The sequence below is a fragment of the Podarcis raffonei genome, chromosome 9, assembly GCF_027172205.1.
Source record: "Podarcis raffonei isolate rPodRaf1 chromosome 9, rPodRaf1.pri, whole genome shotgun sequence".
In the NCBI taxonomy this organism is placed as follows: domain Eukaryota; kingdom Metazoa; phylum Chordata; class Lepidosauria; order Squamata; family Lacertidae; genus Podarcis; species Podarcis raffonei.
This window is the reverse complement of record NC_070610.1, coordinates 57,246,259-57,390,437: the sequence shown is the minus strand read 5'-3', so window position 1 is coordinate 57,390,437 and position 144,179 is coordinate 57,246,259. Positions and strand designations below refer to the sequence as shown.

The 144,179-nt window shown below is 43.0% G+C and overlaps 1 protein-coding gene across 3 annotated transcripts; it reads right to left on the bottom strand.

The window, feature by feature from the left end:
• Positions 1-87,204: 87,204 nt before the first annotated feature.
• On the bottom strand, positions 87,205-139,254 carry PAPSS1 (3'-phosphoadenosine 5'-phosphosulfate synthase 1). Of its 3 annotated transcripts, XM_053403868.1 has the most exons (14): positions 138,802-139,254; positions 130,348-130,638; positions 129,805-129,919; positions 125,584-125,819; positions 122,694-122,832; positions 121,439-121,557; positions 109,622-109,735; positions 108,631-108,742; positions 105,464-105,669; positions 103,493-103,628; positions 100,615-100,883; positions 95,475-95,704; positions 94,860-94,909; positions 87,875-87,925 (listed from the first exon to the last, which is right to left on the bottom strand). In XM_053403868.1, exons 1-13 carry the CDS (start codon positions 138,859-138,861, stop codon positions 94,879-94,881), a joined length of 2,058 nt encoding a protein of 685 aa, XP_053259843.1. In that variant the 5' UTR covers positions 138,862-139,254; the 3' UTR covers positions 87,875-87,925; positions 94,860-94,878. The 3 variants fall into 3 exon arrangements, with proteins under 3 accessions (XP_053259842.1, XP_053259844.1, XP_053259843.1); XM_053403867.1 differs by lacking the exon at positions 94,860-94,909 and having other exon boundaries at positions 87,205-87,925; positions 138,802-139,253; XM_053403869.1 differs by lacking the exons at positions 94,860-94,909; positions 130,348-130,638 and having other exon boundaries at positions 87,205-87,925; positions 138,802-139,249.
• Positions 139,255-144,179: the final 4,925 nt, after the last annotated feature.

Here is a 144,179-nt window from a genome sequence, read left to right as displayed (position 1 = left end):
CTGAAGTGTATGTAACCTGAAGTGTATGTAACCTGAGGTACCACTGTAAGGGATCAGCAGCCTCAAAAATAAGGGATCAGCAGCATAGCTGTCAACTTTTGGATTTGAAAATAAGGAATCAGCAGCCTCACCTGTCCCGGAGACAGTCTACGGGATATCTAACAATCTGGGATAGCAGCGGTAAGCAGCGGGAAACGGCGCTGAAATAAGGGAATTTCCTGCAAAAAAAGGGACAGCTATGTAAGGTGCTACCAGACATTCTTCCTTGTTTGGAAAAAACAAAACAAAAAGAACCCATTTAAGTGTTCATAGGAATACATAACACTAACATCAACATACAAGATCACCTGTGCAGGTTTGCCTGCCTCGTGCAGAAAGCAATCTGGCAGGAGCAGGGAGCAATCTCGCGCAATGTTCCTCTTCTAACACCAAGAATAGACCTTTCCAAACTTCTGCATTGCACACAGACACACTTGCACTCCTTGAGGTCTGTGTTTAAGACACTGAGAGGGTGGGAACCAAAAACACCACAGAGCTAGCAGATATAACTCTGTCTTCAATCCAGATTTTAGTATTTTGTGTGTGTGTTTTTTTAAAAAAACTCCCTCCATTGCTCCATTCTTTTCCTTATCAAAACTGATTTCCCATGCCCATTCCCAAGGTTCCCAACTGGAATATTTCGGGAGGGGAGGAGACGTGGAGGCAGTGGGGGAGCTTCATGCTCCAGCACTGGGGGGCAGAGAGCAGGCGGGGGCGAGGCTGGTGTGTATCCCAGGGATGTGGCGTGCTGCCCACAGGGCCGTGACCAGCCCCGCCCCGCCTGCTCTCCGCCCCACCGGGATCGGTGCTCTCCCCCCGCACCCTCTTCCTCCGCCAGGAGGGGGAGGCTGCCCAATGCAACATTTTATTTTCTTCTGTCTCCAAGGCATCTCCCACTTGCCCTATGATTTCAAGCTTCCCCTGCCAATGTACATCTGCAGAGATATGTTGGGTGCATTCTAAGTTGCATTTATTTGCAATATGCTGGTGCTCCAAATTTGGAGGAGTACCCTCTGCATGGAGAGATACGACTCATGCCAACGTTATAATCTTTTCAGCCCCAGGTTAAACCCTTCCCCCTGAACCAGGCAGCTTAAACCAGGGGTAGGCAACCTAAAGCCCAGGGGCCAGATCCGGCCCAATTGCCTTCTAAATCTGGCCCATGGATGGGCGTGTTTTTACATGAGTAGAATGTGTGCTTTTATTTAAAATGCATCTCTGGGTTATTTGTGGGGCATAGGAATTCGTTCATTTCCCCCCCCCCAAAAAAAAAAATATATAGTCCGGCCCCCCACAAGGTCTGAGGGACAGTGGACTGGCCCCCTGCTGAAAAAGTTTGCTGACCCCGGCTTAAACATTCTAACTGTTGCTCTGTTAGCTGCTGTCTGAAATACATTTTCTTTGTTTCTCTTGGTTATTATTTATCTCTTTATTGATGGGACTATTGCATTTTAGTTCGGTGTGATGATTTTGTCATGTTCGTTGTATACTGCCCTAGGATTTGTAACTGTGAAATATATATATATATATATATAGTAGGATATTGGGCTGCAAGCAATACATTAAGCCTGAAAAACACCCTGCATGAACTGAGCATGTGCCCCGGTTCAGCCTTTGCGAACCTGGTACCCTGCAGATGTGATGGGTACATCTGGAGCTGGTGGGAGCTGTAGTCTAAAATGTGATTTATATACTGCCCTGGCTAATAGATTTCCCAGAATCCCCTGCAGAACACATGGATTCAGGACCAGTCTTCCAGGCCTTCAATGAGGAAAGGGTTCCTTGAAGTGAGAAAGCTTGAAAACCATTGACAATAACAAAATCCCATTACTTCATTGCAGTTTGATCTGGTTTCAATACTATTGGGGTGGGAGGGAGATGACAGCGAAGCCTGAGTAATATTTTACACATGTATCAAGTATTAGCTGTGCAATTAACAAATCCATGGGAGAAAACATACACAGCATAGTTTCAATAATACCTTCCAAGCTGTCTGATATGACACAAAGGTGTTTTATAATGGTGATGTGAAATATATTGCAAATGCAGAAACAATAATTTCCATCTGTATGTATAGAAAACATTTGGGTTTCCCCCTGATCCCCAGAGGTTAGATACACATATTGTTCTGGAAACCAGGGGATAGTAACTTGAAGCAAAAGAGGCCACTTGCAAGCATTCTGTATGGTGAAGAAGTGTGAGACAGATGAGATACTTTATAGGCGACACAGGACCAGGAGAAAAATAAATGTTCAAAAATATACATTTACAGGCAAAACATTACATCCAAGGAGGTAAAAATGCAGCACCTGGAAATTAAATGCATCCACGGCATGTATTCCCCCAAAGGTGAAAAAGCAAAGTGGGGCTGTGGACTTCTTATCTGCAAGATATGAGCAAAAAGCAAAAACAACAATTCACAAAAAACACCTAGAGATGCTATGTGTTAATTAAATGCATATGTCAATATGTTGCTCCATCAACATAGTTTCTTAGATATGCCAAGGTACTACAGCATAGGGACACGGGTGGCGCTGTGGGTTAAACCACAGAGCCTAGGGCTTGCCGATCAGAAGGTCGGCGGTTCGAATCCCCGCGATGGGGTGAGCTCCCGTTCCTCGGTCCCTGCTCCTGCCAACCTAGCAGTTTGAAAGCACGAAGTGAAAGCAGATTAACAGGTACCTCTCCGGTGGGAAGGTAAACAGCATTTCCATGCACAGCTCTGGTTCACCAGATGTGGCTTAGTCATGCTGGCCACATGACCCAGAAGCTGTACGCCGGCTCCCTTGTTCAGTAAAGTGAGATGAGCACTGCAACCCCAGAGTTGTCCACAACTTGACCTAATGGTCAGGGGTCCCTTTACCTTTACCTTTACTACAGCATAGGCTGATGGTTCTAAAGTAGACTCATTCTGATACCCAGGCAATACTGAGACTCCTTCAGGTCTTATATCAAGAGGGTGGCCACTTACACATTGCCAGAAAGACACAATTCATCGTCAAAAGTGGGACAAAAGAAGGCACTCGTTTGCATAATATTTGCATGTTACTTAACATGCATGTGCCAGCATCACATGCATCAGAGGAACCATCATTACTGACCATTGTAAAAGCCATGATGTTCCACACTTCATGCACATCTCTGGGGGAGCAGGAAGCATTAGAGAATGTACTCTGTGTGTGATCCAGAAGACCGAACGTGATGCTAATAAATAAATAAATAAATAAATTTTTGCAAATGCACAGTTTATTAAATTTGGAGCACATAATTAAAGCAGTTATCATTGTATCCTAACTATAAAAATGTTAACTCACCACCACCAATACCAATCACTCAAGCCTCTCCAGGTGTTTTCTCCTTTTCTACCGAGACACAAAAATGTCACAGAGTGTCAGACACCTGACTTAACTCTGCTGTGCTCCTATGAGTTCTCCATGGCTAAACATGCATCGCTGCCCATCTGTTTCCAATTTATAGAGCTAGTTCTCTCAGGATACCTTTCAAATAGCGAAAGAAATGTATCGCTGTCTGTGACCCAGCTCCAATGCACTTTGCTTCCCCCCGCCCCCAAATGATTGTCGGGACAAAACAATAGTTCCAGTGACTATTCTTGAATCATCCAGATTTCCCAAAGACCTCAAGCACCTCTAATAACAGAATGCTGGCACTCTGTTAAAATAGCACCTGTGAAGGTATTTGATGTCATTAATATATTAACCACGGCAGAATCCTGTTGACACGTAGCACTAAGTTTGAACTTGAGGTAAAAGGCTATTGTGTCCGTATCTGGATGCTGCTAAAAGGTCAGAACTGGATCCAACTATAGTTGCTGCTGAAGAAAACAACCTTTCTATGGCTTCAAATATAACTATCCTAAGCATTGATAGTTTTCTTCAGAATTCTACTTGGTAACAGCTATAATCATTTCTTATGTGTACCATTTGTTTTATTTAGGACCCTAGCCCTTGATCTCTTGACCTAAGTCTTTTGCTTTAATTTGTGTGTTGTTTTAATGGGGTAGCTTTATTGGACTTTAAAAAAAAATATGGATCTTTATATCTCAATGTTTGTGCCAATGGTTGTTGTGCTTGCAAACTGCTTAAAAGCCTATTTTAACATTAAACTCTGTATACATTAAGTAGCAGAAACACCATTTGTCTGTTGTAATGAAGACCACAAAGATCCCTGCAGCATCTTCAAAACTATCCAATAATTTATTTATTTTTTGCTTGTAGCCATAGACCCTTGCAACCTTGAAGACTTCTATAGATATAGCGGGATACATTTAATAGTCCACAGCTCATTTCATCATATCAGACTTTTAGAAGACACCTGAAGGCAGTCCTGTTTAGGGAAGCTTTTAATATTTGATTAATTATTGCATTTTAATATTTTGTTGGAAGCCGCCCAGGGTGGCTGGGAAAAGATGGGTGGGGTATAAATAAATCATCATCATCATTATCATCCTAAAGTGTGTCTTTTTTTTATTTAGCATATATATGCAGGGGCGTTCCGAGGCAGGGGCGGGGGGCAGTCCGTCCCGGGTACCATTCCAAAGTGGGAGTGACAAAATGCCGATCCCCGATCGGTGGCACCTCCCAGGGTGTGCACCACTTGCTGCGCACCCCCCGAGACACTCGCCACGCCCCCTAGGATGCGTGCCACGCTCCCTGGGACAAGCACCCTGGGACAAGCATCGCTCCAGGTTGCTCCTCCTCCTCTCTCTCTCTCTCTCTCTCTCTATATATATATATATATGGGTATGAACAGAATAAGGGAGCTTTAAGATGACCTGTTTATTTAGGAATCATGTGATTTGTTTTCACGGAGATTAGGAATAATAGGCTATTTAGTGAGCATTCATCTTATTCTGTTTGTGGCAAAGTTAGATGCATCAAGCATTATCCCACTATTCCCATGGCATTTCCCCATCATTTTCTTTTGTCTGATCTTCTGAGGAAGTGAGATTGTGGTGCAAGTCTCCCATATAATTGCGCAACCAAGATTTGTTGGTAAGTGATTGAATCCCACCTGGAAAGAGCAACAGTCTATAAGCTCCCTAAGAGAACATCTCTGTGCAGAATGTTCACACAAATTGAAAGCCTGATGGCCAAGCCATGCAAAAGGAAGATATGCCTGTTATTTTGCAAACTAGGCATGGGCACAAACAATATGTAGTTATAAAAGGGGGGGACTTATTAGAGTGGGTGTGATCCTCTCCCAAATAATCATGAATGAGGAAAGCAAGATGAAGACATGTATATTATCACCTGCAGAAGGAGAATTCCCTTGTCAACAGGGAGCTCACCGACCCCAAATTCTATTCAGTTCACATCTGATAATATAAAATCTGTAAATGAATTCCAAATCAGCAGCATCATACTGGAATCTCCCTTTGGGAGGAAAAAATTGCTAAAGTTTGGCAGCATTCACATCCAGGAATTTCACATCCAGGAATAGCACCACTAAATTGCTCTAGTGGAAGGAAGCTTTCTAAGTGTCTCCCATCTGCTCAGGTTTCCACCTCAAAGTGTGTGGGGTTTAATGTTGATGAGAGTACTCTTTAATCCTTTACTTGGGAAGACTTTATTTTATAACACCATGTAGTGCTAAGTTTTAAACACTATATGCAGCCCCAAATTTGTCACGTGAAATTACAGTGCAAAACTCCTAGGCTTGTTTTCTGAGTGAATGGGGTTGCAAATTGATTATTTTCTAGAAATAATTAACATGGAAATTATTACTAAACTTCTGCTAGAGTCCACTAGATTTCCAGAAGCTGTGTGAAATATCATAAAATGTGGAAACTGTCAGTTAGGGAAACATTCGGAAAATGGAATAAAGTGCTGTCTGAATGCAGCCTTAGTCTTCGTACCTGCTCTTTGAAATGTGCTCCCAATGAACAGAAGTATTTCCAGATCTTACTCCGAATGTAGCTGGGCAACACAGCCAGTGGAAGTTGGAGGTAAGCATGGAGGGTTTCATTAGAGGGTTTCATTGGACCTGCTCTTTCTCACTTTAAGTCAGGGATGGCAAATGTAGTACCCAGTGAGCCTTCACTGGATTACAGTACCCATTATCCCTGACCTAGCTGGCTGTGGCTGATGGGAACTGGAGCCCAGCAAAATAGGAAAGGCACCACGTTGGCTACCGCTAATTTAAGATGTAGTTACATCCTGGATCTGAAATTTAAAAATTACATAAAACGAACAACTATCAAAATACATCTTAAAGGTAACAATGGCATGGCATAAGATTATTACAGTAGATCTTAATTCCAGTCTATGCTATACGTTGCAGTATAGTGGCAGAAGGCAGTATTTGAATATAAGAGAAAGTCCAAGATCACCTTATCTATTTGCAAAAAAAAACAACCACCTCTTCCTTCAACATTAAAAATAAGCTAGCAAACATCATAAAATCAAAAACAAAATTAAACACATTAATCAAACACAGAATCAATAGATTAGATTAGTACAGCAATTTAACAGGATCAATCCATGGGGAAAGCCTGAGTAAACAGGTAAATTTTAAGCAGGCATCAAAAAGAATAGAAAAAAGTTGCCTGCCTATTTTCTTACAAGTGCAAAACAAGTACGCTGTGGTACCTGTAACATCCATACCTGAACTATTGTGGTCAAGCTCTCCCAGTCCAGGAACAGTCATATGTGTCATACTAATTATGGCTGGTCAGAGGACGAGATGGTTGGACAGTGTTCTCGAAGCTACCAGCATGAGTTTGACCAAACTGTGGGAAGCAGTGGAAGACAGGAGTGCCTGGCGTGCTCTGGTCCATGGGTCCATTCTTCTAATCCCTGGGGCTATCTGGGCCTCCATTGATAAAGCTAGATCCAGAAGCATCTGCAAACCACATACCTGCTCCTTTAGTGTGAGCGCAATCCCATCCACAGCAGACAATTGACCAGTTTATTGAACATGGGTCCCACTCATCCACAGTGCCTCCATCTTGACAGGGTTAAAGCTCAGCTTATTTATGCTCATCCATCCCACCACTGCATCAAAGCACCAGTCCATGGCTCACATGCCATCTCATGAGTCAAATATTGTGGAAATACAGAGCTGAGTGTCATCAGCATTCATAATAATAAGCGACTTCCCAATACATGTTTTCATAAACTTTTAGTTATTTGAGTGGAATTCAATTCATGTGTCTATGACTGGGAGAGAGAAAGAGTGTTGTTTTTTTAACATTTGGTTACATGACTTCAGCTTTAGCCAAAGGTTGGTTTTGAGACTCACATATTGAAATCACTCTTCATCAGATCTAAAATGGGTCTACCAATGAAAATGGCATTTTAAATGTGGAAATTTCGGTGATGGCACATTGCAACAAGCAATTTCTAAGAATTGGTTATTTGTTGGATTATTTTATTTATTGAATTTATACTCTGACCTTCCTCCCCAAGCAGCCCAGGGTGGCAGAAGATCGCTTCGTGTAATCAAGAAATATAGGTGAAATACCTATATTGAGACAGGTGGTGGAGATTCGTTGCCACAGGTGGGGGTCAGGAAGAGTGGAGATAAGATTTTCCCCATCCTCCCAGCCTGGTGCAAAGAGATTATTTCACCTTGGAGAAAGAGAGCTAACATGGGGTGGGGGGAATGGGCATCTGGAGCCCATTTGCAGGAGTATTCCCAGAACCATGACGCCACTAAGAAACCCACCATGCTTTCAACACTCTCCCTGGAGGAATGACAAACAGCCCCAGCCATTTATGAGATAAACAAGACATGGTTTATTATACACTGATGAGCAATTACTATTGCAATAACCAACTGAAACAAAAGAGAATTGTGAGCAATAACGCAGCGGTCCCCTGAGCGAAGGGAAAGATCAGACAAGTGTGTCGAGCTGTTTCTTGACTCCATAATCCATCCACATTTGGTTTGTTTCTTCCTTCATCTCTGCACTATAATTGTCTCCTTGCTCAGGATATAGGACTTACTGGGCAGGTTTCGGCTCTGCATATCTAAAAATTATGTAGCATTCAAAATGGACTGGGAACAAGGCAGGGGGGCATGCTTAATAAATAAGGAACCATTCCTTGCTGAGTTCAATTGTTATTTCCCATATGAAAGAGAGGTCTTGCTGGAGGCAGTGCATGGTGGTGGACAAACAGCTTGCATATCCCATGATAACACCTCAAAGCTGGTCCATTGCTTTCTGCCTTTATTTCACCAAACATCCTTTTGAGGAGTTGAAGCTAACGGCTGAAGTGCTTTAGCCCTTTGAATATAACGATGCTGGCTCATGCTGAGTCACCAAAGACTTACCAAGGTAAGGCTCAGCTTACTTTGCATGCCACCTGCTTGTTCCTTGTGCATGAAGCTAGTGACAAAGTAAGAATGTACACCAACTGAACTGCTGTGGTGCTAAGAAAATACTTGGTCTTCCCCTTTAAGTAAACAGCTCAGTGGCATTTTCTCATTTTCTCACATTAACCTGGCCAAGGAATTAAGATGCGGAAGCACATGGCTGGCCTTTGTTTACACTGCAACGGTCAAGATCTATGAGACTGACAAGCACAGAAGATAGGACCTTTTCCAGGAGGGGCTCAATGCTTGTGAAGCACCATTCACATCTGGAAAACTTTTTATTTTTAGAGATGGAGAAAACAGTCAATTTCTGGTCCTCACTGCTTTCTCATGGGTCCATTCTTGAGTCCATACTGACTTTTTTCTTTTGTAATAATCTGTTTTGTTTTGTTTAAAAAACCCATTCATATGAAAATCCATATTTAAATATATATTTTGTTCACAAGATACGCATTTAAATACATATTTTAGCTCAAAGTACAGATCCCTAAGTGTATTTAATGATGTAAGTTGTTGTAACCCACCCTGGGACCTTAGATTGAAGTGTAGGTAATAAATTAAAATAATTATAATATATTTTACCCTAAAATACATTTCATGCACGTCTATGCATTTGTTGTTCTTGTTTTTAGCTCAGAACTGTATCACAACATTTGGAGAAGGGTGAAATCTGGAGGTCAATTACTTTCAATTCAAAGTTTTAGTCCAAGAGGTGTGAGTTATTTACTTAAAAATACAAAGCAAATTTAAATTTGTCCATTCCTATTTCAAACAGCTTTTCAAAATGTGGTGTTCCATATGGTTTAAACTGCTGCTGTTTTTATGTTGTAGCTTGTTAATATTTTAGTTTTAGATTGTGTGGTTTTATTGGTATCTGATTTATTACAGACACCAGCTCTTTATATAAGCCTCCATGGAAAAGATTTGCCACGTTGTTTGAAAGTTTTGTTTTGTTTCAACAGGAAAACCCTCTGCTATAATATCCTAAAGATGACAAGACACTCGTAGCTTTTGGCTGGGAAATCCATGCTGCACTGCTGACCACGGTTGTGTTCCTTTAACGACATCCTTTATGACACGTGGGGTCCAATGTTTTGAATCAGTTAAACTATGTCAGTGGGGGAGGATGACAATTTGCTCCTTCCACCCAATTTAAAATGCTATCCCTATCCTATAGCGTTTGGTCATGCCTGAACTGGCATCTTATCATTGGGTTCAAAAGCCAGAACTAAAAAATACCACATAGGTTGAATTCCGGATATCAGATCAAAGTCTCCTGAACATACATGTGTTTGTTCTGTTGGACCTTCTGTTGGAGCAGCAATCAATGAACCCAATCCTATGTGCTGATCAGCTAACATAGCAAGCATTAGGATAATTCCATTCCAATGACGAAACACAATAGCTGCTTTGAGGATCATCCAGTCAAGAGGTGGGCTATAACTAAATCTTCAACTTCGTACATACCTGCATATGTGCATGCAGGCTACAATCTTAAGAGCTGTTGCACCGGTTTAAGTGCCATGGGTTGCAGCCTTTGTTAGGTCGATTCTACCTATTAAGATACAATCTTGGGTCAGCGGAAACCCTGGGTCATTCCGACCGTAAATGAATAGTGTGCCTGGCTCCTATCCCTGCTGCAGAAGCTATATGACAGAATTGGACTAATAAAAGCACATATGGATTCTCAGAATCCCAGGGGGTGATGTAATCTTATTAGAATTCAAACTTCTTTAAAAGTATATAAGAATAAGTTCATAAATCAACCTCTAAAACAAAGGAGTTTTGTATCACTTATGCACGTTACGAAAGGAGGCTGTTGTTCCTGTTTGTGCTGCTGGGATTTCTCCTTATAACGCATGGCTGCCATTTCAGACTGTAAAGCTAAACACACACAAAAACAGACACTGTGTTTTATGAATTGTCACTGCACTTTGCTCATGAAAACTGGGCAATGGTAAAAGCACACAGCTAGTAAGGCCCATGTATGCCCACTAACTGTAAGCATACCCTCAAACATTTCTCCGATGAATATAGGGACGTCCCATTCCATAATGTTAATTTTACTATTTATAACTTATTGGGTTCCCCCAGCACTCTGGGCAGCATCCAACATATATAAAAACATAATAAAACATTAAACATTTTAAAAAACCTTTCCTGTACAGGATTGCCTTCAGATGGCTCAGGGGTTGGATAACTCCACACCCTCCAACATTTCTCCAGTGTAAACAGGGACATCCTAAGGAAAAGCGGGACATTCTGGGATCAAATCAGAAACTGGGATGGCTTCTCTAAATCAGGGACATCCCTGGAAAATAGGGACACTTGGAGGGTCTGTATAAGCAGTGCAATTCGTGCAGCACCACTGAAATGAAATGGATTCCCCTGACAAAGTTCACAGTTTGTATAGAAATTCTCATGGATGAGCCCCACTAAAATGATGGAAGTTGTGGAAAAAACTTTACCACAACCCAATACCACCTGCAGAATTTCATCCATTTCATAGGCTTCCGAGTCAACTCGGCCCTAATTTCTTTGATCATAGTGGCCTCAAGAATCTAAGTCTAAAATGTATGCCCATAGGTTACTGCATAACACTGTCCAGACTAAGTATTTTTATGATGTTTAATGGACGTGTTAGGTTCGTCACCTTAATACTTTGTTTACAGTGAGGTATATAAGACTTAGGGACGCGGGTGGCGCTGTGGGTTAAACCACAGAGCCTAGGACTTGCTGATCGAAAGGTCGCGGTTCGAATCCCCGCGGCGGGGTGAGCTCCTGTCGTTCAGTCCCAGCTCCTGCCCACCTAGCAGTTCGAAAGCACCCCTAAGTGCAAGTAGATAAATAGGGATCGCTTTCTAGCGGGAAGGTAAACGGTGTTTCCATGTGCGGTGCTGGCTCACCAGATGCAGCTTCGTCACGCTGGCCACGTGACCCGGAAGTGTCTTCGGACAGCACCGGCTCCCGGCCTCTTGAGCGAGATGAGCGCGCAACCCTAGAGTCGGTCACGACTGGCCCTGACGGGCAGGGGTACCTTTATATAAGACTTCACATGTAAATAAATAAAAGTCATGTGCGTTCTAATTCCAAACTCCTGCACATGGCAAGATTTTGCCAAGAGACGAGCCAAACACCCCATTAGCAAATGTGGGAACACTTGCAAGACACACCTTCAAGGAAATTAACTTTGGAACAATAAGTGGGAGAGAACAGCCTTAGTCAGCTGTTAATCAAGATGCCTCCAATGAAGTCGTAAGAACCTCTATTCTGATACAGCTTCAATTTCTGCAGAGAAAAATAAAAGGAATCAACCATATGTTTCCTAAAACACCATCCTCAGTGCTGGAACTGGAAGGAATACAACTGAACTCCATTCAAGGCAGTAGCTCCTAGCTCAGCTCATGCAGAATCACAAGACTTGCAGTCCCTTCCTTCACTTGGGGTCTACTAACCGCTGAAACAAGGGCCAGATCTGCTCCCCCAAGGACATTCCCAAGACACCTCTAATTTCAGAAGTGAAGTAGACAAAAGGGGGGGAGGAGAATCAAGAAGACATAGTGTGTCAGCATCGCCCTTGAGCCAGTGCCACCAACTGGACTCATCCACTTCAGCCCCGACTGGGCTAGGCGAGCTGGGTAGCACTTCCAGAGACCACCTTCTACACAGGAACAGGTCAAAGTGCTGTGGACTCACAGCTTAGAGTTGTGAGCACCGGATTCACTTCCACAAGAAGACAGTCATCGCACAGCAGAGTATAGCAGAGTACAGCAGAGCATAAATGACTCGGAGAGCAGCTCTGTAGAATATCTTCTTTATTCTATCTACAACTATAATACACAACTATATACAGAGCTAAATGAGGTCTAAATGAAAATGCTGAACTGCACTGAGTGTCTGCAGCTGCTCTTAGCAGCAACCTTATCTATACACACGATCTCTCTCTAACACTCAGTCTCTCTCTCTCCCCCCGACACTTTGATGTGAGGCTGGAGCAGAATAAGTAGAGAGCAGAAACCGCCCCTCCTCTCTGGAGAATCAGCAGAGAACATCAGCAGATTCTTGGATATGGGAGGGGTGAAATCTCCTCATAATGCTGGGGTGGAGAGAGGGGTATGCATCTCTCTCTAACGCAGCTCCCTGACAGGGATGCAATGACCAGCTCCCCAGTCATCAGATCAATCATTTGATGAACTGTATATGTGTATGTGCACACACTGTGTAAGTCTTTGTGTGTGCAAGGATGAGTGTGAATGCGTGAGTGCGGGGTGGACACATCCAGCGGTGGCTGCTGCACATTGGGACTAATAGGGCAGAAAGCAGGGAGGCAAATGACAAGTGGAACCAAAGCCAATGGCAGATAAGGCCAACTTATTCTAGTTTTCTCCCCCTCCTTTTCCCAGGTGGGTTCTGCAAAGGCAAAATAGGGACTAAGGAAGAGAAAGCCTATGCAACCCCCTGGGCTGGGTGTAAGAAAGCAGACAGGGTGGGATACGGTTGAGGATAGAATGAGGTTAGTAGGACGATGCCCCTTTTGCACTGGGGACACCCACTGTTGGCACGTGACCACCCTGGAGAATTGACCAAGGGCCAAAAATGGTGAGCCATCCCAGCTCCATCCCTTTACATTTGGGCCCATCTTCAAAAAGCACCTTATTACAGTGGTACCTCGGGTTACATACGCTTCAGGTTACAGACATTTCAGGTTACAGACTCCACTAACCCAGAAATAGTACCTTGGGTTAAAAACTTTGCTTCAGGATGAGAACAGAAATAATGCTCTGGCAGCGGGAGGCCCCATTAGCTAAAGTGGTGCTTCAGGTTAAGAACAGTTTCAGGTTAAGAACGGACCTCCGGAACGAATTAAGTACTTAACCCAAGGTACCACTGTACTGTGAAGTTCTTTTCTTCTGGTTCAAGATTTTCTATTTCTAAATTATATCTAGATAATAACATTTTAATGGCGCTTTGGCAAAAACAAATCTAACAACTGCACCAAATATCCTCTGGTATTTTCAGTGCACATTTGTCCCACATCAACCTTGTCCCCCCCCCCCCCCCAGCAAGACCTGGAAGAGATCATGGTAAGATCTGGCAGAGATCCTGGTGACAAGAAGATTTGCCACCCTACCAATAACTACCGGTATTTTCTCACTATAGACGTAAAGGATATTTTTTCCACTTCCCCCTCCCCACAGTCCTGCACCAATTTTTTATTCATTCAGACCTCATAAGCACAAAGCTTCTAAACCAAAAATGAGAATCAGCTTTTCCATTTAGATATCACAATTAGCATACTCACATAAACTGCATTTATTTAGCGTTTGGAAAGTGTTAGCTGTTGCCAAGATAGTGGGATGCTCATATATTTTATATCCACTGGGAAAGTGAAAGGAGAAAGTGAAAACAGGAGGCCAGGTTTCTTCCCATGGTGAACTAGGGAGGAACTTGTACAACACCACATTTTTCAAACCATTTAACCCCTGGACAAAGGCGGAAGATTGATGGCAGTTTAACAGGTCAGGGAAGTTAACTCCTCCTGCTTGTTCTGGAAGTGGTCCCATTTGAGGCCTTCTGCGAACAAAGGGCAAAAGGCTGACGATAATAATTGCAAAGCACTAAACACTCTGAAAAGAGCTAAACAGGAGTTCAGAAATGGACTCAAAAGGAAATTCCATCACACCACTGTAAAAAGATGCTTAATATTGGCTTAAGCTGAGGCCCATCTGAACTATGCAGTTAAAGCAGAATCATACCTCTTTAAACAGTCATGGCTTCCCCCAAAGAATCTTGGGAACTGTAGCTTGTTATGAGTTCTGAAAGTTATTAGGAGACCCCCTATTTCCCTCACAGTGCTACAAGATCCAGAATTCCCTGGGAAGAGGGATTGACTATAGCTCTGTGAGTGGAATAACTCTCAGCACTATTAACAAACTAGAGTTCCTAGAATTCTTTGGGGGGGTTCCATGACTGTTCAAAATGGTGTGATGTTGCATTAAACGTATAGTGCACCTATTAGGCTATTCACAGACCTCTCCAATCTATCCTGTGGCCCTAATTCATGACCCCCAAATCACAGTGAATCTCCCTGGGCCTCCTGGTGACCACCCAGCCTACTCCAGACCACTTAGGCAGATGCCCCACTTTCCCTAATAGCAGAGGTGGCTCTCTAAACCTCCTGTGTGCTGCAGAGAATTCTGGAGAGCATTGCAGGATGCGCGCTCAAAACACTGGCTGGGCCTATCATTCCACACGAATTAGAATGCACCCTAAATACATCCAATATCCCCCATGCACCAGAATAACACAAAAGAAAAGAGGAACATAAGCTAAACTACCCCTTCATGGATCTCTGCCTTGTCATGGTGAAGGGGCTTGAATAACTCCAGGAAGCTCTGAGCTATGCCATGCAGGACCACCCAAGATGGACAGGTCATAGCTGAGAGTTTAGACTAAATGTGATCCACCTGGAGAAGGAACTGGCAATCCACTCCAGTATTTTGTCGAGAAAACTCCATGGACATAAAAAAAAGGAGAAGCTTTGAGAGTTTCCAAGGCATGCTCTGGTTCATGGGGTTGCGGAGAGTTGAACACGACTAAACAACAAACAACAAAGGTAACCTAAACAGAGCCTGCTGGATCAGGCCAATGGCCCATGTAGTCCAGTATCCTGTTGCTAGAGCAGCCAAACATATATGTCTGTGGGAAACCCAAAAGCAGGACCTTAGCATAAGAGCACTCTCAGCTCCTGTGGTTTTCTAGCCCTTCCTCACATACCATCATGGAATGCACATTCCACCAGTGTCTGGTGGTTGGCTATCTCTTAGCATGACCCCTTTCATTCTGGAGATGTGGCAGAATCACATCGCCAAATGGAGGACAAAAGAAGACACATATTTCCATAACTTTTACGTATCCTCCTGTGTCTAGATGCAAATTTGGAAATAATTGCTATGGGTGGTATTGAACAATGTTTTCGTCAGCGTAGATCTATAGAAATTAGTTGACCTCACTTAGGCTCATTCATTTCAAGAAGTCTATTCTAAGTAAAACTGTGTTGAATACCACCCTATGATTTAAACAGAAATAGATTGAATCTTACCATAGTGCTTTGGCTGTTTGCCTGCTGAGTCCAGGTGCTAACTGCTGATAGGCAAACACAAAACCCTGCCTGCTCTCCTTTGTTATGATATTTTATATTTAAACCAAACCTGGATCAGGTACTCCTTCAGAGAGAAGATGCTGTCAAATAGCTGTCCTCTATAAAGTAGTTCACAGGGCCACCCTCTTTGCATAGAGAAGATCCTCTCCATTCCATTGTTTTAAGCCTCTTAAATGACTCTCATCTTCTACTGATGATTATACCCTTGAAATATGAGGTTCTTGCACTCCCCATACTGCACCACCATCCCCAGTAGGGATTGTTTGGCCAAATCATATCTGCTTTGAGCTCCTTTTATGTTTCTTCCTCAATCTGTTTCCCTAACTCCTCCAAGCACACTTAATTCCTGATGGGCTCCATTTGAAAGTAGCTGATTTATAAAGTGCTACAAAGGAGAGATTATTCATTAAAAAAATACGTCAGATTTGTTCCATTTAACATTATTTACAAGAAGTTACTGAGAAACTGCATGTGAGGAGGGGAATAGGTCCAAAGATGGACGTGGGAAGTTTGCTCACAAGGGAAGAAAATGGAGGTGTTTTTAAGAGGGAGGGCGGCATCCAAGACCGGGTGAACATAAGGACAGTAGCTAGCTCAGGGTGAATTTTCTACTTGATGGGTAAGGAGTCTTTTTCAGTCCAAGGGCCACATTCCCCTCTGGACGGCCTTCTGAGGGCCACACCAACATTTTCACCAAGATTCAGCATAATGATAAAAAAAAATCACATTGAGGCACAGCATTTGACTATTGTATAGTCCAGTTCTCAAAACTGTTAGCCCTTCAGAATCATTGTATGAAACTTGGCCTACAGATGCCTTGAAATAAATGATGGGCAGCTCCATAGAACACACAGGCTTTGGACCGAACACTTTTGTAGCAACAAATGACACCACTCTCTGTTTGGTTATCTGTCTCTATCTCCCATCAACAGATTACACCAATTTTGAAGTCGTATTTTAGAGTTTAGGAACTTAGTTGTATCTGGGTGGTCTCAGGAGTCTTCTTTTGCTGTTTTGTTTTTGCTTAAGAGAGACAGTAAAGTTATTGTTTAGCTTCCTGGCTACCATGCCCTCTATCACACCATCTCTAGCCTCCTTATAGTCATTCTTGGAGCTGTTCCCTTCATCTCACCTCCCTTCACAGAGTGCAACATGCCATTGCAAATAACATGTGTTCTTCCAACACTTTCCCTATATGTTTCATCTGGTGGTCCACTCCCTTCCATTTTCTCAGTGCACAATATGCTTCTGGTGGCTTTTGTGAGCAGGGGTTTATCACAAAGCAAATCACATTGCTACACAGGTTGCCAATATACTACTGGGCCAACTTATTGGTCTTATTAATCTGCAAAGCCACAATCAACTAGGTTATCTGAGGGAACACATACCCTCCAACATTTCCGCAATGAAAATAGGAACATTTGAACACCTTCAATATACACCTGCCTAGTCACTAAGAGAGGCCATTTTGGTTGGGCTACATCCTACAGATGTCTCTTGCACTACAGCAAGGAAGAAGGCCTTTTGTGGTGGCACCTGCTCTCTGGAAAAGTGTTCTGGAATTAATGTAATTTCAGCACATGCTGTAAATGTGTAATAATAATAATAATAATAATAATAATAATAATATATTTATACCCCGTCCACTCTGGGCAGCTCCCAACAGACTATTAAAACATGATAAAACATCAAACATTGATATCTTCCCAAAACAGGAATGTCTTCAGATGTCTGCTAAAACTCAGATAGTTGTTTATTCCCTTGACATCTGATGGGAGGGCATTCCACAGGACGGGTGCCACTACCGAGGAGGCCCTCTGCCTGGTTCCCTGTAACCTCACAGTGAGGGAACCTCCAGAATGTCCTCGGACCTGGACCTCAGTATCCGGGCTGAATGATGGGGGTGGAGACGCTCCTTCAGGTATACTGGGCCAAGGCCGTTTATGGCTTTAAAGGTCAGCAGCAACACTTTGAATTGTGCTCGGAAACATACTGGGAGCCAATGTAGGTCTTTCAGGACCGGTGTTATATGGTCTTGGCAGCCACCCCCAGTCTATTGATGTTTGTAGAATGGGGAAGGGGTTGGTTGGTTGGTTGGTTGTTATTTCTTGTGTTTGATTACTTGAATAATTTTTCACTTTTTGTATTGCATTGTATGATCTGCTGACCACTGCCCCGAGATGCTTGGTATAGCAGGTGGGATATAAATATTTTAAGAAATAAAATAAATAAATATCCCACCAGATAGATGTACATGAGACTCAGCAGTGTCCAAACACACAATGCGGCACACAGTAAAAACAGCTGCACACCTGGCTAAGAGCCAGTGGGGGAGGAGGGAGCTCTTACTAGAACTAGCCTATGGGGATCCCATCCATGCATTCAGAGCCAAGCTCCAGGAAGCTCATATCTCTCCGCCCCCCACCCTTCAATCCAGTTTGTTAAGCAGGGCATGACTAAGGTCACATCATAGCTAAATGTTAAAGGCTCCTTAATATCATCATTTCTATATTAATGAGATGCAGCTCTATATCAGTTAAAAGAGACTTTTAATGAGGCTTTGGATCAAAGCCACAAGGACAAATGCTCTGGTTTCTGAAGCTTACTTGATTTAAAACAAATGCAGATTGTCCCTTGCTGATCAAGCAATTAGTTTGCTGAAATACATTGCTATGATCAATGTAAAATATCATTTGTCTGACCAATTAAAACAAAAGCAGACTTTTTAATATAGGGATGCTCTGCTACAAAGCAGATCAATACCATGAAGTTATTGCTATTCCCCCATCAATCAGTTAAGAGCAAATTGAATTTATAAAAGAGGGGGAGACTGCACAGTCTGGGTTATTCCAGGCTTATTTTTTGCTCCCAGTTGTGAATAAAGGCACATGCAGGAAATCAGATATTCAAGTGGGTAGTCTGTGGATGGTACGGCATTCATTTTGCTTGTGCATAAACTATAGAGACAGCAGAACATCAAATACTTGTGCAGGCAATCATTCTTATTTGTATAAAGGTGGTAAAGAGAGCATCCAGTCATATATTTCTATTTCTCCCTGGTGCATCCCTCAAAAGTCATATGAAAAGTACTTGCCTTTTTAATGACGACCCAACTTTTGAAAATGCATATCTTTTTTTACCACAGGCCTTATATATCTCCTTCCAATAAACAGCTCAGCAATTGACACTGGCACACTATAAAAACAGCAACACCTCATAAACATTACAGATGCATTTTAGAAAACGTTTCAGAGAGTTCAGCAACAGAACTAGGGTTGATCAGCATTGAGTCTTACCCCAAGTAAGGGCACGTGAAAGGGATTGCGGTAACTGGTGCACCGTCTGCCACCCTACAAAAGCAATCCCATTAAAAATGGGGAGTTTTTACTATGCAAAAATCAAAACCTGTCCTTACCATACATGGAGTCTGAAGAACAGTTCTGAGATGGGGTCACATTGTTATTAGAATATTGTTCTAGTTTAGTCGTGTCCGACTCTTCATGACCCCATGGACCAGAGCACTCCAGGCACTCCTGTCTTCCACTGCCTCCCACAGTTTGGTCAAACTCATGTTAGCAGCTTCGAAAACACTGTCCAACCATCTCGTCCTCTGTCGTCCCCTTCTCCTTGTGCCCTCCATCTTTCCCAACATCAGGGTCTTTTCCAGGGAGTCTTCTCTTCTCATCAGGTGGCCAAAGTATTGGAGCCTCAGCTTCACGATCTGTCCTTCCAGTGAGCACTCAGGGCTGATTTCCTTCAGAATGGCTAGGTTTGATCTTCTTGCAGTCTATGGGACTCTCAAGAGTCTCCTCCAGCACCATAAAGCATCCATTCTTCGGCGATCGACCTTTTTTATGGTAAAGCTCTCACTTCCATACTATATGGGCCTTTGTCGGCAAGGTGATGTCTCTGCTTTTTAAGATGCTGTCTAGGTTTGTCATTGCAGTGACCCATGAAGGAGATTAGAATATTATTATTATTATTATTTAAACGGGGGAAGACATTAAAATGATGAAAAAATATAAATGGGAATGGGAAAGATGATAAAGACCTTTTAAAATTAAACAAAAATAACAAAACATGTGTGTTCTGTCTTGAGGGTCTTTGCTTTTTGCTAGAAAGCAGGGGATAAATTCACACTGAAACCAATGTAGGATCCATAGTATAACACAATATAACTTACTGAGCAATCCAAACCCCCTTTGTGTGAGATTTGAAGGCCGTTTGGTGTCCCTCTCTGCTAGCCTTATCAGCCTCCCATACAGCTCCTCCTTCTGTCTACTAAATGAGTAGGTAGAAGTGGGGGTTGGAGAGATCCCCACCAGCAGCAGCCAGTGATAAGACCCCCAATGGGCCCAATCCAGTCCTGATCACTGCACCACCTCAAGACTGATGCAGCAATTGTCTGCATCCCACATCTTCCACCTGGTTGCCATGCACGATGGGATTATGGACACTCTGGTGGTCTTGCTTTTCCCTAAACCCCCACCAGACTAGCAGGGGAGTCTGGGTTGTTCCACAAGACCCTAATCCCTGTCAGAAATGTGCAGCCTTTGGATCAAGTCCACTGTGCTGGGAGGATATCCCATTTTAACCAGGTGTCTCAATTCTCTTCTACAATATGCTAGATAGAGCTATTTCAATGTTGTATAGCAGTGGCTACAGAAACAGTATGCCTCACAGCTATGGGGACTTGGCACAACGCAGCATCTGTCTGCCACTCTGAAACCCTTTCCCATGTTCATAAAACACCCAGCAATGACAATCCCCTCTATTTTTCTCAGGCAGTGATTGCCACGAACAAGGATGGCTTTAAAACAGAATTAGAAAACTTAGGGCTACCAATGGCTTTTAACCGTGAAGGCTGTGGTCTGCCCCCATGGTCAAAAGCAGTCATGCTTCTGAATGCCAGTTGCTGGAAACCGCAGGAGTGGAGAGGGCTCTTGTGCTTAGGTCACACCATGGCCACTGTGAGAACAGGATGCTGGACTAGATCCAGCAGACATGCCTTATTTTTGCCTACTTGCCTCATATAGAATGCTGCTAGATCAATGCACCCTAATCTTTGCACCAGCACATTGATACACATCTGTGGAGCAAAAGCAACTGTGAACATGGTTTAAATGCCTTTCACTGAAAGTAAAGCTCTAGTTTACTCAGCACATTTCCCTTTGCACCAAAGCATCATTTAAAGGCATTTAAATAGGGCCCTGGTGAAAGTAATTAGATGAGATTTCATTTTGCATAGGAAAGAAATATTGTCCAGTGGGGGTTTTCTGTTGTGAATCATTTCAGGTTTCTTGGCAAATTCTTATTCTGATATTTTCAGCCTTACACAACAGATTATTAAATTACTTTTTCGAGGGGTGGGGGAGTCTTACGGCTTGCACAATCTTTGCATGATGATCCAAAACTGAATAAAGGAACAAGACATGAGCTATTCTTTTATACTACAAATGTGGATAGGAAGACATTCATTTGTATGAGGCATACAACAGAAATGCAGCTTTTTTTTTTTGTCATTCCAACTGTGGCCAATAGTTTGCTTTTGTTTTGTGCATCATATGCTGTTGCATTTCAATGAGATTAAGCATTCTAAAACCATGAAATCAATGAGGCATCAATAGGTGATGTCCAATTAATTTCAATGGAGATTTAAGCATCCTTGACACTTATGGATTGTGCCCAACATGTGCTTGCAATCTGCATTTGTGAAAAATATTATTGACTTGGTCCCAAAACTCACCAGTTCCCAGGATCAATCACTGAAATTGGCCTTAAAAGGGGAGGGGGGAGTAGTACCATTTAGTAGCATCCAACCAAGTTAGAGAAGACTCATTAAAATTATTGAACCTGTTAGTCATGGTCCTTAATTTCAAAGGGTGTCTACTCTGAGTAGGACTAACATTGGCTACAACTGTTGTGTTTCATTTCCCCCAAATTGAACAAGAAGTGCTCTGCTCCAGAAAGTGATGGCAAACTCAGCTGTTCTGTTTGCACAGAATACAATGGATGCTGATGTACTCAGGTAAAAAAACAAGTGCCCATTCAAAGATCAGTGCTCTGCATGCAGAAATATGGTCAAAGTCATTGCAGACCAGAAAATGTAAAGCGAAAACTTGGATCGCTCTTCTATCAGTTGCGAATGAGTATCTGCATCGAATTGCCACTTGATCTCTGGACTTAGTCCAGGTTTTTCTGCCATCAACTATAAGGGAATAAACAACATACTTCGAACACCACTATATGAGTAACAGATTTTTTAATCATGCACTTTCAGGATATTTAACTTTTACATAACTCAGTAACCTCAACATTTACAATTCCTTTTCCTGTTTTGGATATTTTTATTATTACAGTTAGCAACCATTTCCTATTCTGGATTTTCCATGTTTGATGTTTTCACTTTGGATCATTTAGAACATTAGTTTCCCTCTGTGTCCGTATGCAATGTCAAATTTTAGATGATCTCACTCACTTCTTTCCTAACCGCCACAGTCTGTTTGTGGACTCTGTGTATGGTATGCCACATGTATTAGATACACAATAAAACATAACCATGCTTGAGCAGTTCTGAAGGGTGTTTGGAAATTTCACAGACTGTATAGCTTTATGGTCAATTGTCTTTGTAATTGTGCAGACATGGGCCCATTAGTTTACCTGCAGTTCAGCTGTTATCTAAACTGAGGCTTTCTGGGGTTGGTGGAAGTTATCATCTGAAACAGCTGGAGGGCACCAGATTGGCCAAGGCTTATAAACAGTTAATGGCAGGCTTAAAAAGCAAGAAGAAGAGAGGTCATTAAACTGACCTTGGTTCTTTGCATTACATATCTAACTGAACAGTGTTAACCATGTATGCATAGAAATCTCCTATAGATTTCAGTGCAACTTAGTAGGGGTGGAGGAGAAATTCAATTCATTTAAAGGCGATTCTGGCTAATTAACACATTCCAAAACAACATGCGAACCAAAATACAACCATCCTTCAAAATTCACATTTTTGTGAATTTTGCAATGCAATGCAATTCTACAGCTAAGTACTGTGTTCAAAAATACATATATAGTCATACCTTGGTTTTCAAACAGCTTGGCTCTAAAACGTTTTGGCTCCTGATAGCCGCAAACCTGGAAATGACTGTTCTGATTTGCAAACTATTTTTGGAAGCCAAACATCCGATGGGGCTTCCACAGCTTCCGATTGGCTGCAGGAGCTTCCTGCAGCCAATCAGAAGTTGTGCTTTGGTTTCTGAATGCTTTGGAAGTTGAATAGACTTCTGGAACTTCCAAGGTACAACTGTACTGGGGTAAGGTGTGCAAAAGAATGCATAGGTTAGTGAAGATAACATACAAAAATCCATTATATTAGGGGGGATTCTTTTGCCAAAAAATAAAAAATGTAAATTGAAATAAATTTGCACACTGATGTGGAAATGTGAAGATATGAATTTAAGACCAGGAAAATGAGGAACTGAGAAACTAAAACTGTCAGATTTACCCATCCCTACATTTAAATAAGCATACTTAGGATTGTGGCCAATGACTGACTGCAAAGGAACGATGCTCCATTGCAACCCTGCTCCTTCCATGAATACTTGTTGCATGTTGGTCATCTGGCAATTCTTGCACTAATGGAGTGACTGCCCATTGTACCAATTTCTTACCCACAAACTTTTTGGGATACATTTGCATAGATGATAGAGAGAATTTATGCATTTCATTATGGTTAACAGTTGTCTTACCGAGTGGCTGGGACTTAAGCTCTTCTTTGCTGAGTATAAAACAAAGCAAGATTCCAAGAAATTTGCAACATCTTAGAGTAAACCGGCTTTTCGAGGATTAACTTCATATGAATCAAGCCATCTAATTCATCCCGCATTAGTATTACCAATGAGTGGTCTTTTGAAATAAGTAGAACATCTGGACAAAGCCACAGTCTTCAGCTGCTAAGTGGAATTATTTTTTAAAAAGTAATAAACTTGGAACACGTAAGATTGACTTTTTGTAATCTGGTTTAGTTCCACATTTAAATCCCCTTACTCAATACATCACAAGAGAATTGACTTTTCTAGACCTTAGAAACAGAAAGCCAGCTTTCATGTTTGCAAGACTTTACCCAAGGTTATAACAGAGAGGTGGGTTCTGTCTGGTTTTTATTATGGAACAACTATTATAGCTTGACAAACACAACTTTATAGTCTGACAAAAGGAAAGAATCTCTTCCAACAGGCACTCCATCAAACATAGGGAATCAATTGTCTGTTGTTTCATTCTATAGCTACTGTACAGCCGCCAGTCATCCTCAGCTATAAAGCTATAGGGTCAGTAAGATTACACAGGGGCCACTGAAGAGAAAATTAACTATCCCCAGTGATAATAAACAACTCATTTTATTCCTTCAACTTCCTTAAGAAACAATTCTAACCCATCATATAATCAAATATTTTGGGCTGTATTCAATTGACTTTTACTCAGAGTAAATTCGGTGAAATTACTGGGGTGACATTGGTCTCGTCCATTGATTTCAATAGGTCTACTCTGAGTGAAAGTTAATTGACTACAACTTGTTGTGCCTCCTTAACTCCTTAACTCCCAGTTTACATTGTTGAAATTCCTATGAGTTGTAAGCAACACTCCCAGCTTGTGTAGCAGGACTTCAATTTCCTCTCTTCACAGTGTGCATCCCCAAAATCCCCAGTCCTCTTGAGCTGGTTTTAAGGGTACATGGGGAGCTGGAGAGGAAGTTTGATCACACACAGAGAAGTCTGTTGCATAAGCAGAGCTATAGTGCTGGATACAGTCCTATGAGGAGAGGTTCTTCTATTGGAGATATATAAAGTGGGTACATAGACTCAAGCTATAGACTAAATCGTCCCCAACTTCATGTCACAGAGTTGTTAAACAAATTCTTTGTGTCTATCACCACTATGGAAGATTTTGGACAGATACTGTAACATAGCTTAACATACTTGTAAAGAAGCATCTAATGTTTACCATCTGAAGAACTAAGGCTGTGATCCCATGAATGCTTACCTGGGAAGTAAGCTCTACTGAACACAGAGAGAATCACTTCTAAATGTGCATGCATTTGAAAATCAAATGGAGATGACAAAATTTGAACTCCCAGGCCTGACAAATTGCATAAAAATTAAAAATAAAAATCACAGAGTAAATCATCAGACTAAAATTTTGCCTCTCTAAAAGACAACTGGGACATAGCCAATGGAACATCACCTTTAAAAAAGGAAGTCTAGAGGGGAAGCAAGCAACAAGCAATAAAAACATACTGAAAACAATTTCATGGCAGGTACAGATTGGGAAAGATCTCTACTGAGAGGCTTGTTGAAAGAGGAGGGTCTTCAGAGGGTGCTGAAAATACAACAGAGACAGCGCCTCTCTAATCTTTAACAGGATGGCATTCCAAAGCGTAGCTGCCAGTGTAGCTCTACATTGTGCAGGATGGACCTCCTGATAGCGTGGTGTCCAGGCAGGGCCGGATTTAGGTTTGATGAGGCCCTAAACTACTGAAGGTAATGGGGCCCTTTATATGTCCAGTTGTACTTTGTCAACAACAAATTGCCACTGTTTTTTGTGTTGAATATATGCTATATGGTAATCTATGGACCTAATAAGTATCTAAATAAGCCATTTGCACATAACAAAATATGTATTTTATCAAAGTAATTATTGAAATGAAATACAATTAAGAAGAAGTATATTAATATAGCAGTTCGAAAGCACATCAAAGTGCAAGTAGATAGCACTTCCCGGCGGGAAGGTAAATGGTGTTTCCGTGAGCTGCTCTGGTTCGCCAGAAGCGGCTTAGTCATGCTGGCCACATGACCTGGAAGCTGTACGTCAGCCCCCTCGGCCGGTAAAGCAAGATGAGCTCCGCAACCCCAGAGTTGTCCATGACTGGACCTAACGGTCAGGGGTCCCTTTACCTTTATACTGGGGGGGGGGTCAAGAGAGTGAGGCCCTAAGCTATAGCTTGTTTAGCTTATACGTAAATCCGGCACTGTGTCCGGGTTTCCTTATCCCAAGCTGCATAAGGATTTATATACCAAAACCAACACCTTGAACTTTGCCCTGTAGCTAATTGGCGGCCAGTGCAATTCCTTCAGCAGAAGGTATCAAATGATTAAGGGGTTAAAGCACCTTTCCTACAAGGAAAAGCAAAAGCGTCGTTGGGAGGGATGTATGATTCCCAGTCCAAATCTATACAAGCTAATCAGGATTTGGTCCCACTGAATTCAAATGGCTTATATGTCATGCATTTTTGTGGAGGAAGTGAACTTTTTCTCAACCCTCCCTGCTGACACTTGAATTCTGAGTCATTCAATGGTATCGACTGGCAGTAGATCCAGGGAATTCTTTTTCACATAGTTTGTTTGTAGAATTCCTGTTGTCACATGGGATGGTTACTGCCTTTGATGGTTTTAAAGAGGGATTAGACAAATTAATCAAGTATAGCTGCATGTGCAGAGGTGTTATACCAGGAAACCAAACTCTTTGATCTGCAGACTTAAACTGCCTGCAGTTTAGTTGCTGTTTTATATATGGTTCATTGTTTCACACATGAGTAGGATGGGACAATCCATAGATTTCAGTCTCTCCCTGTTTCTCATTTTTACACTTTTAAATTCTGCTCTCCACATTTCCACCTTAGTTAGTGATTTTATTTTTATTTTTTAGTTGTTAAAAAAGCCCTCGTAAAATTCATCAGCATTTTAGTGCATATTTATACTAATATACATTTTTATGAAATTTTACCTAATGTACCTTTTTGCAAAGCATTCCTTCACTAATATTATGCATTTTTGTATGTTATTTTCACCCATTTGTGTATTTTCATGCACACTTGACTTCAGTATATGCATTTATGTAACCCATTACTTGGCTGAATAACTACATTGCAAAATTCAGTGCAAAATTCAAATTATGGCTGTGTTTTTGTTTATGTATTGTTTCAGAAATTGCACATTTAGTAGTTTTGCCTTTAAAAGCAAGCTGAATCAGCCGTCTCCCCCAACCCTACTTGTGTGACTTGTTAATTGGAAGATAATGGTCACTACCAGAATCCCTGACTACATCCTGAGTAGTTTGCAGGGCGGTTCAATAGTGGCTACTGTTTGGTAAGCATTCATTTTTGTTTTTGTTTTTTACATTTTCCTGTCACTTTCCAGATCACAAAAAGTCCAGTCTTTTGGGAAGATGCTTTTTTTGGGGGGAGGGGGTTGCATGAGAGTTCCCAATCAACTATGGCTGTGAAACCTGGATTTGCTGGTATTTGATTAAATCCCACCCAAAAATAATGACAGTCTGGAAGGGCCCATTTACTGAGAAGCAGAGAGGGTGATTCATGTCAAGTCCGTCAACCTAAAGTACTTCTCTCTTCAGATTTATAGTCACTGAAAACAGAGAGTAAGTTTGATCAAAAGAATCAGCAGCTGCTGCAAGAGAGAGAAAGAGTTGCTCACATTTGATTGCCTCATCTGGCCTCGAAAAAGGGCAGGCTGGGGGGGGGGGGCTGAGCATAACTTTAAACCTCCAGATGCACTGGAGGATTTGATTTCATTTAATCTGGAGAGGCGAAGAATTTGTCACTGAAGGAAGATGAAAATTCTCTTTAGCTTTCGTGCTGTCATCCGTACATGATGGCTGTTGTCTGTGTCCATAGAAGCTGACATCATGATGAACTGCTTAGTGACTTTCTCCAGCTTGATTTTCCTCAGAGAGTTGGGTATTTTGATGGACCCAAGTGACTACTTCCGCTGAAAAGCTATTTTTGTTTTGGTATTCGCTGGAACGCCTGTTGTGCGTGGTGGTGGGAGGGGGAAATGTGTGTTTGGGGGACTTGACATTGCAGTTGTGTATCATGCTATTTCCCTCTCCTCTAAGCATGAACTAAAATGGTTCTTTAGCTGTGGAAGTTTGGATAAACATATGCAAGAGAAAAAAGATATGGTGCAACATTATATATATTATAATAAGTTTGTATAGTGATTCTAGAATGCTAAATTCTCTCTCTCTCTCTCTATATATATATATATACTGTTTTTTAATTATTTTAATGGTACAGAAGATAAATTTTGAGAAAACAATTGTTACAACAGCAAACAACAGATAACTTGATAAAATTACAGATTTTTATCATGCCATGTGTTAAAGTTTCATTTGATTACTCTTAAGAGATCACGCTACATTAATTGATAACAATACCAACAGTTTATGATTATAAATAGAACCAATCCCCTTTGGCTATCTAGTCAATTTTGACTTAGTTATTAATTTCAATGTATTATTTATCAGTGCTTTTTTCTTTAAAAAATGTTTAGGGGTACTCTCATTTTGACTCAAAAAAAATCACAATTTTATAGTTCAAAAATAAATACAGTAAATGGACAAAAGTACAAAGATTCACAAAATATTTAGGGGTATGCGTACCCCCAGAAAAAGCACTGATTATTAATAGTAGTGGTAGTAATAGTACACCATCCTATACTCACAGATTCTCAGGGTGGTTCACAACATAAAACAGCTATTTGGTTGTCATATATAATAACTTAATGTGAATTCATTAAGATATTTTTACACCTTAGCTTCGGAGTACGTTGTGTTGTTTGTCCATGGCACATATAGGGAACCTATGCCTTTCTAAATGCCATCTTTGGCCACTGACCATACTAGCTTGGGCTGCTGAGAGTCAGAGTTGAACAGCATCTGTAGGGCCACTAACCATCCCGGACTGTCATTGTCTTACAGCAGGCATGTACAACTCCTGAGGGACTGCAATCTACTCCCAGTATAAGAAAACTTATGGGTGATCTACCCATTGTCATTGGATGGAAGAGGAACATGCATGGGACAGTTGCTGACCCTTCTTTTGGGAAGGGTTGCCCTGAGTTCTTGAGCTGTTTGGGAAGACCCCTTTTTTTGACCAGGGTTGCTGGGCTTTTGGGGGGGAGGTTTGCACAGAGTTGTTTAGCCTTTTGGGGGAACTGTGCCCACAGTTGTTGAGCTTTTGGGGGGCAAGTTCTTCAGCTTTTTTTAGGGGGAAATGCCGAGAATCAATAAAAAAGCCTTACCTACTCTGCCACTTGTACGAGTCACGCTTACTTCCACTTACTGACTGATGCTGCTGCAGCAGAGGAGGGACCTAGCGCAGGGGGTGGGGGCCGTCTGCATTCCTTGCCCAATTTATTTAATCCAGTGATCGACAAGGATCACCCATGATTGACCAGGATCACCCCTGTCTACCTGTCGATTGTGGTCAACTGGTTGAGCATGTCTGTCTTGCAAGAGTTGTAAGCATGTAACCACAGTAAAGAGCGATTTGTTAGGAGCTGGAGGTCCAGTGGCTATGAGTGACTCTTATCTGTGGTGCCTTTTCCTTTTACAACCAGTAAACCAGCTACGGTAATTTTTGGATTAGGCCTTCGGCTTCTGTGGGAAGAAGGGAGGGATACAAATTTAATAAATAATTGCAACTAAACTCAGCTCTCCCAGATCCCTTCTACATCACAGTTCTTATTTACCTACTTAAAACCATAGAATTGTAGGGCTAGAAGGGACTTCCTTCTGCAATGCAGGAAGCGCATGAGAAGCGCATTTCCTGGCAATGCTGGTGCAATTGCGCCGACATGGTTGTAGGAGTACAAATGCAACAGCTGAGATGTCACAAAATAGGGGCATAAGAATCCATTTTCAGACTGTTGTCCATATAGCTTAGCATTGTCTATTCTGACCGGCAGTGACTCCCCAGAATCTCAAGCAGATGGTGTGCCACATAAGCTGTTCTCTGACCCTTTTAACTGAAGTTGTTGTGGATTGAACCTCAGGGCTTTCTGTGCGCACGCGTTCTCTACCACTGAGCTAGGCTACCTCTGAATTTGCAACTAATGGCAATGTGCAAAGGGAGACAGGGTTGCGGTCTGATCGTTCTCCGTCAATCCTTGACAAATGATAGGGCTGGGCAGTCAGTCTGCTGCTTCCCAGTACATTTGGGAGATCACATGCCTTATGACCTGCCTAATGGACTGCATCCACAAACCTTTCCCTTGAGTCCTAAGAGCTTATCCCTGCACACAAAACACCCATGAGCCAGGCAGATGCAGATGACAGCTCTGAAATATAGAGTCTTACACACACAAAAGGAAGAAGAAAATGATAAATCCAGCAAAACAAAGAAGCCCTAATGCACTTGTCCTGCTTCAGCTGCAATATAATAATACCTAAGCTGATCTTTCCGATTCAAAGTCAGAACCTTAGCCTCACTCCTATCTTCTCCTATCACTGTATATGATTTAAAATGCATTACCGCAGACCTCCAGAGGTAATTTCACTTTAGGAAGCAATGGGGAGTAAGATAATCCATGAAGGTGAAAGGGGCAAAATCCACTGATGGGGAGGGGGCATCTAACCTTGACTCCTTTCTGGAAGAAGCTATCCCTAGGGATTCAAGCATCTGGTCAGATAAGTATCTACTTCCTTTCAAGTCATTACTGTGTCAGCATTTTCAGAGATTTATTCTGTCAAATGGTTACGAATATTAGTTTAGGTGCTGTGTTTAGAAGAGCTGTTAATTTCTGAGGGTTTGTTTTTTTAAGTGCTGTAAGGAGACCTTGTTTTTTGTCCTTTTAGCTGTGAAAATACTATTGACAGGTACATCTCTTATAACAGTGGAGACACTGGTACGAACAAATGTATATTGCTAAATGATAGCGGTATAGTCTGCCATTTGCCTTCAGTGAAAAAAAGTGTTGGGATGCAAGCGTGAATCTGGTTCATCTGACCTCATTAATCCATCTATTATAACCTCACAAAGTTTGCAGTTTTTATATGTTTTCATTTCTGCTATAAATGATTGTGTGATTGACAGATATTTCGAGGTTTTATGCATCACTCTGGGCAATTGGAGGAAGGGTGGTGTATAAGCATAAATGTATAAATGTGTTTTGGACATGCTCCTACCCCACATATGCTGAGCATAAATTTTTGACTTGAGATCTAGGTTCAAATATTCAAAACTTGGATGAAAAACAGAGTGCACAGATTCAAAGGCTTTATTCATTGTTAACAGTTTATAAGTAGAGATTTGCAAAATGGAGCACCTAAGCATTAAAATGAAGCAGTAATCGCTCCTAAAATCACCACATGACTGACTGCAGATAAGTTAGAATTTTGTTGAACCTTGTCATTCAAAATCTAGAGATGTGCCATTCAATTCTATGCATGTTTGCCGTGTTCCAGGCACCTCTGAGCACAGAGCAACTTTGCCCGGGTATGCAGGGCCCTAACAGTGGTGGGGGAGGTGTTTGTGTCTTCCTGATTTCACATGGGATCTCACAGGGTAGTGATAAACCGTGATATAGCATTGGGGGGTGAGGTGATAAAAAGCCTTGCTCATGTGTCCTCAGGGCCATTTTGACCCTTGTGAGTTTCCCATCTACCCTCCATGTTAACACCTCACTGAGCTATCTAGCTTGCTATTTAGCTTTTTTTCTCCCAGCCTTAAGTGGCCTCTTTGTGTGTGTGGGGGGGTGCATTTCCCTCAGTGACATTAGGCTTACTCATGTTAGGTGCTTCATTCCCACCAACATTTCTCCGATGAAAATAGGATGCCCTGTTTCATTACAGTAGCACCTTGGCTTACATTGCCCTCAGGTTGCAAAAGTGGCAAACCCGGAAGTGTTTCTCCCCACGCACATGCTCAGAAGCCGTCCCTGCAGTTGTGGAAACCTTGGGATCCAACAGGAGATCTGGAATGGATCCCATCTGCAACCGGAGGTACCACTGTATTATTATTATATTATTATTATACCCCACCCATCTGACTCGGTTGTCCCAGCCACTCTGGGCAGCTTCCAACATATATAAAACATAGTAAGACATTAATTTTTTTAAATAAAAAAGACAACTTCCCTATACAGGGCTGTCTTCAAGTGTCTTCTAAAGATTGCATGGTTACTTATCTCCCTGGCTTGGGGGTTCCATAACTCCATACCTTCCAATATTTCTTCAGTGAATTTAGGGACATCCTAAGGAAAAGCGGGACATTCCACGATCAGATCAGAAACTGGGATGGCTTTGGTAAATCTGGGGCTGTCCTTGGAAAATAGGGACACTTGGAGGGTCTGGAACTTATGTTTACTGGTGGAAATGACATTGGGCCAGCTCAACATAGCACAACAGGAGTCCACAAGGGTTCTTAGAGAAAGATTGGCCATAGTATGCCCTGAGCACAGGTTACGGCCTGGCTAGAATCTCTCACCCTGATCACCCAGAGAAACCTGGGAGGCCTGGTTTGCACCATACCAGGCCCCAATGCTGGATGATTCCCACTGAGGGCAGAGGACCATTCCATCAGCAAAGACTGCTGCACTTTGTAACAGGATCTTGCTCTGCTGCCATGTGAACAACGCTTTCTGCTGCTCTTGGATTTGGGCTGATTTTTTCCAACTTTGTGTCCTGTCTTGTTATTCCACCACTGTAACAGGGCCCCAAATCACACCTGTCAGGGCAAACTCATAAGTAAATCCTACTGTGCTCACTGTGACTTACTGCCAGAAAAACATGCATAGGATTACAACCTTAATACTTAAATAGCTTTTAGCTATGAATGACAAGGTAACCAAAATAATCAGGTGGCCTTGAAGACAGATTTGGGGAAAAGCATTTCAGCAACAATATGGAGACGTCTTTGGAAGCAGTCAGCATCTGTTTCCACTGTGAATGCTGTAATAAGAGGCTGTTTTCCAAATTATTAGCATAAGAGGCATAATATGTCTTTCATGTATGAATAATTAACTGGCCAGTAATTTTCACCCCTTTTAATAACAGAATTTGATATTGAAATAAAGTTAGCAATATAAGATTGGATCCAGGCTTCAGCTCAGTTCACATTTATAGGTGAACTTACCTAATTCTCACTTTTCAAAACAAAATGTGAATCAAAACACAGCCCTCCTTTGAAATTTGCAGTTCTCTGAATTTTGTGATACAGTTCTCTGGTCAAGTAATAGACATGTTCTAGGTAAAGGGCATAAAAATACATTTATTAGTGAAAATAACATGCATTAAAATAGGCAAAACTGCATTAAAACTGTGCTCCCCCAGGACTCAGTGACGGCCAACAATGTGGATGTCTTTAAAAGAGGATTAGACAAATTCATGGCATGGAGAAAAGGGCTATTGATGGCTACTAGGCATGATGACTAAGCTCTTGCTGGAACCCTCAGGAGGGGAGAGTGCCCTTGTGCTCTCTGATTTCCCACAGTGATCTGATTGGTCACTGGGCAAACAGGATGCTGAACTAGTTGGGCCATTGGCCTAATCCCTCAGGCTCTTCTTATGTTCCTATTGAGAGATATTCACATTAAATTACTGATGAATTTTCATGAAAACTTCTGTTTTATTTTTTAAAAAATCTTGGACTGACGTGGAAATATGGGGTACGAAACTGAAGACTGGAAAAATGAGAAGCTGAGAGAAACTGAAATGGACTCATTCGCTCATCACTACCATGATGTATGCTTTCTACACACAAATCAGGATGAACGCTGAATGAACTGGTAACCTAAACAAGGGGTAGAACTGACAAAGAAGCTTACCATTGAAAGAGTTGGGGTGTGCCAGTTTTTCCCCTACTTTCCCAGCATTGCCGGTCTGACTTTGGAGCTTTCTGGGTTAGATCTGTGATGCAATAATCCTGGACAGCCATCTCATGGATAAAGCAAGACAGTTTTCTGAACAATTAGCATCCAGTGACCAGAAGCTTGCATTTTAGGTTCTCAGGCACCACCTGCTGGAAGGAAGAGAAGAACCACTTACCAAAAAAAAAAAAACCCCCAAGCCCTTGTCATGTACTTGAACAGTGGAACAATTTCTGCTTTGCATAATTACCAGAGAACATAAAAGTAGGTCCCTACAAATATATTTTGGCTAATTGTAGTAATGCATCAGTTTTAAACGTGTGTATTCAGATGTACATCCCATTGATTTCAGTGAGGCTTACTTGCACAGCTGAGCTCTGGATACATGCTTCTAAATAGTATACATGTAAATAATAATATGTTATCTCACCTTTCCTCCAATAACCTCAGAGAGGTGAACAAGGTTTTCCCCTTCTTGTGTATTCCCCCTCCCAGGCCCCCTGTGGGGTGGGTGGCAGGCCCAAGGGCACCCAATGAGTTTTCCAGCTCACCCTAGTTAGGAACAAAGGAAGCAGCCTTATACTATCAAAGTCTTTCTACAGATATCTATTTGTGGTCCTAAAAGAAGCAACTACTGTATTGTCTTAATTAATTGACATTTAGTCAAATCCGCATCATATCGTCAAAACAAAACAAAAGTTATGAGTGAAAAACATTGCCAAGATACTTCTATGGTTTTGTTCTCACAGCAGAATCGGTCGGGAAGATTTGTTGCAGACAATGGCTATCTGTGACTGAATAATCAACAGAACAAAGATGACACAGTGTAAATTATTCCATATGGTACTAAACAAAGTCTTCTCTGTAGGTACTTTGAGGCTGAGTTTCGAGTGGTGCTGATTTATTTAGTTCATAAATGTTCCCTCATATAGTAAACAACCAGTGGAGGGAAATGGGGAAGATCAAACAGCCTATCTAATACAGTGTGTTTCTTCATGGGTCATTAAAGCATACTGAGTAGTGCCACAACAGTTTGAGTGTTGCTGTTACCATAAGAGGAATAGTTTCATCTTCAAATTATTCCATTTAAGTAATGTAAGATAGATATGAGGCCACATCTGTACTACACACTTAAAGCACTTTTGTACCACTTTAAAGAGTCCTGGCTTCATCCAAAGAATTCTGGGAACTGTAGATTGATAAGGATCCTGAAGGTGGCTAGGAAACCATTTCCCTCACTGACCTACAATTCCCAGAGCGGCACAATAATTGGCCCTTCCAAGGGGAGCTCTATGAGGGGAATAGGAAGTCTCCTAACAACTCCCAGTACCCTACAGCTCACAGGATTCTTTGGGGGAAGCCGTGACTTGTTAAAATGGCATGATGGTGCTTTTAATGTATGGTGCTTATGTGGCCATAATACACAACAGCTGGGAGAAAGGAAAGGAAAAGAACAAGGCATGCATTTCCCCCTGATTGGAAGAGGTGAGCGCCTTGAGGGCTTTTTGTTGTGATACAGAATATGCTATGTGTAAGGCAAGTTAAGCGTGATACAGAAGTTAAGCCATAAATCCGAAGCAATGGGACGCTTTAGCATCTTAAGAACACCTTGCTTGCTTTCCGACAGCCGCCAAAGCAAAACACACTATTGTCTTCTAGAAACTCTCTTTCATGTTCCAAGTGCCCCCTTTTAAAAAAATTAGGCTGGACACAATAGATCAGATAAACAAAGACACTGTCATTCTTAAATCAAAACATATCCAAGGGGGAGAAAGAATTAAAGAGTCCCTAATTTGCTACATATGTTTTTTGCATACTGTACGTTAAGGGGGTTTCTACAGGAACATATGGAAAGTATCTGAACTAGCAAGACAATGACAATCATAAATCACTCTCGGCTCCAGCTTCAAATTATGTCTTGTTCCCTCCACTCTTGGGATATTCACTAGATCGCATACAAACTCATTGTTTTGTGGGCTTGATAATCCATTTCTACCTTTATGAGGAATGATGTCATAACAACACACAGAGGGTAAGTAAAAGCAAAAAAATAAACTAGATTTTACATAATTCTTCAGCAGATGAATCCAACGACTTGACTCTTGATCAGATAACCTTCAAGTCACCATTGGGATTATTTCCTTTTTATGTATAAGAAAATCTTCTACACAATAAACCCAGTTCTTCCTTTTTAAAAAAGTAGATGGCTTAATAAGTTGTAGATAGCAGCTGACAAGTACTATGTGGTCAACACCAATAGAAATGTAACATGTGTGCCTGTTCCTATTGGCCCAACTGCAAGCACACATACACACACAGAGAGACAGAGACTACCTATATATACTTTATATATGCAGACAATACCTTAGAATCAAGTCCCTTTTTCCTTTATAACTCTATACTGAATTCTTCCTCTATGCATATAGGAGTCAGTGATTTTATGCTCCAAATTTGTAATCCTACCTTCAAAAAAGGTCCCAGGGTGATGATAAATGACAAAATAATTGCAGACTAAAACCCAACGTTGCAAATATAATACCAAAAAAATGCACAACAACAGCAGCTTCTAATAAACAAGCAAAAATCAGCATATCTAATAGACCAACAGTATCATTCAACCTTGAAGGCTAAAAGTATTATGTCTTGAGCTGCCACTGAAAGGAAAATAAGGTCAGTATTAGAAACACCTGAAAGGTGAGATAATAATAATTTATAATAATAATTTATTATTTATACCCCGCCCATCTGGCTGGGTTTCCCCAGGCACTTTGGGCGGCTTCCAACCAAATATAAAAAACAATACAGCATCAGACATTAAAAGCTTCCCTAAGCAGGGCCGCCTTCAGTTGTCAATAATAATTTATTATTTACTTCAGATAGAACATTTGTCCCCAACATATATATGTGAAGGTATTGGGAGCTGTCATTAGGAGATCTGGAGCAAGATGGCATCAGTATGCTGCTGATGATATGCTCTGTTTTTCCATTACCTCTGAGTCAGGAGTGGTCATGGGCTCAGTGGTTGGCTGCATGTGGGCCAATAATCTAAAACTAAATCCCACTAAGATGGAGGCCCTGGGCTGAGTGAATCTGGGGATCAAGAATTAGGCAGAGGGCGTTTCCTGTGTCTGAAGTAACAGGTATGTAGTCTGGGAATGCTTTTGGATCCATCATTGTTACTGGAAGATCAAACAGGTCCACCAACTATAGTGGGCGGCTGGTCTTCAGCCTCCTCAATATTTCTAGGCAGGGGGCAAGCCCTACCACCCCAAGGTGACCACTGGCATAGCAGGTGGGGACAGGACGCACAGAGGGTCGTTTTCACCCTCCATGCCCCCCACCGCTGATGGGCAAGTGTGACCCATTGGGCGGGGACAGAACATGACACCAGGGGGCCCAATGTGGTGGGGAAGTCAGCGCCCCAGACTCAAATGACCTCTGGAGCACCTGTTACCAGCTTTAGTGTGTGTGCCAGCTATGCCTGTTCCTGAATAGGGATAGCTTAGTAACTGTCACCAGCTGTGTGGGAATCCCTTGCAGACGACCACAGTGCCTGGAAAAAATCCATCAGCATGACCAGAAGAGAAATGGGAGCAGTGCACAACGAAGAAATGTCACAATACACCTGCGTCAGCACAACCAGATGCCTTCATCTGCCCCAGCTGCAACAAAACATGTCCAAAAGTGTGATTGGGCTGACGCTCCAGATTATACAAAAAATACGATGGAGCAAGCAAGATGTACAACACACACATGGAACAATCAACACAATTAAAGGAAATTGCCTTGTTTTTGCTTGAACTGAGACTCTGTGTGCTTATCGGAGCCCTTTGGAGTTTTGGATCACAGCCATGGATTTTCATTCAGGCAAAAAGAATGTTTGTTAAGAGTGACAGTGGCAGGAGAGGGGGGGGGAGATGGATGTGGATAACATTACATCAGAATCAGCACTTTGAAAGCCCCTTGTGATACTTCTGAGTAATTCCAACGGGAAAATCCTACATATAGATCTACTCCATTTAATGAAATACCACTAACATCACCTTGAATCAGAGAAGGAATTTTTATCAGCACCTAATAAAACACAAGCAATAGAACCTTTGTTTTATTAGTTGTCTAGGTTCACTCACAGGAAATGCCTATGGAATATAATAGAAGTGGATTATTTTCTAAGGCTTCTCAAGACAATCTTATCTGTGTTGATCAGCTGTAGCATGGCTGTTTAGCTTGGTTTGGAGCATAAGAACTAAGGGTTATCATCCTGAGGTTTGGGAATAATTTCAGCAATGTTTTCATAGAAGACTCTGGAGTCATCCTAGTTCAATCACTGTTAGGAATTTCTATAAGATATTATTGATTGCCCTGTTTAATAACTTATGCTGCCTGTAAAAGATGGAGAAGCCATGCAGAATTGGGTCATCCTTGGAATCATATTTTGTGGGGCTGCCAATGAGAAAAGGCATTATTTTGCTTGTAAACCTGGCCTAGACATTCAGTGAGATAAGGTACCGGTAATTACGGAATCCAGCAACACCATTCTTGCACTCAGCTGGCAAAAGAATCAGAGCTAGCCTTAGCCAAGCAAGATTCCCAAGCTGAAGAAGCTCAGAGATTTCTTAATATGTGTGTGTGTGTGTGTGTGTGTGTGTTTTCCTCTGAATGTGTAATTTAACAAGTTGTTGCTGTTGTTGTTTGGCATTTGCACTTATATTCCACTTTTATCTCCAAAAGCTCAAGGTGGCAAATATAGTTCTTCCCCTCTTCATTTAATCCCCATAACAACCTGTTAGGTTGAGAGACAGTGGCTGGTCTTAGATCACGCAGTGAGCTTCATGGCCAAGTGGGGATTTGAACCCAGGTATCCCAGGGACACGGGTGGCACTGTGGGTTAAACCACAGAGCCTAGGACTTGCTGATCAGAAGGTTGGCGGTTCGAATCCCCACAATGGGGTGAGCTCCCATTGCTCGGTCCCTGCTCCTGCCAACCTAGCAGTTCGAAAGCACGTCAAAGTGCAAGTAGATAAATAGGTACCGTTCCGGCGGGAAGGTAAACAGTGTTTCCATGCGCCGCTTTAGTTCACCAGAAGCGGCTTAGTCATGCTAGCCACATGACCGGGAAGCTGAACACCGGCTCCCTCGGCCAATAAAGCGAGATTAGCGCCGCAACCCCAGAGTCGGCCATGACTGGACCTAATGGTCAGGGGTCCCTTTACTTTTTTATGCCAAGTCCTAGTCCAAAATCCTAATCACTATAACCACGCTGGTTTAAGTATAACTCACCACACTGAATAGCAACCCAATCAAACATGGTTATTCAAAGTCCATTGGTAGCTTTCCCCACAGTGCCTTCCAGATGTTTTGGTGGGATGCTGAAATGGAAATTATAGTCCAAAACATCTGGAAGGTACCAGGTTGTGGAAGGCTGTTCTACAGCCATAAACCTATGTGGTCTCCCAAGCTGCTACTCTAACTGCTATACCACTCCAGCTAGAAGATGGTAAAACTTGCATTTAAAATGCATGAAATTGATGGCTGCCAAAGACCTAAGGTCCAAACTTCATGTGACAATAAATCATTTGTCACCATACCAATGAGATTTGGACTTGTGGGCCGCCATACCAGAAAGGTTGGAAAACAGTGACCTAAATAAAAGCCTTTTCCCAGTCTCACTAATGGAGCCAAAGCAGGAATGACTAAGAGCAATAATAAAAATAATAAATTAGTTGGGTTTTGCTCAATAGACAAAGTAACCAAGTAATGTGATACTAGATCTTTGAGAGAAGTTGTGCTTCATCATTTTAGTTGGCCTTTTGTTACTCCTGGCTTCAATACAAGACAATTTTTAGATTTGTTATAGCTTATCAGAACTAGATAGTTATATAGAGTCGACCAAAGGTCAAGAAACAGCTCTGGTTTCTGATATAAGACAAAGGTTTCACATAAACGTACATATGCAATCACTAAAGCCTATCCAGCTAGGGTTTTAAGAACCACATGCATATGTTAAAATGAACTACTATTGAAATCTAAAATAATCTGTGCATTAATTGATGAAAGAAGAAGGTAACGGGGGGGGGCGGGTGACAATTGTAGGTTATTTCCAATGATAACAATACTTTAGTCACGGAAATGTTTTTGCATGCCCCTTTGCCCTTTCAAATTCTGAACAGAGTCATTGGTCAGCATGGATAAATGTTGACAAAATTCTTTATATGTCAAATGTGATCTACTGTCATTCAAAATAGCTACCTTTTCCCTAAGGAAACAATTTGGAAATTCCCTCAAAAATGAACTTTTTAAAAAAAATATCCCTCACATAAATCAGAAAGAAAACAACACTGGGCATTCCCTAAAGCTTTGGAAAACAAATGGAATACAATTATACAGTTTTATCTTATCTTTATGGCCATAAGAATATTGGCTCACTTGATTTTTCTTAAGCTGTTATTTCTCTTTGTGACAATGTATTGGAAGTCATAACTGTTTGATTAAGAAGAGTCAAGTAGTAAAAATGTCTTCTGCACTGTCTCATTTCAGACTGTGACTAGGGATTGAAAATGGTGTCCATTTCAGTTTCTCTTAGTTTTTTACTTTTCCAATCTTAAATTCAATTCTCCATTTTTCCACATCAGTTTGCAAGTTTAAAAAGTCCTCATGGAAATTCATCAGTATTTCTATGCAAATTTCTCCTAGTATAACACAATTTTAATGCAATTTTGCATGATGTACATATTTTTGCAAAGCAATTTCCCCTGATAGAATACATTTTTCTATGTTATTTTGCAAACTTAGGCATCTTTATGCATAATTTAACCCAGTGCATGCATTTTTGTACACATTACTTAGCTGGAGAACAGTACTGCAAAATTCAGAACAGTGCCAAATTTCAAAGGATGGATGCATTGTAATTTCTGCATTGTTTAAAAAGTGAAAAATAGGTAGATTTGCCTTTAAATGCAGGTGAAATCAAATCTCTCCCCCATTCATAACTGGACTGAAAGCCATCCCAGGAAGGAATGCTGTGATCACAGAAAATAAGCTGGCCATTGAAAAAGGATTCAATATAGTCTTGGCCCTGTGATGCTGGATCATATGTACATCTGAAAATTCTCACATAACTAAAGAGAATAATGGAAACATTCAGACTCACACGTGGAACCTAAGGCTGTACAGTTCAGGAAAAAATTTATGCTGTGATTCTGTTATATGTTTAATCTGACTCTTAGAACCTTGGAGAATTAGGACAATAACCAATGTGTTTGTTGCAGCCTCAACAAGTCTGCATTTCTCTTTGTCTTTAAAAGTAATCCTTTTAAAGAGTCAATTTCTACCAGAATCAGCACATGCAGCAAGAGGTTTAACCTTTCTCACCCTCGCCAAACCTACCCAAACAACAATAAAACCCAGCACAGAAATGAGTAAATGGGGAAGGGGGTCTCCTATAAAGACAAAATGGTGTTTGGGGGAAGAAATTTGATTCGATTTGCACTGAAAAGGAACCCTTCCTATTTTGCAGTCTGAAACAATATGCAACACAAAACGCAACCACCTCATTCAAAATTTGCATTTCCCCCAATTTCACAATGCTGTTTTCCAACCAAGTAATATCTAATAAAGTGTGCATAAAATGCATTGTGTTAGTGAAAATAACAGACAAAACTGCATTATACTGGGGAAAACTGCTTGCAAAAATGTGTGTATTAGGAAAAATTGCATACGAAAATGTGTACATTGGAAGAAATTTGCTCTAAAATGCTGGTGAATCTTCACGAACTTTTAAAAATGAATTTGTAAACTGGTGTGGAAATGTGGAGATTTAAAAAAAAAACGAGAAAGGGAAATAGCCCCATTCCTACCCCACAGTCTGCCAAAATACTTTAAATGACCAAAAGGTGCTACTTAGGAATTACTACAAACAGAATGCTAATAGTACATTGTGAATTATGCCTGTGCACTGCTGATTCCTAATGAATCAATCCTCTTGTGGCCCTCTGACCACTCCATCAAGCCAAGAACAGCAGTCATAAACCCACCAGAAGCTTGGCTAAAATTGATCATCAGTTGGCATTGTTAATACAGTAGCACCCTAGGGGGCCCCTTTACTTGACAAATAGCAGAGGGCCCGCTCCACCCGAGTATCTGGGTTCCTTGCGCAAGCACCATTGGTGTTTGTGAAATTCATCATGTGCACATGGAAGCAGACTTGGCCGTGTTGGATTGGGAGCCGCAAATGAAGATCAGATGCTGATTCGGAGAATACTCATCTTGGGCCACTAATAACAACTATCTTAAATCCACAGCAATTAACATTGTCAGTGCTTGTAAGTGAACTGAACTGCGAACCCTCTGAGCTCTAGATGAAATTCCTGGTGGATTAAATAAAGCCACCCTGGTTTGCTGAAATCTGTTTCCTTTCAATGTGGTGCACAGCACGAATGTTACAAAAATTATGACTTATTTTTAGGATGTCTCATTTGCATCCTTTCCCACTCACACATATGTCAGCATGACTACAGAGCGGCTTCTTCCATCTATGTCTCTATCCGAGGCGCTGGCGTTTTTGCTGATGACCCTACCGTCTGATTACGTGGAAGGAGGAGGTGGTGGTGGGGATAATTCCAACTTTAGTTTCACCCACAATTTCCTTCAGAGCCATGTTAACATTAGTCAGGGTGTTTCCATGACGTTGCCATTTTGATTGTGAATATCTTTCAAGCTGGAGGACACACAATAGTTTTTCTCCGGGGTCCTGAGGGGGGAGATGAGAGGGACATAACTGACAACTTGTGTACTCTCCTAGTGAAAAAAACAGGCTTTCTTTCATTTCAAAACCAAGTTTAACAAGAACCAGCTCCACTGTGGGAGTGAGTATGCCTTTGAATGCCAGGAACTGCTAGGTGATAAGGGTTCAGCTGCACCCTTAAGCCCCATAAGCATCCACGGCCACTGTGAGAACAGTATTCTGGGCAAGATGGACCCACTGTGGTATTGGGAGTCCTTGAGTTGGCTTCCACTAGTGGAGAGGCTAGGTGAGCAACTTTGCTCTGGGTACCACAACATTAAAGGTCACTCTTCCCCATAATTCAGATGGCAGTAGGGTATAGAGTCATGGTTCCCAACATGGGGCACACGCTCCACAGGGGGGGCAATTTGATTTTTAAGGAGGGGCAATTCGACAATGAGTTATTAACAGTGAATTTTTTTCATTTCTTATGGTTCTAGGGGCCTCATATACAGTATATAAATTTATATTCTGACATACACATTTTTAAAATTAAAATCAGAATGTACATTGTGGTCAGCTAGTGACAATGGAGAGGTTATCTAAACTGAAAAGGTTATCTAAAGAGAAAATACACTGGATGCATTCAGAGGAAGTAGCGCTCCAGGAGCGCTCATTCAGCAGTTATGGAATTTCCTCCTGAATGTGACCGCTCCGTAGGTGCTCAGTTGGAGCAGTTGCCATTTTTCGTAGTGGTGTTTTGGGTCTCTACCTGCTCTGGGCACTGGTGATCGGCAGAAATTCAAATACGTTGGGAAACTCACAATTTATCAATGAAGGAATGTATAACACTAAGAATTATATGTCATGGGGGGGGGCATCAGGATTTTAGAGATGCTTAGGTGGGCCATGGCCAAAAAAAGGTTGGGGACCACTGGTATAGAGATAGACTTCTAAAGGTGAGGCTGGAGAGGCTGTAAGATTCTGGAGGACAAGGCTGGCTTCCATGTAGCCTGCCTGGTGTTCCTTAAGCTAGACTGCTTCCCTCAGGTGTGACGTACGGTCAGTGTTGAAATAAGACTCAGCTGCTAGTACAATCTGTTTCTGCATGTGGAGTGGAGGGCATGTGGCACCTTGTCCTTCATCCAAGACAGTAAAATATACTGGGCTGCGAGACATAAAGGTCAATCGTCAAAAACCACCTCCCACCCCCGTCTCGGCTTTCACCAGCAGGCACGTCCCAGAAGCAGAGTTTTGCTCATAGGGTCTGCAAGCCCTTCTTATTAAACTTCAACGTCCGTAAATAATTTTCAAAGCTTTCTGTCAGAACACACCACTTGCTTGTGGATGTCCTGTGCAAAGATTCCTCCAGGCTGACTAGACTGCATGCGTTTCAACGTTCTCAAAATTATACTCATTAAGTCCATTTGGAAAGAAATATTGCGAGAATGTCGTTTCTCTAAATGATTTTTCAGCCGTTGGCAGGCTGTTAGCCACAAAAGCCTGCAAGATGCTCCTCTCCAGTATTGGCAAGCAAAGCAGAGTAGCATGAAATAGATTTATTTATTTCATAAAAAATTATACACCACTTGATTGCATTTTTGAAAAATTATCAAAGCTGTTACAGATGTCATGATAGTCAAAGGGCTGAACTCAACCAATTTTAAGACCTGTGTGAGTGTAAGTTACTGGAGAAATCTACCAAGACCTGCTTTTGCCACTGCAGAAAGATCAGAATACATTAGGCTCTTAGAACGTGTGCAGATTAAACACATGTCTACCAAATCAGGGTTGGCCTTTTAATGAGGCAATATGAAGCAGTCCACTTCAGCCAGCAAGATTCACCAGGGTGGCAGACCTGACTCCCCAAAGGATCACCGGCCACTGCTAGAGAAGTGAGCAGACACAGTGGCTTCCAGGTTCCAATCAGATCTCACCAGAACCTGCCCCCACAGATGCTTTTCCTCACTTCTCTGGCACCTCCAGGAGTGGCCGGACCACCCCACTGCCGATAGATAAGCCAGGAGAAGCAGTGGCAGCTTTTGGTAGGATCTTGCCAGAATCTGGAAGCCACCAACACGCAACCCTGGTAAGTGAGGCTGTAGCAGGGTGGCAGGAAGGGGTACATAGGGCCTCAGGCGGCAAAACAGGATGAGCCAAGGATGCTCACTAACATGATGCAACTGTTGGAAACCATACTAGATGATCAGCATTTGCCTCAGCCAGGAATCCTCCCTTAAACTATAGCTGCAGTGAGCTGCAGAATCTTTCCAGGGCCCATCCATTTCCATGCTGTTTGTTCTTTAGGAACTTGGAGCATCGGTGCTGTAAAGCACTCATATGTTACATATTACACTGGCTCAGTGATTATTTATATAGATAGATAGATGTGCCGTGTGGTAAAGTATACAATAAAACAATTGCAGCTGGGCTCACTTAATTTCAGTGCATCTGGATGGTTCCTGACAAATCAGGTGGCAGAAAGAGTTTGCCTTTCCTCTCTTTTATTAGCCAACACCTGCCATGCAGAGACATCTATGTACCATTTTGCACTGCGGGGACTCTAGATGGATGACAGCAACCCCCAATAATTCACTGCACATCCCAGCAGTCAAACAATAGTCTGTGCTTCTCTTGTAGAATGGGGGCGGTGGGAGACAATGTTTTATGGAAACAAGGTGGCTCTGGAGTATAGTAACAGATCAGTCTATCCTATTGCAAACATGAAATATCAAAGAACAACTATATTGCAGGCAGGATTTTAACATATGGACTGTTCCATGAAGCCAAAAAGTTGTTCTGAGTTTTTAATCTAGTTTAACAGGAAAAGAATACTATTGCCACAAGCTAAACTGCTCATAAGCATGAATCGGATTATATGCCATCCCCTCTCCAGCACATTTTGACCTTTGCTCTGAAACAAGGCAAAATTATTTATAAGACTTACATGCCATTTTCCTCCCAAAAAATGTTCAAGGGAGTGAATTAAAATATAATAAGGTCAGTATAAAAGAGTGGTGATGCACACTTAAAGCACATGGTTTCTCTCAAAGAATCCTGGTAGCTATGGTTTTAAACTGTGCTAGGAATTATAGTTTTGTGTGGGGAAAGTACAGCTCCCAGGAGACTTTAGGAATGTGTTTTAAATGTGTGTTGGATTTGTTTAAAATGTTTGGTGTGAATCTGACCATAGGCTGTTTGGATTCTCCCTAAAACATTAGCAGACGAAGGACAGTAAATCCAGACTAAACAGCTAGCCTGAAAGTAGCCTAGGAGTCAAGTTCAGGGAGAATGGTTCAAGAGGCAATAACAAAATGTGGGTTTAGAAGCAGGGAGCTGAGGGAAGAGTAGGTGCATAGATTCAATGGGGCTTGCTAAATTTTGGGTGGACGGATTGTGCCATATGAATGCTCCTCTGCAACGTATTATCTTTTGCTGTTCATCATCAATCCAGTTCGTCCATTGTTATTTATTTTTTTACTATCAGATTGGTTGCAGTTGCACAGAGTGCTTTCATCAATCTATCAATGATTCTGGTTCTCAGAAGAAGAAGAAGAAATCATCTATCAAAACAATGAAGCAGAATCTTCTTTCTTGTTTAAAGTGTTCATGGCTCAGAAGTTGACATACTTTATGGGCCAGCTTATGGGATCAGACATGAATGCATTTTTTAGCAGCAAGTAGAAGCAGATTGTGGGAAAGAATTTCATAAGTACAGATGCAGAAACAGACATTTCACTCACACCTACAAGTGCACTTTGAGTCAAAGGTGTTATATATGCAGTAAAACTGTGCCTTGAGCAGCCAAGACTCTAGTTTAAGACCCATGAAGCAGAAAACTTTCACTTAGCCATGGAAAACGACAACAAGAACACAGTTGTTTACCTTAGGGTAGTTTTACATGGATCAGATTGGAAATGATCAAAAATAAAGAAACATGGGGCTTCTTTCATCTGCAACATTCTGCATTTCTGTAGCTTAACGCTGAATTACAAGACTGCTTCAAAAAGTATTAGGAAATCTCTACACTAGGTTTGCAGTCTGCAAGAAAAAGCAAATGATTGCCAGGCATGATGTGTGCTTTTTGCTGCGTTTCTCAAATGAGCCATTTAAAAGGAACATCTCTCTTCTCCCTCCCACACACCCCAAAAGTGAAAGCTATACATTAGCCTCTCCTGAACTCTGCGACTGGTAGGAAACTTCAAGATATCCCCCGAATCATTCATTCCACAGAAATGGTATATTCACGACACTGTTGGGGATGCTATAAATTATTTGTACTTGGAACATGCTCTAATAGGGATAAGTTCTCCTCCCAAGTTTATTGTGGTTAGTGTGAAGAAGAAAACAATTCATCACACAAGCATATTAAGTGCATTTTAATGAAGAAACACGAGGCCAGAAAAGAAATGAAAAGCTGCTGCTTCCCCAACGTTTTGCAATCATATTTCAGTTTTCCAGCCCACAATTACTTTTTCTTCAGAATTTTGAAAAGAGTAAGGAAGAAATATTCCTAAGGTTAAGTTTCAGAATTCCTGACTTGGAGCACAGAAGTGCAGGGTGAATTGTATCTACATATGCCAGCATCCCCCTGAGCCAAAGGATCTGGCTCAGAAATACAGTTTCTGCTTAAAGAAGACATCAACCAACTGGAGGTCATCCACATGTATTATCAGAGGCAAATTCTGGATTCTGCTCTAAACCTTCTTGAAAATTAAACAACCTATTGTGCATTTAAAAATCTTAGACTCCCCAGTTCTCATAGCTCTTTCTCACTCTGGGTGGGGGGAAAGCATGCTGAATGTAAACTCAGTCAATCTCCGTGTAATATAGTTCACAATCCAAAATACTTGCAAAAGTCAATAGAATCATCTAACACTAAATACTGATTTTCATTTTTGATAATACAGGTAATCCAGAAATCACCATTGTAGAGAAGAGCACATGCTTTGTTTGCAGAAAGTCCCAGGTTCAATCTCTGCCATCTAGAGGTAGGTCTGGGGAAGTCCCCTATCTTTAACTTTAAAGAGCTGCTGGTCCGGGTCAACAATACTGAGTTAGCTGACCCAATGGTAAGGCTTGGTTTAAGGCATTTTCCTATGCATTCCACCAACTGTTCTATTTTGATGGTCAGAACTTGCAACCATCACCTACTTTTACCATGCACAGTCTTCACAAAAGTCTTGTATTTGCTCACCATGGTCTACAGAATTCCATCCTAGGACTTAGGTAGAATATACAAAAGAAACACAGTGGTACCTCAGGTTACATACACTTCAGGTTACATATGCTTCAGATTACAGACTCCGCTAACCCAGAAATATTACCTCGGGTTAAGAACTTTGCTTCAGGATGAGAACAGAAATCGTGCTCCAGCGGCGTGGCAGCAGCAGGAGGCCCCATTAGCTAAAGTGGTGCTTCAGGTTAAGAACAGTTTCAGTTTAAGAACGGACCTCCAGAACGAATTAAGTACTTAACCCGAGGTACCACTGTATTAAAATGTTTTCACTTCCTGGTGGTTCTAGTGCCATAATTGTAAGTAAAATATTACCAGAAGCCAAGGGTCGGGGTAGTCAAGAATATGGAATAAATGGCAAGTGGATGAACATCAGGTAGGTTCGAGACTGGTGACACAGAAGTAGACCCTGCTGTCCTCATTCAGCAGCAAGTCACCTAGACTGTGGGTAGATAGCAACAGAACTGGGAGCAGCAGAACTGGCAGCCATCTGTCACCCAGCAGAAGCTGATTTGCCCTTTGATGTCACGTGACTTCCTGGGCCGGGATGAGTGCAGTCTTCTTTGCACATGTCTGAGCTTGAACTGCTTGCAGTTCCTTCAACTGACCCAAAGCCCCAGTGTTGCGGGGAAGAAGTGCTGGACAAATAATGGAGGGGAGAAGAAGTAGGGTCTAGTTGCTTTATAAGAAATTTCAACCTAAGCCTAAGTATGGACTTTGACATCAGGATAAGGAGCTTGAATGTCCCTCCTTTGGGTTTTGTGTTGCTGTTGTTGCGAATATAGCAGCAGCAGTGTGCATGGGGCTTTCAAGGGTCCCTTACCTGCAGAGCTTACAATTGAAAATTTGATACTGGGGGAGCAATATCTCACAACACACATCATTGTATTATTTATGATCATGTTGTTTCAATTTGCACTTCTTTATTGGAAGAGGCCATCCTCGAGACCACGTAATAAATTTTAATTTCCTCCTCTTACTCAGTAGTTTGCTCAATACTGGTGTCCATCTATTGCAAGTGCTCGTGAACCAAAAAGGGAAATTAAATATTAGCACGTGGCTTCTGTCCAGAGTTGTGTTCTTCAATAATGTTCTCAATGGTTCCTAGTGAGGCTTCTCCAGTCACCATATAATGTGGGAAATGAGCCTAAACTGGCACCTCTTTGCTGTTCTAACCATTATCTCTGGCTCACTAACAGAAGAAGAGACCAAAATGGAATGAGAAGCTAAAACATATGCCAACATGTCTGCCAATTTTATCACATAATACAGTATCAGCTGCGCATCCAAGACTCTCACAGGCTTTTCCTTTCAACCTGTTCTCACTGGGAGCTGGCAAGTGGTTGACCCATATGGACTCCTCAGTGACCTTCAGCTCCTCCTTCCATTGGGATTCACAAATTTCACTTTTGCAAATATACAAGAGATTAGCCAGAACTGGGAAACCTTTCTTCAAATTCTAAATACCTGCCAAAACACATCATGATTGTAAGATCTTTGCTTTGGGTAAGGTCCAAAAGAAAAAAAAAGAAAAAAAGCTGAGCAATGCAGGTTTCTGCATCCATATTTAACTGCATAGCCTAACTTTTAATGGTCCAAAATTGCAAACTGGCATACCATGCTGCAGCACAACTAAGACCGCAGAGTCTAAGTGTCTTCTGCCACATTGTTTCTGCACACTGCAGGAAAAATGCAGCACAGTTCACCACATGCATCCTACAATACCTTCATGCCACCCCTATCAACAACCACCTGGAACTCCAGCAGTGACACTGAGATATTCAATGTAATGCAAAGGATTCACATATAGCACTACAAATTACACTCATCACATCCAAAAGACACCAGATATATGCCACTTGTAATGTGCTCCACGTAACCAGCCTTTCAAACTATGATCCACAAACCACCGAGGCCAGTCCTTTTGTATAAAAGCCCCAGCAGAAGGCACATTGACTTGAAATGCATGGACCACAGCTTGTTGAAGGCTTAATCTCAAGATCTGATTACTGCAACACATTCTACGTAGGTCTTCCCTTGGCTTAACCCAGAAGCTGAAGCTGGTGAAGAATGCAGCAGTTAGTTGGTTGTTCAAGGTACTTTGTCAACACCAGATTGGCTGCCAATGACCTGCTGGGCTCAGCTGACAGTTTTGCATTTAGCACTTAAAGCCCTAAACAACTTGCAATCAGGACACCTAAGAGACTGCCTTGTCTAGAACTGTGCTCCTCAGATGGGGCACTGCTGAGAGCATCATACCTGTATTAGAAGCTGGGCTTTTGGCATTGCAACTCCAACTCTCTAGAATCAATTACAAGCTGAAATCAGACAGGCACCTACTGTGACGATTCTTAGACACCCACTGAAGACCTTTTTGTTTAGAATGGCTTTCCCCGAAGTGTAAACCAGTCTTCCATGGAAGATCAATTTTATATCAAATGAAATTGTTTTGCTGCTTTTAGATTTTGCATGGATGGTTTTATTGTTTTCAGAGCTTATGCTTGTGTGTTTTCTCTTGCTTTGAGTGTGTACACCACTTAGAAGGCTTTGGGTTGTGAAGCAATCTATAAATTTGTTTATTAATAAAATAAATAAATGAATAATCCTTGACTTTTCATTGGGACTGGAAGTACAAGTGGCCTCTGTGTCTAGGAATTTTTTTAACAGCTTCAGCCATTCCTGGAAAGGGATAACTTAGCTGCAGTGGTATGTGCACTATTGACCTCATGACTGTATTATCCCAATGCACTATAGGAGGGACTGCCCTTGTATTTGGTCCAGAAGTTGAAGCTAATGCCAAATGTGGTGGCATGGCTTGTAGCCAGAGTTGTCAACTCTCAGCATATAACTCCAGTTCTGAGGAAACTGCATGGGCTGCCAATGTGCTACTGTGCCAAGTTTAAGGCTTTGTTGTTCTAAAGCCCTAAACAACTTGTGACCAGGATATCAAAGAAATCACCTTACCTCCATACCTCCAACATCCATCTTGGATGGCTTAAAAAAATGATTAGGCAAATTCATGGAGGATAAGGCTATCAAAGGCAACTAACCCTGTCTATGTCCTAAGTTCACAGTCAAAGGCAGTATGCTTCTGACTATCAGCTACTGGCAACCACCAAAAGTCTTGCTTGTGAGCTTCATATAGGCATGCAGTTTGACAAGGTAAGAGCAGGATGCTAGTCTACGTGGAGCATTCACCTGATTCAGCAGGCTCAACTAATGTTCTTAAATTCTTATACCTGCTCATACACTGCTAACATTTTTTGGGGGCCCTTCTTGTGGTACCACATGCAATGGAACTTCATTCCATGGTGGCTTAGACTAGGTCCTTCAGCACAGCAACACCTGCCTTGTTACAATATGCTCATCAAAACAATGTATCTTGGAAGCCCATTCTTCACAAACTGATTTTTGTATGTTTGTTACTTCCATTCAACATGTTGGCACCATTTTTCCTGAACATATTAAACTGCCTTAAGCAACAAGGCCATTGGTCAGTGTAGCTCAGCATCATCTACTGTGACTAGCACTGATTCTCCGGCTACCCAATAGCCTTTAACTCAATGTACTGGGTACTGAATCTGGAGACTGTCTTCATGCAAATCATATGTTCTCTACGAGCAAGTTGAAGTCCCTTTTCAAGAAACATATGGGACAATCACCACACTAAACACTTGGCAGTAACATTTTCATATCTCAAGGTCATGAGGTCAAAACAAAACGGTCAAGACAGTCACTCACATGCCATTGTCATGAGGCAGACTGGGTGCAACTTCAAAAAAAAACAACATTTGTCCTTTTAGCTGCAGGCTGACATTTGTTCATGAACAGCTGTTGACATGTGGGTGGATTGCCTTCTAAGATGAAATGGAAGATGGTCCTGCAAGTGGTCCAATAGAGAAACAACCCTGAGGCTCAGTGAAATTGGATTAACATCCTGACTTAGTCACTGCTTCCTAGAAGTGAGATCTTGCTACACAAGCCTTGTTTGAGATGACGAGTGGGAGCCAAGCCCCCGCATACACCAAAGCCTGGAGCACTCTAACACTTAGAAGGCTTCAGAGGGGCGCCCCCCTGGTTTTTCAGCATCTGGTTTTGTTCTCAAAAGTGGCCAGAAATTCCACAATCAGAAATAAAGTAATTCAAATAGCTTGGTGTTTTGTTTTGCTTTTTTCATCTGCCTCTTGTGATCTTTCTTTGCAGCATATGTCCTAGGCATGTGAAGGAGATCTTGCCACCCACCCACCAACCATGCAAAACATTATTTCGAAGCATTGAGCAAGGATTGGGGAGGGACATACTATTCCCCTGAAGCACCAAAATGGGAACTGAAAACAGACATGAGCTGTTTGCTGTGATTTCATTTGGAATAATAGGTATGATGCGTTTCTTGGGAACAGTTTAGGAAGACCTATAGGCAAACAACTTCCCTGTAGCAATGTGGATACAGATTCTGGCACTAGACCAACATTTTTGCAATGGCAGTACAATATCAAACTGAGTGGTGCTGTCATAGCAGAGCAGTAGATATAGCTATATTTTTATAATTTATGTAGAATAGGCCTCCATTTGACAATGTATTGCTATAATGAATTTTCAGTACTTCCAAGAGGTCTTGACTTGATATAAGTTTCAGGTTTTGTTTCTTTATTTCTACAGCAAACGAATCTGATCTTAGATGAAACTGACCACCCTGACTCATTCCAGTCTAGCTTCTGGCCTGGTTTGGGCACTGAACTGGCCTTCATCAAAGATGAAGTGTGACCTTGTTATTCTTACTTGGTTTCTCAGTGGCTTTTGATATCATTGACCATGGTATACATCTGAACCAAGATGGCTTTGGGGCACACTGTTTCTACAATGGTTCTGGTCCTGTATCTGGGATCAGCTTTAGAAAAGAGCACTGGGTGATTGTCTTTCAATGACTTGACAGCTGAGCTGTGGGATACTACAGAGTATCATCCTGATCCTATTGCTAATTAACGTCTACAGTATATGAAGCCATTAGAAAATTTGGGGTGAGATGTCCCAGTTCTATTTCTCAGTAACATCTGAATCATTAAAGGGTGTGCAAGCCCTAGACCTGTGCCTGGTTGGGGTGGTAGGCTGGGCCAACAAACTGAGTGAATCCTAGCAAGAATGGGGCACTGTGGGTCAATGGTTCCCAAGTCCAGGTTGCAGAATAAGATAGGAGGGGTTCAGCAGAAAAAGGAACATGAAGATGATGGTGATTAGATTTCTTACCTGCCCTTCACCATGATGATCTGAGGCAATATGTCCTCCATGACAAACCTCCTCCCACCACCACCACCACAAGCCGCACTGCAGCCTCTCTAACTGAGCCAGGTACTTCCTAACTGGATACAGGGCTGACCCTACTATTAGGCAGTGAGGTAGCCACCTCTGGCAGTGGATGCTAGGGAGCAGCGGCAGCCCCTGCAGTCATTTCTCTGGAGTTTTCCCTGCTACTCCCATCCTCCTGAGCTGACCTTCCAACAGTGGTGCTATCTCACCTGAGAGTAGCCTTCTAGCAACACCTTACAAACAGCACCGCTGTGGGGAAATGCTGGTGGTTTGCATGCAGAGAGATCAAAGGTCTAGGCCTAGGAATTCCAGCAAACTACAACACTTCTGCACACTTTGCTTTGCTCATGTAACACACACTGGTGACACCACTCTTAAATTGCAGCATCTGTTTGAGTAGGCAGCAAGCAGGTGTGAGGCAGAGGGGAGTGCGCTGCACTTAGGTATTGACAGGGCAGAATTGTGTGTGCCACGCTGCTTGCCTTGCACCCCCTAATCTAGCTAGCTTCTCTCAGGTGTAGTAGAGAATGAAAGGAGATGGGAGAAATGAATCATAAATAGAGGATTATTCGTAAACATCTTGATTTATCAACTGTATAATTTGGAAGAGCGGATTCTTTTATTGCACAAATCTCAAACACCTTTCAATAAGCAACAGCTAGCAATTTTAAAAGTGCAGGTCCGCATTTGTTCAAATATGAATTTGGAATGTGAAGTGCAAAAAGAATATGGGGAAAATGTTAAAATTAATCTGCCAGGTGTATAGCATATTGACCTAGATGCTGAGCAGAGGAACAGATTGAGACAATAAAAATAGAATTGCTTCAGGATCAAAAGTTCTCTCCTGTTCAGGAACAGTTAGACCCAATGCTGCCGCCTTCTAGACCCACCTGTGATTTCAAGCAGAATGACTTGGATTGTTCAACAATGTTGCACCTGTTTCATTCACAAAGTGTTTGCTTCTCTAGCAATCTGTAGAGAGATGGACTATAAAAGTCCAGGGATTTGCGAGATATACTTGGCTTGACATGAAAGTGGAAAAAGAAGGTCAGCAGGAAGAAATGAGGGGGGAGGAGTTAAAAAAGCAGAAATTTGTGAAGAAAAGGACTTTTGAAGCTGCATTTTTCATATCGTTCCCACTCTGCCCTCCTATCATGGTCACATGCAGAAAATGAAACCACAAAAGCATCATTTTTTTTGTTTTGTTACCTTTGACCTCTCGTAAATTGTATCTGCTTAACTGGCTGGGTGAAGTTAACCTATTACATCATTGCAATAAAGTCTTCCCTCTGCAAGTATTTTTTCAGGTCTGTGAGAGCAGACCTGCATTTTTACAACTATCATTTGGAGGGATATGAAATTGGTAAATAGAGAAGTGGGGGCTGTTCTGGACACACAGAAAAAAATGTCAGAAGGCTTAGAGGAAACAAATAAGTTATTGAAGGAGTGCCTCTCCCTGTATGTTCCTGTCTGGGAGTTAAGATCTCTGCACGCGGGACCTCCTTAATGTCCCTCTGCTAAGCTCCATGTGTTTTTCTGGGGTTCCCTACTCCCTAGAAATCCACCTGATACCAGGTTTGGACACCCACCTTCGCTTCCATTCTAAACATAGGAGAAGTGAAAGGAAGTGACAGATGCAATAACTTTTTCCCTCATTGATGGAGTGTGGTTGATAGAGGGTGTGCCTTCGCTATTTTGTGGCCCTGGCTCCTCTTCTTTTTATGCCATGCCGCTATGGCATCCATTTTGTGAAGTGCCACACTCACAGGGCATCCATTTTGTGACTGGATCCCACGACACTTCCTCAGAATTCAAATGTGCTCACTAACCGAAAAATGTTGGTGACCACTACCATAATGACTACCCAACACAGGCTCTTCCTTACTTCATGTATCATATCTGGTGCTTACTGTCCATCCCCCTACAGCTATCAACCCTCATGGAGGGACAATAGCTAATGCAAAAGACCTGCATTTTCCCTAAAACATTTACAATCCTGGCCATTCCCCTTAAAGAACAGCACATTAAAAAGAGTTGTAGCCAGAGAGGAGGGTTGCTCAACTCTTGCTCAACTGTAGCAAGAGATTATTTGCCGAACTATCAGCCGAAGCAGGAGGTTCCAATTTTGTGGAGCTTGAAAATGGTCTCCTGGCAAAAAAGGAAGGCTGTATATATACATGCTGACAAGTACAAGATAAGCAACTTTTCCACTCACTGTAATTTTGTCAGTTTAATTACACTCCCGTGCCTATTTATGGGAGCCACTTGGGAAGTCTGCGTCAATGATACAAATTTAAGGCAGGTTCTGCTAGTTATCAAGGAGACACACCTTTCAATGGAGGAAATTGGACCCTGATTAAAAAAAATAAAGAGGATGGGGGGGGGGATCGACTGTGGCAACTGCCCACAGGAAAGTTCTGTTCTAGCTACTGGGTGACTTTGGAGTCAGTAAAGTATTTCACTTTATTACAGTTAATAAGTGACCATATGTAGTTATCATCTCACACATCGTTACAGGCTGTCAAGCATGTAAAAGCAAGTAAATAGCACTAAAGATTTCATAAAGAAGGTCTCACTTTAAAAAAAAAAGTGCAGTGAAGTGTTGTTTTTTTCAGTTGTGTGAATTGTTTTGCATGCTTAGACTCATTGGGTGATAGCCAACATCCAATATACTTAGAGTAGACCCATTTTTTTCTAGTGTATATGCAGTTAAGCACATTTTCCCCCATAGACACAGTTTTTTACACATCATTTGTTAGGAAGACTGCATAATGAAATTAGGAGAAATGCAAATTTCAAAGAATGGGTGCTGGCAAACCATGCTACGCCACTGCCAGGGCTGACTGTCTTGTGCCAATTATTGGATCAAGAGTCTGTGAGTTTAGGAAGTATGACAGATCAGTAACCAGTACTATCATTGCACAGACTCTATTCTGCAGCACTACAACCCTGTCACCCGCCTCCCTTTTATCAAAACCCTAGAAAAAGGCTAGGCAATGAATCTCAATCCGTTCACATTATACTCTATATAGATTCCCATGGGGACCATCCATCAAGCAAGTGACTTGTTTTAAGCCTTTTCTACCTCTTTCATTTCCCTTTGTTCCAATCTATCACTCTAGTAAAAATATTCCCCACCCACCCTCAATCAAAACTTCATCAGGCAAGTCATAATCCTGGCCCAAAGACTAATGCCGGCAATATATAGCCCATTCATTACTTGTAAAATGTACAGCGCTCGCTGAAAATTGAGGGCGAGAAATATTTTAATGCTTTCCAAATACTATCCAACTACTACTCAGTTTTTGTTTGGTTAGCTCTGTTGCAGCCAACATTATGCTTTTCTCGTCGTGAACTTTCCATCTTATTTTTAATTCAAAACACTTGGAACTCATGAGTAAAAAGCACAACAGAACTTACATCCAGCTAAAGAAGAGAAAGCCAAGCTAGAGAGGTAGCTTCTCTAACCTTCACCTTTTAAAGGCTCAATTGGTACTTGCATTTAGCAGAAACAACTGGCATGTACTGTAATGAAGACCTTCCTTTTCAAGCCTTTTAAGAAAAGATCTTTTCCAGCTTGCATTGGACTTTTTAGATATTTTAAGTGTTTTACCACTTGTGTATTTGTCACCCTGGGCAACTTTGGGAGAAAGGGAAGGCTAGTGATAATGATGATGATGATAAATGAAGGGATATCTGCTCCAAGTCCAGTTTAAATATAAAAAGAGAGGGGTGGGGAGAGAAACCCATGCCAGAGAATCATTCCACCAGCTGAGAAAGTCATTGGAACAAACATGTTTTCAATTTTTTATTAGAAGTGCAGATAGTAAGCACCTGCCATATCACGACAGGAACACTGTTCCACAGGAGTAAGTATCCTTGAGCCCTGTTCTTTGCATGTTGGTGAGCAACAAATAGGTCGGGTCAAGCTTCTACCTGAGCATTAAATTTTCTGAAAACCTTTAGCTGGGAGGCACAGCTTCAATCTATTCAACTGCAGGCTGAACAATCAAATGAAATGTGGAAGTCTTAGAGGCATAACAGGAACAAATCCTTCCGCTCTTAAGCTAGCTAATAGAAGTTAAAATATAACCCCAGATGTTACACCGTGCTGAAATGTGGGGATAGCGTACAGATGGGAGACCGACACTGAAAAAGTGACTTGCCCAAGGCCAAACCATAAATCCAAGCAGGTTGGAATATTGCTTCTCAAGGACAAGTTATTGGAATTAGAACACATTATATTTCTTGCTTTTTGAATTATGGTGCTGGAGGAGACTCTTGAGAGTCCCATGGACTGCAAGAAGAACAAACCTATCCATTCTTAAGGAAATCAGCCCTGAGTGATCACTGGAAGGGCAGATCCTGAAGCTGAGGCTCCAATACTTTGGCCACCTCATGAGAAAAGAAGACTCCCTGGAAAAGACCCTGATGTTGGGAAAGATGGAGGGCACAAGGAGAAGGGGATGACAGAGGACGAGATGGTTGGATAGTGTTCTCGAAGCTACCAGCATGAGTTTGACCAAACTGAGGGAGGCAGTGGAAGACCTCCCTCAGTGCCTGGTGTGCTCTGGTCCATGGGGTCACGAAGAGTCAGACACAACTAAACCACTAAACAACAACAACATATTTCTTGCTATTCCAACCCTGTTTTGTCTTTCTCTGAATTTGGGCAGGACAATCCAGATGGACAGGGTATTGAGAAGCTACTTTTTGTGAAATAGGGAAGAATAAACTCATCAAGGAATGAAGAAGTATAGTTTTCTCAGTATGAAAGGAAACCCAGCCAGAGGGGTGAGGTAGAAATACGGTAAATTTGTAGTAGTAGTAGTAGTAGTAGTAGTAGTAGTAGTAGTGCAAAATACCATCAGTGACAGATTTAGGGTGGTGTAGGCACAGGGTGCCGAGGCGAAGGGTTGCAAAATTAAGAAGATCCATTGGGGGCACCAAATTTTGGCCTCACTCAAGGCACCAAATTACAAAAGATTACCATAGTCTACCCCTGGGACCATGTATGTCACCTTGAGCACCAAAGAGTAAAGGAAGGATACAAATAAATAAATAAGAACTTGTTATGATGATTATTTTTATTATTATTAATTTCATTTATGAATCGCTTCCTATGAAGCATATCAAAGCAATTTCACAATGCAACAAAATAGCTGTTTAAAAAAAAATTAAAACCATTACATACCCTGCTCTAGAAGGTAGGACTTGAACCAATGGCTTCAAGTTACAAGAAAGGAGATTCTGACTAAGCATAAGGAAAAACTTTCTGACAGTAAGAACTGTTCAGCAGTGGAATGGCCTGCCTCGGGGGGGCTGTGGACTCTCCTTCCTTGGAGGTTTTTAGGCAGAGGTCGCTATCTGTCATAGATGAGATTCCTGCATAGAAGGGGTTGGAATAGATAACCCTTGGGGTCCCTTGCAACTCTACAATTCTGTGAATCTATTATATATATATTTTAAAAATAATTAAAGCAATGACATAGAGAGAGACAATTTTAAATCCAATGAAGAATCTAATTTTTTTGAAAAAATCCTTGTTTCAAAAAGGAAAGTCTTCAACCGGTGCTGAAAAGACAATAGAGATGGTGACTGTCTGATACATAATGGGAAGGTGCTTCCACACTAAAGGTCCGATTCTGACATCGTGCAGAATGGATCTCATGATAAGATGGTACCTGCAGGATGACCTTTCCTGCAGAGCAGTGGTATATAAAGGATAAGATGGTCTTTTAGCTCATACTTTTGCGTATCAGAATCAACAGGCAGCTTCCCCCCTCCCCAGCCCTGTGGGGAATAATTGGAACCTCCTGGTGCTATATTAAATAAAGTTGTGGCTTGCAGTCTTTGGGGAAGTCATCGAGGGTACTTTTACTTCCCAGCCGCCATAGCAGCAGTGGCTCTGAGCCACATCACCTATGGGAGTCCAGCTGGCTTTCCAGAGCCTGCAAAAATATCCAAGACCTAGAGGATTATGGAGATCAGCTGACAGCTACAAGCCAAGTCTTCAACTTCACAGCACCCTGACTCCTTATGGTACCTCAAATGCCAGTCAGATAAATGGACTGAAATGAAAAACAGCAAAACTCTATAAAGGCCTCTGAACTATTTATGCTGGTATGGTAATAAAATTATTGCTCATGTTGATCATCTAATGTATATTTCTAAAGCCTTGCTTCTAGGATCCTCTGATGTGTTCAGAATCATTATTTATCCATTTCCTCAACAATCCCCTTTGAAGTGATCCTGGATTTAATTCTGTTATTCATAATGTCTAGGTTTGCCGTAGCTAGTATAAAGTTCCTTGGCTTTTCTTTTGATCCTTCCTTACCTACTTGAGGGCATATCTGTATGTTATATCCCTTGATCCACACACAATTTTATTTTATTTATTATGCGAGGGGGGGAGGGAACAAACATATGTAAAGATGGAGGAATCACAAGAACAAGGCATCAGTAGCGCATTAGCAATAGGCTAGATTCATTGCTCCAATATCCATTTGAAGACAGACAAAAATTATACATACAGCTACTTGGTTAGCACACAGAACAACCAACTTCCAAGCAATAAGGCTGGGGAAGAAATTTGAGTCCGTTCGTATTTAATCTACCTAATTTGCACTTTGCGAAACAGGACACAAACCAAAACACAAACCATCCTTCAAAATCCACACTTTTTTTCAGTTCCACATCTAAGAAATATGTTCAAAAATGCATATATTAGTGAAAATAAAATGTGTAAATCACTTTCATAGATGAGTTGTAGAGTTGGCAGGGACCCTGGGGATCATCTGGTCCAACCCCCTGAAGGAATGAGCAACTGCCCCATACAGGGATCAAACCTGCAACCTTGGCATCGTGAGCACCACATTCTAACCAACTGAGCTATCCAAGCTGCACAGTGGTTTAGAAGGTGATTAACAAATCAGTGGTAATCATAATCACACAAAACTGCATTATAAAAGGAGAAATGTGCTTTGCAAAAATGTGTGCATTAAGGGAAATTGTATTAAAAGATGTGTCGATTGGGAGAAATTCACACTAAACTGATGCTGAATTTTCAAGAGGACTTTAAAAAAATAAACACAGAAAACGATGCAACAACATGGAGAACTGAACTGAAATGTGGGGAAATGAGAGAAACTGAAATAGGCAGATTTCCCTAGCAAATGACAAGCAACTCAGCGTCATCTATGCAATGACATTTCCAACTATCTCCACCAAACTTGCCATGCAACAGATAAGTATAGATAGATTAGATAGATAGATAGATAGATAGATAGATAGATAGATAGATAGACAGATAGATAGACAGATAGACAGACTAGATAGATATAAACCCCCAGAGGCATTCTCATCCCCCATGCAATTATAATTGTGAGGGGGAGCAAGGACAAGCACATTGGCTCTGCCACTCATCACCATCCTCATTGGCATCCTCCTCTACTCATGAAAGGTGCCTGCAGGATTTAGAATCTTAGAAGATTAGGGTTCTAAATTGCACAGGGAGCCCACCCAAGTAGAAAAGCTTCACCATCACCACCACCACCCAGCTTCAGATGGGAATGGCAAGAGAGTGGAGCTGGTGCTAGGGTAGCCCGTGTGACCCACTTTACAGAAGATAGACCTCTATTTTGAAGGACTGTCAGAAGACAGTCCTCTATTGAAAAGTATTCTGTGCTACAAGTCCACATTCTAGCTCCTGGATTGGCATTGCACACTCAGCACCCATGTGCACCCACAATTACACCTCCAGCTAGGATTTTGGCTGCAAAAGCTTTCTCCTTGCATTCGTAAGATTCCTAACTTGACCAGAGCACCTGTCTTTAAGGAGTTTGCCACTTTACAATAGACTGTAAACTGCACCTTTATTATGGGCCAATATTATTTATACCCAGACATTTTCAACTCAAATGGTCGTCTTCGCTCTTGGTGTTCCAGTTTAGGCCATACAGTTTTGCACAGATCGACAACACAAGAGATTCCTTTTGCATGTTTTCTCTGATGCAAGTTATTCTGCACACATAGAAAGGCAGTTCTATTTCAGTTGAAACTTGTCAAACATGCAATTTTACAATTCGAAGGCCAAGTATAAGACATCAAGGTCAATAGAGTTTCACTTGCTCTATCACACAATTCCCCTTGCAGAATCTTATCTCTGCTTAATCTCCACTTTAGTGTTCCTCACATCCAAGTGCAGTATTTTACTTCAGTTGCAATGAAACATGATCTGTACCTTGACTTATGTATGGCAATGCATCCTAAATAAATAAACAAAAGCCCAAATGTACACAAGGTCTTTAAAAGGCATACAGTTTTGTGCCTGTGAAATTGCCCTTACAGTTTATCTCTTGGTAGAGTATGCCAGCAGGGATTAATCATCCATCTGGATGCAGTTCAAGGCAAATTGTCCCATTTTGTATGTGCAGGTACAAAATCTCTCTGTCCTTCTTAATCATGCCATCTTATCAAACCATTCCTACTAGCCAGCAAGAACCCCATCACTCCAGCAGTGTTACCTTTCTAATGGCACCTTAGAGCATCACAGTGCTAGTACTTAGCTTTAAAGCCCAGTACAGTTTAGGACCCAAGTACAGTGGTACCTCAGGTTACATACACTTCAGGTTACATACGCTTCAGGTTACATAAGCTTCAGGTTACAGACTCCAGAAATAGTGCTTCAGGTTAAGAACTTTGCTTCAGGATGATAACGGAAATCGTGCTCCGGTGGCGCGGCAGCAGCAGGAGGCCCCATTAGCTAAAGTGGTGCTTTAGGTTAAGAACAGTTTCAGGTTAAGTACAGACCTCCGAAACAAATTAGGTATTTAACCTGAGGTACCACTGTATCTGAAGGAACACTTGCTCCAAAATCACCCTGTCCAAACCATTGAGGTAGTCTTTGAAGGTTTCCATCCAAACGCCCCTGCCATGTGAGGTAAGGTAGGTGACAGGCAGAGAGGAGGCCTTCTCAGTGTTGGTAAGACCCATCCCCTCTGTGGAATTCCCACCCCAGAGAGGTCCTCTTGGCATCAACATTGCTATCCCTTCAGCACCAGGCAAAGATGCTTTGATTCCCTTGATCTTTTTCATGTACTTTTCTTAATACAAAATAAAAGTTGTTATGTTTTATTTATGTGCTATATCTTGCTTTTGTAAACTGCTTTGGAATAGAAACCATTTAAATAAAAAAAATTAATAAGATGAGAATTAGTAAGTGAGGATTCTAGATTTGCAACTCTAACTCTTTGAAGTTAAAAGCAGTCACGGACGGTGCCTTGCCAAAGAGCTTCCAAAATCTTGGAGCTAAAACTGCATAATGGCATTAGTCCGGGGCATGGACCAGGCAGCCCACAGGCTCCCTTCAAAGAGCTTCCACATGGGGGGTCATGGCATATACACTGGCTCTCAGAAGCACGGCAGGTTTTCCACATGGATCAGTAGTATCAAGGCTGTTAGTCAAAGGAAAAGAAATGTACTCATGTAAATGTAATGTGGGCTGACTCCAATACTCCCCTGAGTTTTATAGGAAAATGAAGTGGTTCAACATGAACATTAAATCAAAGCAATGCTTAGATTTCTTTGATATACCAGTAAATTTTGGATGGAGACCAAACTGTTTAGCTTGTTGCTTTCGAATGTCATCTACCCAGTATTAATGGTGACTTGGGGACTCATTAGCTTATAAAATACTAAGAACGTACGAAGAAATATTATGGCTGTGGGGGCACACAAAGAGGGAAGGATTAAGTTTCCTTCTTCATATTAACACACACAAAAGTCACGGTGAGCTTGAGAGTATCTGTTTAGTGGGCCAAGATTAAAATAGCATTTTACTTAGATGCAATTATAGCGTTACAAAACTGCAGCTTGCACAGCATGTGAAATAATCTGACACGCGTTGCAACAAAACCAAAAGAACACATCTGTTGCTCACATGACTCTCTGACATATCTTCAGAGTCATCAAGAAGTCACCTTCCTAATTTCTTCTCAAGAGGCACATCCTGTGTTCAAGATAATCAGTTCCTCCTTTGGGGGTGGAATGAGTGGGAGCAGGAAAAAGAGTGGGAACACACACACATACTAAGAGGGTTATGGTTCAGAGTCTGGAACACCATGAAAGGGCATCAGAATGATGGCTACAGATCCTCTAAGACTTCATGCAAAGGCTTTTTGACTTAAACATCTAAGATATCTTTAGCATTCTCCTTCTGGGATTCTTTGTCAATGTTTTTGTTACAGCTCTAGAGCTTTTTGTGAGTCGGCAAAAGGAAAGAATCAGTTTGATCAGTGGTGGAGCATCTGCTCTGCATACAGAAGGCCCCTGGTTCAATTATGGCATCTCCAGGAATATTTCCTGCCTGAAACCCAGGAGAGCCACGGCAGGTCAGAGTTACCAGTGGCAAGCTACACAGACCAATGGACTGACTCAGCATAAGGCGGGTTGCTATAATCCTATGTTTTGATGTGATGAACAAGGTCTTTCAGATTCAAAAGGAGTGGCCGCAAGAGAAGAGATACTGACTAAACATCAGGAAGAACTTTCTGATGGTAAGAGCTGTTTGTCAGTGGAAAAGACTCCCATGAGGGGTGATGGAGTCTCCTTCCTTGGAGGGTTTTAAACAGAGGTTGGATGGCCATCTGTCATGTGTGATCTAGTTGAGATTCCTGCATTGCAGGGGGTTGGACAGAATGACCTCCAGGATAAATAATAATTTATTATTTATACCCTGCCCATCTGGCTGGGTTTCGCCAGCCACTTTGGGTGGCTTCCAACAAAATATTAAAATACAGTAGTCCATCAAACATTAAGGATCCCTTCCAACTCTACAAGTCTATGGTTCTACTAACCCTCTGTAATAATAAGTATGTTTGCTAAGATATATGCAACTGGCATTTAAACTTGTAAAATGCTATTCATGAATAGAATGCAAAATCAGCTGGAAACAGGTCCTTACTCTTGACCTCACCATAACCCAAATAGCAGGCTAAGCACCCCAGCACATCTGATGCTGCCCAAGCCTTGAATTGCCAGCACCATTTTGTAGATGGGGAAATGAGATCCATGGGCTTGGCCAAGCCTGTCCCACCACACACACACACACTTGAGACAAGACTTTGTGTTCCGTTTTAAACAAACAAACAAACCCCTATATTGCAAGCTTGATCTCCGCCGGGTAAAGTCTGGCACCATGACTTATTCAAGGACTTTCAGAGACTTCAGTTTGATAGTTTTGATGTTTCGCATTATTTCATAAAGTTTTCTATGCTGTGATTGTTTCTGGCCATCGTGTTGCTTTCGATATTGCTGTGTTCCATTTTAAGCACACCTGGGTCCGAAACATTAATATTAACATGCAACTTCAAGGCAACCAATTAAAAAATGTAAACCCACTTCTGCTACCTTCCTGTTCCTGTTCACTTGTACTCATCCTCTTGAAGTAGCTGCAATTACTCCATAGACCAAGGAGCTTTTGCTATTCTACCTTTGGTCAAAATAATAGCCGCAAAAACACATGCACAAGTATGGAAGTCTGCCCTATGAGGAGGAGGAAATGTGTGAGAGAGGCAGGTATAGACGACATTGGGCCAGCTCCTGTCAGGCTGCCACCTTCTCCCCTCACCACCCCCGGGTGCCACATTGCTTGTTATATGATTTGTCTTTGCAATTTCACATTGGCCAACTGCCTTGGGTGCCTTGGCAGAAATGCAATGCAATGAGTAAATATAAATAAATACTTTCCTCCCCCCTCAAAAAAACAGGTTGTTTAAGAAAGCCAACCCAGATTGCTTCCACACATGACTGGTGGAATGAACGTCTTTATGAGTATGGTCCCAATCTGACTCAACACTTCCCATTTGAAATGCTTCATTTCCTGGGTTGACGACAACAGTGTGGCTTTTACACAGGAGACAGGTTACAGTATCTAAGGCTGTTTCTGGTATGGAATTAAAAGGCAGTTTTATTTATTAGCAATGCAGGCAGGCCTTTTTAAGAGATCAGAAAGTCTGGCAAGATTCCCACAGAAATGCCAAAAGGCATAGCCTAGAGCTGGGGGTGGAGGATTTGCTGTTATTGGACTCCCAACTCCCATCAGGCCCAGAGAGCATAGAAATGGTCAGGAACAATAGGAGTCCCAGTCTAGCAACACCTGTAACATCCCAGATTCCCCACCCCTGGCCTAGAAAGTACAAGCATAGATATTTAAGACATTTCAAACATTCATAGATGGTGACCCATCAAGCTAAAAACAGTTCACCAGCCAAATATAACAACCTATCAGATATTCAAACAACCCTTATGTTTCTGCTTGTCTGAGATTTCAGAAATGTGGGTGGGGTTGACCCTTGGCAGGTACTATACATGACTGGAAGGATGAATTTGGTGCAATGGTTCACAAGCTATTTATACTTGCGGTTTTTGCATGGATAGTCATCTTCTTCTTAGTGCACAAGTTCTCTGTAACCTTTTACGCAACCCATCCAACAATATTGCAAAGGGCATTATACCAAGGCACAGCTGTTCCAGGTGCTGACAAGTAAACTCTCAGAAGCGACAATGTGACAGTCATGCACTCAAATTGAGCTTGATATGCAAGAATGCACACATTTGAGATGCATCTTTATGCCATCTTGATTTTCTTATTGGAAACATATTTGGTTAATAATTAGCTCAATATCCAGTCTGAATTTAAGACAGGAGGACAAATATAAACAGCTGGAAAGTGAGTCATGTCACATTGTCAGGGACTATGTATTATGCATCCCACGTTTATCATGTTTTCATGTAATGATGCTTACCACAATATATTATATTAAATGTACAATGAAAAGGATAACATGAAGACTTTCATAGTGGAGTAGCACAGTGGGGAGCATTTAAAGAAGTTCCCCTATTTTTTTTAATATGGCTGAGGATGAAAGATAGTGACACAAAATCAGCAACACAAAATAAGTGCTTGCAACACTTATATAACCACATTCCAACCACCTCTGCATACCCAACATTTCATTGGCAAAATCACATTCTCTCTTATATTTCAATCCACAGTTTGATATTCAATAGTTCTCCACCCTTTTCTATCTTCTGCAGGTGACTGCATTCTCATAGTCTCCAGCTGCCCCAAAAATGCATCACAAAAACCTTTAAACTATCACAGCTTCTCAGTTTGTCATGCTGAGTCCCAAATTCCAAAGAGGCGCCTTCCCTTCACTACAGTGTTTCAACATGTTACTGGAAATTCAGATCCGTTAGTCCCTCTAAAACATTTATATGCATCTTGCTCCCCCCCCCGTCAATATAGCGTTACTTCCTATTTTTATGAAAACAAGATCCTGGTCGCTTGGATGCCCCTAAGAAAGTCTTTCACTGTTTCCTCAGCATTTCGGACTCCCATAAAGAAAGCGGTAGGTGGGGGAGCAAACGGAGCAGGGCCTGTTGGCGAGGCTGTTACGGTTGCTTGGCTCTGGTATGCTTTGCTTGGCTACCAAGTCTATAGCCCTGGCCTGGCCTTGGAGGAGGAGGCGGCACTGGGGGGCGCAGAGAAAGCTGAAGGATTTCTGAAACCCTGAGACTGCCGGACACTGAGGTGGTGACCCTGTGGAGGGAAATGCCTTTGCTAGAGGTGGAGCTGGGCACCTGCCAGAGCTTTCTGGGATGAAAGAATCTGCTGCACCTCAAAGCCCAGGCTAGCATTCCTATTTTCATCTGAGGAATGGAGGGTACGCATCCTAACAGTAATTACAAGAGAATCTCTGCAATAGCTACATAATCTTTCACTTAATATTAGCAACACATTTAGTTTATTAATCTTGGAACTAAGGAGGGTGTCATAAAAAATTATACTAAGATTAAGTATTAAAAAGGACCGTTATTATGAATAAAATATTTTCTGGGTGAGGCCATTCCGCTCGAAAAAATTAATAAAATGAGCATGATTTTTTTGTAATCTGACACTGTTTGTCCTGACAGCCTTCCAAGTGTGATATGTCATTCTCTCTGAAGGGCATTCGCAGATTAAAATGCTATTAAAGGACAGTTAGAGCTGGCAAACTGGCAGCTCAAAGCTCAGCTGTATAGCATTAGAAATGGCTCAACATTAAGAAACTGTTGATGAATACTGAGTGTGTTTCTCCCCTATCCCACAGCATACACACCCATTTTGCATATGGAGACTTCCATAATAAAGTTTTCAAAAGTCTCCTAAACACCATGTGCGTCAATATTTTCATTGAAATATATAAATCAGTTTCTAGTGTGTTTGTTCCATGCACAAATGAACACAGTCCAACACTGCAATGGGAATGGGGTGATTTCACGACCTTGTTGTCTACTCTCTGTGGTACTTCTGCCCAGATTCCCTTTTAGCTGCCCCTACACATCTCAAGCATTATATCTATATCACACATATACTCACGCATACATATACAGGTGTGCATGTACTCTTTCCCAAAGACCTTTTTGTTTGCTCTTCTGCACTTCTCAACACACCTCTCCATTTTGAACTTTTTCCACTAGAGATGGATGAATTGATTGTCCTACAGAACTTTCAGATAGGAGAGTCCGTAAAGGCAGCCCAGTTAACCCAAGTGAGCCTTTCATATCCCAGGGTTCCTTAGTTATCTAGATCATCCTGCCCATCAACTTCCCAGTTGAGTGACCAGATGCAAGAGAGAACATTTGAAAAGCCCGTTTGGATCAGGCCAAAGGTCCATCTAGTCCACTGTCCTCTTCTCACAATGGTCAAACTGATACCTACAGAAAGTCCACAACAGTACAACAGTACTCTCCCTACTTCTGATTCCCAGCAGCTGGCATTAAGAAGCAGGGTCCTCTGCTGTAAACAACTGAAGAGAGACATTGACCAAGTACCATTTGTCATGCTGAAGTGAGGAAAGCAAGAACTGCCTGCATTCCCTCTTCAGCACAACTCTTGCAGGTAAGAGGGACTCTGTTGTCCTTTGTAGCTGGTAGCTCAAGCTCCTTATTCCTTGCATACCTAAACTGCAGAAACCCTCTCAGCTTTTAAAATTATTACTTGGTCCTGCAGGTTATTCCCTTACGACTTTAGCAGTGAAAGTCATTCGCGCACTGTGGAACTCTACATAAAGGTGTGAAAATATAGCTTGGGGCTATATTGACACCCCCATGAAAATGCGATTCAGTCCTTCAGCGTTATGTTGCAACTCATATAACAGTCACCTTGAGCCTCTTGCCTTCTCAGTTAGGTTATTGGTTGCAAAACACTGTTTTGATAGGCACCAAATGGGACAGGAAAATCAACTTCCTTTCTGTATGCCCAGTTTGAATGACATCATGCTCCAGGTGATTAGGATACGGATGCTAATAATAAGGCTTTAAAAGAAAAAGAAACCTGGGGTGGGGGGAAGTCCTGCGGATCTCAAATATTCCATTTTGGATTCCCAATTCCCATGGTCATCAGCAGTAGAAAGAGAATTAATACTTGCTAATCAGCCCAGCATTCCATTGCCTTGAGCAGTACAGGTGCCCTTGCTCTACATAAAAGCAGAGATTGGACATGCTTTCTGAGGCTGGGGGTCCTCTCTCCCTCCCCCCGCTCCACCTCAATCTATAAAACTGCAAGCTATAAATTCTTCCTTCCCAACCACCACATGGTATGATTTCACTGGCTATTTTTATTCATTAAGACCAGCTGCTTAGCAGTGCCTGAAGGTAAAGGTAAATAACAAATACATCTATGCTGAATGCAACAAATACGGATGCTTTAAACATACGCTTCATTTAGAGAGAGAGAGAGAGACCTTTCATGTACCAAAGAAGCTGCTGATTCACACGTGGCAAATTAATACAACAATAAGCACATGGGAAGCATATAAAGCAGGACTCCAGCAAATCCTTTATTAACGTTAACTGTTTAAAAGCGTGATGTGGGTCTTTTTGTTCGCTTGCGACAGGACTAGAAGAAAGCTCTCTCATCACCACAAGTAATCACTATTAATCTCAACACAGTTCAGATGGCAAAAAGAACCACTATGTCATCACTATGTTTCCCTTCCTCCCTACTCTACCTTAGCATGTGTCGCCTATATTTTAATTTTTTAATGTTTTCCAAAACCTCTTCTATGCCACCAGGTTTATGCAAACAGTTAAAAAGGAGGCAGAAATGTTTGTTACAGTTGGCTGATTATCTGTGATTTCACTTATGTAGTTTTATTGTTCATGTGTTCCTTGTAGCATGCTCCCATCTTTTTTTTTTTATTCATGAAATTGTGTGTTCTGAATCCCTGGCCTACCTGGCAGCAAGTCAGTATGCCAAGTCCCAATTTCAAAGTCTGAGAGTCGATCCACACAAGTGAAGTCCAAAGGTCAGGAAATGAGGTTCAGGGTCAGTCCAAGTAGCCAAGTTTGAAGTCCAGCAGTCAGGATACAGTCCAGAGTCAAACCTGAAGCACAGTCCCGTGGAGGTCCAGGAGCATCCAAGCCAAGGTCCACCAACATGGGCAGGTGAGCAGATACAGCACCTCAGCTCTGCTGCCCTTTGGTACCTGCTGATTGCAGCATCTGGGCTTGAAGAGGCATGTGATCCTCACCTGTTCCAAGCCTACTCCAGCTGAGGAATCACATCCCTGCTCCCATCATTTCCGAGGCCCACCTGGCCAGCGAGGGATTTGGGCTGTGAGCCCTTACTTGCCTCAGCCTCCTAGAGCACCATTCCTGCTGCCCCCTATGCCTCAGAACCCACCATGATCTTGAAGACAGGGGCCCCTCTGGCCCTGGTGATGGGTCCTGCTGCTCCTCTGCTTCTTCGGCCACATCTGGTGCACCTTCCTTTGTCTCAGACTCCCTGCCTTGTGGGTGAAGTCACACCTCTTATATCACTGGTCCCCTCTGCTGGGTTACTCCCCTGGTCCCTTGCCTCCACCTATAGGTCCCAGCTCCTAGGGCCGAGGCACTTTTTGATCTCCCCAATGTTGTTGTTTTTTGAGGGGTTGGACTCCCTCAATGTTCAGAGGGCATTTCGTTCCTCACCCTGACTCCTCACGGCATTGCGGGTGAGACATCAGGAAGTCACGTCAGGCCCTCTCAGTCATCTTGAGAAGATGGTGCCTCTGCCTCCTCCACATGCTCTCCAGAGCCCTGCTAGTCCCTGACAGGCTCTCTGGAGTGCATGCAGGTTGTGCATGGGGGGAGATAGGTTTGAAGTTCCATTATAGTGGGTAAGTGGGTATATACTACTCGTGGTATGCACAGCATCACCGCATTTCTGCCAAACAGCTGAAGGCCATGCACAGTGAGAAAGAGTCAGATCAATGCTCAATAGAATAGCAGTGTGCCCTGATGGATAGAAGTTCTCCGAGATCTCAAGCAGAAATATTTAGGAACATAGGAAGCTGCCTTTTGCTGCGTCAGACCATTATAAGTTATTGCTCAGTGTTGTCCACACTGACCAGCAGTGACAGGGGACATTTAAAGACCTACCTGGGGATTCCAGGGTTTGGACCCCAGGGAAGTTTGTCTGGTGCCTTCATTAATACACCTTTAAGCGCCAGGCAAAAAGCGTTCTTTTTTAACCAGGCCTTTGATTGATTTGATTGACAACCTATGCCCTTTTAAAATGTGGCGTTTGGGGGGTATTGTTTTTATTTTGATTATATATTTTGTGATTTTATATTGTGATGTTGTTCTGTGAACTGCACTGAAACCTCCAGGTACAGGGTGGTATATAAATAAATAGGGTGGTAAATAAATAAATCTTCTTTTTCCTTCTTCTTCTTTTTCTTCTTCTTATTCTTCTACATACAAAGCAGATGCTGTGCCACTGAACTACGGATCTTCCCCAGCCTTGCAATACCAGATTCCTATTGAATGTGGAGCTGGACTTCATATATGGAAAACGTGTTTTCCATTGTAGAGCTATGACCTTTCTGCCAAGCATTTCCCTTTCTGTTTTATCTCCCACCAAGACCCAGCATAAAGCTCAGCATCCTGGAAGCCTGTGCCTGCAGAGCACTGCTGCTGTCAAACAGCTGAAATATACTTATACCCAGCATCAGTACAGAACCCTTAGCAGTGCTGGCACCAGGAACTGCCTAACTTGAAAGAGGAGGGGCGTGAAAAGTGGAAATGGTATCACTGCTGACTTCCAGGCCCTGGCAAATGCAGTCCAAATCCAAACTCAGTTCTCACCTGTGGCTCCTAGAGGTGCACTCCATCGTCTCTCAAGACAGATGGATGCCAACAACAGTTGAACCCAGCATAGCTGTCAACTTTTCCCTTTTCTTGCGAGAAATCCTATTCGGAATAAGGGAATTTCCCTTTAAAAAGGGGAAACGTTGGCAGCTATGGAACCCGGTGGAAATGGGAAGATGTGGATGGGATAAGTGATCTCCACCTGCTTGATCACTCCAGTGATGGGCTTGTTTCTCAGCTAGCTTCCTGCATTAAGATGAAGTGAGACTCTGGAAATGTGTGCCACAAGCAAACTACCTGCATAGCTTAGCCAGATTATCTCATCATGTATCAATAAATGGAGGTCCATTGGGACTAGCACTGTTTCCTTCCCATCATGGCTTGCTGGAAGCAACAACCTGAGCTCCAACCAAATCTTAAGAGGAGAGAGCTGAAGGAATGATTGCCGGGTGTGGAGCACACTTCCACCCACAGACAGGCCTCAGCTGTCTGAACATCATGCCCTCTATCTAACCTTTGCTCTCTTAGTGGTCTACCATGTCCTGTCTGTGACCTTTGTCTCCTTTGTCATATATTGTTCAAGGAGAAAATGACGTGGTGGAAACAGGTGCCAAAATAACTTTGTACCACCCCTCAATCTCGGGATTGGAAGATGTGTAAAGGTCACAGTCCAAAATGTATCTGACTGGTTTTGTATATCGTGCTAATAAAAAGAGCTTTGGCAGAGCTAGCTGGCAGCTTGCTTATGCACAGCTCACCTGCATTGCCAACTTCCTGTCTCATGTCCTTCACTTCCGAGAGCTGTCCTGACTAGCTATCCATTCAGGAGCATTAACAGGAAGAGCTAGAAATGAACACTGATTCAGGGGTGGTTCTAGGTTTGAAGGGTCCTGAGCAAAGTGACTTACCTGGCCACAGCAGCTGCACTCTGAGGAAGCCTAGCCAGCTGAATGCAGCCACTCTTTTCATTTCCCACAATGTCCTATAGTGATGTCAAGTTTTCTACTCAGTCAAAATGGTGGTTGGATCCAGCCAGCTGACACTGACATGTTGAACCAAAAGGTGAGGCAGGCATCAGTGTTGGGGGCCTTGGCCCCATCCCGGGTCAAATTAACCAAGAAGACTGAGATGGCTGGCACTAGCATGGATTGGAGGGGTGGGGACAACACCACGAAACAGAATGAAATTATTATTGCTGTTAGCAATCCTTACCTCATTCTTTTCCCTTTCAGTTTTTTTCTTTTCTTTTTGCTTTGATGAGTAAAGCCTGTTTTCCCCCAGCACAACAATTCACGGTTAAACTCAAAACAACCATTTATATAGGAAAAGAGCCACAATCAAATCTTCATTATCTCCCACCTCCTTGTTGTATCTTGGTCATAAAAAAGCACCAGCACACATGCTCAGCACATGCCCACATGTCACTATCACTCCCTTCCACTCCATTCGCATAAGGCTGGTTTGAGCGTGTGAGTGTACACACACCAGATGCAGAGCCATCTCCTTCCCACAGGTCTTCGGCAATGGCACACAAATTGCGTTTCCTAAGCTTTGTCAAGAGAACACACAGGGTCCACAAAAGGGTGGAAGGGTTAATGCAGGATGGCTATGCAAGTATATATTCTGCATAAATATAAATGTTAATTCAAACCATGGCTGTGCTGTAATGTACATCATTCAAAAGAAAAGAAAAGAAAAAGCAGACTTTGAATTCAAAACAGGCTCTGTGAAAGTTTGAACAGTAATGAAAGCCCAGAGCAATTAAAATTTCTTTATCATCACAAGCCTAACAGGAAAGCATATGTCAATCATATAGCTCCAGCATGAATAGCTGTGTCCGTGCCATTGCATCCATGCAAACTGTTTCCAAGAACATCAGCTTGAAGTGAGGTTTTATACAGTCTGCTCATCTAATTGGGCCGGATACTATGTGGAGTTCGGAGAAATGTCTTCCTGACAGTATCATTGACATGTCAACAGGCAGAGAAAAGGGAGTCTGGCAGGAGTCCATGAAAAACTATGTTTATTTGGGAAGGGGGGATTAACAATGAAATCCTTTATTCTTTATGGAAGTCAACCAAGAATTAGAATGCCATGTGTAATACAGATATATCCTTTGCATCACCCAATACTGGATTATTTTTCCACAATAGTCCTTTGCAGACACTAAACATGATTATAATGCAGGACAATGTGATGGTGGTTCTTGTGGAACGGCAGGAAGTAGAAGACAAAACAGAATGGGAAATACAACGTGATTTGGAAAAACCTCATGTCACATGTTGGATCACACTCAGACAGAGTCATCAGCCCAGCTGTCACACCAGAGTACTTAAATTCATTTTAGCAGAGCTTTAATTATAGATTTTTCCCGCTTTTTCTCCAAGGGACTCAGGGTAACATGCATGGTATTCCTACACACGCACACACCTTTTATCCTCACAGCAAGGCAAGTCTCTCTGACTCTCAACCCCAGGTCAAAAGGACAAGACAGACTCCTGGTCTATTGTTCTCCCTCTACTCAGGATGATATCACCTGAAGCCAGGCAAGGAGGGAAAGCCTGACACCTTCTTCTGGAAGCCAGCCTGCCAGGGATGATAGGAGTTGGAGTCCAACAATATCTGTATGACGCCAGGTTCCTCACCCCAACTTTAGATAAACCTCACATAATCCTGCCCAAGGAATCATTACCACACAGTGCTGTTGTAGGTCTGTTTTCTCTTGCTGGATTCTGAACTGAAAGTGACCTTTGTGTATTGAAAGCTGTGCATCAGCTAAGCAGATAAAATAGCCAGACAACAAGTTAGATGTGCTTCAAAAGCGTATTTAGGCTGTGTGCTGATCATCCATGTTACATGGGAAAAATCAGGACAGAGTGAAGCATTAGATGTTGGAAAGTGGGGAGCAATGATGGGGATCTAGGAGACACAGCAATATATGCCAAGTGGCCTCCTCTGAACCTCCCTGGGGTAACATGCTGCCTTCAAGTATGGTGGAGGATGCTATCCCATTACCTGTGTTGACCTGCCAATCCAGTCAACTTCTGTACATGGTACATCATTTTGTCCTTTGCATCAAACAGCAAAACATTGTTTATTGTAATTGTTGCGTTTATGTCCCACCTTGCGTTTATGTCTCCAAGTTGCTCGAGGTGGCATACATGGTTCTCCTGTTCCTCAATTAACCCCCACATCAACCCTGTGAAGTAGGTTGGGCTGAAATAGTTACTGACCCAATGTCACCCAGTGAGATTCATGGCCAAGTGGAGATCTGAACCCTAGTCTCCCAAGTCCTGGTTTGACACTCTAACCGCTAACACCGCACTGGCTCTCATGAGCCAACGCTAATGGGGATACTATTTACTAATCCAACAGAGGCAGGGACTCTGGAATAGTTATTGGGAAATGGCCATCAAGCCATTATTAACAATCTGGGCTTTTCACAATGTTTTTGTTTGTTTGCCGAGCATGGAATAATTGGGCAATGTTTTACAACACATCTTGCAGTCTTCGTTTACTAAGAAACGGAACTATTTAATCTCCACATCATTTTTCCAATTGGAAAATGCTTGCTTTGGCCCTGGCAAAAGGGTGCTGTGGGATAGAGTCCAGCTGGCTCCCTAACTGTTCTATCAATCCACAATGCCAACAGAAGTAAACACTTGGTTTCTCACAAAAGAAAACAGATGAGTGGCAACGACCCCATGAGTAGATGCTGCCTCCTGGTTAAGCCCAGTGCTGTGCTTTGAATTTAGACATGAGCTAGCGACAAACCATCTGCCTCACTATTCTGTTAGGACTCACTCCTTAACCTAATTCACGTGTCTGTGGTGAAGAGCTGCATTTCAACACTGACAGCACTCTATGTGGTAGAAGCAGCTGATTGTGACATGAAGAAGCAAGCCTGCCTAGGAGATGTATTGCAAGATGGAGAGGGAACCTGTGGCCTTCCAGACATTGACTCCAGACATTTGACTCCAACTCCAATCATCCCAGCCCATTGGGACTGGTAGGGTGGAAGGCTGGGAGCCTCACTGTAGGTGGAACCAGAGTGAATGACAAGAGGAGCCAACTCATTCTACTTTCCCATCACCTCCTTGCTGAGTTCTATAAGGGCAAAAGTGAGACTATGGAGGAGAAAGCCAACAGCCAGGCCCAACCCCTGGGTTGGTCATAAGTAAGGAGGGGGTCGTTGATGGCAAACATATGTGCCATATTTGCTGTAGTGGACCGGCCAGGGATAATGGCCAAGGGGGATGGGAGTTGTAGTCCAGCATCATCAGGGAGTGCAATGTTCCTCACCCTATAATACAACCTCTGGATCTTCACTCCTGCATATTCATATACAGAGGCAGCCCCATTAACATTCGATTGGGAGCCGCCCAGAGTGGCTGGGGAAACTCAGCCAGATGGGTGGGGTATAAATAATAAATCAATTATTATTAGATTTTTGGAAGTGGAAAATTCAAATGGTGCCCTCACTACCACCCATTATATATTGATAATTCAAAGCACATGTGGAGCCTTCAGAGAATGCTGCCTTCTACTAGGTCGGACTCTTTGCCCATTTAGCTTTGTGTGGTCTATAAGTGACTCTCCAGGATGCGATTTCACCCCCCCCCCCAGGTTCCTAAACTCCTGGTTTATGGGCCAGGATTCTGGCTCACATTAGAATTCTATCTGGCCAGTGGTCAAGTCCAGCCCTGCCCTACTCAGCAAGATAGTTTCCATAAACTATTGTGTTGTGCTAAATTTTCATGATGGTCATGGTGAAAGTTGCCATCAATGGGGCATTTATGTGATGGACCCTAACCTTCTAATCTCCTGTTCTCTTGCTTCCCTGACCCCTCCCCCTGACCCCAGTTTCCAGGCAGAGTTTCTCCAATATACATATTGCTTGTTCATTTTTTTAATAAAAAAATGTAATAAAATGTAAAATGTAATAAAAAAGGGGCTTTTTCAGTGGATGACACCAGCTAATCAAGGATCGTGGAATGCTTATGATGTCATAATAGCATCACATAGCCAATGAGATATGGCTACTAAATGACATGAGGAACATATGGAAATAGAGGATTAATTAATTTTGATTTAATCTATCCCATCTAGAAGGCCCCAGGCAGGTAACAATAGATTATAAGTAAAAATTAAAAGTAATTAAAATTTAATTATATGTTAAAACCTGCTTCTTAAAAGGAATGGCTCCCATGTCTTAGGGATGAGGTCCTCAATCAGCACATTGGCTAAAAAACAAAACCACCATCTGGAATATTCTTTTACCTTTGATCTATGACACATGCTTGAGAAAAATATCTCATAGGAAGGGCGTCACATATGAAGAGGCGTAATTAGATTCTATGGTGTAATCTTGTGATCAGTAATTTCATTTTTTTTAATGTTTAAATAGTTGTTTTTAACCAATAATATTGTTTTTGTTGTTGTTGTTGTTAAACCACCTGGAGTCTTTTCACAATCAAGCAGTGTGTAAATTTTATGAAATAAAATATAGCATGAATTAGTGGGTGCAAATTTGTCTTTTGGGCCTGTGCGTAAGAAAGAAATGTTCTGAGATACAGCATCGCTATTTCAAAAGTGTTGAGCAGGAGCATTTCAATAGTTAGCAGTTGCCCGATGCCTTTGGGTTCCCACAGAATGAATCGGCAACCACTGCTGGATTACCTTTTATGAAGCAAACAAGCTTCATGCATAGAAAGGGAAATATATATGGCACTCTTGTTGCAATAAAGCACTGGCAATCTATAGCTGCCTTCTTAGAATAAAGTCTCTAATCGCCATATAATTAAACTCCCTTCAGCCCCCCCACTTTTCCAATTTGGGCAAGAGATCAGAGCGAATGGAACGAAGTGTGTCACATCTGAGCAGCAGGTCTGGTTGGGGCTTGATGATGGGGGGGTGAAATTCTATTACGATTCTTGCTCATTCAGCACAAACCCTTATGGTGAGTCGGGGGGGAGGTTTGTTAGTTCTTCAAGTTATATAATTTATTGAGAATTTTATAGCTTCAAGAAATGCAGTATACCAAATCAAAAGCAGTACCAGAAAAGAAAAAAAGAAAGGCCACACCACACACACACACACACAGAGCGCCAGATATTTTGTTGAGACATTTGGGCAATCTTCCAGTCACCTAAAGGAAAGAAGGGTGAAAACAAAGCTTGTGTCCACTGGTTATATCCACCTCACGCTTAAAGCAAATTTAAAGCACGTGGTTCCCTCCAAAGTACCCCGGAAACTGTAGTTTCTTAAGGATGCTGGGGTTATAGATCTGTGAGGAGTAAACTAAAGTTCTCAGGAATCTTTGGGAGAAGTCATCCACCTCAAATGCATGGGGTGGATTTGACCGCATTGTGTACAAATTTGTATAAAAATAAATAAATGCAGATTTTGGGAGAAATATGCCTGAAAATGCAGAGTAATTTTCACACAGAATTTGCAGTGGGGCAAATGAATTTAAGACCAGGAAAGTGAGAAACAGAGAGAAACAAAATGGGACATCCAGCAGGGCAGGAAAAGATTAGCATCATTGTCCCAATCATGGAAAATCCCCTCACTGCTCCTACTATATCCAAGTTTTGCGTTTCTTTAAAATCACATTTAGTATTGCAGGGAGCTTAGCCTTAATATGTGGAGTGAAAATGGTAGGACAATGTATGCCTTTTAATGCATCTGTTGGTTTGCAGTCACTTTTTTTCCCATCTTAAATGTGGCCTCCAATGTATTTTAAATCTGGGTATAATTGTTCCATCAGTATGTGTCCCAGTGCAGTGCGTTATAGCTATTCATTTGGGCCAGAGAGAGAGAGAGAGAGAGAGAGAGAGAGAGAGTGCAGGGAGGTGAGAGAAACAGGAATTGCTGGTGCATGGTGTGTGTTTTTGACAGCCTGCTGGAATAATGCCTTAGCTCTGCACCAAAGATGCAGAGGGGAAATAAATGAGGGGCTACCATAAACAATTAATTCCCTTAATTTCCAGCTTTGTAACAACAACAACAATAATAATAATAGAGCTACCTTTTGACTGATTTTAACATTAGGAATTTTGCTTGGAATTTTCATACTTAGGAAGTCTGCTTCTCTTGCTTGTGGCCACTGCTCTTTTAAAGGCATCTATTTCCAGCTTTGATGCAGGGAGTCAAAAAGGTGACCTTTTCACCTGCTGAGACTGAGAAGCAGCAGGGGGTAGCTGAATCCTGTCTGCCTCCTTTTCAACGACTACATGGTGTCTCACCACGGTTTTGTTGTGGCTGCAGTCCTGCAAGACAACCATGCATAAAGCTCTGTATTGCATAGCTCTACTAATGGGAACAAAAAAAAACCAGTGCATCCTTCTTGAGACCCAGCTCAGACAGTGATGCATTCAAGGAAGCTTGCTGCAATGTCTTTATCTTTCTTGCTCAATCCATGTGCAAAAGCAAGTCCATTTAAAAACTTGAAACCCTTAACCAACATTTTCAAGTAGCCCCTTCATCCTCTTCACACAAGCTGAGGTACAAGAAAGCATCTGCTACTTCCACCTCCCACTCCTTTCCATTCAATCGTTGCTGGGCTTAGCGTACTTTAACATGTCTCATTGCAAAATTACAGGAATTTGCCTGTTAAAAAATTCACAAAATGCAAAACAATGACTGGTGTTAAAATTCTCTGCCAAAAACATTTATTTTATTTACAGGGCGGGGTTTTTTAGGGTGGTGGTGTATGCATTGTGTGTGCAAAAAAGAAAGAGAGGTTTTGCTATTTTTAAGTTATATTGTGCGTTTTTAAAAGGAGGAAATCAGTTTTCCCCTTTCACATGCTTTGTCTGCCTCAGCCCCCACTCCTCACATAATTGAAAAATGATGTTGATTGAAAGGTTTTAGTTGTTATTTTTTTATATATACTGGATACTGTGAGAATCTTGACTCAAAGCTGAACAGCTTTAGAAAAACAAAGTTCTGGCATCCGTGGCAGGAAAAAGCAAAGAACCTCATGCTAAGGGGTTCAAAATACAAGCAAAGCTGTCACTGAAGTCCATCGCTGTTCATTCAGCAAATTTATTTATTTATTTAGTTTCACTCAATATTGCTTCAAGTAGCCTTTAAGGAGCCATTGATCATGGCACCCATGAGCATGTCATGCTATTGACTGGCTACAAAAGAGGTGAGTTTCTCCTTACCAAAGAGCTTAGAATCAGAGTTGAAAGGAAATAGCACAACAAACCAATTTCCACGCCCTCCCCTTTGCAGGTTGTGAAAGGTGGAAGAATCCATTTCAGATAATTGTGAGGTAGGCAAGGTAATACATAACTCACGAAAAATCCTCCCCCCTCCTGCTGGAAATGGTTTACTCAGGATGTCCTGGAATGCTTATTGTTAATGTGTATTACATTAATAGCCCATATTTTGCCTAAGGAGCTCAAAGTGGAGTACATTTTATGCTCATGGCAGATCTCTTGAGGTAGCTTAGGCTGAGAGACAGTGACTGGCTCAAGGACACCCAGCAAACTTCATGGAAACATTGTGGGCCTCCACAATTCTAGTCCAAATCTCTAACAGCTACATGATGCTGTGAGGGATTGTCAGAAAACCAAAATGGTGGTCAGCTGCCACAAGGAGCAAAGATGAGCACCTTCTATGCATGGAATTCACCTCCTGGGTACCCCCAAGAAGGAAGGTCATTTCACCCACACTTTCATGTGCATCTTCCCTAAATGTGGTCAGGAGAACTTGGCACATAAAATAAGGCCAGGACAACTTACAACCTGAGAGGCAACATGTGAGAGGTAATTAAGGGAGGGGAGGGGGAAAGAATACTGTATGCATTTCGCTTCCTTTCATTTATGAAGGTGATGAGAACTAAAAGGGTTAACAGAAGAGATGGGGTTTGAAGAGGGACTTAGAGAGAGAGGCAGCTTCACATAGGTGTGTTGGGATGGAATAAGGGCAAGCAAGAGGCAAATGGTGGCATTGCTTAAAAGAGCAAGTACCACCATATGGCAGAGAATAGTAGGGCTGGAGGAGCAAAGGTTATGGAGCAGGGAGCCATTGGGATATGAGAGTGGAAAGAGCCATGGAAGGAGGAGGCCATGAAGTAGTTTGAGTAGACCCACTGGAATAAATGGGACTTGTTATACTTAACTTCAGGTCTATTCATTTCAGTGAGTCTGCTCAAAGCATTGCTAAATCTGGCCCAAAGAGTTTGTGCTGGATTTGGGACAAGGTCTGCCCTGGCATTAGGCAGAGTGAGGAGGTACCTTCAAACAGCAGGTGCTGGAGAGTGGGTAAGTTGCTGGAGGACAAAGATAGGTTGAGGCCATGCAGCTCCTATGCATCTTCTAAGTGAGACTGCTACCCTCAGGAGGCCAATTGCCAATGATGAAATAAGATCCAGCTATCAGTCTGGTTAGCTTCAACCATTTCAATTTTGCTCATTGTTTTTAAAATGCGGATTTTTTTCCTGTTCTTAATTTTTATGATACTGTTATTAATTGTAGGTTTTATTAATAGTTTAATTAATAAAAACAATGCGCCAGTTTCTAGAGAAACAGATTACCGCTCTCACATTTGTAGCTCTAAAATTGCATTTTATGTATGTGAACCACTTTATTTTATATTAAGCACTACATGTTTCATTTGTAAATAAAGATGATTTAAATCAGGCATTCTGTGCTCATAGCCTTCTCCAACAGAAGTTAATTTATTACTGGATTATTTTGTACAGGGATCTATAACACTTGGTGCAAAAAGTAGGGATGTCATATCCAGTACAGTGGTACCTTGGGTTACATACACTTCAGGTTACATATTGTAATGGTTCTAGGGGTTGCTCGTGCGTAAACCGGTGCAACACCTGGCTGGGTTGCCTGAGTGAACCTTTTCTGTCCGGACAGCCACCCATCCGTGGCTGTCTCAATCGCTGGCAGAATCCGCCAGTGGGCGTTTCTTGAACTTCTTCCAGCAAAGAAGCTCTTTGACGCCTAGTCTCCTCCTACTCTCCCTGCGCAGAAGCCTCCTGCGCAAGGAGGGTGTAGGCCGCGGAGGACCCTTACTCTCCCCGCTGGTCCCTGGCAAGGAGTCATGGGACCGCCTCGCCGATTCCCCCATCTGCCCCCCTTCTCCACTGGTGCTACGCTGATTCTCTTCCCCAGAAGATGGGCTGCCTCTCCCCATCCTGGGACGCTCTCTGGGACCCCTCCAGAGCCCGCTCTCTCCCTCCGGCCCTGATGGCAGTTCCCTGACACATATGCTTCAGGTTACAGACTCCAATAACCCAGAAATAGTACCTCGGGTTAAGAACTTTGCTTCAGGATGAGAACAGAAATCGTGCTCCGGTGTTGTGGCAGCAGCAGGAGGCCCTATTAGCTAAAGTGGTGCTTCAGGTTAAGAACAGTTTCATGTTAAGAACGGAGCTCCAGAACGAATTAAGTACTTAACCCAAGGCACCACTGTATGTAGGTAAAACTACATGCATTTCAGAAGCTAGAAAATCTGTGATTTTGACCAAAGAAATGGAGCAACCGGTTGCTAGACATTTAAGTTCTGACAACAGCCTGTCAGATTTACCAAAAATTGTTATAGAGATACCAGCAGACCTAACCACGTTAGCAAAGAGAGAGAATTTCTGGATTCTGGATCACATTAACATTGCAAGGTCTCAGCCTGGAGGGTAGTACCAGCATCACTTAGCTCCAGCAAATGAAGCCCTTCTGAGCATGCCATCCTCAAAGCTCTGTAACTTACACATTGGAAACTTCATAATTTCATTTGATTATGACAGATTTTGCCACATCATTAAAAAAAAACAACTGTGCAGAGATTATAGACATATACACTCCTAATAGCTGGGAAATTTGCCAGAGTAAGATCAGTAAAAGGATGGAACCCCAGGTAAAAACAGGATAACAAAGCCTAATCCTAGCAAAAGAAAATAACTAGTTTTCTTAAAGTGATGTTTTCTTATAAATCACTTCTAAAATCAGATTTCAAAATAAGGGAGACCAATCTCACAAGCACAGCTACAGTAGTTTTAATGTTATAGTTCTGTCTCCTTGTCACATATATTTCACTTCTCCCTTGTGTAACTTCCACACTGGACCTCGGGGTTGAAGGAGGGTGGGATGTTGGGATCATCAATATTTCACTGGAGAGCCATTCAAACATATGCCTTGATTAAATTGCCAAAGGCATCTCTCAGCATCTCAGGTCCTGGAAACCTCCCTCTGGATTCCTTAGCTCCAAACAAGCACATCAGATCCTTCCTAATGAATCTAAATTAAATGTGAAGCAGCAATTACTCTTGATTATGCCTCAGCAGCAATAATCAAGGGAACTGGAGGGAGGACCAAAGCCCAAATAACCATCTGGGAAAGACACCATTCTAGACTAAGCATTCTCAGTCCACCAGACAGTGGGAAAATGGAAAAACACAAGGGTAGGGTTACAAATGACGTAGCTGTTCTTTAATGGCTATATAAAATGGAGGGTGAAATTCTCCATAATGAAGAGATTCAGTGCACGGCTCAAGTACTTGTTTAACTCCCGTTGGGATTTATTTACGTGTGTAGGGTAAAGCATACTGCATAGTTAAGTTCGCCACAATGGTCTTGTGCACAAGGAGTTTGGAGAAAGGTTCCTTTGATTCCATCCAAGCCTCATTGAATTTTATGGGGGCGGGCGAACTCAAGTGATTTATACTTGGGGCCATTTCTTGTCTTTTAGGAGTTGCAGATGTGGCTTTAAAGCCTGGTGATGGTTTTCAGGGGAACAGCCTTATCCTCCTCTTTCCACTTGAAGAGTTCAAGCAGTATAAACATGGAGTTTCCAGGAAAATCGATGGTGACATTATAGGAACAAACTTGGCTTCCCTACCAGCCACCCTCACCACTGTTGTAACAAAAAGGAGATGGGAAAGATCAGCTTTTTTTTTAATGGTATGCTGTAGGAACTTTCAGGAGGAGCCTCTAATCTCCTGGTCAGCAACCAGTTTCCCCAAAAGGCCTCTTTTAAAAGGAATAGTCATGGTAGGCCGTAAGCCCCAGACGAAAAGCTTACGGCCTACTACCACCAATGTCATTCTTTCATATATCTCTTTTGTCTCTAAATTGGTAACAAAGCAGTAATATGATGTTGTGAAAGATCCCAATTTTGCCCTTCATTTACCAGTCTCTACCCAAATAAGACAACTTGATCACTAGCAGCTGGTATTCAGAGGAACAGCACCTCCAACAGTGGAGGTAGAATATAGCTTTATCCTCTATGAATTTGTCTAATCTTTTTAAGTTAGCCCAGTTCCTCACATCTTCTGAGAACAAATTCTAGTCCAACTTTGCACTGCGTGAAGAAGTCCATTCTTTTGTTTGTTCCAAGACTTCCAATGTTCAGCTTAACTGGATAGCCCTAAGTTCGAGGGAAATTTTAAAAAGCTTCCTTTCTCCATTTTCTCAACACCGTACATAATCTTACACATTTCTGACATGTCCTCCCTAACCCCCATTTTTCTAAATTCCTTTTATGTGTGCATAAACGCTCGTACAGAAATACTTGTTCTAATGTTTACTCTTTTGCAAATGCATATTGATCCTCTTAGGCTTGTAAGGGAATAGCTATACTTAAAAGTAAGCATGTATAGCATGTGATCAGTGGGACTAACTCTCTAAGCATGCTTAAGACTGCATCCTCTTAAACAGCTGTGCCGTTATCCATTGCCCTGCATTGATTCTTTTAGTCTTCACTCAGGGATAGGTCTCAGGGCTGCTTGCGCAGTTGCATTGATGGCACCATCAAGCACACACTTTCATGTGTGAATGCTACAGAAATCCAGCAGTGGAGAAAGAACTTCACATCACTTCACTGCAGGAAGTAGCCAGCATTATATTACATTTCCATATCTTGCTGAAATACAAGTCCCATAATATCTCTGGTCAATGACTATGTTGGCTCTGGCTTGTGAGAGCTGGAGTCCAACAACACTGGGTTCTTAACACCCAGAATGGTCTGTAGGGAAAGAGGTGGTCTTTAGCATCAGTGGCCAAAGCCACAAAAAGTCCATGCATATAATGTGTGCAAGGAGAGAACGCAGCGACTAGGGAGGCCCAGCTGTCCCAAATCCTAAGGGCTGTGCACTGAGCATGGATGGCTGAAGACGAGCACTTACACAAAAGCAGCTGGTCAGCCACAATAAATGCATCAACATCGGCAGGTGGGAGCTGGCACAGCTTGCAGCACGGTCCCTACATCCTGCTCATCGCATGAAGGGGACCTTGGTCATGCTTAACTCCTATTAAAATCAACATGACTAGTTGATCCCATTCATTTCAATACAACTTTAATGTGCCTTTCTTGGACTATCGGCCATATAATTTAATTTATTGCTAAGGGGATTAATAGCCTGCCTTCGTGCTGTGCTCCCATGGTGCCATGCAAAGAATTCAATAATTATTTGCCAAGATGCAGGTGGACAGTATTCAGTTCCAATTCCATGTCTTGCCCCTTTCTCTTCATCTTCTATTTTTTCCACTTTTATAATTTCCCTTCTTTCCTTAATCAAAAAGAATGGGATAGTGATGGTGGAACTTCTCAGACCTATCCTTCTAGAAACACAAGCAACACAAAAATTAGGCAGCATTAAGTCAACGATCATTCTATAAATGAGGAGAGAAAATAAATGGGCAATTCAATAATGTTTAGAACAGCCTAGGAAATGTTTTTTGGCCCCTTTGACTGAGGACTTTGAAGGTCACTTCACACCATATGGCCCTTGGAGGTGTACACTAAACATGGCTCACATTTACACTGCTAAACCGGCTTCCAAGATCACACCAGAAGGGTCTGATGCCACTTTGCCAAACACGATGCTCATTTTAGAATAAAGCTTCTATTTAAAAAATTGCTTACCAAGGTCTTTGTGGCCCATTTCTTTTAAGAATCAGTCAACAGGGCTGACTTCAGTGCTTCACTTGCAAATCTCCTTAGACAATCAAAGACCAACAAAACTGAAACCCACAAATACATCCATTGTGGTTTCTCCTTACTGATTTTTATTAGTAGTATTATTTGCAATGTAGACCTTTGGGTTGGCTCCAGGGTTTTTCTTTAATAGCTTTATGCAACAGTCCCACGTCTGGTAGTACTTATTGAGCAATCCAGGGTTTAAGATCTCTTACCGAGCATCCCAGATCCACGCCAGCACCCTTCATCTTCATTAAGAGAGAGACTTCTCCGTCCAAGTTCAGGACCTCAGATTCTGAACGTGAATTTATATAGCTTTAAAAATAAACAACTTGGAGCCTCCATCTTGCAAAGTGGCATATACCTAGCCTTTAGCTTTTTTGTTGACCCCAGGGGAATAATTGACGTCACTTAAAGTAGGTTAGAGAAGAAAGCATCATCTGGAATAGATATCTCATTGATGAACTGTAATGGTTTTATAGCACTTATTCAACTCCTCACCAAGATTTAGCAAACTCCATCCACCTCATTAACTTCAGTTTCAGGGGAAAGGAGAAGAGTGTCCCCCACTCTCCTGCTTCATTGATTTTAGGGTTCTTCAAAACTATCAAGAGTTTTATTTTATTACTCTCCCTCTTAACCCCCCTCCCACCCCTGAGCCAGTCATGCTCCATGTGTCAGGATGATTTCTGATAGGGGCAAATAAAAGTTCCAAGGTTACAGCAGGATTAGGACAAACATATGGTCCTCCTGCGTAAGATTAAGAAGGGAAGATTTCAGCACACTGGCAAGGACCATAGCTAGACAGGAAAAGTATCACTTCCGTGAATTTTGTATCTAAATTCAAAGTTAATGACCCAAAGACATTGCTTGAAAAGATTTTCAATATGATCCAAGAAGAGAGGGTCTTTGGATAGATTGTCATATACTGAGCAGCACCGGGAAAGGTTCAAAAGGAAGTCTGCTTTAGAGAAACCAGGTGGAAAACTTCATTGGTTTTCAAGAGACAATTTGGACCAGTAAATCTAGCAGGAGTTAACAGAAGCCAACAAGCCATTCTAGTGTCTTCCACAATGCCTGGAGTTGAAGATGGGATTCACTTGCCCTATCACTGTATCTAGAACTCACACATCTCCCTATGGGACAGATATGCAAGTACAGTGGTACCTCGGGTTAAGAGGTCCGTTCTTAACCTGAAAATGTTCTTAAACTGAAGCACCACTTTAGCTAATAGGGCCTCCTGCTGCCGCCGCGCCGCCGGAGCATGATTTCTGTTCTCATCCTGAAGCAAAGTTCTTAACCTGAAGCACTATTTCTGGGTTAGCAGAGTCTGTAACCTGAAGCGTATGTAACCTGAGGCGTATGTAACCTGAGGTACCACTGTACATTCTTTGGACATTACAGAAGCAATGCAGTAACATAAAATGACTTGTTCCTCCTCATCCCTTTCAAAGATGTAGCATCCAAGCATCTGCTAAGCTAAGGAAATGGCAAATCCTCAATTGCTGAAATAAAATGCCCAATTTTACTGTTTTACTGTCATGCATCAGCATTCTATACCATCACCTTTGTGAGCATTATGTAAAGTTCATATGAATAGAAGGAGCTCATTTACTCAAGAGTGAAGCAGTTGGAACACCTAGGTCAGCATTTTCTAATGTAATATCCCATGGTCTCAAGCAGGAGTCACTCTCAGAAATCTCCACCTAGGGTCTTTCTAACTCCTTTCTGACTATGCTGGCTGGGGCTGGTGGGAGTTGTAGCCCAACAACATCTGGAAGATCACAGGTTTCCCAGACCTAGTCTTGGAAGCCTACCACATTTTTTTTCCACAGCCATTTTAAACTCTGCCTTTTTTCTGTTGACATTACCCATCAGGATACATAAATAATTTGAATTACATTCCTCCCACCTTCTTCCTCCTCAATCTTCTCTTTGCATTGCCATATTTCTGCCCACAGTTTAGGGTCTCTGTTCGTGTTACTTAATATTGAAAGAACAAATGCATGGAAAAGCACCCTGTGGCTCTTCTCATTTCCTTGGTGTTTATAAAAGCTTAGTTTAGCTTTTTACGCACCTACAACTGCAACATACTTTGCTGTGGAATTAGAATGATCAGGACTTGAGATGAGCATAGGAAGCTGCCATATATACAGAGTAAGACCATTGGTCAACCTCACTCAGTGCTGTCCACGCTGATGGTAGCGAGTCTTAATTGCAATGGGTCTACTGGGAGCAGAACATCTTTAGATACAACTCATTGTGTCTAAGTAATGAGGAGACAGGACCTAGCAAACACTGACTTTCCTGACTATCTTTCCCATATAAAGGGTATGTTACCATCACGTTTTGAAAGGAGAAACGAGTGAGGTTCAAGGAAGCACCTTTGAAGTAGCTCCCCTGCTCCTACTCCCTAAAAGTGTATCTTAAGTGATAGTCATCCAATGGAAGTGGCAACCAGCTCCTCAACAACTAAAAAAATATTAATGTCATGTTAGAAGACAAGGGCGAGGTTGGAGAGAAAATTGCAAAACTTTTTTTTAAAAAAAGCAGGCAACTGTGTTAAACCTACCACAAGTATGTGAGGCAAAAAAATCAGTAATGCTTGAGGATTTGCAACCACAAAATTCACAGATTTGGTACAGAAAGTTTAATTTGCAATACAGTGTAGTCTATTCTGGAGATTCCATACAAGAACTTCGAAGAGCACTGGCTGAAAAGTACAAGGTTAGTATCTTTTTAAAAATCTTTTTCGTTTTGATTCGATTTAGCACCTATATCTAGCTGGTATAATCAAACTGCCATATTAAGCCTGTAAACTATGAAAAGCAACATACCCACACAGAAAAAGACATGAGATACATTAAATAATGTGAAAGGAGGGAGGGGGAGAGTTTCAGCAGCACTGAGAACCGCAGGGCACAGAGGTATAATAATGTTTTAGAAAGACGAGGTTTAGAAAACTTACTGCAAGAATATCAACTGTAATAAAAATAGAAGACATTAGAACCAGCAGTTTGTTAGGTGCCAATAAGTAATGGAACCCATAAGAGAAGCAGAAAACGATGCTAAGTTAAGGAGAAAGGGCCTGGTGTTTTTTAGAGGAAATGCTTCCTGACAGACACGACAACAAAGCAGCACCAAAACGACGATTGTGTGGTCCTCCTTCTTGCTAATAAATCAAACGTCAAAGGCTGATCTGCAACAAATAAGTAGCCTAAGCCTTTTCCAAGGATTTGTAATACTCTTTCAGCACAGTCCATGCTTTGGGAGCCATGAAGCCTTCAGGAGGATTTTGTCCTTCCTGAGCCATTTTGCGCATGCGAGTTCCTGAAATGAATTCGAAGTCTTCGTGGCTGAAACAAAAAGCAAAAAACAAAACAAAAGAAAGGAGGGTGAATCAGCAGTTTTGACTAAACTTTGTACTTTAAAAATGCAACCGTGATCTGCAAGTGCCCACTGCTGAGCAGTCTAGACCCTAAGGGCCTTCCATATGTTGTCAGACTACAGATTCCATCAACAGGGCCAACTGTCAGGGATGATGTGAGTTTTAGTCCAACATCTGGAGCAGGCTTCCTCAAACTCAGCCCTCAGATGTTTTGAGACTACAATTCCCATCATCCCTGATCCACTGGTCCTGCCAGCTAGGGATCATGGGAGTTGTAGGCCAAAACATCTGGAGGGCCAAGTTTGAGGAAGCCTGATCTGGAGGCATGAGGTACAGATAGAACAAATAGGAAAAACCATATACACAAGGTGGACATGCAATAAAATGTCACTCTTTGGAATGTTCCTGTTCAGAGCTCCAGCCAGGCATGCCCTTCACCGTATATAGCCCATTCCATTTTCCCTTTCTCTTCCCCCTGCAACAGTCAGCTGGCATTCCATGGCCACCAAGCACTCTCAGTTCTCATTGGGCCATTTGGAGGGATTGTCCCACCCCTTTTTCTGTACTTCTGTAACTCTCTGGGTACCCTCGAGCGAGCTGGTGTCTTCCTCTTGGGTGTGGCTGGTGCTGTTTTAACGGCATAAGGATCCACACTTAAATAATAGTTCTGCTGCAAATGTATGTGTTTGTGTGCACATGTGCGTGTACACACACAGAGAGAAGATGCCAAGATGAACCATTTGTTCACCTTACGAAATCCATCACTACAGAATGTGATGTAAGAAATCTAAACTACTGGCTTCTTAGAAGGAGTAGAAAAATATAGAGAGTATATATATTTATCACAGTGACTCTGATAACTGAAAAAGGGACTGCTATTCTTAGAAGCAATATCCCTCCACATACCAGGTACCACAGAGCCTAGGACTTGCTGATCAGAAGGTTGGCAGTTCGAATCCCCGCAATGGGGTGAGCTCCCGTTGCTCGGTCCCTGCTCCTGCCAACCCAGAAGTTCGAAAGCACGTCAAAGTGCAAGTAGATCAATAGGTACTGCTCTGGAGGGAAAGTAAACGGCATTTCCATGCTTTGCTCTGGTTTGCCAGAAGCGGCTTAGTCATGCTGGCCACATGAACTGGAAGCTGTATGCCAGCTCCCTCGGCCAATAAAGCGAGATGAGCGCCACAACCCTAGAGTCAGCCACAACTGGACCTAATAGTCAGGGGTCCCTTTACCTTTACCTATACATGGGGGCGTGTTGAGACTGAAAAATAAAACAAGTGGGCATCAATGCCTGGATACCCGGCTGACTGCTATGGGAGACAGTATTATGCAACCCAGAATGGCAATTATTGGCCTTAAATAAAAGAGTGAAGCCATTTTCCTAAAATGGAAAATATTTTCATTCAGTCAGAAACATAACATTTATCAAATTGCCAAAAGGACCCATGGGGCAAAAACCAAAAATCCAGGTCACCACAAGATTTTTTTTTTAAAGTACCTAGATTGAATTTTATTAAAGCAAATTAAAAATAAGGATGCAAAGAGACAGGAACTTCTAAATCCTCTGGAGCAACAGCGATTAATCCAACAGTAAAATGCAATGGTTTTACTTACTCTGTTTATTCAGTTTGCAGCATCTATTTCTTACTCATCCTCTGCTAGCTTGTTTGAAATATAAGCCAAACGCTGACCTCAGTTGGATATGGCTCAGGGTGGTGGTGGGAGAGGGAGAATAGAAGCCAAATGTTTGCTGGGGATCATTTGTTTGCGCGGGTATTAAGCTACACTTAGCAAACAGGGACTACGTTTTTCTCACAGTGCATGCAACACAACAGCGGCATACATCTTTGATTTGATTCACTGGATACGAAGTTGCAACATCCAGTTATTTTGTATGCAATTGAAGGTGGGATTGTTGCAATTCTTTGATTGCCCCTGTCAAGCAGAACTGCATGAAGAGCAATCCTTGATGATGTCCATCAACTTTGACTGTGAGCAGGTTTGAGTTGGTACATTCCTATTTTGCCTTTTTGAAGCCCATTCATGTCTGGGTCCTGTTCAAGGGACTTGTTTTGACCTTGGTCCTTTTTCCCCCTTTCCTATCTTGGCAGCAGATTTGTAACTCGAGTCATTCTCTCTCTTTTGCTTGCAATACTCTGCTTTTGTTGAGATCTGGTACACTCAACTTGTTCATCCTTTAAGAACCTTAACAAATAGAGGCTTCCATTATACTCAAGTTGGTTAGATGAGTGTCCGATTTCTTTTTTTTAAATCTCTATGCTGTTTATTAAATTGCAATCTTTGGGGCAGGAACGGTTTTTTTAAAATTCCGTACGATGTTTTGCTTTTTATAAGAATATTTCAACACTGGCTGCCGATTAGCTACTGGGATAGGTTTGAGGTGCTGGCATTGGTGCGCAAAGTCCTATACAGCTTGTGACAAAAAGATCTAAAAGCAGGGTCGGACTTTGGTCTCTCAAATTTCAGCGGTGCCCTGTACAAGGCCAAATCCCGCCTCCCCCCCAAAAAAACCTCTTGCCTGCTCAAATAACTATGTCATAGTTGCTGTGACCTGCGGTGTCCCCTAGGCTCAGTGCCCAGTGTGGTGGAACTGGTCACGCTGCCCTCAATCCACCTCAGCAAAAAGATTGCCTCATCCCCTACATCCCCAACCAATCACTGCATTCTGAAGGAGGAGGAGTCCTGCAGATGCCATCCTATCATGAGGTCTGTCCTGCACAATGTTGGAATCCAGCCTTTAATGAGGCAGCACCTAACCTTTGGCACTCCCTCCCACTGCATAGCAGCCTCATGCCTTTTCTATTGTCTTTTTGGCACCTGAAGCTACAAACATGAGTCTGACCAAACTGCGGGAGGCAGTGGAAGACAGGAGTGCCTGGCATACTCTGGTCCATGGGGTCATGAAGAGTCGGACACGACTAAGCGACTAAACAACAACAAAAGTCTTCTAAGACCTTTATCCCAGTTGGTATCTGCCTTGGATTTGAATTGGGTTTTATGTATATGCCGTTGTTTTAAACTGTTTTGTATTTATAACTGGGTTTATTTTAAAAAACTGCTTTTACATATGTTATTATATTGTAAACTGCTTCAGGATGCGTAACAGGAAGCAATTCATAAACGGAAAAGATAAAGGTTAAAAAAAACTATTCTCATAGTCTCAATCATTAAAATGTGGAGGATCAGAAACAGCAACGTTTAGGTTTCTCTTTGGCTTCAAAACAACACGTGCCATATGAGAAGTCATAAGGAAGTAACGTAAGAGCACACCTGCAGGATTGCGCCAGACGCCACTCTAGCCTGGTGTCCTGTTTCCTACATTGGGCAATCAGATGCCCCACAAGCAGGGCACATAAGCAACAGCTTTGCTATTCCAATTATCATTCAACAAGTAGCATTCAGTGGCACACAACCTCCACAAAATGTGTTTCCGCTTAAGTTTCCATGCCTAATAGCCACTGATAGAGATTTCTAATCTGGCTAATCCCCATTTTTTAAAGCCATCTAAGCTTTCGTTGCCATCACGACGTCTTGTGGAATACAGAACTCTGTATATTATGTACTGCATTCGAAGAACTACTTTCTCTCTTCTGATCTGAATCCAATTAGTCTGGCTGGATAATAAGATGTTTATTAAAATAGGAAAGAGTGAAAGCTCCCCCCCCCCCAGTACTTGCAAGAGTTTTTAGTCCAGGGTTTTTTCTTCCTCACCTGGGCAAGTTTTCCACAATTCTGCTTGACAGTCATTCCTACCATCCTCTTGGGACTTGCTTGTACCTTTGCTACGCAGCAGTACACATTCTAGCTGAGCTATCAAATTCTGAATGCACAGCAAGTGTTTCTCTAACTAAGCTAAAGGACCCTCCTGCTAAACTGTAGCCATGAGTCAAGAAGCATGTGTGTGGCAACCACCTCTCATTCTCTTGGGCCAACAACAAATGCTCCAGAAGCAGATATAAACTTCCTAGAGCTACTGTATACAAAAACTCTGCAAGGGATAAAAGGACATCTGATATTGCAAAGACACAGAACCATTAACTTCTCCAAAGGGACCTCTCTTGGGTTTTTTGCAAGACACATTTCCATGCTGAACAATGCTTGTTCTGAGCAGCACCCTGTGACTAAACTGTACAGTAGTGTTCCAATAAAAGCTTATGAATCTGTGCACCACCAAAACAATATGGTTGACTTGCCAAGTCTTGTCTTGTAATATTTACCCATCCTCACATGGCCAAATACATGTACTCTTTAAAAAAAAAATTAAATAGGCCAGATGTTCTTTCATCATAAGCAGTCTGATAACTGGCCAAACCCTCTCTCTCTCTCTCTCTCTCTCTCTCTCTCTCTCTCTCTCTCTCTGTGTGTGTGTGTGTGTGTGTTACTGGCAAATTTTCATCACAATCAATGTTTTCAATACTTCAAAAGCCCTCCTACTGTATTCATTGCCTGGATCGTCCAGAAGTCTTGACAAAGTGCTACCTACACAATTGAGGAACATGCTGTCTATTGATAGTCCAAGACCGAGTCTAGGACTCTGGGAAGACTAAACCCATCTTAATTTCCCCCTTGTGAAACATTCCCTATGCACACTCCTTCCCAATTTTCCACTTTGCGCATTGGGCCTGCAAAAAATAAAATATGTGGCTGGTGCCTGCCAAGGTTTCAAAAACGTCTTTCCGATTCAAATACAAATGGCACTGGGTGAGGGGAAGGGGAAGAGAAGAACAGACAATATGTATCGTGCTCTAGGGCCTCTGCTTGTCTCTTCAGGCAATAAACTGCTCCAACGCTGCATTTTGTTTAATCAAAAATTCCTCAAGTGACAATACCCATATTTATGTAGAAGATTTGAGCATGACCTGTTGTCTGGCACAGGAAATGGAATAATAAAAGCCTACAAGTTTGTTCTGTTCCGACTTTTTGATTAAAAGAGGGGAAAGGAGGCCAATCAAAGCCTTATATTCCCCCAGAGTGCCAAGCTCTGTGTGTGTGTGTGTGTGTGTGTGTGTGTGTGTGTGTGTGTGTAGCTCTGTCGGCTGGCATGCTTCCCTTTTGAAGGGGGATTTAAAGCGCCGCTCCCTAGGCACCTTCTTCTGAGAATCTTTCACCCTACATCTGCGCTTCATGCTGCAGACACCATTCCAAATGGGAGTTCTGCTTTCACGTCTTGCCAGCCATCTTCTTCCCAATCCAGCTACAGTAAACACATCGGCACAGCCTAATTAATTAAGAACCACTTGGAAGCTTTTGCCCGGCCGCATGCTTTTTTCTTTTTCCCCACCACCGCCGTGCCTCGCGGATGGAAAAGGCCACAGCATGCAGCGAGCTGTTTTTATTCAGCAGGGGAAGTATACATTTTCCAGGCTGCCACCAACCAGCACACAGCCACCTGCGCCACAAAGCCGGCTGCTCTGGAAACTTCGCTGGGGTTTGATTCGGGGCAGAGCTTGGCTGCGAGCGAGTGCAGGCCTGAGTACAGACACCATTCCCAGCCGACACATCCAAGGTGCTAATCCGTGTGACAGACAATGCCTGTCCACACAAAGCAGCGAGACAAATAAGAGTGACGTTGCTACGGAACATATAAACAAGAATGCTAACTCCCAGCTGGGCTTCCTGACTGGGCCCTCCCAGAATCTGGTGTGTGTGTGTGTGTGTGTGTGTGTGTGTGTTCCAGAAGAAACACCACATTCACTGGCCCTGCTTTCCAATGGAGGATTAACCCTGTGTGTAATGGTTATATGGGGTTGCTCGTGCGTAAGTTGCCGCCACTCCTGGCTAGGTGGCCTGGTTAAATCTTTCCTGGCTGGACAGCCCTTCACTTCGTGGCTGTTCAGTCGCTGGCAGAATCTGACAGTGGGCGTTTCTTAAACCTTTTCCAACATAAAAGTTGTTTGACGCCCAGTCTCCTCCTACTCTCCCTGCGCGGAAGTCTTCTGCGCAGGGAGGGCGTGGGTAGCGGAGGACCTGTGCTCTCCCCGCTGGTGTCCAGTGAAGAGTCTCTGAGCCTGCTCTCTGCTTCCCCCATTGGCCCCCCTTCATCCCTGGTATTGCGCTGATTTTCTTCCCCAACAGGAGACCTGCCTCTCTCCCTACTTGGCCCCTCTCCAGCATCGTCGTGGAGCCTCGCCTCCTCCTCTCGTTCCGATGGCAGTTCCCTGACACTGTGTGACCAACCAGCCCAACAGATGACAGAATATTGGATTTGTGACACTGTGCACAGAGCCAGAACAGGATTGTCACTAGGGCTGCTTGCGCAACTCATGCAAAAAAATGCATGAAATTGTGTCAGAATTTCTTTCTGCCTCTCATACGAGAGGTGATGTTATGGAAACTACCGTTCCCCCCCCCTTAATCTCCTCCATGATGCAGCATATCTTAATTAAAAACCTCAGAAATTAAACAGTATCGTTCACAACATTACACAAATTGTTGGTGCGGGCTGCATTTGGAATACGGTGTGTAGGGTCGCCTGACCCGAAAAAGGATATTGTAGAGCTGGAAAAGGTTCAGAGAAGAGCGACGACCAAACGGTGAAACGACTTCCCTATGAAGAAAGGTTGCAATGTTTGGGTCTTTTTAGCTTAGAGAAGGAGGAGAGTAAGAGATGAGATAATAGAAGTTTATAAAATTATGCATGCCTGATTTTGCACCAACTTTGCAACATAACGCCTCTGCTTGCCAACAATATTTTATATGAAAGTGTGTCTTATAAATATTTAAATTAAATAAATGAATAAAAATAAACCGACTGATTGGCTGTATTTTGTTGAGGTCTCTTTTTTTAGGTTTCTTTATTTACTGTGATAAGAGGATGTTTTTCTATCTGAAGCATAAATAGGCTTCCTTAAATCTGTCAGTGACGTGAATGTACAGCCTACCTTGCATCTGATTTCTGTCCTACACGACGCAGCATTCTGCATAAAGTGTGCTAACAAAAAATTAAAGATTTATACAGAGGGATTTTAGACAGGTACCACAGACAAAAGTACTGCCCATAATTATAAACATACTGAAATTGAAACATAACCTAGAAACTTGTAAAACTGAACAACAGTATCATGTGTAACCTGAAACTAAACTCTTAAAAGAAGAAGTTTGAAACAAAAATTTGAAACATGGCCTACATTATCGTGGCAAAGCAATATTTTGTATGATAGATGCGGGAACACAGCCTGGTTTCATTCCAAGGCCACCCAGACTGGCAAAGCAAATTCAGAGCAGCGCAGATTCAAGTTGGTTTTCGGGGGGGGGGGGGCGGTTATACAAAGTTCACAAGATACCAGCTTAAAATCGCTAAATGGTTTCCAGTGGGGGCCGTTGGTTTCCAAATAAGACAGGAATGAATGGACCTTGGACCCCGAGAAATGAGAATTTACTTGAAAGGTATATGCTGAGACGTGCTGGTGTGCAAAGCCAAATTCCAAATCACCCTATCCAGCATACTGTGTGGGACCGTGGGACATTAATCAGTTCTTAAAACCGAAAAAACTTACTGTTCCAAGTCATAGTAATCCATGCATTTCTTTTTCTTGTTATAAGCTGCCACTCTGAAGGGTACGATTTCCAGCGTTATCAGGCCTGGCGCCATAGTCAGCACTTTGGCACCATGGGTTGGATCGTAGAGATCTTTTCCAGTCTCGGGATGAGACATGCCGGCAGGATCTCGACCCACAATGTAGAAGTTTGCTCCAGCTACCATCCTCGACCTGCAATGCCACTGAACCTAGGATGAGATCGGAAAAGCAAAGTTAGCAGAAGGGAGGATGGAACCATGGAAACCGGAGAAGCAGCCCATTGCTCGCTGTACAAGAAAGCAAAAAAACATTATCCAGCTCTCCAAAATAAGCCTCCAGGTCATGTGCTCACCCGCAGCAGAGCTACTGTGGTCACCCACTTGTTTTTTTAGGAATGGATGAACACACACACACACCATTCGGAAAGGCAATACTTGAAAGTAATTTGTACAGCAGTTCCCTAAAACAGTAGACGGTCCCTTGGCAAAGAAACTTTCCTGCCAGGAGTCAAAACTAGCACTCTTGAAGGGAGGCTACCCATTTGAGTCAATTAGCTCCCCTTTGATCAAGTGACCATAAAGGCATGCCTCTGGACAAGACAGAGACTAGTGCCAAGGAAAGCTTTCAATCGCAGTCATGCATTCAACTCTGGTTAGCTAAAGTGGGAAGGCATGGACAAGGAGGGAAACTGGATTCTTAAAAGAGCAACAAGTCGGTGGGATGGCATGTAGAAGCAGAAAGCAGAAAGCTGGTGAGCTGGTTTCAAGGTCATGAGTGAACCTATTGCCCAGAGAAATACGTTATTTTTTCTGTGTATAAGACGACCCCGTGTATAAGACGTCCCCTATTTTGGGGGGCTCCAAATTAAGAAAATGGGGGGAGATTGCCAAAAGTTAAGCTTTTTGGGGGGAGCACTGCCCAGACTTGTTGGGTTTTTTGAGGGGGGATTGCAAAGGGCAGTTGAGCTTTTTGGGGGGATGATTCCTGAAAATCTCTCACCCGCCAGACAAACGCAGGCAATCTCACGCATCGACAAAGCCACCAATCATCTGCCTGGCCGCCACCAGCACCCGCCCAATTGCTGCAGCGACAGCCAATCTACAACAGCCCTTGCCACAGTCACCAATAACCTGCCCGATTGCCAGTGACTATCTCCTGCTCATGGAAGCAACCAAGCGCCCGTTCCCACACTGCACTATCCCTGTATAAGACGACCCCCAATTTGTAACATAATTTTAAAATAAACAATCCTCGTCTTATACACGGAAAATTACGGTAATTGCTGGGTGTGTGGCCATATTGCCCTTCATGTTGTAGGAGGGTTTCCTATCCTACCAGTTAATCTGAATGCTACCGTTTTATGCCATAATATTAACCCTTATTGGAAACCAGAATAAACCTGGAAAGATACAGGCTTATATAGGTCATAGAATCATAGAGGAGTTGTAAGGGACCCTGAGGATCATCTAGTCCAACCCCCTGCAGTGCTGGAATATGCAGCTGTCCCATAGGGGGATCGAACCTGCAACCCTAAGTATGTACTTCTAATTTTTTTTAATGCTTTTTAAAACAAAAATAACAAGAGTTAGCCTGGGCATCTTTGTAGTCAAGCGACAGATTTTGTTTTTAAAAATAAGACTAATCTAACCAGTTAATCAATCCAACTTTGCAGCCCTAATCATGAGATGAATTTTGTGGGTTTGTTAGAGATCTTTTATTCATCTGTGAGTTTCTGAGGCTTTTGCACAACCACAGAGGAAAGAGAAGTAGTAAGCTGAGATCCTCCTAATTTTTTCCAGAACCTTTGCTCAAGAAAAACAACAACACTATTTTGCTTATTCCAGCCAGGAGATTTCCAATTCACATCCTTTTGACATAATAAAAATAAATTGCTAATAAAAAGTGTGTGCAACAAAAATTATTCATTTTAAGCTGGATGCTTAAGAATAGCTCCAGAACTGCAAGCTGACAAAGGTTTATACTTCTTAGCATTCACTCATCTCCCCCCACCCTTGCTTGCAAGCTCCTCTGCAGTAGTCGAAGACTGCGGAGTTTCTCATCTACCCAGAAATCACAACACAAACAAAACACAAAAGGCAAAGTTACAAAATTCAGGGCGGAAAAAGACATTTCATAGTAAGTAATGTGCTTGGATTGTGTCATTATATAGTTTAATCACTAGGTGGCACTGCAGCAGAATCAGGAGTTTTCCTGTTGCTGTTCTGTTCTTCTTGAAGAGAAATAATAAAGTTCTTGTACAGCTTCCAGGCTAGTGTGTCCTCTAAGCTTTTCCATGGTGTGCTGAATACTGCCCAAAAGATTTTTATCTGGTATCTAACATTATTTATTTTATTTATCGCTTGTGAGCCTCCTTGGGGGCTTTTTTTGGCTGAAAGGCAGCACAGAAATAAACATTAACATAGCACATCAGTGCCACTACAGATGCAGTCAAGCTCTTTCTTCTTTTGTTACGTTGCAAGTCAGACATCAGGTTTCAGAGAAAGCTTTAAACCAGGCATGTCCAAGGTCTGCTTTGCTGGCCTAATCCGGCTCGCCGGTCAATTTAATCCAGCAGTACAAGTCCTGGGGTAAAATCCTAAAAAAAAACCTCAACAACTTTGGGGTGAAATTGTAGAAAAAGCTCAACAACTTTGGGGTTAAATCCCCCAAAAAGCTCAACAGCTCTGGTCGGCCCTCACACATGTTCACTTCATCAAATCCGGCCCTCTTTGAAAAAAGTGTGGGCACCCCTGCAACCATCACACTCACAACTTTTTTCAAAACACTTTAAAATGCGACATTATAAAACGCACAGATTACTAGCAAAATAAGTTTACCACCCAAACCCTCTGCACACCAGAGTGCAAGTATGACAACCAGCAGCTAATCTGAACAATTGCCAGAGTGAACAAGTGGTAAACATTTTCACCTTGACCACAAAAAGGAGGAACATGCACTACAGATTATGCTGCAGCTGGAGGGAGGTATGTTTCAAAGACATGTGGGTTCCCCCCCCTCCCTTGTTATCCCAAACTTTTAGGAGTTTGCTCTACACCAGTATATCCTATTTAAACAATGATGCACAGCTGTGCCACTCCAGCTCTGGGTGTTTAGGACAGATTTGGAAAATTATTTGCTTTCGGTTGCTGTAAGGCAAATCAAGCAAGTAAGCAAGATTCCCATCCTACCGGTAAAAATTAATAAGGTTTATGAGCAAGGTTTTTTTCCGAAAGACTGATAGTGTTAGACATAAGCCGCTATGCACTGATCTTCCCCAATGATTTTAGCAATCAGGATTTCGTCCAACCCCATTCCTGCAAAAGTATCTGTACTTTTCAAACATATCCTTTGCTATCGTGTAGGTAATAAACCTATAGGCTGATAACACAATTTCCTAGCTTATTGGACAGCACCCCATAAAAAGCTTGTTTTTAAAGGAGTTTCAAAAAAAAATATCAGATTGAGACCAACAAAACATGTCCATTAAATCTTTACTGACTGGGAAACTATGTTCAGACAGTTGATAACCATATTGGCTTAGCAGCTGTCTGTTGTTCTGCAAGTCATTTGTGTTACAGAAACAAATCTGGTACCAATGTCTTCTAAATGACCTACAGAAAATGATTAAAGGAAGAGTTGTATTTTATTAGTTGTCTAAAACACACTATTGGCAAATGGTTTTCTGAGGTCATTGAAAAACGCGGCATAAATTAAGGAACATTTCTTATTTTATTTGCATCCATGACTGAAAACAGTGTGTACAGGTTTTGTTCAGCTCCTTGTTTCCATGTTCTCCAAACGCACATATCGAGCCCACAAGGGAAGGCATGTTCACAAGCAAAGTTTTTGGAAAACACAATAAATATGGCAAGTAGTGAAGGGATCAGGCATGTTATCTGTTTCCATTGTAGTGAACAGGATTTACACAACCCCTGTTCCAGATTGCAGCCCATAGTGTGAAGCATTGAAAATATGCATGGACAGTGCTCTTCCAACAATAAACTAGCATTTTAGGAATGTAAAATGGAGATAAGGGAAGTCTTGAAAAGGAAAGCCTGAAAGGAAGATGCCAGAGAACCAAAGGATGGAATTCTCCACACAAAAACACTTGCATTGCCCAAGTATCAGAATCCTTAAGATTATAGTTTTCTGTTTTGAGTTTTTGCAAAGCTCTCTCTGCAGTTATTTGAGGCAAACACCTTTTTTAAACATATATATACACACACAAAGGGCATGATAGCTAGCTAACATTGCAAGACCCCACAGCTTTGACGCTATGAGTTTAGCACCATTTTAGTAGAATTTCCCTGGACAGAAGTCCCAAGTAGAGTTTACTATCCTCACCTTAGTCCAGTCTTCTCCCCTAGGCCTAATAGTCCATCAAGTGAGAGACTCTTTCAAAATACAGATAGGACACAGATTAGAAAAATCATCAAAAGAAGTGGCAAGATATCTTTCACCTGAATCCTGGGATTAATGTGGTTCTACCTTCTGCATGAATTTTACTCACCACCCCAGCTAGCAAGGTAAATGGCCTAAAAGTAAATGGACTTTAAGCAATTAGGAGGGACCAGAAGTGAAACGACCTCAAAAGCTTTACAAAATGCAAAGTGGCAATAGGGTATAAAAAAGCTTAATCCCCACCAATAAGCAACTCAAATATTTCTAAATCGCAGATTGAAAGAAAGCCATCTTTATAGCACTGCACGTCATGCCTCGAAGCCATTTGCTCAGTCAAGGAGCCTGCCAAAAGCATGTTCCCTTCTCAGTTGTTTTCCTCAACTCCATGTAGATCAGACGAAAAACATTGGAATAAGAAGAGAACCCAGCTCTTTCAGCTTTGGCCACGATTCAACCTGTTAAAGAGCACTCATATGACCTTTGAAATAAAGGGAAGAGGAAGAGATGGCGCAACAAGCCCCTTTAAGTGTAAATAGGAAGTATCTGAAGGACCTCCCATTTAAGGCCTTGAAACCAAACTCTAGAAACTCCTCGCAGTGCAACCACCACGCATGAGTTTTGGAGTGTAGTGGTTGTCTCCGAAGGAGGCCGTATCGACAAACGAACATCAGGGAAATCAGTCGGGACGAACTAAGAACAAAAACACAACTTGTCATACCTCAGTTGGTCCAGCATACATCATGGGAGAAGGAAATATGGCCACCACAGTCGTTTCTGGGTTCAATATCCCTTCCTCCAGGACTGCTGCGTGTTGTTTCATTCGCCACGACAGAGGAACGTCATCGTCCTTTGTCCAGCCCCCCAGAGGATGCAAAAGGAGGACTGGGCGCCTGTAACCTCGACCCAGAAGCTGCTTATGAGTATCTTGCATTAGCAGGGCATGTCCACTGTGCACAGGGTTGCGCAACTGGAAGGCGAAGACAGCGTCTAAGGGGAGAAAGAGAGAGAGATGCCAATATGCTTGACGGTTATTAATTCAGGCAGAAGCCGTCAGCGACAAGCAGCCTGCAATGTTCTATAGGCCTCAGTTTCAGACCTTGCACAGTCTATCATTTGCAGAAAGACTTCTCTCCCAATGCAGCTGGGAGAGGAGTGGGTGGGTGACAGGAACCCTGCCAGACGACTGAAGAGAGATACGTCAACACAACTGTCCGCTTGCCTGTGCCAAGCATTTGAGAGATCAAAGAACAATGTTGCTGCCATGAACACTACTACACAGGGCTGTACTTCTATTGGGAATATTTAAAGTCTCAGCCAGTGGCTGGCTGCCTGGCATTTTCTACAATCATATGACATTTTGCCAGCGCTATTGTCACCTGCGTTTGGCGCCAAGGATCCTTCAAACGGCAGCCCAGCAGCACAGGGCTGCCGCATCTCATCACTGGTCGTGTAATGTCTCAATGCTGCGAACTGAGCGATGAGAGCTCTGACAGGGATATTTAAATAGCTCTCAATTAGATAAATGGATGAAAATAAAAGAGTAGCAAAACCAAGAATCAAAAGAGGCTTGGCCGATCAACATATTCCCTTGAATCAAGGGAATTTTTGTATGCATTATAGGCATGCCACAAAAAAACAACCCCAAATTAAATACTCATTGCTACAGGAGCAGCGAGTTCCCCCTTGCCTTAAACATGTTTTAGAAGTTATCAAAACTGGAAAGAATCATCTTTTCTCCCCCCCCCCCGCTTCTCCCTTTCATAATGGAGGGGGGGGGAGAGAGTTTTCCCACTTCAACTTTGCCACGCATGGAAATCTCTTTCCACATGACTTGCTATCGCTGGACTAGAACCTCCGTTTTCTTAACCAAAGTATAACAAGTCCTGTTTCTACTCATTGCTCATGCAGATGGGACCCCACTTCCCATCAGCCCCAGCCAGCATGGCCAGTGGTGAAGGATCATGGGAGCTGTAGTCCAAGAACATCTGTAGTACCCCATGCTGTCTACTCATAGCTCTAACTGATTGAATGAGCTGATCATTTTAAGTAATACTAACAGTGCAGTAGTAAAACTTTAGGTCCAATATATTCCAGAGAATGTTTTCTAGAACTACTCCGCATTACTAGAAATTCCTTCCCAATGCAAACACACACACAAAACTTTTTTCTATTTTTTAAAAAATACTTTATGGACTTTTTGGAAAATTAACACACAAAACCCTTAACAAAATTCTTGTGAAAATACAGCACAAGAATACAAAATCAGCAGCCTAAAGACACAGAACAACAACAAAAAGTCTGGATGTCTCAAAAAAAAAAATCAGAATTTTTTCCCTTATTTATGTAGTCAGTTGTAAATGAGTCCTTGTGTCTCGTTCATGAGCTAACCATATTTTGTTGTTCAATTTCTCCATCAGGCCAAGCTCCATTAAGCCAATTTGATTAGGACATCCCTTCCAAGTCTTTCCAAAACTGGGCCAACAGTGGATAAGCAATGAGAGATTTAAATAAGATATCTGAATTCTGACTCTGAAATATATTTAATAATGCTAACTCAGGTGAATGAATTACCAGTGATAATTATGTAACTCTAAAAGTACTGTCTTCCAAAAACCCAACACTTTAGCACAACGCCATCCCATATGCTGCCATGCCCTTTTGCCCTATTAAATAAATATCTCAGGGCCAAAATAAATTCAAAGAAAAAAGTTCACCCTTAAATATCAACCTTACCGATGGAGATTTAACTCGCCTCTCTCCCATATAAAGCCAGAATTAATTCAAGCTTGGGGTCCTACCTATTATAATTTGGTTATTTCAAAGAACATGGGTTTTTATTTTTCCCCTGTCTCTGTTTTTCAGCCACCTTCCCCCAAGCACCCTTTTGAGAGTTGTACAGAAGGCTGTTCTCGCTACCCCAGCTAAAACAGCACAGAACAATCAGCTGCCAGACTATTACTGCTTGGTCTGTTCCTTATTTCTCTAACACGAAACACAAAAATGGAAAACAAAACAAACAACCTAACAGGCTGCGGATTTCTCAACTCGGCTGTGAAGCTAGCAAAAGTATTCCCAAAACTAATTTTTCAGAAAAACTGTAATACCTTTCATCGCACTCTGAGTTCCCTGTGAGACACATGTGGTTTGTTCCTTTGCAAGAACTTTTTTTTATTGCTTTCACAAGAAAATCTAGGACAATTCAACAAAGGCAAAACAGTTGAAGTACTGAGAGAGATCATGGGATTCACCACACACTTGGATTTACCTGGCAAGTCTTTTAAAAGGTGCAGCAAAACTTGGGCACACATCACCAAAGGTGTTTGAAAAGTTGTCACCGCCACCGATCACTTTTTGGAAGGCAAGCAAACCATTTCAGAACTACTTTGACAGCAGTCCTTCGCTACTGCTTTTTTAGGACTGCAATCACAGAAACTGTGTTTTCTTCAAAACAAAAAGGGAAAATAAAGTAAAAACCCACTGGTACTGTGCTGCCCTTTGCTGAAAGAGACATTGCTAGCGAGCTTCTGGGCAGCCGGAAATGAATTTCTCTGTCTCTCGCTCTCTTTCACACCACCCCTCTTCATGTCATAACTTACCAGCATTCATGTCTTTGAACTTCTGCTTTAGTTCAGCAGGTGTGAGACGGTATTGGTCAAGGCCATCATTCCAGTAAATGCGATCAAGGACTTGGAGATCACCCCCCACAAGCCAATCCCCTTGTTCCATGACCATCTAGGAAATTGAAGGAAGGGAGTTGTTTCAACAGCATGCAACACTATTCCTGCAATTTGTCTAAGCTGTTTTTAATTCTGAATTTCAGATTTGGGGATTGGGCACTGCTATCAATGGCTAATAGATACAATAACTGAATTCTGCTCCGCTATCAGAGAAAAAGAAGAAGAGTTTGGATTTGATATCCCGCTTTATCACTACCCGAAGGAGTCTCAAAGCGGCTAACATTCTCCTTTCCCTTCCTCCCCCACAACAAACACTCTGTGAGGTGCGTGGGGCTGAGAGACTTCAGAGAAGAGTGACTAGCCCAAGGTCACCCAGCAGCTGCATGTGGAGGAGCGGAGACGCGAACCCTGTTCACCAGATTCCGAGTCTACCGCTCTTAACCACTACACCACACTGGCTCTTAGCATACCACTTAAGGCCACTTGCTGGGAACAGGAGTAGCTGGCCACTATCAGAACCAAGATGCCTTTGATTGATCCAACAAAACTATGGCGCTTTAAACAAGCACCTTGAATTGGGCCCAGAAATTGATCAGGAGCCACTGTTTAAGACTACTTAAGGTAGTGTTCGAGATGCCCTCACCTAGTTCGCAACAGAGCTGCTATATGCACTTGGCGCCATCACGCCAAGCTATACTTCACATATTTATTTTCATCCAACTTTACCCAAAATAACTCACAAATTAAAAAGAAAAATATACAAAGGAATTGGGGTGGGGTTGGGGTGGGAGAAATGCAGAGGAAGGGGATCAGTTTGACAATGCCATAACAAAAATGGTGAGTTGGAAACGGGCCTTTGTGCCCACTTGGGGCCAAACTGTTCGTGGTTTGTTTACCATATTTATTTACTTTCTTCTCCAGGGAGCCCAAGGTGGTGTACATGGTTCTCCCCCTCCTCATTTAATCCCCACAACAACCCTGTGAGGTAGGATAGGACAAGAAGCAGCAACTGGCCCAAAGTCACCAAGTGAGCTTCATGGCGGATTGGGGATTTGACCCTGCTCTCCCAGGTCCTAGTGCGATACTCTAACCACTACGTCAGACTCTCTCTGCCTTCCTTGAATACATGTTCTGCAACTCATCCTACAGTGTTGCTCCTCTGGCCAATGGAAGAGGCCAGATTGTGTTTCCCAACCTAGGGCAACTAGTGGTTGGGGCAGAGCTTTCATTCTGTTGGGGGGGGAGACAAACTCAGTTCCCCACCTGCCCCATAGATGGAGCGAGGCAGTTCTCTCCCCACCCCCACCGTCATGATGTTTTTTTCCAACCCAGCCCTACAAAATCCACTTTTGCCCAAGCATGCCCGCAGCAAAACTGTTTAAGAATTTGAAATATGACCTGAATTAGGGCCATTTAACAATTAACATAGCATTTAAAAAAAAAATCATTAACTTGAAGACTGGGCTCTAAATATTCTGATCCGGCTGAGCCAACCCCTGAAGCAGAGCAGCCAGCTGTTTTCCTGTCATCGCAGCTAAGTAATTCATTTTGGTGTGCTTCCTCTATGTCTCTTGCACACAAGGCTACATTTATAAACCACAGGAGAGGACAAAATTCTCTCTGATCTTCCCTGGCAGACTACGGGGCTCATCCTAAATCTGTTTCTGTCACATATCTATCTATATATGCACACACAATCATCCAAGACAGGCTCCCACGCTCTGAATGGCCACAGAATGTGTCCACAAGCAGTCGGATGTACCAAACGGGAGAGAGAATTTGCTAGGAAAGATTGGAATCTGGGCCATGACTTGCATATAGATTATTCCTCGCACTTCTGTATGGAACTTCATTAAGGGCTTCAGGTTAGCAAGCCTTGCAGAAGGCTACCTTGATGTAAGGGTGGTCCTTGCACGTTGTCCCCCATTGCCGGGCACAGCGTTCCTCTTTCCGGTGCTCGAAGAACTCTGGATTGCGGAGAATAGCCACACGGCGACCGTCATACAGCAGAGCAAAAGCTGTGCAGCCATCCAGTCTCTCCTTGTCTTCCGTTGTGGCTGTCAACACTATAGGCACTGACAGGTTAATGATTCCCCCTGTAGGGTGAAAAAAGAAGAAGTAACGCAATGGTAGTTGTCATCTAAACGGAAAAGACATCCAGGTGTCCTGGCGAAACAGTAGTGCTTAAAAGCGTACTGTTCTGAGAGCCTGCCCTTTCCTAATGCATAGCAGGGCTACCTAGCCTTGGGTTCACTTGAGGTATAGGCCTGCCTCAGAAATCCTTTGCAGAATTTGTTAACTTCTCCATACTGGTATCTAGGTAAAGGCACCAAGGAACAAGTCTATTGTGGGTACAAGTGGAAGATCCCTTGCCCTGAGCTGAAAGATGGAATCAAGTTGCATAAGACTCTCTCATTCTAATATTCATTCTCACTGCAAAGCAAATAGCAATTGCACTCTCCAAACACATGTGGCATTGGGGCTGCCATTGCAATGGTTCCTGGTTCTCTGGAAGAGTTGCAATGCCATCAATTCACAGATACACCCAGGAAACGTGCCTTGTGGAAAAACCTGCCAACTCAACAGTAAAAACTTAGCAAAGTCCCAGGTTTTCCATAATTGAGTAGGGCACACACGACTGTTCTTAATACTGTCCCTGCCATATTGGCTTGAAATTGCCTTATTGTCATGCAGTTGAAGCAAATAACTAATGCCTGGGGCAAAGAGACACATCTTTTCTTCTGGTGATTCACAAGACTGGAAGCTAAGAGATACCCAACTGCCACAGAAAAGTTGCAAGCACCCACTGAAGCATTTGAGAAAGGAAGTTCACATTTTGGCAGGGGTAGGTCTAAACACAGACACACTTACTTTACTTATGCAATCCATTCTCCAGTATTACTTCTACTAAGGTGGTTAAGGTAAAGGTAAAGGGACCCCTGACCATTAGGTCCAGGTCATGGCCAACTCTGGGGTTGCGGCACTCATCTCGCTTTATTGGCCGAGGGAGCCAGCGTACAGCTTCTGGGTCATGTGGTCAGCATGACTAAGCCGCTTCTGGGGAACCAGAGCTGCGCACGGAAATGCTGTTTACCTTCCCGCTGGAGCGGTACCTATTTATCTACTTGCACTTTGACGTGCTTTCAAACTGCTAGGTTGGCAGGAGCAGGGACCGAGCAATGGGAGCTCACCAACGCACATAAAAATGAGTAGGAATAATACAATAATCTCTCAAATGTCAAAAGTACTATGGTAAAGTACATATATAACCATTCAACCACTTCGATCCGCAGAACTGGCACAGCCACATAGCATTTGTTCTGGAGTCGTAATAAATCAATCTTTCATTGTGGCAGTTCCTACACTTTGGAAAACACTGCCCTCCGGCATCAGGCAGGCCCCTTCACTTAGAACCGTGTTTCCCAAGTTTGGGTCTCCAGCTGTTTTTGAACTACAGTTCCCATCATCCCTGACCATTGGTCTTGCTAGATGGGGATTATGGGAGTTGTAGTCCAAAAAGAGCTGGAGACCCAAGCTTAGGAAACACTGACTTAGAAGGCAATTAACAAATCAATGTTAATAACAAGAACAGCACTCCAAAATATGAGCCTACTGTAACACTGACAAAACTTATGCTCAAGCTGAAAAAGCCTATGCACATATTAATAGGGAGTTCCTACAAAATTAATCTGGAACATGGCATTTTTGTCTATGTCTTGCGAATTTGACACCCAACGGCCTGCTGCAATGCATGGCGATCCTACAACAAATCATGGTTTGTTTTAAATATCCATTTCCTTACAAAGAAACGTTCTGCATTTATCACTTCAAGCTTCAACGATTGCCAGTTGATTTTATGCTTGCGGGAAGCTATTACCTGGAATTCTTAGAACTACATTTGTTTCCAATAAAGAAACAAATTTTAGTATACAAGGTTATAATATTTGTAGAGTAAATGTTTTGCAGATGGCTATCCATGCATTTGACATATTAGCTCTTCTCTTACATGTTTCTCACTCCTTTATGAAACTCACTATGACCCCTGGACTCCTGGCAGGTTCCTTCTTTTTTTCAGCAATGACATCTAGATGATTTTTTTTGGTCCCTACTAGTCCACAAAATAAATCAATAAATATGTTTGTGTGTATAAATATATTTAAGCATGTGCATATATATTATATGTGACAGGGAGTTGTGTGTGTTGAGTGAGTGTGTGTGCGCGCATCTTACATGAATTTCACGGATGTGGTTTCAACCATACATGATGTCCTGGTCTGGCTGGATGCAGAGGAGAGGTGGGAGGCACCAGTTGGGGAACCCCCTAAGGAACCACCTAGGGGAACAAGGCTCAGAACCAGGGGATTGGTGGTGGGACAATGATGTAAGGTCAGAGAAAGAAGAGGGAGCAAACTGGCGGGGAGGAGATGTCAGAAGCTGAAGGGGCAACAGTGTTTAGTGAGCAGGAAGAGACTGTGGCAGAAGGCAGAGCAGACTGAGAGGCAAGAGAGGAGGGGGACCAGTAAACAGATGAGACAGGCTGCTCAAGAATCCAGGGAGTCTCCCCCTTCTTTTGCAACCAGCTGCCCTGCTTCCTGGTGCCCCATAACACAGAGAGAAATGAAAAGGGCAGGGGAAAGATCAGTCAAGTGCAGGCACAGTCTCCGATTGCTTGGGGAAAACCCTGGAGAGGAGGGTTTGTTTTTTTTACCAGTGGCCACATTTGCAAAAACATGGCTTTGCACTGCATGGACAAGCCTCAAGGAGCCTGGGCAAAACTTTCCCCTTTTCCTCACACCCAGCCAAGAGTCTTTCGAAGAATCTCAGCTTAGCATCACATTCAAACCAATGACTCTGGTTTAAAAACAAACAATGGGTAGTTTTAATAGGCTAGCTTCATGACTCATGGTTTGAAGTGGCTTATGAAGCTGACTTTGAATTTTTTACTGGACCTATGACAAACTATGCTTTTAAAAGACTAAACGAGATGATTATCCAAAGCCCGCCCACATGACCAACATAAACTGATGCTGCTGTAGGTAAATTTCAAGGTGTCTTACCATCAAGCAGGCAGTCAAAATGAAGGCACTGCAGGTATTCTCTCTCTCTCATAAAGCCATTCAGCGGTGTTGCCCAGCCCTCCGCCAGGACTTGTACCCACTGCATATCCAGCTAAAACAGGAAAGTTGATAGTATTAGACCAAAGATCCCCCATCACTGCTCAGAGTGATAAACAGAGACACGTAGCCATTAACAAACAAGGGATCAATGAAGTTGCATGAATGCCACAGGGGTCAACAGTCAAATTCGGGACTGCAGAAAGAGAAGCTAACCAATTAAAACAGAGGCATAAATCTGTAAACTGAAGTGGAAAAAGGGAAATGCATAGCATACTGAAGACTTCAGAAACGTGATTATATTAAACTACCGGCTACTCAGATGCAATACAGATGCTGTAGAAAAAAAATTACTGGAGACAGTGGCAGACTAGTTAGAAAGGGAAAATAGGCCAGTTCAATGATATCAACAAGATACTTCCTAAAGTAAGGCAAGTTGTCCCAAAGCACTGACACATTGGGCAGGGGCAGGGGGGGGGGATAGACTTATGGCTGAAAGGCAGAACAATCAGAATTGTAGTTTGAAATTGAATCATGGAAACAGAACCCAATTCCTGCTACAGTGGTACCTCTGATTGCGTACTTAGTTCATTCCGGAGGTCCGTTCTTAACCTGAAACTGTTCTTAACCTGAAGCACCACTTTAGCTAATGGGGCCTCCTGCTGCCGCCGCGCCGCCAGAGCACGATTTCTGTTCTCATCCTGAAGCAAAGTTCTTAACCCGAGGTACTATTTCTGGGTTAGCGGAGTCTGTAACCTGACGCGTATGGAACCTGAGGTACCACTGTATCTCAAGCTTGCAAATCGCTACTCAGCCAATCACGAGGGGTGAGCAAAACGGTTTTAGCAGACTGGGAGATCAATATGCCACAAATAACACAGGTTCTATCTGGACAAGTAAAAATACTTTTGTGGGCTTTGCAAACCTATATTACCTTATTTATTTCCAGGGCAGGTAAAGACTCTGCATCTGTTTTGGCCAATTTAAGTTTGTTTTCAGGCACATACAGCTCCTTAACCTCGTAAGAGGCATCCACTGGTACAATGTCCTGAAAGAAAAAGGCGAAAGTTGTTAAAATTTCGTATTATTATTTTATATGCTACATATCAAATGGTGGTGCTGCAGGTCAGCAGCCTGCTGCCTTTTAAAACTAGCTGTAACCAGTATTAATGCCAGTGCTTTTGCCATTCAATTTATCTGCAGAAACATTTTTATCTTCTTAAATCTCACATCGCTGAAAAATCCAGCAGTGGCTCTAAAACATTCTGGTGTGAACTGAGAGTTAAGTCCCTTTGAATTCAGCAAGACTTACTTCTGAGTAGATTTGGTTTAGATTGCATTGTCATTTTATTATTATTATTGAATTTATATACCGCCCTATAGCCGGAGGTCTCATTGTCTTCCCTTATAGCCAAAAAAGGCTGAACTGACCTCTCAACCAAAGAAAGACTCGACCCTACTTTCTCCACAATAATGTAAATAATCTGATGAAAAAAGAAGCGGGAGGCCTAGTTAAATGGAAACAAGTTATATACAGACAAAAAAGAAGATGTCTTAGAATTGGGAGCCTAGGTAGGAAACCAGTTGCCCATCCCTACAATGAAAGTGGCCATTCAAGCAGACCTATTAATGCTTAATCCAAGCCCCAGGTGGTGGTTAAGAGTGTTGAGATTAAGACCTGGGAGACTGGTGTCCAAATGTTCACGTGCAGTGTTTTTTTTCTAGAAAAAGAGGTTCTGGAACTCACCATGGGCACCTCCCTTGTTCTCTTACAATGGCAATGGCGCCCACCTGAGTGGTGGGGGGAAAGCCCTTCTCATTTGGCCACGAAGCTCATGGAGCGACTCTGGGCCAATCACAGTCTCTCATCATAACTTACCTCAAAGGGCTGTTGGGAGTATAAAATGAAGAGGGGGAGAACTAGGCGCACCCTACCTTGAATGAATGGTAGAAAAAGAAGCAGCTGTCCAGTTATATCTGCTCCCCCAGCGTTATCAACCTGCACTAGCAACCCCACTGACAAAACTGATGGAACAATGTACACTAGGATAGAAAAAAATAATAGGTGACTCATACGTCCTTTGTTAGGGATGCGGGTGGCGCTGTGGGTTAAACCACAGAGCCTTGGGCTTGCCCATCAGAAGGTCAGAGGTTTGAATCCCCTCGATGGGGTGAGCTCCCATTGTTGGGTCCCTGCTCCTGCCAACCTAGCAGTCCGAAAGCATGTCAAAGTGCAAGTAGAGCAATAGGTACCACTCCGGCGGGAAGGTAAACAGCGTTTCCGTGCGCTGCTCTGGTTCGCCAGAAGCGGCTTAGTCATGCTAGCCACATGACCCGGAAGCCGTACGCCGGCTCCCTTGGCCAATAAAGCGAGATGAGCGCCGCAACCCCAGAGTCATTCGCGACTAGACCTAACGGTCAGGGGTCCCTTTACCTTACTTCCTGTGTTGCTGCTTACTCTGCACAGGGAGACATTCGTTCTCCTAACTGATGGACAGAACCATACACCTATACATCTTCCCCTTTGTACCTCCTCCTCCAACTTCATGAGAGACAACAAAGCAGCAACAAAGGAACTAAGAATTATTTGTCGTCCCTCCACTTTCTAATCTAAACCTTATACAGTGATAAATTTGTCCTCCCCTTTCTTACTGTGTGATGGCCCAAACTCATCACAGCTAAGACTTAAAAGCATGGCATAAGACAATACAAAAGTGGTGCCTGGTTTTTGGAACATTTTGAATTAAAAAACCAAAAACAGCGCAGTTCAGCATTTGCCAGACAGCACAGAGGAGGACACAGACAACCAAAACAACATTCGAGTGGGAAAAGAACGTGACAGAGTCACCACAAAGTTAAATTTCTCGCCAATGACGTGTTCAAATGCTATAAGTAACTTAAAACATGTTAAAATATTGGTGCTTGAGCAGCCTCTTTGTCCCACCCTCCCCCTACCCAAAAGTTCTGTGCGCTTAAAAAAAAGGAAAGTCTATCATGCTTCGATTCTGAATCTGGAAAAATATACTGCAGGGTGTCTTAAAATAAGGCAGCCATGCAAAAGACTTAACACAAACCGAAGTCTGCTCCTAAATTCTTCCATTCCTCACAAGGCTGGAACATCTACACCAATATGCTTGGAATCTGTCAAAAGGTTCAGTAACTAGATGCACAGGGGATTCTTCTATCCAAACCTAATTAGCAGAGTTTGAGAAAACAGCTCGATGAGAACCTCATTCAGAAATTTGTATGTTAATTCCTTCCCGAAGGAAACAGCAATTGCTGTAGAAGGAAGATGATGGGCTGTATATAGACACTGACTGATTATCCAAAGAGCATCTACCAAAATATTTTAGAAACTAACAAAATGAAAGCAAACACCCTGCCACTCAGATTTCAGTTCATAGCATCTGGGCAGCTTTAACATACCGTATTTTTCGCACGATTGGACGCACCGGACCATAGGGCGCACCTAGTTTTTTGGGGGGGAAATAAAGGAAAAAAAATTTCCCTTTATTTCCCCCCCAAAAGCAGGTCAGGGAAACCGAACCAGGTCGAGGAACAGCGGGATAGTGGCGCTGCGCCTCCCTGCTGTCCCCCGAGCTTGTCGGGCTGGCTGATGTCTGCCCGGCGCGAGGGGCGCTCTGCTTCAGGGCGCCCCGCCCGCCGGGCGGCAGGCTGCTATCCGCAGCTTGGGGAGCCTTGCGGGGAACTCCTGCAGGGCTCCCCACCCTGCGGATGTCTGCCCGGCGCAAGGGGCGCTCTGATTCAGGGCGCCCCGCCCGCCGGGCGGCAGGCTGCTATCCGCAGCTTGGGGAGCCTTGCGGGGAACTCCTGCAGGGCTCCCCACCCTGCGGATGTCTGCCCGGCGCGAGGGGCGCTCTGATTCAGGGCGCCCCACCCGCCGGGCGGCAGGCTGCCATCCGCAGCTTGGAGAGCCTTGCGGGGAACTCCTGCAGGGCTCCCCACCCTGCGGATGTCTGCCCGGCGCAAGGGGCGCTCTGATTCAGGGCGCCCCACCCGCCGGGCGGCAGGCTGCCATCCGCAGCTTGGAGAGCCTTGCGGGGAACTCCTGCAGGGCTCCCCACCCTGCGGATGTCTGCCTGGCACGAGGGGCGCTCTGATTCAGGGCACCCCGCCCGCCGGGCGGCAGGCTGCCATCCGCAGCTTGGGGAGCCTTGCGGGTAACTCCTGCAGGGCTCCCCACCCTGCGGATGTCTGCCCGGCGCGAGGGGCGCTCTGATTCAGGGCGCCCCACCCGCCGGGCGGCAGGCTGCCATCCGCAGCTTGGAGAGCCTTGCGGGGAACTCCTGCAGGGCTCCCCACCCTGCGGATGTCTGCCCGGCGCGAGGGGCGCTCTGATTCAGGGCGCCCCACCCGCCGGGCGGCAGGCTACTATCCGCAGCTTGGGGAGCCTTGCGGGGAACTCCTGCAGGGCTCCCCACCCTGCGGATGTGTTCCCGAAGCGCCGGGCGCTCTGCTTTCAGGGCGCCCGACGCTCCGGGAAGCAGGCTGCTATCCGCAGCCTAGACATCCCTGCGGGATCTCCCGCAGGGTTGCCTAGGCTGCGGATGTGTTCCCGAAGCGCCGGGCGCTCTGCTTTCAGGGCGCCCGACGCTCCGGGAAGCAGGCTGCTATCCACAGCCTAGACATCCCTGCGGGATCTCCCGCAGGGTTGCCTAGGCAGCGGATGTGTTCCCGAAGCGCCGGGCGCTCTGCTTTCAGGGCGCCCGACGCTCCGGGAAGCAGGCTGCTATCCGCAGCCTAGACATCCCTGCGGGATCTCCCGCAGGGTTGCCTAGGCTGCGGATGTGTTCCCGAAGCGCCGGGCGCTCTGCTTTCAGGGCGCCCGACGCTCCGGGAAGCAGGCTGCTATCCGCAGCCTAGACATCCCTGCGGGATCTCCCGCAGGGTTGCCTAGGCTGCGGATGTGTTCCCGAAGCGCCGGGCGCTCTGCTTTCAGGGCGCCCGACGCTCCGGGAAGCAGGCTGCTATCCGCAGCCTAGACATCCCTGCGGGATCTCCCGCAGGGTTGCCTACGCTGCGGATGTGTTCCCGAAGCGCCGGGCGCTCTGCTTTCAGGGCGCCCGACGCTCCGGGAAGCAGGCTGCTATCCGCAGCCTAGACACGGCTAGCGGAGCGCTAATCCCGGAGCTTGGGGCTGCGGAGCTCAGCGCGCCCCAAGCTTCTGGGTGCCGGCAAGGTCTAGACGCTAGCGGAGACCTTGCCGGCACCCAGAAGCTTGGGGCGCGCTGAGCTCCGCACGCCCCAAGCTTCGGGATTAATGCAGCGCTCCGCTAGCCGTGGGAGAGCTGGGTCTCCCACGGCTAGCGGATAGCTTCCTGAAGCCTGGAGAGCGAGAGGGGTCGGTGCGCACCGACCCCTCTCACTTTCCAGGCTTCAGCGAAAGCCTGCATTCGCTCCATAGGACGCACACACATTTTCCCTTGCTTTTTAGGAGGGAAAAAGTACGTCCTATGGTGCGAAAAATACGGTACATAATACTGCACAGAAAGGAATCTACTGTCAGACCCAAAGGTAAGCAGTGTTGCTGACTTTACAATGGTAGTGGTATGTTCCACTAGTTTTTATTTTATAAATAACTGTTGAGAATAATGGCTGCAAAAGATTGAGGAAGAAAGCAGTGACTGAGGCCAGTTTCAATGTCTCTAAAGGGCTCTAAAATGGTGTGTTGTCCATTTGGGGGGACAAATGCTTGTTTCATGGGCCCTTACTCCCAAGAACCCAAGTTTTAATATTTTTTCAGTGACCCTGGTGTAGCCCTTTGGCAAGCAACAAGCCTTCCTGCAGGATGTAAGCATGGATTGCTCCAATCAGCTGGATAGCAATCCCTGACCTAGGATGTCTAACATGCCTCACTTCAGAGGGGCCAAGCTGGCAAGCTTCTCCTTGCCCTATCCTTTCCCACAGAAGAGGCCAGCAGGGTGGCCTTGGCTACTATTGGCTACTATTCCTTGGCTACTATTTGGCAGAGGGACCCTACACAACTCTGTCCAAAAGTGGCGAAACCATCCACCTTTCCAACAAGAAGGTCCAGGAGGAAGCTGGCTCAGATGAAGCACATACTGTTTTTGGCTGGGCTGTTGACACCACCACCACCACAATCTAGATCTCTGTAATTAACACCATAGGGTGGCGTCCTACGGATCTGCACCAAAATACTAAAGAAAAAATATGAACCTACAGGCCAACAGTGGAGGTTTATGGGGCTTGCTCTCGGGTTAAGTGTGTAAAGGTTTGCATCCACAGAAATGCAGGATTATGCCTCACACTGAGTCAGACCATTCAACCGAGCTCAGAATTGTCTACTACGACAGGCTGCGTCTCTCCAGCATTTCAGACAGGATTCTCTCCCAGCAAAACCTGGAGTTCAGGGAGATAGATAGTGTGTGTCTTTGCTTCTCAAGTTGTACTGTGTTATTTTATGCACTGTAACTTGTTATTTTTATTTATTATAGTTTAGAAAATATTTATTGCAATTAAGAGTGAATTTTTGTTTATTTGCTGATATTTAATTTTATTGTGTACTATTATATTCCAATGGATTATTGAATATTACTTTATTTGATATAAGTTGTTCATTTTAAAGTTATGTTTTTATTATGAAATTTCTGTATCGGATCAGATTGTTGTATGTTGTGCGATCTTTGCTGTTTCTATAGTAATATAGAAAGGTGGATTAGAAATTAAAAGATGAATGAAATGAGATGAGATGACAGGTCTTGAAACTTAGACCTTTTGCATCCAAATCAGATGCTGTATCCTGCCCCAAAGAATTATGGAAGCAGGGGCTATTTAGGAGTAGTCTTTGCAAAAAAATAATTTTAAAAAAAGGGCTAGGATAAGCTATAATGATGAGGATCAGATTGGACACTTAAAACTGGTTCTGAACCCCCATTGTAACCGCAAAAACAAGATGGATATGAATCGCAGTTAACATAAGCCCCAGTCACAGCCATATCGGTGTCATTAAAAGAACTTTGGAGCACGCAGATCCAAGCACAGCTGAGATTCATACATTAGCGATTTACACATTTACTCTTCAGCGGGTGGCGCTGTGGGTAAAAGCCTCAGCGCCTAGGGCTTGCCGATCGAAAGGTCGGCGGTTCGAATCCCCACGGCGGGGTGCGCTCCCGTTGCTCGGTCCCAGCGCCTGCCAACCTAGCAGTTCGAAAGCACCCCCAGGTGCAAGTAGATAAATAGGGACCGCTTACTGGCGGGAAGGTAAACGGCGTTTCCGTGTGCTGTGCTGGCTCGCCAGATGCAGCTTTGTCACGCTGGCCACGTGACCCGGAAGTGTCTCCGGACAGCGCTGGCCCCTGGCCTCTTAAGTGAGATGGGCGCACAACCCCAGAGTCTGTCAAGACTGGCCCGTACGGGCAGGGGTACCTTTACCTTTACCTTCAGTGCTTGCAGAGATGCAGGTATCTCTTGCTTTTAGTGTGTCTACAAAAGATGACCGTGAACTCCGGAGAACAAATATTCCTCAGGTTTTACAGACAAGGAACCCGTTAACAACAAAGTTGAATCATTTTATTGCTAGACTCTATGTCTATTTTGAAATTAATACTACTTTCTTTACTTCATAACGCCTAATGGCCGAAGTCTATTAGTAAGCGGCCTTAAAGATATTGTCTGCTATTTTGCAGAAATACGTAGTCATCAGCAAAAGTTTTAGAAACAAAGCATTTTAACGAAGTTGTGTTTGTTTTTTAACGTAATAAAAGGACTCCATTTGCACAGTCTTTTTTCACATGGGGCATATGTTTTATTTGTGAACACTACAAGTCTATTTTTAAATGTTTATATTTTAAAGTATATAGCCAGAAAGCCTGTGGGCAAGACAGATATAAGAGACTGCATCTAAATATGTGGTGTGCCTTGTTTTAAAACAAAAAATATAGCTTTAGTTAAAGAGTGTTTCCAATCAAACTGCTAGGAATGAGCATTCTGTTAAAAGCCACATAATATTAAAAGCTCCTTCGTCGCCGTCTGCTTTGAAAGTAAAAGAACAAGCATAGAGGCTAGTCGTTTTAGGAAGCATTTTAGCAAATTATTAAAGCATTTTTCTTTTACACTTTATGAAGTTGTTCCAAACATGGGGATCAAGTCATGTTGTGTGACTACTGCAGAGTCTACTATCTTGACTGCCATAAATGTGACACACACAAGGCACAATCACCGTACATACTTGTATTTCACCCTTAGTCCAAGATGCAAACACCGCCAGTATCTCAATGCTACTTGAGCTGAGAAGCTTGACTTGTGCACGGGCACAAAATACATTTCAGAACATTAAACCGTGACTACATGAAAAGGCTAAACATTCAAGTAATTTATAGCATTAGTAAATCTAATGCTCCTGGTACATACAGATACAACTTTTAAAACATCGCTTTAGATTAAAAACAGAGGCAAGAACCTCATCTCTTAGGAGTCAAATGCAGCTCAGTGAAAAATGCGGTGTTTGGAAGCCCTCTAGTGGTGAAGCCTGTGCTTTTTTCGAAGTGTTTTTTTAATAGTAACTTTTATTAAAGATGTCTTAGTTTACAAAAAGAATTACGTGCATTGTCTCTTTTTTCGAGTTTTGTTTTCTACAGCTCAGTCTCATTTGTTGTGAGTCGTTAGTGTTGCATGCAGTATAAGGTTAGGAAGAAAAAAGGGGGGAGTTGAAGGGTGGGAAGGGTACATACGGTGGGGTGGCAATCCTTCTATTTTTCTACTTTGTGTATGTGTTTCCAAGTTTCTTTTAAAATGTATCTTAACATAGTCACTGTTCCACATTTCACTGCGATTGTTGGACTTACCAATGCATTTATCACTAGTCAGAAAATGCAAAACCACCCCATCATAAAAAGATAGTGTTCTATTATCTACATAGCTGCAATGCTATGTGTAATGTTATTTTAATGTATTTTTAATCTTTGCTGGAAGCCACCCAGAGTGGCTGGTGAAACCCAGCCAGATGGAAGGGGTACAAATAATAAAATTATTATTATTCATTTTAATGAGCTGTTAAGTCAATATGAATTGATTCATTATTCAGGACTAGGAATCAAAAGATGTTTATTGCACCCACTAAAACTGAAAGCAGCAACATGAGGTAACTTCTTTTTAACAGCTATCCAAAACCTAACAAAATTCTAACACTGCCTGAATCAAGTGCATATCCACAGGAAGATTACAGAATGCACATTACAGAGGTAACTAGAATAATGAACTTAGCTGTACTATATATACACCAGGTGACATGCACAACATTGCACGAACAAAGCCCTAGATTTAGTTAAATCAATCTCCTTTGGGCTCCTTTGAAAGGAAGGGGGATATAAATTGAAATAAATAATTGCAAAGGATCTGTTCCGTAGCAAGGATGTTGCCTGTCCCTTAACAGCCATGTACATTTCACATTGCAAACTGTGTCCAAAAGAAGTCAAAGGCCACAATACAGAAATGCTTAAAACCGCTAGTATCAGTCTGTGTTGGATTACAGCCAGAATGATCTGATTCTGTTTGGTCACATGAGTAAAACATTTTGCGTCTCGGGGCATAAATATTTTAACTTCTGTTGCAATGCAGAAAACTTTTCTGGTTTGACTGCTCTTTTTGAGCCACGGTTTCTTACTTTAAGGCTATAGCTCAGGGATAAAGCATCTACTTAGCATGTAGAACGTCCCAAACTCAATTCCTAGCATCCTCAGAAAGAACTGGGAATGTCCCATCTGAAAGGAGGAGGCATCTGAAAGTTTCCAATTTTCTGCATCCTGGTGTCCCGATGTACCATTTATTGGCAGGTGTTGCTGAACTTGAATTCCCAACAAGCATGGCCAATAGCACCCATAATATTTCCTTATTTCCATCTCTGGTAATGCTAGGCTTTGAATTCTTTTGTTTACCATTTGAATGACAACCTGTTTATGAAGGGTTTTGAAAAGGCTCCAAGAAAAGTAGTTTCCAACTATTTCACTTGAATGCACACAGCTCAGCACAAGCCATTTTGGACAGCTGGCTGGGTGAGGAATCTGCTAGAGCTCTATGTGGATGGAGCCAGGTGAACAATGCTCATTTGAAAAATGGCGAGTTCCAGGATGCTACATCCTAGGAGGTATATCAATTACAGAGAGACCATATTTCACCCAAGTCTGACATAACAGCAATGAAAAATATTATGAGACACTTTACCTAACCATTTATTTTGAGTGACAAAACAAAGGAAAAGCACGTTTATAACTCAGCTGAGAACATTTGTTGGAGCATACTTTCAAAACTGACTGCTTTCTTTCCTTTGGGTCCGAATTGCAATACTTGCTGGGGAGTTTAAAACATGTCATCTTCTTCCCATTGCAATAAGAGGAACAAAATGGAACATGTGCAGTCTCTAAGCGAACTATCATGGCCGCACAGGTCAAAACCCATTTTAAGAAGCACAAAGGAAACAACAGGGAGTCTTTCATACTGGCACATTGGCTCTCAAGCTGAAATGGTGCAAAATGAAACTTATTTCAATAAAAAAGAACTGTGGCATCAGCAGAAACCTGACTCAGCAGCATCAAATGGAAGTGCTAATGCATGTATAAAGGTAAAGGTAAAGGGACCCCTGACCCTTAGGTCCAGTCGTGACCGACTCTGGGGTTGCGGCGCTCATCTTGCTTTATTGGCCAAGGGAGCCGGCATACAGCTTCCAGGTCATGTGACCAGCATGACTAAGCTGCTTCTGGTGAACCAGAGCAGCGCCGTTTACCTTCCCGCCGCAGTGGTACCTATTTATCTACTTACACTTTGACGTGCTTTCGAACTGCTAGGTTGGCAGGAACAGGGACCGAGCAACGGGAGCTCACCCCGTAGCGGAGATTCGAACCGCCGACCTTCGGATCGGCAAGTCCTAGAATCTGTGGTACTAGGAATACCAGCAGTTTGAGAGTTTAGGTGAATTCACTGAATTGGGGGGGGGGTTAATTCTTAATGCCTTTGAAATTCTCCAGTAAGTTGTAAGAACATAACCTGCAAGTTGCCCATCTAGTCCAACACTCTGTTTAGGATACCCATAGGAAGTCCACAACTAGCGACCGAGTGCAACCACACTCTCACCTCCTGAGTTTTCCAGCCACTGATATTCAGAAGCATACCGCTTCCAACAGTGGAGGTAAGATAGCTTTCACAGTAGTAACAAACCAGGGGGTTTGCCCTCTCTTATTGAAGAAGTTATCTAGGTGGTGGTTATTTACCAGACTGGGACTCAAGGCAGCTTATACATAAACTGCAAAAGGTTGAAAAGTAATCACTGTTTACTGTTGGATCCCCATTGCGTACCCAATGGGAGCCTCCACATAGATCAGCCAAACACATTTAAACTATGTTTTAGCAGCCATATACAAGCCCAAATTGCTTTCTCCTTCCCGTGATAAGGATCTCGCAGAGCTCCACAACATAGAAAGTAAAAAAGTGATTCTGCTAATGTGCATTAATGTAGCAGAAACATACAAAAAAAGGACAGCAACATGCCTTTCTTTTCTTTTCATTCACTCACAGTGTTACAAAACAAGAACAAAAAACAGGCAGTCCATTTCCATTTAAGACAAGGGGGCAAGCGAGTTCCCAAAAATAAGAGCGCTGCCGTAAAGTCTCTCTTTATTGATGCTCTGCGTATTCATTCCCCACTTCTCTTCATTCAAGCAATTCCACTATGATCTCTGCACCACTCACAGCTGGAAGCCCATGGTAGCAGCTACAACCTGCCTTTTGGGAATTACCATTTCAGAACAGAACAACTTTTCCTCTTGCAAAGCTCTTGGCTGTTCGTTTATTACAGACACTTTAATACATGCACTCCTCCTCCACCCTCAAATGATCCAATTACAAGAGGGGCAAGTCAGCCCAGTAACAATAAAACCAAAAAAGCTGCAGTTCGCATATTATACCATTTATTCATGAAGTAACTGCAGTTATCCCTTCATAAGCCGAATGTGTAAGATCATCACTTCTTACCATGGCAGTCCAACAATAGCTTTGCTCAAGCACTAAATGCGAAAGCAGCTCTCGGTTTTATCTTTTGCTGCCCTTTTTCCTGTCACATTGCGAAGACTGAAATATTTGAAGTCAGGCGGGTGAAGTACTGTTCGCTCACCAATGCGAGATATAGATTGTTGGGTCTCACCCAATAGAATTAGACCCGCTGCATTGGTTTTAGGGGTTTTACACTCGAGTGTGACTAATGTTGCATTTCACCAGATTCAACTACCCCATTCCACTAGCAGAAGTCAGTGCAAGGACCTCCGCTACCACATCAGGGCTTCCCCCACCCCTCCACCAAACCCTTTTTGGAGAGTGGGAAGAACCGCCCCCCCCCCAGCAAAGCACATGAGGGAGGAAAGTGGGGATCACTCCACTGGGCAAGTAGAAATGTTTGCTTGACAATATTCTTAGCACTATTATGAATTCCACCCTCAAACAGGGATATCAGCAAGCAACGAAACTTAACTTGATTAATGGTGCAAGTTTGCATTGAGCAGATCTGCAGAAGCCTGCATATTAATAAAACCACACTTCTGAAGAGTTCTTGTAAAATACACAGGAATTGCCATTCAATTGGAAGTTTTTAAATCGATGAATCTAACCAAGTAAGGGACCAAATGTTGCACCCACTACTTTTCAATAAACCCGTTTACATGTGAAGCAAATATTAAGCTGGCAACTTCACAAGATGTTTACAAGTCAGCACTACAAGACTCCATACCCTCTCTTGCAGAAGTTCCACAACTTGCTGAATGCAGTCATTGACATCACAGGAATCCGTTTTGAGTACCAGCTCAGGGGCTTCAGGTTTCTCATACTCTGAGTCAATACCAGTAAAACCTGAGTGGGGGCGGGGGGAGAAAAACAGAACATAGGACAAGGCTGCTTTTCAGATAGGTCTTTTACTCTCCTGCTGTAATACGTTATTCCAGCTACTTATTTGGAAAGCTTGCTTGCATCTAACATTCCTGGTCTTTACTGGTCCATCTCAAAATAATTATTGAACTGTAACTAAGAGGGTCCTTCTGTCTCACTGTAAATCTTCTTGCGGATAAAGACAAGGTCATAAGCACATTTTTGAACAGGGAATATGAGTTACAAGTAAAGCTTGTGGAGGATGATACATCAGTAATTTCAAATTTTATTTCACTTCTGGGCAATGTGTGTGTGTGCATATATATATATATATATATATATATATATATATATATATATATATATTGCTTATATACCGTATTTTTTGCTCTATAAGACTTTTTCCCTCCTAAAAAGTAAAGGGAAATGTGTGTGCGTCTTATGGAGCGAATGCAGGCTGCGCAGCTATCACAGAAGCCAGAACAGCAACAGGGAATGCTGCTTTCACTGCGCAGCGATGCCTCTTGCTGTTCTGGCTTCTGAGATACAGATTATTATTTTTTTTGTTTTCCTCCTCCAAAAACTAGATGCGTCTTGTGGTCTGGTGCGTCTTATAGAGCGAAAAATACGGTATATGCTTAGACAGCATGTGCAGTTTGAAAAAAGGTACTGGATTTTAAAAAGCAGCTTTGTATCCAGAGTAAACAATAGCCAGAGTAATCAATAATTTTGCTCTCAGGGAGAATGAGTAACAGTTACGACAGCTAAGTATGGTTCCTTTTGGATTCTTTGCAGCGTTTCTGGGTTGTGTCTCTATCACATATATATGCTTAGACATAGCATATGAGACCACCACTTTTCATGCTAAGCAGGTCTGTGTCTGGTCAGCACCTGGGTAGGTGAGCACTTGGGAACTACATTTATGCCACCTTGGGCTCCATGTTAAAAAAGCAAGGCAAGATATAAAAGTAAGAAATTAATTAAATGGGTACTCTTCCGTACCCTAGTATTACGGATGGCCTGCATTATATTTTATTTGTCATTAGCTCATTCGTGCAGTAGGCAATAGCCCAACAGCCCCAGTTGGGACACCATAAAAGAAGTTTGGCATGAAAGCTCACCTTTAATTTCTCCAGCACGAGCTTTTTTGTAGAGGCCTTTCACATCTCTCTGCTCACAAACGTACAATGGAGCATCCACAAATACTTCAAAGAAAGGCAGGCTTGCCACTTCGTGGATTTGCCTTGCATTGTTACGGTCCTGAGAAGCAGCAAAGAGAAAAGCAATGGCAGAAATAAAACTTTCCACCACGTCGCACGCTAAACAACGACCCAGTGAAATGTGTACCTATGCAAGTCACGGTTAACACAAAAAGGCTTCCTTGGTTCTCGGTATCAGTAACAAATACAAATCCTCACTGTAGAGTGTAGTACCAGTTTGAAGTGGGCTTTCAAACCATGTTTAAGAGAAAACCTAGTCTGTGCTGACGCAGATGGAAGGTGGTGAATCGGACTCCCAATTTACAAAACCACAATTTTCAGGGAACCAGTGCTATGTCTACATGGGGGTATCATGTCGGAAGGGGGGAGGGAACGAAACACACTAAGGCATTGCAAAGCCTCATGATTAGACACAGCGGCTGCTTACGTATCAAGCTAACTGAAAATGTTATCAAATGTTGTATCTGCTTGAATGACTGCTGGTCTTCAGCGCACACCAAACGAGTAATTGATTTAGACTTGCACAGTAGGTAGCATTTTTATATGCCCAGCATAAACATACGTTTGCCACACTTGCCGTGGTGAGCATTCCACCCCTTTGGGGTGGATGTGATGAGTCCCAGCCTACTCCTAAAAATGGAGCTGGGATGGGAGAGGAGAAAGAGAGAGAGAGAGAGAGACACTAAGGATCAGCAGCAGCTGAATTGTACTTCTGAAGTTTCCAAGCGCAGCACTTCCAAAGTGCAACACAAGAGGCTGGTTTGCACATAGTGTTAGACCAAGATTTAGCACTATGTGAATGAGCCTCAGAAAGCCAGAAAAAAAGCACCCAGTTCACATGTGGGTCCGAGTTGGAAATCTACTGAGTTTACTTTCAAAGGATCTCAGCTTAACGTTAAGTGCGAAACAGGAAAACAGGTATTTTAAAAAAGTTTTTTAAAAAGTGATAGTTGAAAAAGCCTGCTTTGTAACTCATGGTTTGAAAATGACTTGTTTAGAAAGTAACACAGGCTTGTTCAGTTGCTGAATATATGGTATTCAATGTTCTTTCTAAAAAGCCAATTTTCTCCTTGCTAATTATGTTTTTTAAATTCTGCCTTACTAAGACTAAGGCTATGTTTTGAAATACAATGAAAACTTGCTTCATATTTATCTTGCAATATTCCCAAGCCTATGCAAGGTTTTGCCAGCTTCCCTTCCCCAGTATTACCTTTGTGTTTAACTACCTGCCTAACCATTTGAGGGCCAACTGCCCCAAGCCTTCTAAATAAACAAGTAGTTTACAAAAATTAAAAAATGTGACTTAAGGGGGAGCTAACCCCCTTAATCCTAGCAGTACCTACTAAGGTGTGAGCCAATTTTGCCTGGAGTGAGAGAGCGAGCGTTAAGCAAAGTGGAAAGGAGTTGCCAATTTTGCTATTCTGAGGTGATTCTCACTTAGGAGGCTATGAACCTAGCACCCTAGCATTTAGCTACACCCTCTGGTTAGCTCAACTGACACATCTGCAAATAAATTGCACCACAGGTCTTCCTTTCTATAGCATCAGTTCCCAGCTGGTGATCTGTGGGTCCCAGGGGGTCTGCGTAACCCACCCAGGGGGTCCATGGTGCCATTTATATCAATAAAACGACCATAGAGATATTAAAATTTTCAAAAGTAGGGTGTCCATGGCTTGGCTTTTGAAAAACAGTACTGCAGTCTGCAGTACTTAGCTTATTGGGAACCACTGTTCTATAAGCATTAAAAGGTAAAGGGACCCCTGACCGTTAAGTCCAGTTGCAAATGACTCTGGGGTTGCACGCTCATCTCACTCTATAGGCCGAGGGAGCCAGTGTTTGTCTGCAGACAGCTTCCGGGTCATGTGGCCAGCATGACTAAGCCGCTTTTGGCAAACCACAGCAGCGCACGGAAACGCCGTTTACCTTCCCGCCGGAGTGGTACCTATTTATCTACTTGCACTTTGACGTGCTTTCGAATTGCTAGGTTGGCAGGAGCAGGGACCAAACAACGGGAGCTCACTCCGCTGCGGGGATTTGAACTGCCGACCTTCCAATCAGCAAGCCCTAGGCTCAGTGGTTTAGACCACAGCGCCACTGAGTCTAATTTCAGTTGTTTTTAATTTATAGTAACCTGAATCTACTGGACAGGATACAAAGGACTGTACACCAAGCTTGTCCTCACCATGGCCTCTCAAACACCCCTTAGAGGGCATTTCTGATTACTGAGAAACCCCTTCAGATGAGCATATAACGCCCACTGAATAAATACAATTTCTGATGTGTGTAAAGGTAAAGGTAAAGGTACCCCTGCCCGTACGGGCCAGTCGTGTCCGACTCTAGGGTTGTGCGCTCATCTCACTTAAGAGGCCGGGAGCCAGCGCTGTCCGGAGACACTTCCGGGTCACACAGCCAGCGTGACGAAGCTGCTCTGGTGAGCCAGCACCAGCACAGCACACGGAAACGCCGTTTACCTTCCCGGTATAAAGCGGTACCTATTTATCTACTTGCACTTAGGGGTGCTTTCGAACTGCTAGGTGGGCAGGAGCTGGGAACGAAAGACGGGAGCTCACCCCGCCGCGGGGATTCGAACCGCCGACCATACGATTGGCAAGTCCTAGGCACTGAGGTTTTACCCCCAGCGCCACCCGCATCTGATGTGTGTAAGGGGCTCCTAAATCTCAGCCAAAATTTGTTGACATAGTCAACAAAGGAAGGATTATTTGACCATATTCTTGAAATGGTTAACACCACAGTACAATTTCAGTGTAAAATGAGGACATGGGGTGCTCACCTGGGCATAAGGAGAAATAAAACTAGTGATGCACACCAAGCCAGCATCTGCAAACAACTTGGCAACCTCAGCAATCCGGCGGACATTTTCTTCCCTGTCTTCTGGTGAGAATCCTAGGTTCTTATTCAGGCCTTGTCTGATGTTGTCACCATCCAGAGTATAGCATGGAATGCCATGGCACACTAGATATTCCTCCAGTGCCATGCTAACTGTGGTCTTCCCAGCTCCAGACAAACCTACATTAGTTTTAAAGAAAAAAATAACCCAAAAAAACACAGGATCCGGTCAATAAAAGTCAATAGATGACTGACATTTAAAAATCATGCCTGGCTCATCATATTTAGGAGAGTGGAAATGCAATATTAATCATGTTCACTCCAAAATAAACGACATGAATGGGATACACTTCCAAGTTTAGCATGCTTAGGTCTCCACCTATGGCCACACAACTCCTGCAGCTTTCAAGTATATGCCTGAAATCCTTTGCGGGGGGCGGGGACTGTGTTCGGCTTAACATTCACATAACATTCTTAAAATGTCCCACTAAAATTTTACCCTTCCTCTTTCCATCTAGACAAATGGGTACTCATCTTGAAACTCCCTATTTTTTCAGAGTTCATCATCAAAACGTTCACTCTTTAAGATAACAAGAAGAAATCAGCTGCCTTGAAAAGCTGCGTATCTCCTACACAGGACAAAAGCACTCTGTGCAGGAAAATGTGAACAAACTGCATGCATCACCACGTGGCAGAAGTGCTTGCATCCATTTCACTGCATAGGCATGTGCCAGTTTGACAGTGAGCAAAACTGCAAAAAAATGCATGCATATGTGCTAATTTCATTTTTACCTGTGCCAAACAGCTGTCCACATGGGAAATTCATAAGCTTCTACCCAAATTTTCATTTTCTTAATGTAATTACCATATTTTTTCATGTATAAGACTAGGGGTGTTTTTTATCAAAAAATTAGGTTTAAAATTGGGGCTCGTCTTATACACAGGTAGCGCTGAGGGGTGTTTTCTTAATTTGGAGTCCCCAAAAATAGGGGGCGTTTTATACATGGGGGCGTCTTATACATGGAAAAATACAGTAAGTCTTCTCTGTGTTCCCTAACTCTAGAATCTGTTGCTACGGTTTGAGAGGGAGCCCCGCCTCCCTTGGGGATTTATTTATTTATTTTATTTGTTGGAAAACACCCTGGGGTGCCTGCAAGCCCCCGAAACTCTGAGCATCCTCTGGTACGCGCAGCTCTGGAAAAGGCATCTCCCTTCTCTTCCAGTGCGCTTCTAGCGACATACATCATAATGATAAATGCACACTAATCTTTTGGCATAACACAGCAAGAAGAGTGAGACACCGTAGAGCTAATCTACTATTTATTTACACACTATGTATAGACAAAAGCATAATGGTGTCCGTTCTCTCCAGCTCCAAGAGAACAAACAGAAAGAAATAAAAGCAAAAGTACAGTGTAATAGTACCGGCAGCGTAAGAGATAAGACTGTCTTCCTTTCCCAGAGTCGTCCCAGATAGGCATGTGATGTACAACAATCTCATCTGCAGCATCAGAGGAGTGAAATTGCTAACAACCTTTCCTCCATGAGGCTCAAGGTGGTGTTAATGGTTCTCCTCCTCCTCATTTTATCCTCACAACCACCCTGTGAGATAGATTAGGCTGAGAGACAAGTGACTGACCCAAGATCACTGAGTGAGCTTCATGGCTGAGTGGGGACGAGAACCCCTGTCTCCCAGGCAATAGCCCAACACTCTCTAACCACTATGCCACACTGGCTCTTCCGGACTGGATATGGTGCAAGGGCTACAGATTAAGAGGGAAGATGGTGGAAATCCCTGCCTCTCCAAGTGAATGAATCTTCAGTGCAAACTGTAATGTTTAAAATGTTCCCAAGCAACTTTTATATATTATATATTATACATTATGAAAGAACAAATAGGTTTCTCCAAAGGTTGCTCTACATTAGACCATTGCCTTATACTTATGCATTTGGTTGAAAAATACAGATCTCAAAGGCAATCTAAGATATATGCTGCTTTTGTAGATTTTCGTGGTGCATTTGACTCAATTGACCGCCCAAAGCTGTGGAGGAAACTCGCAGAATTAAAAATTGATCAGCGCTTATTGATCCTAATAAAAAATTTATACTCTTCCAATATCTGTCAAGTCAAACTTAACACCAAAGGTCACCTTTCATCAGACATCCCAAACTCGAAAGGGGTAAAACAAGGGTGTATTCTTGCCCCCTTCCTATTTAATTTATTTTTATCAGATTTGCCAGATCACCTTCAAAAAATAGAATCACATGCCCCTAAACTTAATCAGAAACCAGTTCCTCTATTATTATACGCAGACGATGCTGTTCTACTATCATTAACGAGCTTGGGTCTGAAACGCCTTATATCTTCTCTGATCCTTTACTGCGAATGTAACAAGCTCTCTATAAATTACGAGAAGACAAAAATTTTGGTCTTCTCGAATGGTTGGAAATTAGAGAAATGGAAAATAAGAGGGCAGGAAATTCAACAAGTGAAAATCTATAGGTATCTGGGAATCTTATTCCAGAGCAATTTAGGGTGGGCAAATCATTGCACAAATGCCATAAAACAGGCAAAGTGCACCTCATCAGCTGTTGCCCGTTTTTATTATCAGAAAGGCAATCAATTTATTCCTGCGGCCAATCAGATATTCCAAACAAAAGTGCAATCCCAGATACTCTATGGAATCCCGCTATGGGTCCAAGCATATAATAGTGATTTAAAAAAGATTCACTCCAGCTTTCTGAGACGTATTCTTGGACTCCCAGCTGTGATCAAATATGAAACAATGTGTGCAGAAATAGGCATACACACAATGGAATATTGGGCCTGGTCCACCTCAATAAAGTACTGGTTACGCTGCCATTTTCGCTGCCCTCCATCAAGTCTGCTCGCTGATTTGCTCAAAGACTCCTACAAATCAAGATGGTATCAGTACCTCGAAAAAAAGATTGAATCTTTAGGCATCGAGCTGGAGCCCCTGTACAATTCTAATGAGCAATACATTTTCCATAATATCCTAACTAGACTAAAGGATGTCGAGAGGCAAAATATTATGGCAGCTGTAAACAAAATTTGTTCGCCCATATTCTATGATTTAAATATCTTAGATAGCAGAGCCAATTACGTCACCAAATTAATAATTCCAGCCCAACGTAGGGCTTTTATGCTGGCCCGTTTGAATGTTTTTCCCTCAGCATTTGTCAGGGGAAGATATCAAAACATCCCTAGAAATAAGAGATTCTGCAGATGTTCTATGAATGTCCCGGACACGGTAGAGCACATTCTCTTTCAGTGCCCATTGTACAGTACGCTCCGTCAACGCGTGCTGTCCCCTCTTCTGGGTGGTCTGGAGCCCCAACAAGGTGAATGTGTGGGATTCTGCCTATCCGACGTTGACCAAAGGGTAACGGCGGGGGTAGCCGAGTTTTTGGTAGCAGTCCTCCAAGGAGCAGGTTAACAAGGAAAACCACTGATTTTATATGTATATATATATATATGTATGTAGCCAACTGCTGCCTTTCTGTTTATATCTCAAGGCTTTTATATGTTTCTTTCTCTTTTATCGTTTTATTTGTATAATGCCTAATAAAGGTTTGAATAAGTAAGTATTATACATTATATTATATATATATGTGTGTGTGTGTGTGTGTGTGTGTATATATATATATATATATATATATATATATATATTCATATTGCTTGCCTAAAACATGAGGGAGCCAACACTAACTCCAGCCTTCTGTGAAAATACAATGGGATTATACAAACAAATGTTCAGTGAAGATAGCGAAAGGGAATCCTTGTAAAGGTACAGTGGTACCTCTGGTTAAGAACTTAATTTGTTCCAGAGGTCCGTTCTTAAACTGAAACCGTTCTTAACGTGAGGTACCACTTTAGCTAATAGGGCCTCCCGCTGCACAATTTCTGTTCTCATCCTGAGGTAAAGTTCTTAACCCGATGTACTACTTCCGGGTTAGCGGAGTCTGTAACCTGAAGTGTTTGTAACCCAAGGTACCAGTGTAGTCAATTTGCAATTCTGTGCTCCTGCAAGAGCTACTGCAAAAATATTTAGCTGGTACCTCCTGCCGCTGCCATCACTTTATAATGGCAAGAGAGCAAACAACACACTAAAACAGAGCAAACTTATGGGCAGGAATATTGTACCTGTTAGCCAGACTGTGCAGCCCCGAAAGCCACTTCTGGTCCCTACTACCTGACCCCTCTTATTGCGGCTGACATGGTGGGCTTGGTAGGTGACATTGGTAGCTCTCTGCATTCCCTGAAAGAAATAAACAGGTAAAGTTCTTCAGTTCCTTAAATAATCAATTTTTGACAATCCAGGTAACATATTAAAGCGAACTGGCACAAACGAGAACTATTAACAGAATGCCCTGCGATCAAAAAATACATAAATGTGGATTTCAGTGACATTTTCCTCAAGTATGTAAAATAATGCAGCAGTATGTCAAAACTAGAAGATAATCCTCTTTGGGCTACTGGAGTTTCAAAATGCTTTTATGCCACTTACTGATATTGTCCATCGTTTCAGGGCACTTCACCATCACATTTTAGAACCACTGACACTGAACTCTAGGCTCAACTGAACAAGCATAAATTGCACAGAAATTTGAAAACTTCCTCATGATTTCTAACAGGGCCACTAAAAAGGCACAAGATCCATTTCGATGCAAGGAAGGGACAACTAACCGTGTAGCCATGTTGGGATGGCTGCCTTCCACAGCTCCTTGTAGCAAAATTTGTGTTTGCCAAGGTGGTGCCTTCTTGATGTTGTTGGGGCTGCAGCTGGCAGGGCCTGATGGGAGTTTTAGTCCAAAACATCTGGTGGGCATCCACCTGGCGAAGGCTGGTTAAGACCAAGAAGGGGACACAGGCAGTTCTGCCTTCCTCATAAGACAGGGTATTGAAAAGCACACCAGTTCTGTAGCATCCCAGGAGTGGGAGAAACCTATTTTGCACAACTTCCTGCTGATAAGGGTTCTACGAAAGGAGGGGAGTAAGCAGGCAGTTCAAAATTCAGCAGGATGCTCTCAGATCACTCAAGAATCTGGCAGCTACTGCTCCACGGATGACAAACTTCAACTCTTCTGGCTACGAAGATACTACCATGACCCCCTTTAGTTGGCAAAACTAACTATCCAGCATCTATGCTTACTAAATAGTGCCTGTATAGCCCTAGGTCAAAGTGATTCATATGTTTTATCTCGCTATAATTCTTGCCAGCAACCTGGTATGGTAGGTAAGTGTTATTTCCATATAACAGATATAGGGCTGAGGTTAGAGATAGGCAAGCTACAAAGCATGGCAGAGATCAGATTTAAACTGGGAAGCTCCTGATTCATAGTTGTTCCCCACTACACACACCAACTTACTTCTTGGGCTCCCCATGGCTTCCGCAATATTTGTCTTGGGGGTATTGCCCCGTGCTGCCGTCAAAAATCCATACGTTAACTCCCAAATTAAAATTATGTGCACTTGGATCGGGCAGCTCTGAATCTCATGATTTTGCAATGCCAGCATTTAAACAATTTAACTTCTTGAAAACAGAGTGCAGCCTTATGCACTAACCACAAGACAAAAATAAGAAGCTACAGGCAAAAATTTAGTTTCTTTTTAAAGCCACTCTGGTCTCTACTACATTTAATTTGCCTACAATCTACTTTACCCCATTTGGGATTCTTCTGACAATGGAATTATACTAGTCTTTCAAAAGCGGAACACATACAAACCTCAAGTTCCTTAAATGACATTCCTCCTCTAGTCTATGCCTAACTAGAAAAAGCAGAAGGATCTGGAGGTCATCACAATTAAATACGTTATTGCCTAACACAGTTCCACTCCTTACCATTGTACACATCCATTTACACAACCGCAACGGTTTTTCCCTCCCCTACACCAGCCATGTCCTCCTAGACCTTCATTGACTAACAATGTGTTATGTAAATTATTACACCACCTCCACTTCCAAGCTAAATCCACTTAGGAGGCCAAGTCACAACAACATACTCACACAATTTTATCTTTGCAAGCACCCTGCAAGGTAGGCTATGCTAAGAGGTAGCAGGGGTCCAGGCACCCAACAGATTCCTAGCTGAATCTCTCCAACTGTTACTTGGAGGCTGAATCACTACACAAACAATGACCGATAAAGATGGCTTGTAAAGCCCTGGCGGTTTTCAACGGATCAAGATTTGAAAGCTGTTTCACAGAACAAAATTGTGTTATCTAAACAAGTTTCCAGGGATAGCCAACATGGTATTTTCCAGATGGCTTGGACTCCCAACTCCCATCAACCATAGCCAGCATGGCAATAACTCAGGAATCACGTGGGCTGCAGTTCACATCTGGAATGCACCCAATTGGCTACTCGGGTTTAGCCTGCTGTACCTTAGTGTGGGGTCCTTAAAATAGTTATTTCCCTTCTCTGCACCCTGGCATCCCCAGAGGGTCACAAAGAATACCACCTTACTTGGGCATCTAAGTAGAACCATTAGTAGAACTGTTAGCTCCCACCATACTTGCTATATATTTATGTCTATTTTTGAATACAAAAAGGGATGCCATTTTTACTCAAGATGGCAGACAGAGCCTTTCAAAATTGCACTGATTTTAGCAACTGACTTCAAAGAACTGCACTTTTTCCTTTTGTTTCTTAAAATTCCTGTGCAGCACTGGATATGAGGCTGCTAGTTCGGAATACAGATAAATATGACTCTACGACAGCCTGGCTAAAAGGCTGGGGATAAGAATGTGAATTCAGAACCCCCTTGGATCAAACTATACCAGTTGCACTATAAACAAGCAGAATATACAGAGCGTGATAAAGATAGAATTAAAGTTTCTTCTAACTTCTGAACTATCAGCTTAGCTCAGTCGGCCGAGCACGACTTAGGGTTGTGGGTTTAAGACCCATGTGGGGCAAAAAGGGGGTTGGACTAGATGATCCTCACGATCCCTTCCAATTCTACGATTCGATTATCTGCTGCAGCAACAGCTGAGCCTGGAACCAGAAGTCTCTTTTCTATTCTCCTGGCAGATAAACAATGTAGACTTCATGGGGCCTCATCACCAGCTAACTCCAGCTGAAGTCCACTAGCACAGAACTTAGCTAAGCATTTCTAGATCTTGCCTGTGAAATTGACACAAGAAGCCTGAACTGCATCAGGACGGTGGCAGCAGAGAAACAAAGGTCAACCCGGATTGCCCATTCAAGGAAGAGGAAATAATACTTGGGCCTTGGGCTGTAGCGAAAGGTCAAACCTAAAACATTTTAGGCATTTTTAAAATAACTTAACCCTAAGCATCCCAACTTTCCATGGCACCTGCATCAACAAAGAACAGTTGACAATCATGACACTTGAAACTCTGCTGACACTGCCCTAAAAAGTGGGGAATAACTGTCACATATACAACACGTACCAAATATACAATAGGCCTACAAATTCTAAGTTTCCTGCTGGCTGCTGACTTCTTAACATACAGGCACTGTGAACCTACAAAGGTAATCTTACCTCCAAACAGCAACAGCAGTTTAACAAATTAGGCATTGTTGGCAAAAACATTTAACTAAAATCTTGCACTAACAGCTGACATAGGAACTTCCTTTGAGAAGCAGAAGTATGAGATTATCTCCACAGCAACAAGAAAAGCCAGCAGATAATCTTCAAGTTTTGCTTTCCTGGACATAGGAACCATCATGATAGCAAACTGAAGTGTTAAAATACAGGGGATATAATAGTTTGCTTAAACAAAAACTGGAGAAGGTCCAGAAACTCAGTTGGCTACGCCTGCTTGCCAACTTCAGAGAATACTTACCTGGCTTGCCAAGCAGCAAGAAAGAACAGTTCTCTGGTCATAAATACCCCATTGCTTTTCTCTCTTTTTTTTTTTTAAAAAAGCCCCTTCTTGCTCAGCTATGTTTTGGGGGTTTTTCAAGTTTGGCAAGAATTGCTAGAAACAGTCCATACTGAAACACAGAGAAATGGTCATTAGCTTCCTAGAAAGGGCAAGAAATTCCAATACCACAAAGAGAGGTAGATTTTCCACATTGGAAAGCCTTCTGTTTTGGTCCTGGGAAGAACCGGAGAATGTAATTTGAGTGAAATATCCTATTTGCATCCTTGTGGAGAACAAGAAATGATCTTCTCTCAGTGATGTATGTATTTGAAGAAATTTGGTCATGACTGAAAAAACCTAATTAGTCAAAAAGGACTTGCAATCAGTCTTCTGCTATATCGACTGCATACCGTATATATTATTTGAGAACAATATAGTATATTTGCATATTTTAGGTTCTATTATTGTCTATGCACTGTTATATCTAGTCAGACTATTGGCCCATTTAGCTCAGTGTTGTCTATGCTGATTGGCTGTGGCTTTCCAGGGTTTCAGGCAACTGCTATTCCCAGGAAATACCAGGGACCTTCTGCATGAGAGTCAGATGTTCTGTTATTGAGCTACAGTTCTTCCCTAATAGGGTTTATATTTTCTTAGTATACCACAGACCAGATGTGAAAGTATGACACTAACATTTTGTGAGAAGTGGGTGAGGAAGGCTGGGGGGGGAAATCCACCTCGGCAACACCACCCACCTAATCTATTCGCTGTAATCTGGACTGAACTCCAGTAAAAACATTAGAACAGGCAATGCAGATACTTGCAGAAGATATAAGAATCTCTAAGCAATTGTTATGTTCTATTTGGAACCTTGCTACTGGCAGCTTTTGTACCAATCCAACGTCAAGGCCAATTAAACACCCCCTTCCTTGTTTTACTGAAGCTAAACTGAACAGAAATCATCCCCGCTAAGGTCACCTGCCCAGGTTCAGAGCGTTTAAACAAACCAGAATCAGACATTTATCAAGAGAAGCATGATCCAAGGTTAGGCAAGGTTGTGCGTACTGAAGAAATATGCAAAACTCCACTTTTACCCAAAAAACACATGCCTGCAATCCTATGCTGGGGGAAGAGAGGGAAATGGCTTCTCTGCTCCAAACTGCCCCACACTTAAAATTTTTGAGAGGATTCCTTACATACAGCAGCCTTTAAGGGTGGGTATATGCATCTGCCTTTAACAGGTACTTATGCGTCTTAGAAAACAGAAGGGAAACAGTTAGAATATCCCCACCTCCCAGCCCTATAAATACTAAGAAATAAATTTAGTCCAAACTAAAAAGAAATTAAAGAGAGGGAGGAATAATCACGTCTTGATTTAGGAAGCATTTGTGCAAACTTTTGCTGAGCTGCTTTGAAAGTTGGAATGTCAGTAACATCCTTTTCAGAATTAGCACCCTGAACTTTCACGATGTCTGAAGCCTGAAAGGATAGAATGTTGACTTACTAGGTTTCTGGGCTGAAATCCAGCTTTGTTGGCTTTTCTCAAGCTAACTTATCTGCTGTCCATGATAGTGCTGGGTTTACTCAGCAACAGAGTGCTCTACCACTGAGTACCAGAGTGCTTGGCAGCTCATTATCTATAGACCTCTTACCTATAGCAGTCATGCATTGCTAAAAAGGAGCAGTGCCATTTATACTGACGTTATACAAAGTTACTGAGTAGCATGATAAAGTTACACTGCACAGTACTGGATACCCTTTAGTGTGGTATGAGCACAACCAACCGTGTTCCTAGGAACCCTGCTAATTTCATTTTCAAAGCTTACCAGGGAGTCCTCAATGACAACTTTGTTAAGTAGCAGTGAGACTGTCAAGAAGAGTATGTCTTCTAGTACTGATCTGGTCCTACAGGGCACAGCCAGAGAAGAGTGTTGGGTCAGGTGTCTTCCATAAGTAACATTTAAAAAAGAGACTTATGCAACCTTGAAGACTAACAAATTTATTGCGGCCTCTGGCTCAAGCAAGCTACATTACGAGGTACATGAAGTGTTCAAAGTAAATAAATAAGGTTATGAACTCACACATGTATGCGCGCGCGCACACACACACACACCCCTAGTGCAGAAAGACAGAGAGGTGGAATTATTACTTTACAAGAAGGATGAGAAATCATGACAAGCTGTTATAATAGCCACACTTTGATTATCTGAAACTTTGAATAAAGGGCAATACATTACCATAAAAACATAAAACCAGTCCTCTTGGATCAGATCAAAGGTCCAGCCTCCTATTGGTGCATCTTCTGGTGCTGCGCTGCCCCACAGATCAGCTGATTCGCAGGGCAGGGCAGCATCAACAGAGACATGTCTTTTGGTGCACCACTAACCAGCTAACTAGTGCAGCATCACCAGCCAGCTAGATGGAAATGTTAGCCACCAAACCTGGCAACCAGACATCTCTCCCCTTGCTTGCAAAAGGCCAGTTGCCTGTCGTGCAACGCAACTGGTGCAGGGTGAGTTTTGAACGCTGAGTGGAATAATTTGTTTCACTTGAGCTAAGAAAATTTACTTTTTTAAAAAAATTACAGAAACAGGGGCAGAACCAAGGTGTGACTTAGAGCAGGGGTGGGGAACTGAAGGTGAACCAGACCCCTGCAGAAAGCAAGACCAAACCCTCCACTCATTAGCTGGTTGCTATTCTGCCAACATGCTTCCTGCAGATGAAGCAGAACCCTCCCCCATGGGTCCACTTTGACAGGTGGGCAGAGCTACCCAACTATCAGTCTCCTGATGTCAACTAAGGGTGCTGCTGCCCTCTGGTCAAAGTTGGCATAGCAGGGGGTGAAATAAAGATCTGGCACCCCAGGCCGAAAAGGTTCCCCACCCTGAGCTTAGAGCCTCTGATTTCATGGTTTGTCACATGATGAACTATGAGATGTAACTGTGGCTTGATCTTCATTTAGAGCTCATGGTTTGTCTGTAGGAGACAAATGACGAGTCTGGTTTCAAAGGTACAGTAAGTCAAACCATGTCATTGCCACAGTTTGCAAGACAGTAGCAGGACCAGGAGAGGCAAGAAGTGGTCATGAACTTCTTTCTAGGAACCCACATGCTTATACTAAGTCAGTTCCCCAACACAGCACCCTTAGAGTCTTTTTCTAGCCCCCACAAAGTCTCCATCCAAATGCCCCCTTGGTCATGAGGTGATGGAAGTAGTTGACATTTTCTCCCTCAAAAAGTACATGGAGCTGAAGGTATAGTAGCAAGATTGTCATTCTTTTCCACTTCCTCTGTGAATTATTTTAGGCTTTTCAAGGCTCAGGTCAATTCTGCTGGGTTCGCGTTTTACCCAGATTCCTTGAAAAAGTGAAGCACATGCACAGTCTCTGTTTCTGCCTTTTGGAGGGATGGAAACTGATCTGGTCAGGGGATGGGGAGAAAAGTGACCAGAAGGAGTAGAACTGACCAGTGGCGGAGCTCCATGCTTCGGCACTGGGGGGGGGGAGAGAAGGGGGCAGGGCTGGGGCGTGTCCTGAGGCAGGGGGCAGTCGCGATTGCACCCTGCCAGGATCGCACTGCCAGGGGCAGTACACTCCCCCCCTCCACCAGTGGCACTGACAGCACACAGGTCTGAAAAGGTTGGCAACCCCTGTGCTAAGACATGATTTGGCTAAGGGTTATGTAAACTAAGAGCACTCCAGCTGCTCTTCTGGGCTACACATTTTCATCAGGAACATTTTTCCTTTTAGCTAAAGTGCCCCTATAGGAGGCATATCAGAAGAAGCTATGGAACTCAAGCGGGAAACTGAGGTTGGTGTGATTCAAGGCTCATTTCAGACTTCTTTCTGGCCTTAGAATCATAGAGTTGGATTGCAGGAATATGCAGATGTCCCAAACAGGGATCGAACCTGCAACCTTGGCCTTACCAGCGCCACGCTCTAACCAACTGAAGGCAGACCATCAAGGAATTCTAACCACCAATAACATGCTCTCTGCGTCACCTCAACTGCCCAACCCCACCCTCCTTGACAGCCCTTTAGGAAGGGATATAGCAGAGTAGATGAGCATCTATTTTGCAAGGAGAAGGTCCCAGGTTCATTCCTCAGCATCTCCAGGAAGGGCTGGGGAAAACTTCCCCATCTGAAACCCTGGAGAGCTGTTGCCAGTCAGTGTAGACAATACTGAGGCAGATGGACCACTGGTTTGGTGGTATCGGGCAGTTCCTATGTTCACATGGCCAGATTCTGGGTCTCACAATGAATGTTTATCACACATCACAAGACTAGTCTTTTTTCTAAAGCATAATCTTTGATATGAAGTAGGTAAAGGACGCCTTTTAAATTTCTTCTTCCATTTGAAAAGTATCATGATAAAGCTTTTAGAATCATGCATTAAGAAAGCAACATAGTTCTTCCCCACCCAATAATTACAGCTATTAATTATGCCATCAAAACCCACCACCTCTTTTCTAGCAAAGGCCTCTTTCTACCACTGCCCCCAGTAGTTTCCTAGCCTTTGGCCAGCACTGTAAATTGACCTGTTGGCACCTTTGCAATTAAAACCCAAGTTTGTTCATGCCTCCTTCCACAGTGCTCTCATTCAACAGGCAACCCACAAAGAACTTCAGTGTTGGGGCTGCCCAAGATTTATGAATGCTCACATTGTACTCTTGAGATCCCACTCCTTTCCTCCTCCAATAGACATGAAGAAAAAGGAGGAAAAGGGGGGGATGATGCTGAATGAGGTTACATGCTCCTCTGCATCACAGTTATGCTTGCCACCCACAACTTTTAAAGCAAACACGGCACTATAAGGCCACTCTTAGCAACGGAGAACTGGCACATTTAACTTCATTCATAAAGACAGGCTATACCAGAGACATTTGTAGCGAGGAGATGAATTGCCTTCCTCTCTTTTTTCCTCCCTCAAAAAAAAAAAAATGCAGACACGTCAGTGGAATCTATTGAAATGCGATCCTCCTGCCGAGCGAGCAAGGCTTCGTATCCCAAGCAGCCTGCGTTATTCACTCCACCCACTTCCCAAGCCTGCCCCATCTTGTGCAAACGCAAAGAGAGAGGCGCTGCAAGCCGCTGCGCTCGCCCCACTCGAGCCTCCGGCAGCCAGCAGTAAAAACCAGCACGCCAAAAGGTTGCTCAAGCAAAGCCGCATCCCGGCAGGGCGGCATCCCTCTCCCCCCCCTTCCTCTTTGGACTGTTTTCTTCATTGGGAAGGGGCCACCTTCCTCTCACCAGGTGCGCTATTTTGCCAAACTGCAGCTAGCTTCAAAAAGAAAAAAAACCAGACTTACCCAACTCTGCACTTTGTTGCTCAGCTTGACTTTTTTGCAGTGGCTCGCGGGCAAATCCATTTGCAAGTGAGCCCGGGACGCCGGGGATGTTGGCAGAAGAGGAGGAGGAGATGCGGGGACAGAAAAAGGAAGGGCGAGCGCAGAGGCAAGGCGCGCGCGCTGAGAGCTAGGATTCGGCGCGGGGCCTGAAGGGGGTAGGGGAGGGAGCGAGAGAGAGAGGAGGCGAGGCGTGAGGGGAGGGGAGGATGCTGCTGCTGCTTGCTCGGAGATGCCGGCTTGGCGCTGGGAGGCTCTTGCGCGCGCGCCTGCGCCTGCCTGGTGAAACGGAGACGGGTGGAGTAGGTGGGGCGCGAGCCAGGGAGGAGAAGGGACCGAAAGGGGAGGAGCGAAAATCAGGCGGCCGGGCGGAGAAAGAGAGAGAGAGAGCTCTGGCCACGCGCACGGCGGCGCGCTCCCGGTTTCTTCCCAGGATGCGCGCGGGCGCGCAACTCTTGACTGCCACGCCGCACAGCGCTTGCCTCTCCGCGCGCGCCTTGCCAGACGAGGGCGGGGGCGGGAAATGCGCGAGGCGGGGGAGGGCGGCGTCTACGACGGCTCCGGCCTATGAAAGGGAAGGAGGAGGAGGAGGAATAGCGGATGGGGACCAGTGCTTCCGGGTTTGCCCCTCTAGCCTGGCCGGCGCTGCTCTCTTTTGCCTGCTGCTGATGGTGGTGGAGGAAGGAGAGGCGGAGGTGGGAGGAAGGCAGCTGAGCATCCTCGGTTGCATTTATATATCCCACCAAACTGCGGAAGGCAGTGGAAGACAGGAGTGCCAAATCCCACCCTTACAGTTCTTAATTTGTTGTTCTTTAGTCATTTAGTCGTGTCCGACTCTTCGTGACCCCGTGGACCAGAGCACGCCAGGCACTCCTGTCTTCCACTGCCTCCCGCAGTTTGGTCAAACTCATGTTAGTAGCTTCGAGAACACTGTCCAACCATCTCGTCCTCTGTCGTCCCCTTCTCCTTGTGCCCTCAGTCTTTCCCAACATCAGGGTCTTTTCCAGGTGTCTTCTCTTCTCATGAGATGGCCAAAGTATTGGAGCCTCAGCTTCACGATCTGTCCTTCCAGTGAGCACTCAGGGCTGATTTCCTTCAGAATGGAGAGGTCTGATCTTCTTGCAGTCCATGGGACTCTCAAGAGTCTTCTCCAGCACCATAATTCAAAAGCATCAATTCTTCAGTGATCAGCCTTCTTGATGGTCCAGCTCTCGCTTCCATACATCACTACTGGGAAAACCATGGCTTTAACTATACGGACCTTTGTTGGCAAGGTGATGTCTCTGCTTTTTAAGATGCTGTCTAGGTTTGTCATTGCTTTAGAGAAGCTATGAGCTGTGCCGTGCAGGTCATAGTGGAGAGTTTTGACCAAACGTGATCCACCTGGAGCAGGAACCGGCAAGCCACTCCAGTATCCCTGCCAAGAATACTCCATGGACAAAGACAACAGTTCTTAATAGCCTTCAAAATATAATTTGCATTGCCTCCCACACACCCATGCCTCACGCACCACTAGACAGTAGCGGATCATACAATGCAGGGAGGTGGGGTCGGTTGGAGCACAGCTGCTCCCTGGGAGGTTGAGCGGGCTCACGCAGTGCCGGATTTACTGAAATATTTTATTGTCACTTGTACAACTTGTATACAGTGAGATTATACAAGCACCCACCACTCAGGTCTCTTAGTCTTAATTCCCCTTGTTTACTGACGCACACCCACCAAACCTGAAAGTCAGTTGCCCTGTTGTTATCTTTTCATCCAGCAGCCTAACAGCCCACGGATAGAAGCTGTTCTTTACCCTGTTGGTGCGACTAATCATGCTTCTATATGTTCTGCCCAAGGGCAGGAGATCAAGAAAGTGCCGGCCAGGGTGTGAATCATCCCTGAGAATTTTCCTCACTCTCCTGAGGCAACGTTCTTCCGCAATGTCATCCAGCGGATTCACGGGACAACCCATAATATATTGTGCTGTATTCACCACCCTCTGTAGACACTTCCTATCAATTGATGTCAAACCAGCGTACCACACCATGATGCAGTATGAAAGGACCCTTTCTATTGTGGACCAGTAGAAGGAGATCATCAAATGTTGATTGACATCATTCTTTCGCAGTACTCTGAGGAGTATAAACTAAACAAGCTATAGCTTAGGGACCCACTCTCTTGGGGGCCCCAAAAAATTTTAAAAAACCAACAAAATGATGTACATTTCCAAAATACAAGATAAAAAACAATAAAACAGTAACAGTGGCAAATGGCTTTAGATAGCTGTTAGGTCCATAAATTACCATATAGCATATATTCAACACACAAAAAACAGTGACAATTGGTTGTTGACAAAGGACAGCTGGACATATAAAGGGCCCCATTACCTTCAGCAGCTTAGGGCCTCATCAAACCTAAATCCGGCCCTGTGCACCACTCCCCGCACCTCTGGTCGGTTGTACCACAGCTGCTCCTGGGGAGGTTGAGCGGGCTGAGCATGGTGTGGTGCAAATGTATCGGCACGTCCCATTGTTGAAGCGCTTTCAGAGATATGTAGTTGTTCCAGGGAAATCGGAAAGATTTGCCTGTTTCCATAGAATCATATAATTGTAGATCTGGAAGGGATCCCAGGTGTCACCTAGTCCAACCCCCTGCCAATGAAAAATAGGAAGATTTTTCAGGGGTTCACCAGCCTCTTGCAAGCACGGCAGAATTTTAAAGGAAAATTCGCTTATGAACCAGTGTAGGCCTTGCTCAAAGTCTCCACAAAGAAAAGCAATCAATATTTAACTGCACAACCACTTCCATTGGCCAGCGGCTTTTTAACAGGAAGTTCTTTCTTAACACCTAAGCCTGTTTTCCTGAAGATTTCATCCCTTACAGCAGTCATTAAATAGCTCATTAGCAGTGGAAAACAAGCTTTCAAAAATTATTGATATTTGAGAATCCATTTTTCTTACGCTAGATAAACTTCTCTCATTCTTTGCCCTTTTACCATGCCGATTGTGAAAAGTGTAATTAAAATGTATTAAAGTGCATCAATCTAAATTAACAGTTAAGGTTAGGTAAATTATGTACATTAATTTTAGCGGGTCTAATCTGAGTAGTCAGCCCTATTAGGATATTGTAGTGCACTGCTAAATCATTGTGCTTTATTCTCAGATCCTTGATTCGAAATTCAGTTTATCTGCCCTGAATCTTCCAGCATTCAGCTTCCTTGGATGTCTACAAGTTAGAGTGTTATGAGAGGGAGAGAGAGAGAGAGAGAGAGAGAGAGAGAGAGAGAGAGACTTCTCTATCCACTTTCTCCATTGTTCACACTTTCCCCAGAGAGGGTCTAAATAAGATGCAGTGATCAAAACATTACACAATGTGAAGAAAATGAATGATACAGAGATGTTTTCTCTTCCCCTCTCACAATATTAGAAGCCAGAGTCTTATCCAAGGGAGCACAAGTATGGGAAATTTGGGACAGACTTTGGAACATTCCTCTCCAGCCATATCAGAGGCACTTGCAGGGGGTGCTCTCAAGGAGTGTTAAAAACACCTTTATTCCTTAGGCTTTTCCCAATTGGGCTATCGTCTTATTTTAGATGTTATAAGGAAGAAGCTGCATATATTTTCCCATTTGCATGTTGTAGCTGTTTTGCAGATGTGTTGAAAAGGTAACCCATCTTAGAGCAGGAGAGATTGCAAGCAATTTTATTTCTGTCATGGTATGTGTTCTCCACTAGAGGTCACTCAAACTTTTTTTTTTTAAAAAAGAAAAGCTATGATGCTATTTCTAGAGGGGTATAATGCTGGCCTCTTGAGTTTTATCTCCATTTATTTATAGCAAATGTCCCTTAAGATTTCTTGCACTATTAAGTAAAACTCAACAATCACAGCAATGTATTTTAGTGTTCTTGTCGCACGAAAAACAGATCATAAGGACACAATATTAAAATTAGCCTACATGGGTTTTAATTATGTAAATGCAGCATTTTAGGATAAGTAATGATGGTTTTAGGGACGCGGGTGGTGCTGTGGGTTAAACCACAGAGCCTAGGACTTGCTGATCAGAACGTCAGCGGTTCAAATCCCCGCGACGGAGTGAGCTCCCGTTGCTCGGTCCCTGCTCCTGCCAACGTAGCAGTTCAAAAGCACGTCAAAGTGCAAGTAGATAAATAGGTTCTGCTCCAGCAGGAAGGTAAACGGCGTTTCCGTGTGCTGCTCTGGTTCATGAGAAGCGGCTTAGTCATGCTGGCCACATGACCCGGAAGCTGTACGCCGGCTCCCTTGGCCAATAAAGCGAGATGAGCGCCGCAACTCCAGAGTCGGCCACGACTGGACCTAATGGTCAGGGGTCCCTTTACCTTTAATGATGGTTTTAGATAACCTTTGGAATATGGAAAGTAGCTTTTTGCCTAGTTTTGACTCATCCCATTGAAATTGTGGGTCCGGGCAATTGTCTCTGAGCCTCTGAATCCTGAAAGTGATCATGATTAATAATAACTGTCAACAGGAGAAGAAAAAAGAGAAACAGTGATGAGTGAGGACATCTAAAGAAATTTAGAAGACTGCATTCTTACAGAAATGCACTCAGCAGTATCCCCTCACCCACACACCACAAACACCAAATAGTGCACCACCCATGCAAAATTAATCACTTGAAGCCCCATTGATTTCAGTGGGGGGAAATCTATGGGGCTTTGAAGTATTAAACTTTGGCTGGGCCTACAGGCATGTGTTTGCAACTTGCAAGTTTCCATGGCCATTCATGTATCTGGGGATTCAGAAACCAGAGGCTTAGGCAAAGTAAGAGAAGCTGCCTTTAGTTTTGTTGAAAAATAGACGCCCCCCACTTCCAGAAACTGCCCCTGAATATCATTGCAAGAGAGAGGAGTATACAGGCAGTACCCCTGGACTGAGACAAAACTGCATTGACTGACGGAGCTGGAGTTTAGGGAGGGTAGGGGCATTTGCAGGGACTTCTAAGGCCTCAGTTCACCTCCAACCTTCACCAGAGCAAGTTGTTCAACTGGAGCTTTCCAAGGTGCTGGAAATATCTTGCCTTGTGGGCACCACTTGGAGACAGACCAGAACAAGTGGGAGATGGATAGGTAAATCATTGGAAGCTGTCTCAGAAAAAATATCTGATATCTTTGTGGGGCAGGGGGGAGGTGTTGGAAGAGGTAGTTTCTAAATTTAATCCGAGGCTCACTTCAGAGAGGTTGTTAATCTCTAAGAAGTGAGGGTCATTTCTGGACCAGTGGGCCAGACTGTGATGGTCTGGGATTCGGACTCGGAGGCTGAACCTGAAGAATCCCAGCCCGCACAGGAGTCCCCTCCTCCAGAACCAGCTGAGCCGGGGCTGG

Excerpts from the sequence above, each read along its gene's own strand:
- PAPSS1 (XM_053403867.1), bottom strand. The coding sequence starts at position 138,861 with ATGGATTTGCCCGCGAGCCACTGCAAAAAAGTCAAGCTGAGCAACAAA. Across the intron at positions 125,820-129,804 it reads CTGCACAGTCTGGCTAACAG|GTTTGTCTGGAGCTGGGAAG; the intron begins GTACAATATTCC and ends AAACTAATGTAG. Across the intron at positions 95,705-100,614 it reads TGTATGCTGGACCAACTGAG|GTTCAGTGGCATTGCAGGTC; the intron begins GTATGACAAGTT and ends ATCTCATCCTAG.